Source organism: Lissotriton helveticus, chromosome 1_1 (assembly GCF_964261635.1).
Source record: "Lissotriton helveticus chromosome 1_1, aLisHel1.1, whole genome shotgun sequence".
In the NCBI taxonomy this organism is placed as follows: Eukaryota; Metazoa; Chordata; class Amphibia; order Caudata; family Salamandridae; genus Lissotriton; species Lissotriton helveticus.
This window is the reverse complement of record NC_136057.1, coordinates 1,542,350,963-1,542,495,141: the sequence shown is the minus strand read 5'-3', so window position 1 is coordinate 1,542,495,141 and position 144,179 is coordinate 1,542,350,963.

The window sequence follows — 144,179 nt, the reverse complement described above, 5'->3', positions numbered from 1 at the left end:
ACAATCCTCATAAAGTTCTGACTCGTGATAATGCCACATATGCCATACCCTCTTTAAACACAGAACTTCCAATGTTCACCAAAGCGCTATCTACACTTAAACCTTGAGACTTATGAATTGTCACCGCATATGCCAAACAAAAAGGAAACTGTTTTCGGCGAACATATGTCTTTCACGAGCAAAAATCTAGCTGAACAACGACAAATGTGTTCTATTTCATCAATGTCATCAAATTTAATTTTTAAAATTTCAATTCCATCTCTATTTTTGTAATTCACAAAACCAACAACATAACCCATTGCTCCATTTACCAGACCTCTTTCAACATTTAAATTCCTTCTTAAAATGACACGACAATTCAAACACACATTCAGAGTCTTTTCAAAACCAGCAGTTTTAGATATAGTCTTCTCTAATGAATCCAATTTTGATTTCAAATTTTCAGACAAAATAATTGTTGCTCCCATATGCTCTATTTTATCAATAGCTTCCAGTATCACTATCTCTTCATTTTCTAACTGTAACATTTTGTTGTTGAACATGGAACATTCTTTCAGAGTTGGCAACAAACATATGCCAGATTTCTTCCCGTTAATTTTCTTAAAAATGTTCTCTGGAAGAATGTTTTCATTTGGGTACAAATTTGAAATAAATCGTGCATGTAAAGCTTCTTTCCCTTGCTGACTTACTTTTCCGATCCTTACATCTTGTAGAATATTTTTATAATCTTCATCCTTTGCCTGCCGCATATTTTGAAGCAGTTCTGCATATTTAAAGTTTAACCATATATTAACGTTTCCAATGCTCCCTAAGCACTTCCTGGTATCTTCATGAGTGAGTATTTTGAACACAGGTTGTCCTTTCACTGGAGTCAACTGCAGAAGATCTCCAAAAACAATAATATGTTTTCCTCCAAATAAAACATCATAGTCTGTTCTAAGAATGTCTTGCATTCTCAAATGCACAAAAGCAAGCATTATATTTGACACCATGCTTACTTCATTAATGATAAGAAGTTTCATTTTCTTCAGGACTCTCGAAACTTCGGAACACGCATCTCCAGATAGCTTGTAATACTCCAATTTGTTATCATGCTCCACTGGCAGCATCAGTAAACGATGTAAAGTAATCCCTTTAATGTTATGTGCTGCCAGCCCAGTTGGCGATACAGAAAAGGGGGTGGTGATGAACAGAGTGTCTGAATTAAGCAGACCACTCTAACCCAGTCCAAAGATCAGGGCTTGATCCATCACCGTTATTTATCTCACTGCCCCATCCCAGCTCAGAACCTGGCTATATGCAAATTAGTCTGTCCCTGGCCCAGTGCATCATGGGAACAGGGCAGACCAAACTACCAAGCCAATTCTTCACCAGAAAGGAGACAAGCTACCGGGGACCGGTTTCTGGCATTTCAGCCTCTTCGGCCCGGCTTGCTTGAATCCTGATGGAGCAGTGAGAAAGGGACTCATGTCTGAGTATACCCTGCCACACCTATAGTGGCCAAAAACGATACAGAAAAGGGGGTGGTGATGAACAGAGTGTCTGAATTAAGCAGACCACTCTAACCCAGTCCAAAGATCAGGGCTTGATCCATCACCGTTATTTATCTCACTGCCCCATCCAGCTCAGAACCTGGCTATATGCAAATTAGTCTGTCCCTGGCCCAGTGCATCATGGGAACAGGGCAGACCAAACTACCAAGCCAATTCTTCACCAGAAAGGAGACAAGCTACCGGGGACCGGTTTCTGGCATTTCAGCCTCTTCGGCCCGGCTTGCTTGAATCCTGATGGAGCAGTGAGAAAGGGACTCATGTCTGAGTATACCCTGCCACACCTATAGTGGCCAAAAACGATACAGAAAAGGGGGTGGTGATGAACAGAGTGTCTGAATTAAGCAGACCACTCTAACCCAGTCCAAAGATCAGGGCTTGATCCATCACCGTTATTTATCTCACTGCCCCATCCCAGCTCAGAACCTGGCTATATGCAAATTAGTCTGTCCCTGGCCCAGTGCATCATGGGAACAGGGCAGACCAAACTACCAAGCCAATTCTTCACCAGAAAGGAGACAAGCTACCGGGGACCGGTTTCTGGCATTTCAGCCTCTTCGGCCCGGCTTGCTTGAATCCTGATGGAGCAGTGAGAAAGGGACTCATGTCTGAGTATACCCTGCCACACCTATAGTGGCCAAAAACGATACAGAAAAGGGGGTGGTGATGAACAGAGTGTCTGAATTAAGCAGACCACTCTAACCCAGTCCAAAGATCAGGGCTTGATCCATCACCGTTATTTATCTCACTGCCCCATCCCAGCTCAGAACCTGGCTATATGCAAATTAGTCTGTCCCTGGCCCAGTGCATCATGGGAACAGGGCAGACCAATCTACCAAGCCAATTCTTCACCAGAAAGGAGACAAGCTACCGGGGACCGGTTTCTGGCATTTCAGCCTCTTCGGCCCGGCTTGCTTGAATCCTGATGGAGCAGTGAGAAAGGGACTCATGTCTGAGTATACCCTGCCACACCTATAGTGGCCAAAAACGATACAGAAAAGGGGGTGGTGATGAACAGAGTGTCTGAATTAAGCAGACCACTCTAACCCAGTCCAAAGATCAGGGCTTGATCCATCACCGTTATTTATCTCACTGCCCCATCCCAGCTCAGAACCTGGCTATATGCAAATTAGTCTGTCCCTGGCCCAGTGCATCATGGGAACAGGGCAGACCAAACTACCAAGCCAATTCTTCACCAGAAAGGAGACAAGCTACCGGGGACCGGTTTCTGGCATTTCAGCCTCTTCGGCCCGGCTTGCTTGAATCCTGATGGAGCAGTGAGAAAGGGACTCATGTCTGAGTATACCCTGCCACACCTATAGTGGCCAAAAACGATACAGAAAAGGGGGTGGTGATGAACAGAGTGTCTGAATTAAGCAGACCACTCTAACCCAGTCCAAAGATCAGGGCTTGATCCATCACCGTTATTTATCTCACTGCCCCATCCCAGCTCAGAACCTGGCTATATGCAAATTAGTCTGTCCCTGGCCCAGTGCATCATGGGAACAGGGCAGACCAAACTACCAAGCCAATTCTTCACCAGAAAGGAGACAAGCTACCGGGGACCGGTTTCTGGCATTTCAGCCTCTTCGGCCCGGCTTGCTTGAATCCTGATGGAGCAGTAAGAAAGGGACTCATGTCTGAGTATACCCTGCCACACCTATAGTGGCCAAAAACGATACAGAAAAGGGGGTGGTGATGAACAGAGTGTCTGAATTAAGCAGACCACTCTAACCCAGTCCAAAGATCAGGGCTTGATCTATCACCGTTATTTATCTCACTGCCCCATCCCAGCTCAGAACCTGGCTATATGCAAATTAGTCTGTCCCTGGCCCAGTGCATCATGGGAACAGGGCAGACCAAACTACCAAGCCAATTCTTCACCAGAAAGGAGACAAGCTACCGGGGACCGGTTTCTGGCATTTCAGCCTCTTCGGCCCGGCTTGCTTGAATCCTGATGGAGCAGTGAGAAAGGGACTCATGTCTGAGTATACCCTGCCACACCTATAGTGGCCAAAAACGATACAGAAAAGGGGGTGGTGATGAACAGAGTGTCTGAATTAAGCAGACCACTCTAGCCCAGTCCAAAGATCAGGGCTTGATCCATCACCGTTATTTATCTCACTGCCCCATCCCAGCTCAGAACCTGGCTATATGCAAATTAGTCTGTCCCTGGCCCAGTGCATCATGGGAACAGGGCAGACCAAACTACCAAGCCAATTCTTCACCAGAAAGGAGACAAGCTACCGGGGACCGGTTTCTGGCATTTCAGCCTCTTCGGCCCGGCTTGCTTGAATCCTGATGGAGCAGTGAGAAAGGGACTCATGTCTGAGTATACCCTGCCACACCTATAGTGGCCAAAAACGATACAGAAAAGGGGGTGGTGATGAACAGAGTGTCTGAATTAAGCAGACCACTCTAACCCAGTCCAAAGATCAGGGCTTGATCCATCACCGTTATTTATCTCACTGCCCCATCCCAGCTCAGAACCTGGCTATATGCAAATTAGTCTGTCCCTGGCCCAGTGCATCATGGGAACAGGGCAGACCAAACTACCAAGCCAATTCTTCACCAGAAAGGAGACAAGCTACCGGGGACCGGTTTCTGGCATTTCAGCCTCTTCGGCCCGGCTTGCTTGAATCCTGATGGAGCAGTGAGAAAGGGACTCATGTCTGAGTATACCCTGCCACACCTATAGGGGCCAAAAACGATACAGAAAAGGGGGTGGTGATGAACAGAGTGTCTGAATTAAGCAGACCACTCTAACCCAGTCCAAAGATCAGGGCTTGATCCATCACCGTTATTTATCTCACTGCCCCATCCCAGCTCAGAACCTGGCTATATGCAAATTAGTCTGTCCCTGGCCCAGTGCATCATGGGAACAGGGCAGACCAAACTACCAAGCCAATTCTTCACCAGAAAGGAGACAAGCTACCGGGGACCAGCCCAGTTGGAGCGGTAACAACACAAGACAGCGGTGGTTCAGTCCTTTTCTGCAGATAAATTGCAATTGCTTTAATCAGAAAACTTTTTCCAGTTCCCGCTTCTCCACTCACGTACAGTTGGACAGGCTTAAATGATGTACATGAGCACTCTTTTTTCTCATGACTGAATCCATGTTCAATCTGTTCTGTGACTTCGTCATATATCTGTTTCTGCTCAAGGTTTAGTTGTTTCACCAAATCTTCTAAGTTTACTTCATCATCTTGAGCTTGTTCCATAGCTTTTTCCACCTCATCCATGGCAGTAGCAGCTTCATTTTGGATAATTGGTCCTCCTAGTGGATCCTGACTCAATGAAGCAGAACTCTGACTGCCTTGAGAACTGTCTCTCGCAATCTCTGCAGCAATTGTGGCTTCTTGCTCTATTTCTTCATTCAACATTTGCAGATAATTTGGAAAAACAGGACATTCTATGGTATCCTTCGATGCATTAAAGGAGTCTTCATAACAGAGAAAATCTCCAAGAAGTTCCTCTTCTTCACGCCATGGTTTAAACAGTTGCAAAAGAGCCAAATAATAAAATTCTCTTTTATCTGGATTATCACAACTCAATTTGCGATGATTAATCAAATGACCTTTTTTCTGTTTCACTAGACATCCTTCACATCCAATGACTCCATATATTCCATTATTGATATCTTCTCTGATGTTCCTCTTATAAATATATCTTTGCAGAACTTCATAGAGACAAGCGTTCTCAAGGTGATGACTTCTATTTGGATAGTATGTATCCAACATGTTTGTCTTCAAAATATCTGTACTTTCTGGTTCTTTCTCCGCCAAATACTCTATCTCTTGTACAGATTTCAAAACTCGATTTCGTGTTGCAGCAAGACCTAGACTCACCCAAATGATGGTTCTAGATTTGGATTAGAGACTTGCTGACGACAATTGATCAGAACATTCATACGCTCCAATTTCTCGATGCGACAACATCTTCAGACTGTAACTGTATAATTTCTTGCTTAGACTCTTTTCATGTGAAATGTCCTCCCACATTTCCTTCAGTTCTGTCTCTTCTTTTTTTGTGATGTAAGACGTCACATATCGAGCCACAGCAATAGAGTTGTCAGCAACAAATTGAATATCCATGTTAGCATCCCACATGGACAAAATCACTGGGTTGTAGTCGTTGATGTACTTGGACTCTTCGTCTCTTTTTAAATTGTATGTATTTTTTGGTGATTTCCTCGTCACAGTATGTCGCAGAGAAGACATCAAATTATTTACTCTTCCTTTAGAAATCACTGGTCGTGGAAAGCTGAAACGACATTTTGTGTAGAACTTGTCCTTGTTTCTGAATTTTCAACGACAGTACTTTCCACAGCGATGGGATTGAAAGCGTAAAACTTGTTGCCTTAAACTGTTTTCTTCAGTAGTTTCGGAACAGCACATGTTGAATACTCTTCAATGAAACTCATCACTGTCTCATCCGAATCTGTTCCAAATTTGGGTGCATCTTTAATCCATAACAACATATGTATGTGAGGAGCACCTCTCGCTTGATACTCCTTTCTCCAAAAGAAATCCAAAACCTCTCCAAGGGGAGGATTTTTTTTGTTGGTAATAAAAGACATCATAGCTTCAAATCTATGATTGAAATATCTGCATACATTCACTGGATCCAAAGAACACAGTTCTCCAGGTGTTTTGAATTCTATATTTTGTATATTTGCATTTGCCTCTCGTAGAAATTGAAGTAAGTCGTCCCATGCATACTCGGCACAACTAAGAGTGAGGAACCATGTAGGAGTTCCTAAGTTTCTTAGCATACATTTCAATTCCCCATGACGACGGTACCAATACTCGTTTGTACCACGCTGACATGCCATGAGATTGATTAGATGAGATTCCAAAATATTATCTTGCAGATTCACTTTCTCCATAAAGACCCTCGCCGAAACATTTTGTAGATGTGCTCCACTTTTCAGAATATGGTTTACTGCATAAGAAAGCCCAGACAAGTCACTTTCATACAGTAGATGAAACAAATAGGGAATGCATTGACGAAACCTTGCATCTTCAGCATATAATCTTACAGTTCGATATTCAGATGCATGAATTTGAAGTGGTCGATCGTCATATCGTCCACCTCGACCTGTTGGAAATAGCTGTGGAAAACAACGAGCTTCCAAACTTTCTGCCCACACACTAATGGGACTTCCTTTTGCTGTTTTCATTTGAAACAATTCAATTGCATTCCCCATTACTTCTTTGGAATGCAAAGGATGAACAGTATAATGTTCATATATTTCTTCACTTCTAGACACATCAACTTTTTCAATTTGGCCGCCTGAACAATCACTGTCTTCATCTGCAGCTGTTTCCTCTGCTGCAACACATACATCTTTGTAGTACTCATTGTTTTTGACTAAATACAACGTTGTCTTTTTGACTTTCCTAACATCCACTAAATCTTGCCAGATTTTTTTACTCTTTGTTGGAACCCCATTAACTAGAATAACTAAAGGTTCCTCTTCTACTTTTTCTATACCAATTGTATCATTATTTTTTTCAAATCTAGGGTTAAATAAACAACTCTTCCCTTTAATCCTCTCTGCAAATCTGTAGGAGGCAATTTCCCTATTTTAGGCTCCATGCGAACAATTGCCTGAAAAGGATGGACACATTGAGTCAAAATAGATTCATATGTATTTAAATCCATCAATTCACGAGGAATGTGTACCAACTCCAGATTATTATGAACAGCTCTAGCAGGCATTCTGTTTTGATTTAATTTATCATAACAATATTTACAAATACGCTGATCAGAACTCAAATCAAACGAATTCTCCACCCACAAATAAGTTGCTAAATCTTTCCACTCATAATTATCCATCTTTTCACTTTTTGCATATAAATCAACTACCCTAGTCTGAATCTTATAATGAGTCCGTCGACAACACCCACAAGTAAAATTCGGCCTTTCACTTGATTTCACTTTAAACCTGGTAATTTCCTTCTCAAACTTTTCTGTATTTAAAATCTGTACATTGTCTTCCACATTACCTTGAATTGCTGTCTCAATTTCTACACTGTCCTCTTTTTCACGAAAATAACAAATCTCAATTTCTTCACAAATCTTCTTCACATCTAATTCTATTCCATGCAAAAGAGAACTGTTTAATTGTTTAAGCTTAAGTGCTGGACTTTTTGCATAATACAACATTCTCACTAATTTCCTCATTTTGATATGATGCACTGCTAACATCCTAAAATGATGAAAAACACTCTGACAGACTTTTCTAGAAAGACAAGCCAGTGAATGGCCTTGCAAACCTGTGATTCCTCTCACTCTGCAAGGATCTAAGTCTTGCAACAACTTCACTTTCTGCTTTATACTTTTTTTACTATATGTACGTAAGAAATTACAAAACAAATCAATTGATTCCTGTCGCAAACTACAAATACTACTACATTTCCAAGTGTACACTGGACCCTTAGTACGTCTCCCTAAAACTCCATCAGATAACGCCTCTTCTGGTTCTCTAGGCACAAGTTTCTCTTTTTCAATCGGACAACCGTCTTTCACTTCATACGCTCGACCACTGGTGTCAACTGCATGCACTAAATCATTCTCCTGGAAGTAACTCTCCTCATTAAAAAATGGCTCACAACTTGAACTGTGCATCCATTCTCCAAAAAAAACTTTAAAAAAATTAGTCCGATTAATTACTCTTTTCCATCTACTGTTTGATTTGAAAACATCAATTGTCTTGTTAAGTGTCCTAATTCTATTGATTATTAAAATAAATAATTTTTTCTTAACTTCAAAAGCCTGATCAACAATCTTCTCTACACTTTTCTTTTTCTTATAAAAAAACAGCTCTCTGTTTACTTTTCCTAATGTTATTTAACAAATTTAAAACTACTCTATTGCGAAACATTCGTCTACGAATGTCTCTAAACTGATTCTGCCTTCTATTCCTATACATATTATTCTCTCCTGCTCCAGTTTTAGGATTCTTTGAAGTTCTCTCCTTCCTTTTCAATTTTACTCTCTCATTTTCTTTTTCTACATGGTGTCCATCATTTTTTTGGGATGTACATATGTTACGTAAAAAAGACTTAGTTGTCTTACCAGGAGCTTTGTTCCTGTTTTTTGAAGTATTTGTTGTGGAAGAATGCTGTAATTCCGTTGCTGTTTTTGATTTTTCCCGGTTACGTTGTTTCTTTGTCCTTTCCTTTGTGGGCATCTTTGCTTACTCTTCAAATAACGATTTAAATCTGTGTTAAAGAATAAAGTAGCACATTATAGACCACTATTACCAAACAACAAAGCAATGACAAAAAGCAAACGATCTATACAGGGTTACAGATCAGGTGAGGATTCTCCAGGGATGCACAAAAGGTGAGGCCTGTATTGAAGAGTATAGTGGAAGACAGCTCTGTCCACAAGTACAAAGAAGATCAGACCTATGTCTAAGTCCACTGCACTCTTATACACAGGCTTCACCACCTATGCTTCCCGAGAAAGTATTCAGTTATATAGTTATATAGAACTGTATTTCATAAAATTGTGAAGCTCCATGAGAAAGCGTTTGCCTCAGTCTTATTCCTGTTGTGAGGCAGGTGCAAGATTTTGCCTCAGTCTTATCCCTGCTGTGAGGCAGATGATTGTAAATAGGATCTGTGCTGTGTTTCCTAAATGTGATGTCAAAAACGATTTTGGAGAAAATGAATGGTTTTTACATTTTTGATTATAATGTGGCGCAGAGACTTAAAAAGTAATGCATCTACCTATATGCATCAATTTTTAAATATGGGGCAAAAAGGTACTTGTTTGGGTTTTCCTGGGGAGCGTAGGTGGTGAAGCTTGTGTCTAAGAGTGCAGTGGACTAGTCTCCCTGAAGCATATCCCTGTCTGCATTCTTAGAGACAGGTGTCAATTTGACTCTTTACAATGATGTTAGCTGTGTTTTAAATCAGTGTAGGAAGCATATTGAGTTTGTTTGCATAGAGGAATTGTATTTTGTAAAATTGTGACGCTCCATGAGATAGCGTTTGCCTCAGTCTTATTCCTGTTGTGAGGCAGGTGCAAGATTTTGCCTCAGTCTTATCCCTGCTGTGAGGCAGATGATTGTAAATACGATCTGTGCTGTGTTTCCTAAATGTGATATCAAAAACGATTTTGGGGAAAATAAATTGTTTTTACATTTTTGAGTATAATGTGGCGCAAAGGTTTGAAAAATGGCGCATACATGCGTCAATTTTTAAATATGGGGCAAAAAGGTACTTGTTTGGGCTTTCCTGGGGAGCGTAGGTGGTGAGGCTTGTGTCTAAGAGTGCAGTGGACTAGGCTTCATGAAGCCTATCTCTGCTGCATTCTTAGACACAGGTGTCAATTTGACTCTTTACAATGATGTTACCTGTGTTTTACCTCAGTGTAGGAAGCATATTGAGTTTGTTTGCATAGAGTAATTATATTTTGTAAAATTGTGAAGCTCCATGTGAAAGCGTTTGCCTCAGTCTTATTCCTGTTGTGAGACAGGTGCAATATTTTGCCTCAAAACACCTTTGTCTAAGAATGCAGCAGAGATAGGCTTCATGAAGCCTAGTCCATTGCACTCTTAGACACAAGCCTCACCACCTATGCTCCCCAGGAAAACCCAAACAAGTACCTTTTTGCCCCATATTTAAAAATTGACACATGTAGGTAGATGCGTCACTTTTTAAACCTCTGCGCCACATTATACTCAAAAATGTAAAAACAATTTATTTTCCCCAAAATCGTTTTTGACATCACATTTAGGAAACACAGCACAGATCCTATTTACAATCATCTGCCTCACAGCAGGGATAAGACTGAGGCAAAATCTTGCACCTGCCTCACAACAGGAATAAGACTGAGGCAAACGCTTTCACATGGAGCTTCACAATTTTACAAAATACAATTCCTCTATGCAAACAAACTCAATATGCTTCCTACATTGATTTAAAACACAGGTAACATCATTGTAAAGAGTCAAATTGACACCTGCGTCTAAGAATGCAGACAGGTATATGCTTCATGAAGCCTAGTCCACTGCACTCTTAGACACAAGCTTCACCACCTACGCTCCCCAGGAAAACCCAAACAAGTACCTTTTTGCCCCATATTTAAAAATTGATGCATATAGGTAGATGCGTCACTTTTTAAACCTCTGCGCCACATTATACTCAAAAATGTAAATACAATTTGTTTTCCCCAAAATCGTTTTTGACATCACATTTAGGAAACACAGCACAGATCCTATTTACAATCATCTGCCTCACAGCAGGGATAAGACTGAGGCAAAATCTTGCACCTGCCTCACAACAGGAATAAGACTGAGGCAAACGCTTTCACATGGAGCTTCACAATTTTACAAAACACAATTCCTCTATGCAAACAAACTCAATATGCTTCCTACATTGATTTAAAACACAGGTAACATCATTGTAAAGAGTCAAATTGACACCTGCGTCTAAGAATGCAGACAGGTATATGCTTCATGAAGCCTAGTCCACTGCACTCTTAGACACAAGCTTCACCACCTACGCTCCCCAGGAAAACCCAAACAAGTATCTTTTTGCCCCATATTTAAAAATTGATGCATATAGGTAGATGCGTCACTTTTTAAACCTCTGTGCCACATTATACTCAAAAATGTAAATACAATTTATTTTCCCCAAAATCGTTTTTGACATCACATTTAGGAAACACAGCACAGATCCTATTTACAATCATCTGCCTCACAGCAGGGATAAGACTGAGGCAAAATCTTGCACCTGCCTCACAACAGGAATAAGACTGAGGCAAATGCTTTCTCATGGAGATTCACAATTTTACAAAATACAATTCCTCTATGCAAACAAACTCAATATGCTTCCTACACTGTTTTAAAACACAGCTAACATCATTGCAAAGAGTCAAATTGACACCTGTGTCTAAGAATGCAGACAGGAATATGCTTCATAATGCCTAGTCCACTGCACTCTTAGATACAAGCCTCACCACCTAGGCTCCCCAGGAAAGTCCAAACATGTACCTTTTTTCCCCATATTTAAAAAGTGACGCATGTATGCGTCATTTTTTAAACCTTTGCGCCACATTATACTCAAAAATGTAAAATCCATTTATTTTCCCCAAAATCTTTTTTGACATCACATTTAGGAAACACAGCACAGATCATATTTACAACCATCTGCCTCACAGCAGGGATAAGACTGAGGCAAAATCTTGCACCTGCCTCACAACAGGGATAAGACTGAGGCAAACGCTTTCACATGAAGCTTCACAATTTTACAAAATACAATTCCTCTATGCAAACAAACTCAATATGCTTCCTGCACTGAGTTAACACAGGTTACATCATTGTAAAGAGTCAAATGTATTTCTATTAAACATGCACACATTCTTTATTCCTTTTAAATAATGTAAAAACTATTTATTTTCCCCAAAATCGTTTTTTACATCACATTTACAAAACACAGCACAGGTCCTATGTAGAAGCATTCCATGTCACGACTAAAACTTCACAATTTTACAAAATACAATTAACGCTTTCACACAAAGCTTCACAATTTTACAAAATACAATTCCTCTATGCAAACAAACTCAATATGCTTCCTACACTGAGTTAACACAGGTAACATCATTGTAAAGAGTCAAATGTATTTCTATTAAATATGCACACATTCTTTACTCCATTTAAAAAATGTAAAAACTATTTATTTTCCCCAAAATCGTTTTTTACATCACATTTACAAAACACAGCACAGGTCCTATGTAGAAGCATTCCATGTCACGACTAAAACTTCACAATTTTACAAAATACAATTAACGCTTTCACATGAAGCTTCACAATTTTACAAAATCCAATTCCTCTATGCAAACAAACTCAATATGCTTCCTACACTGAGTTAACACAGGTAACATCATTGTAAAGAGTCAAATGTATTTCTATTAAACATGCACACATTCTTTACTCCATTTAAAAAATGTAAAAACTATTTATTTTCCCCAAAATCGTTTTTTACATCACATTTACAAAACACAGCACAGGTCCTATGTAGAAGCATTCCATGTCACGACTAAAACTTCACAATTTTACAAAATACAATTACTCTATGCAGTAAAAACTTTTTACCTAGCATTATCAAAAAGCATGACACAAACCAACATTAAAAAACCACAATTTGCTTCCAAATCTTCTCCATAGAGTATACAAGTCTCTATGTATATTAAAAGAATCATAACTCACCTTTACAAATATTTTAGGAGATTCAGAACAGTGTCAGATACACACACCAATATTTCTTTAGCAGAGCAAAAGGTATGTTCTCCAGACACTGCAAACCATAAAGGCACAGAGCACCTCTAATTCTACACACATATTGCTCATGGTAACCAATCAAACCTCTTCCCTCTGTATTTTCAAACCAACACCCTTCCCCCCCTCAGCCCTTTCTACCTGTTACCATAGCAACTCCCTCCTCACTGAACTCTCAGGGTTAAAAGTTTATTCTTCAATGTTGCAAATCACCTCTGCAAGGATGTTTGACCTGCAAATACACCAGCTTATCTGGTTCAAGGTTTCTTTAAATGACTTTTTTTAACCATTCAAATTACTTCTTACACAGAACACAACCATGCACCCTAACTTTCAGTTTTTACCTATCTCATTCTAGCAATCATTGCTTGTGATTCAAGAGCACTGAAACTCCACAGGTTTTTTTTGCAAACTCCTATTGTTTCAACTGCCATTTATTTTCCACACTTCATCTAACTGCACCAGAATCTCCTCTGACCATGTATTCTGTCTGGATTATTGGACATAGCTATATCCACTGGGCTCAAAGGTATGCTAGTACCAGAAATTTACACAACCTTGATTTATCAAACGTGAACATAAAATGGATTGGCCACAGAGGATTAAAATGTCACCAATTGATTCCATTGATGAAAACATTTTTGCATTTGCCACACCCTGACCTGTTAATTGTGCACTGTGGAGGAAATGACTTGGGCACTTTGACTGGGGTAGGTCTGGAAATGCTTTTAAAGGACACCTTTGATCATTTGATGGCACTTTTTCCACAAACTGCCTTGGTATATTCCAATATATGCCAAATGCAGAAATGGAAGTGGTCCAATCAATTTTGTCCACAATTTGAGAAAGCACGGAAACATGTGAATAAATCTGTTTCTGCTTACATGAGAGACTATGGAATGGGTTCAATATACAATAATAACTTACGTTTCAACATGGAAGATATCTACAGGGGAGATGGTGTGCACTTTTCTGATGAGGGGAATAGAATATTCCTCCTGAATTTAAGGCTGTGCATTGGTACCTACCTGTAGGTACCTAAATCAGCCACAGAACCCAAAAGCCCTTTTCAGGGCTACCCTATCTCTGATTACTCCAAATGATTATCTTTTTTTAACTTTTTTCACTATTTTTCACCATAGTACGCTCCCCGGTACGCTCCCCGGTGCGCGTACCGGGCGCACCCCGCAAATTCTTTTTTTTTTCTTTTCGCCTATTTGGGCCTTCTAAGACCCCCTCACAAAACATAGAGGGTCAAGGAGTGCCTACGATGCCCCCTTATACCCATTTCCAACGTTGTTTGTCCTCCATTTTCTGTCTCAAATCTACCAAAACACAAAATGGAGGACTCCCGTAGCGCTTACCGGTACGCGTACCGGAGCGCATACCGGGCAGCGGTCCCCTAAAAAATTTCGAAAGTTAATTTACCTAAAAATCACTGGAGACACTTTCACCAAATATAGAATAGCTCATACTACATACCAGTCCCTACCATTTTCCCAAATAAAGTGGAATTCCATTGAGCCATTTGGCCTGTAGCCCTGTCTAAATATCCTGAGGTAAATTACATAACAAAAACACATCTGAAGTGTTAGAATTGACAACCAATTAAAATGTTACTTTCATTTTCTATTTTTTTTCCTGACATTTGATTGGTTCTGTACATGAATATAAATGAAAAATGAGAGGGAAACACGGTCATTTTGACTACAACTACCTGAGGTACATCTTGAAAGGATTTTCGCATTTTGTCTTCTTCACCTCTCTGTAAAGTAAGTTAATAATTTGTAAGGGGCACTTTAAGTTATTTTTTAAAACATTTTCTGATAGGTATTTACTGTCCCTCTGCTATAGTTATAGATAGAGATAGGCTCCTCTGTTATATTTATAGATTGACTTAGGCTTCTCTGCTATAATTATGAATTTACTTACGCTTCTTCACAGGCACTTTTTAATATTTCTACTTCCTGCCTGTTACCATACATTGCCCAAAGTTAACTTCAGTATTAAAAAATCAAAACTACCTGTCTGAACTTTAACTCAACAGTGCCATATTTCTACTGATTTTTTTTTAATGCAAATTTCAGCACAAGGAAGGAGAACAGAACATTTCCTTTGAAAGTGTCCTAGAGATGAACAATGAGGAAATCATTGAACCCATTGACTTGGAATTCATGGATGAATCACGGGACCATGAACTTCTACAATGTGTAGAATCTGTGGATTTTTTATTTCAATATGAGGACGTTTCTGACAGTCAAATGTTGGAAGTTATGTTCACTCAACAAGAGAACATTTCGGACAGTCAAATGTTAGACGTTCTATTACATTTTGAAAAAGAATCAGAAAAATAAATGTATATTTAATGATCAAAAATTGTTCGAGACATTATTCATTATTATATGTAATTCATAAACTAGTACCAAATTGATTATAATATAAAGTCAGACTTATAGTATACTGTGCAACGTATTTGTGTTACATAGAAATTTTGCTCATAGTTACTTCCTTTCTCCCACTATATTATCTCCAATGTGTATTTGACATCTCTTTTTCATCCCCTGCCTCCATGTTGTTTCTGCTTCCCTGACAGACTATGGTATAGATTCCATATACCACAATAACTTCTGTAACAACATGCAAATTATCTACAGAGGAGACGGTGAACATTGACTTTAAGACTCAGCATTGGTACCTACATGTTGGTACTTAAAACACCCAAACAACACAACAACTCTATTCAGAGATACCCTACCTCTAAGCACTTTAAATTATTATTTTAGTGTTTCACTGAGTTTTCCCCATGTGTAGGTGTGGGGGAGGTGTGTGTGGGGGATGTGCGGGGGGTGTCTGTGAGGTGTGTATGTGTGTGTGTGTGTGTGTGTCTGGGGGATGAGGTGTATAGGTGTGTGGGGTATGTGGATGTGGGTGGGGATATGGGTATGTAAGGTGTGTGTGTGGGTGTGAGTATGTGGGGTGTTTGGGTGTAGGTGGGAGTGTGGGTGTGTGAGGTGTGTGTGGGGTGTGTGTGGGTGTGGGAGGTATGTGTGTAGTATGTGTATGTATGTGTGGGATGTGTCTGTGAGTTGTCTCTGTGTGTGTGGGGGGGGAGATGTGTGTGTGGGATGTGTGGGGTGTGTCTGTGAGATATCTGTGTGTGTACCTGTGTGTGTGTGTGTGGTGGAAGGGGGGTGAGGTGTGTGTTTGATTGTGGGTGTGTGGGATGTGGGTGTGGGTGTGGATGTGTAAGGTGTCGATGTGGGGGTGTGGGGTGTTTGAGTGTGGGTGGAGGTGTGCATGTGTGAAGTGTGTGTGGGGAGTGTGTGGGTGTGTGGTTATGGGGTTGTGTGCATGTGGGTGTGTGTGGGACACACTTGTAGGTACCTAAAACAGCCACAGAACCCAAAAGCTCTTTTCAGAGCTACCCTACCTGTAATCACTCAAAATGTTTATTTTACACTATTATTTTCACTATTTTTCACCTAAGTACGCTCCCTGGTACGCTCCCCGGTGCGCGTACAGGGCGCTCCCCCCGCGAAAATCGCATTTTTTAAAAAAAAATGTTGTCCCACTGGACCCTTTTATGGCCCCCACATCAAACCTAGGGGGTCAGGCGGGGTGTACCCTGCCCCCTTTTGCTCATTTCCCCCTTTGATTTTTGCCACCTCTTGATTGTTTACAGACACCCGAGAACCAATCAGGTTGCCGTGCGCAAGTCGCGTGGCGCGCCTGGAGCGCTCCCCTGTACGCGCACCGGGGCGCGCTTACAGATATATAAAATTTTTTGTACCTAAATTACTCAAAATCCTCTGGACCACATATCTTGAGACATAGCAAAGGTACATCGGGCTACCAGTCCCTACAATTTTGCCAAGTTTGGTGAAAATCCATTCAGCCGTTCAAGCTAAAAGTGCGACAGACCGCCCTACGGAAATTAACATGGGGAAAACACGTTTTGGGACCCCCCTTTTATCTCGGCCCCCGCTTGACGGATCCCCCCCCAAACTTTCAGGGAATGAGCGGAGCGCCGCGAGGCAAAGTTGCTGAAAAATTCAGCCTGATTGCTCAACCGGCGCCAAAGTTATCCCAAATAGAATGTTGCGATTTCCCTATGGAAATCAATCCTAACTATATTATATACCTACTGGCGACCGCCAGTAGGTAATATATATATATATATACACGCCTGCTCAGCGCCAAGATGCTCCTTCCGGAGCGAAAGTTTGCGCTTAACAAATACCCACAAATAAAAAAAAAATAAAATAAAAAAATAAAATATATATATATATATATATATATATAACCTACTGGCGATAGTTAGGACCTAGCTACCATAGGAAATCCGCAACATTCTATTGAGAATAACTCCGGCGGCGGTTGAGGAATTGGCGTGTAATTTTCCAAAATTGTGTCCAGCTCTGCTCCGCTCCTTCCCTGAAAGTTTCGGGGGGATTCGTGAAGTGGGGGCTGAGAAAAAAAGGGGGGTCCCAAAACGTATTTTCCCCATGTTAATTTCCATAGGACGTTCTGACACGTCTACAGCCCGAACCGCTGAATGGAATTACGCGAAACTTTGCAAAATTGTAGGGACTGGTACGCAGATGTGCCTTTGCTATATTTGGTGAAAATTGCTCGAGTGTTTTTTTTTAAATTAACTTCAAAAACACATATATATCTATAGGTGCGCTACGAGCGCTCCCCGGTACGCGTACCGGGGAGCGCACCCGGCGCGCTACGGGAGTGCGCGAGCGGAAAGCTGATTGGCTCTCGGGTGTCTGTCAACATTCTAAACAGTACGGAGAGTCCGCCATCTTGTGTCTCGGTAGAATCGAGACACAAGAGGTGAAAATAAAAAGGGAGAAATTATTAAAAGGGGGCAGGGTAGACACCCCCTGATCCCCTAGGTTTTCTGAGGGGGGCCTAGAAGGACCCTGAAGGGCAAAAAAGCTATAATTTTTTTTTTTTTTTTGCGGGGTAAGCGATGGGTGCGTTCCCATGTGCGCTCACCGGTACGCGCACCCTGAGCGCACCACGGGGAAAAACAGTGTAAAAAAATATTGTAAAAAAATAATTTAGAGTGCTTAGAGGTAGGGTAGCTCTGAAAAGAGCTGTTGTGTTTTATGGGTGTTTGTTGCACCTACAAGTAGGTACCAATGCAGAGTCTCAAATTCAAGAGGAAGACTATTCCCCTCATCTGTAAAATGTACACCATCTCTACTATAGATGCTTTGCATATTGTAACGCAAGTTGTTGTGGTAAATGGAACCCATACCATAGTCTCTGAGGAAAGCAGAAACAGATTTATTTACATGTTTCCTTGCTTTCTCAATCTGTGGACAAAATTGGTTGGACCAGTTCCATTTTTGCCTTTGGCATATATTAGAAAATACCAAGGCAGTTTTTGGAAAAAGTGACATCAATTGCCCAAAGATGTCCTTTAAAAGCATTTCCAGACCTACCCCAGTCAAAGTGCCTAGGTCATTTCCACCACAGTGCACAATTATAAGGTCAGGGTGTGGAAGAAAGATAAAGGATTTTATCAATGGTATCAATTGGTGACTTCTTAATCCTCTCTGTCCAATCCACACAATGTCCACATTTGGCAAATCAAGGTTGTAAATACTTCTGTTGCTTGCAAATTTTTCACTCCAGAAGACATAGCTATGACCCACAAACCAGACTTTTGGCATCTTGAAGGTAGATGTGCTTGTATTCAGATGAGTTGTGGAAATGAAATGGCAGTTTAATTATGAAAAAAAGTGGTTTAGATTCAGTGCACTTGAAAAACCAGAAATGATTGGTGCTTTCTTAAAATTCACCACTGAACATTAGGGTGCATGCTTTTTTTTTTTTTAAAGAAGTCATTTCAATGGTTGAGAAAAAGTCATTTAAAGAAACATTGCACTTGATTAGCTAGTACATTGAGAGGTCAAACACCCTTGCTGGATTCTTTTGCAACATTCTATGATGAACTTCTGAACTGTGTGCTGGGTTAGGAGGGAGTTACCATAGTAACAGGGTGAATGAGCACTGGGGGGATGGGTGAATGTTATGTGAGTTTCAAAGTGTTCAAATGTACAACCAAATAAAATGTGCAGTTTGGTTTTGAATTTGTGTGGGAAGAATTTTGATTAGTTATGTACAAGAATATGGGTCTGAAATGAGAAAGAATCTGTGACATTATTCTGAGGCTCCAGTGAAAGAAGCATTATTCAGAGATTCTGCTTAAGAACATCTGTTGAGTGTGACTGACACTGTTCTACATCTTTCAAAGCATTTTTAAAGGTGAGTAATTATTCTTTTAATAAAGGTAGAGTGCTGTATGCACTATGGGGAAGATTAATAAGCATATTGTGCTTCTCTATTCTTTCATTTTGTGTCATTTTTTTGTAATGTTGTTTAAAATAGAATGGTGCATATTGGAAATGTATTTTGAAAATGAGTTAGGTTTCTGCTTTGTTCTGTAGTGGTCATTTAAATGAGCTGTGCTTTGTGTCAAAAACGATTTAGTATGCAAAATATTTTCTGGAAAAAAAGTCTGCTTTTTAAATTTTGGAGAAGCATTACACTGACTTTTTGTTTGAAATAGGAGAAACATTTTCACATTTTTCAATAATGTCACCTGTGCCTTGTAACAGTTTGCCTCAATTAGCTTAAAGAGTATTCTTTGCTTGTGTCTCACTTTACTCTGTGCCTGTGTGTAATCTGATATATGATTCATTTAATGAAGATACACTGCTGTATGCAGTATATGGAAGATTAAGAAGCATATTGATAATCTACCTAAGATGGAATGATTAAATTGGAATAATATGCTTAGTTGATGTCTTTAAAAATATGGAAGTATATGTTTTTTGAAGACATGGTAGATTACATGTAACATTCTGGTCATGTGCCTTAGATCACACTGATGGATGAATCAAGCTTCAGTCACAGTGTGATCGTAGGCACATGACCAGTATGTTACATGTAATGAGAAATTAATGTTATGTTTTGCTTATATGTAGGTGGCCTGTTTTTGGCCTGTAGAGACAGTGAAATATTATGAGCAGAGACACACATACTGCTTGTAGAGACAGACATGGTAAATTATATGTAACATGCTGGTCATGTGCCTAAGATCACACTGTGAGAAGTATTCTACATGTGCTGTTCCGAACAGTACATAAGAAAACAATTTAAGACATCAAGTTTTACGCTTTCAAACCCATTGTTGTGGGAAATACTGTCGTCGAAAATACAAATCCAAGGACAAGTTCTACACGAAATTTCGTTTTGCATTTCCACGTCCAGTAACATCGAAAGGAAGAGTCAACAATTGTATGTCTTCTCTGCGACATACTGTGACAAGAAAATCACCCAAAAATACATACAACCTAAGAAGAAATGAGGAGTCCAAATTCATAAATGACTACAACCCAGTCATTTTGTCCATGTGGAATGCTAACATGGATATTCAATATGTGGCTGACAACTCTATTGCTGTGGCTCAATATGTGGCGTCTTACATCACAAAATCAGAAAAGACGGAACTGAAGGAAATGTGGGAGGAAATTTGACACGAAAAGAGTCTAAGCAAGAAATTATACAGTAACAGTTTGAAGATGTTGTCGCATCGAGAAATTGGAGCATATGAATGTTCTGATCGGTTATAATCAGCAAGTCTATATGCCAAATCTAGAACCATCATTTGGGTGAGTCTAGGTCTTGCTGCAACACGAAACCGAGTTTTGAAATCTGTACAAGAAATAGAGTATTTGGCGGAGAAAGAACCAGACAGTACAGATATTTTGAAGACAAACATGTTGGATACATACTATCCAAATAGAAGTACTCATCTTGAGAACGTTTGTCTCTATGAAGTTCTGCAAACCTATACTTTTAAAAAGAACGTCACAGAAGACATCAATAAAGGTACATATGCTGTAATTGGTTGTATAGGCTGTTTAGTGAAACAAAAAAAAGGCCATTTCATTAATCATCGAAAATTGAGTTGTGAATCTCCAGACAAAAGGGAATTTTATTACTTAGCTCTTTTGCAACTCTTTAAGCCTTGGCATACAGAAGAGGAACTACTTGGAGAATTTCTTACTTATGAAGATTCGTTCAATGCAACCAAGGATACCATAGAATGTCCTGTTTTTTCAAATTATCTGCAAATGTTGAACGAGGAAATACAGCAAGAAGCTACAATTGCAGCAGAGATTGCTAGAGACAGTTCTCAAGACAGTCAGAGTTCTGCTTCATTGAGTCAGGATCCACTAGGAGGACCAATTATACAAAATGAAGCTGCCACTGCCATGGATGACATTGAAAGAGCCATGGAACAAGCTCAGGAGGATGGAGTTAACTTAGAAGATTTGGAAAAAGAACTAAACGTTGAACAGAGACAAATATATGACGAAGTCACAGTACACATTAAGCATGGTTTATCTCATGAGAAAAAAGAGTGCTCATGTACATCATTTATACCTGTCCGACTGTACGTGAGTGGAGAAGCAGGAACTGGAAAAAGTTTCCTGATTAAAGCGATTGCAACATATCTGCAGAAAACAACGGAGTCATCGCTCTCTTGTGTTGTTACTGCTCCAACTGGGTTGGCAGCACACAACAATAAAGGGATTACTTTACATCGCTTATTGATGCTGCCAGTAGAGCATGATAACAAATTACAATACCACCAGCTATCTGGAGAAGCTTGTTGTGAAGTTTCAAGAGTCCTAAAGAAAATGAAACTTCTTATCATTGATGAAGTAAGTATGGTATCAAATGTAAAGCTTGCTTTTGTGCATTTAAGAATGCAAGAAATTCTTAAAACAGACTATGATGTGTTATTTGGAGGCAAACACATCATTGTTTTTGGAGATCTATTGCAACTAACTCCAGTGAAAGGACAGCCAGTGTTTAAAATGCTTACGCATGAAGATACCAGGAAGTGCTTAGGAAGCATTGGAACACATTGTTAAATTTCAAATATGCAGAACTGCTTCAAAATATGCGACAGGCAAAGGATGAAGATTATAAAAATATTCTACAAGATGTAAGAATTGGAAAACTAACTGAGCATGGCAAAGAAGCTTTACATGGACGATTAATTTCAAATTTGTTTCCAAATGAAAATATTCTCCCAGAGAATATTTTTATGAAAATTCCTGAAAACAAATCTGTTATATGCTTGATGCCAACTCTGAAAGAATGTTCAATCTTCAACAACAAAATGTTAAAGTTTGAAAATCAAGAGATTCTGAAACTGGAAGCTATTGATAAAATAGAACATGAAGGAGCAACTATTATTTTGTCTGAAAAGTTGAAATCAAAATTAGATTCTTTAGAGAAGACAATATCTAAAACTGCTGGTTTTGAAAAGACTCTGTATGCATCTTTAAATTGCCGTATCATTTTACGACGTAATTTACATGTGGAAAGAGGTTTAGTAAATGGAGCAATGGGTCATGTTGTGGATTTTGTGAATTACTGAAATAGAGATGGAATTGAATTTATAAAAATTAAATTTGATGGTATTGAAGAAGTACAACAAATCAGCTGTTGTTCTGCACGATTTTTGCTTGTGAAAGATTTATATGTCCGCCGAAAACCGTTTCCTGTTTCTTTGGCATATGCAGTGACTATTCATAAATCTCAAGGTTTAAGTGTAGATAGTGCTTTGGTGAATATTGGAAGTTCTGTGTTCAAGGAGGGTATGGCATATGTTACTTTATCTCGAGTCAGAACTTTATCTGGATTGTACTTGATTGATTTTGGTGAGACAATGATTAATGCAGATCTAAATTGTGTAAAAGAATAAAATGGGTTAAGAAGAGAGTATGCTCCAAATTTACCTCAATATCCTCTATTTGAAAAGCGTGTGGGAGGCCGAAAAAGAAGAAATGAGAAAAATTGTAGTGAAGTTGTAGCAAAAAGAAAAAAGGTAGATGAACCAGTAATTGTAAGCAGAAACTAAATGGATTCAGTTAAAGATGTTGTTGGATTTCAGTTTGAAAATAGTTCTGGTGTCAACTGCTATGCTAATGTAGTGGTTAATGTTGTTTTTTTCTCAAAATGTACAAGAACAGATTGCTGAAAATCGTAATCAAACATCTTGATGTTTATTAAATTCTGTGTTAGAGAAATGTAGCAGTGATAGAACAAAAATACAATGCAAAAATACAAAGTGTTTCTGAAATTCGAAATGTTTTAGACATATGTTCTGGCCTAAATCAATTTTCACGGAATATTCAGCAAGATTGTCAGGAATTTCTAATGTATATGCTTGTTGTTTTGCAAGATGAAGGTGTAGATGTAGAAAATCTTGTTGGCCTTTCTTACAAATGGCAACATGACTGCGACAATTGCTCCTTTTCAAGTAGTACTACAATAGACACTTAAAGATTTATATATTTGACTTTACCAGACTGCAAATCAGTGTCATTTAATAATCTAGTTAGACAAGCAAATCAAAGCATGGTTTGTACTCAATGTAAATCAGCAATGCTATCAACATTATTTATACAAAGATACGGACAGTATGTAATTTTTATGTTCCAACGATGTAGACCTGATGGAACTAAATTGACAACATTAATTAAAAATGTTGTGGCTTCTCAATTATCAATTTCAGGAAGAACCTTTACAACTGCAGCAATTATTTACCATGATGGTCCTTCAACAACATCAGGACATTACACAGCTTATTTAAAATGTCATAAAGGATGGAAACACTGTAATGATACTCAATTGACTTTCAAACAACGTTTGCCTTCTGACTTACAAAATTCTTACCTAGTGTTCTTACAACCGAAATTTTAGGGAAGGTAATTGGCCTTTGAAGATTGCAGCGCTTAATATAGCTTAGTTTGCTGTTTAAAATTACTTTCCGAGTGAGAGTAATGAAGATAATTAAAAACATGTCGTTCTCATAGAGATAGTATATGTATATCACATAGTGTGTGCTGTGAGTATTATAGAAAATATTTATAAAAAGTAAACTAGAGGTGGAAATAAAACTATTGTTTCATAATGTAAAAGATGTTGGAGCTTTTCTTTCAGAAACTCGGGTAAATGGAAGATTAAGAAAACTATTGAGTAATTTCCAAAGAAAAGGACTTTCCATATACTATTTGGCCCCGTGGAAAAGTAGATGGATCAAAAGTGAGTTTAGATATGTTTTTTCTAAATTTTACATTATTTAATAAAACGTATGGGTTTTTTAAACACAATCATTTTGATTGGGGTTTTTTTGCCCGCTGTTGTATGATGAGTAGTATTGAAGTCACTGTTTTAAGGGAAATTCAATATATTCTGAGAACAGCAAAAATAAACCATATAACATGTTGTACAAATTAATTTGTATTTTCTATTCTTAAATATATATTATTCTTCCCTTCTCTTATGCTCACTCACCTATTTCCACCCTCTATCACTCCTCTTAACTCACCCTCACTGGCCTTTTTTCACTCTCCCTCACCTCCCTTCCTTTATTCCACTTTCCTCACTTATCCTAATTCTCCACTCCTTCACGGCCCTTTCCCTCTCTCCCATACACCACTTTCCAGTTGTCAGTCACTCTACTTCACTCCTCTTCCCCTTGTTTCCTTTCTTTGTTCCCTCAATAATTCCCCTTCTCTCACTCACCTTATTACACTTCACTCACTCCTTCTCTCACTTCCTCTGTCCTCTCACATTCTCACTCCCCTTCCCTCACTCCCTCTCTCTTACCCTCACTCTCTCAATCCTCTCACTCTCTCACTCCTCTTCCGTCACGCTTACTCCCTAAAACTCACCCACACTCCCTTACTTACCTTTCTTTGCTCTCTCACTCAGTCCCTTTCTGCCACTCTTTCCTTCACTACCTCTATGTTCTTACTGCTTCACTTCCCTTGTCTTAAGCTCACTTGCTTTTATCCTCTCTTTATTTTCCCTTTTTCATCAACCTCACTGCCCTTCACTCACCCTCCCTCACCCTTGTTCCCTTACTCCGGTTCCCTCAGTTATCCTCATTCATCATCTTTAACTACCCTTCCTCTTTCTCTCCTCACGCACTCACCTTTTCCCAGTCCCTTTGCTTCACTTCTCTTCCCTTTCTTCCCTTCATTTGCTCCCTCGGTCATTCTCCTTCCTTTACTCACCTTACTGCCCTTTACTCACTCTTTCTCTCACTCCCTCTGTTCTATCATATTCTCAGTTGTCTTCCTTCACTCCCTCTCTCTTACCTTCACTCCCATTGTCTCCTCACTGTCTTACAACCCTACATTCATCCTCACTCACCTTCCAGGCCTCATTGTCATTACTCCACCATTATTCACTCCTGCTTCTCTGTCACTCACTTCCCTTTCTTAACTTCCCTTTCTTCCTTTAGTTTTCCTAATGCACATTCCTAGGGTATCTTACTCACCTTCAGTTCATTTCTCTCTCCTGCTCTTGTTCACTGTCACTGAATGTATCCATGTCATTATCCTTTTAGTAATTTGCTCTCTCCCTATTTCTTTTTAACTCTCTCTGACCTTCACCATTCCTTTGTTTTTCTTTCTGAGTCCTTCACTTCTGCGTTATCTCTTACTAACCTTTTATGACTTTTAATCTCCTACTTTGTCTCTTGTATTGTAAAATATATATTATAAATATTCTAACTTATTTTTTTTCCGCTTTCACAGATATTAATTTTAATGAAAATATGTAATTAAGTTTACACTACTTATAAGGTAAGTTTGGTGTACAAAATTTACTTTCCCTATACTCTTTTCCTTAACCTCACTACTCTTCTCTGATGCTCCCACACCTCTGTTCCCAGTTCAGTTCAGTTCATGAAGCTTTATTCGGTCATTAAGAATAGTAACCATAAAAGCAGGACAACATGCAACAAGATAAAAATACAAGCAATAATTAAAAGATCATACTTTTCCTAAAAGTCATGGATTTACAAATAAAACTGGCACTATAAAAACATATGTCGGGGCGGTCCAAGTTGTACAACAAACACATTGCATCCTCCACATTAAAAACACCGTACTTGAGAAATATTGGTTTTAAAAAGGATATCCTAACGTTCTTGAACAGGGTGCAAATGAGCATAAAGTGCACTGTGCTTTGTTTCGAATGCCCATCGCAGGGGCAGGGGCCAACCGGATGCTTTTTTGGATGTGGGAAAGCCACCAGTACATGAGCAGTTCCAACTCTTATTCTAGTCAGAACAAATCTATGTGCAGGCCTAGTTACCATGCTCATGTAATTCTGGAATCTCTCAGTAACAATATATTTATTATAAGTATTAACAGTAACGAGAGAATTACTCACAGCTGAGCGTTTAAGGGTTCTGTAAGACTTAAAAGAGTTTTTCATGTCTTGTTTGGCAAGACCTCTAGGGGGACAGTGATCTAGCAACAAATTAATACCAAAGATGCTTTTGTAACAATCTATAACATATTTAAGCCATGGTATCTGCAAACAATTGTCTAGTCCAAGGCAGTCCCTAATTACAAGTTGATTGAACTCAGTCTCTTCCTTGAGCCAAATGGCTCGGTAAAGCAACAAAGGCCTAAGTCATTTTAGTTTGAACATTCGTTAGTTCTTGCCCCCAGCTGCCATCACTAGTGAAAGTTACCCCCAGGTAGCAGAAACTATTCACATGCTGAACTTTATCCCCATCTATAAAAAAGGAATGGCTTTTGCCCGCATTTGTTCCACAGGTCATTGTATGTTTTTTTTTCTTATTGATCAGCAGTCTCCTGCTCCCAATAAATTCGGTGAACTTGTCAATCAGACGCTGCAGACCAACAGGTGTCCGTGACAGGAGCACCGCGTCGTCTGCATACAGCAGAACTGGGACACTGTCCCCGGCAACCTGTGGAGCATCAGCCTTAACAGTCATCAGGGCGGCTTCAACCCCATTAACAAAAAGGGTGAACACCTCTGTTCCCTTATTGCGATTGCCTCACTTATTCTGAATCCCCACGTTTACTCTCCTTTTCCTCACTCCTCTCTCACACTCACCTTCTTTCAAACCTTCTCCTTTACTTCCCTTCCTGTCTCTTCCCTTCTTTCGCTCCTTCACACTTTTCCCTTCCCTTACTCTCCTTACTCCACTTCACTAACTCCTTCTCCTACTCCCTGTATCCTGTTAGTTCTACACTTTCCTTCCCTCATTCTCTCTCTGTTAGCCTCATTCTCTACGTACCTTTAGTCTCTCACTCCTCTTCTGTCACACTCACTCCCTATAACTCAGCCATACTCCCACACTCACCTTCTTTCAGACCTTCTCCTTTACTTTCCTACCTCTCTCTTCCCTTCTTTCGCTCCTTCACTCTTTTCCCTTCCCCTACTCTCCTTACTCCACTTCACTAACTCCTTCTCTTACTCCCTCTGTCCTCTTACTTCTACACTCCCCTCCCATCATTCTCTCTCTGTTAGCCTTATTCTCTCCGTCCCCTTAGTCTCTCACTCCTCTTTTGTCACGCTCACACTCTATAACTCAGCCATACTCCCACACTCACCTTCTTTCAGACTTTCTCCTTTACTTTCCTTCCAGTCTCTTCCCTTCTTTCGCTCCTTCACTCTTTTCCCTTCCCGTACTCTCCTTACTCCACTTCACTAACTCCTTCTCTTACTCCCTCTGTCCTCTTACTTCTACACTCCCCTTCCCTCATTCTCCCTCTGTTAGCCTCATTCTCTCCGTCTCCTTAGTCTCTCACTCCTCTTCTGTCATGCTCACTCCCTATAACTCAGCCATACTCCCACACTCACTTTCTTTTAAACCTTCTCCTTTACTTTTCTTCCTCTCTCTTCCCTTCTTTCGCTCCTTCACTCTTTTCCCTTCCCCTACTGTCCTTACTCCACTTCACTAACTCCTTCTCCCACTCCCTCTGTCCTCTTAGTTCTACACTCCCTTTCCCTCATTCTCTCTCTGTTAGCCTTATTCTCTCCGTCCCCTCAGTCTCTCACTCCTCTTCTGTCACACTCACTCCATATAACTCAGCCATACTCCCACACTCACCTTCTTTCAGACGTTCTCCTTTACTTTTCTTCCTCTCTATTCCCTTCTTTCACTCCTTCACTCTTTTCCCTTCCTTTACTTTCCTTACTCCACTTTACTAACTCCTTCTCTTACTCCCTCTGTTCTCTTAGTTCTACACTCCCATTCCCTCATTCTCTCTCTTTTAGCCTCATTCTCTCCGTCCCCTTAGTCTCTCACTCCTCTTCTGTCACACTCACTCTGTATAACTCAGCCATACTCCCACACTCACCTTCTTTCAGACCTTCTCCTTTACTTTCCTTCCTCTCTCTTCCCTTCTTTCGCTCCTTAACTCTTTTCCCTTCCTTTACTCTCCTTACTCCAGTTTACTAACTCCTTCTCTTACTCCCTGTGTCCTCTTAGTTCTACACTCCCCTTCCCTCATTCTCTCTCTATTAGCCTCATTCTCTCCGTTCCCTTAGTCTCTCACTCCTCTTCTGTCACACTCACTCCCTATAACTCAGCCATACTCCCACACTCACCTTCTTTCAGACTTTCTCCTTTACTTTTCTTCCTCTCTCTTCCCTTCTTTCACTCCTTCCCTCTTTTCCCTTCCCCTTACTCTCCTTACTCCACTTTACTAACTCCTTCTCTTACTCCCTCTGTCCTCTTAGTTCTACACTCCCTTTCCCTCATTCTCTCTCTGTTAGCCTTATTCTCTCTGTCCCCTTAGTCTATCACTCCTCTTCTGTCACATTCACTCCGTATAACTCAGCCATACTCCCACACTCACCTTCTTTCATACTTTCTCGTTTACTTTTCTTCCTCTCTCTTCCCTTCTTTCACTCCTTCACTCTTTTCCCTTCCCTTACTCTCCTTACTCCACTTTAGTAACTCCTTCTCTTACTCCCTCTGTCCTCTTAGTTCTACACTCCCCTTCCCTCATTCTCTCTCTATTAGCCTCATTCTCTCCGTCCCCTTAGTCTCTCACTCCTCTTCTGTCACGCTCATTCCCTATAACTCAGCCATACTCCACACTCACCTTCTTTCAGACCTTCTCCTTTACTTTCCTACCTCTCCCTTCCCATCCTTTGCTCCTTCACTCTTTTCCCTCACTTATCTTTCTTTTCTCTCTCATTCAGTCCTCTACTCTCACTTTTTCCTTCACTTTCTCTGTCTCATCACTCCCTTACACCCCTTATCTCACGCTCACTTGCCTTTATCCACTCTCTATCACCACTCTTTCCTCAACATCACTGCTCTTCTCTTACCCTTCCTCACCCCGTTCCCTTACTCCGTTTTCCTTACTTATCCTTATTCACCTTGTTCACTCCCCTTCTCCTCACTCACCTCCCACACTCACCTTCTTTCAGTCCCCCTAGTTCACTTCCCTTCCCCTCTCGTCCCTTTCTTTGCTCTCTCACTCATTTTCCTTTCCTCTCTCACTGCACTCCACTTCACTCACTCCTTTTGAATTTGTTAAGAATACAGCTCTTTTTGAAGACTTGGAGGTAGTTCTAAAAAGAACAGTTTTTTTTCTTCTGTTTTAGGTTTTTTTTCTGAACAAAAACAAAAACAGGGAATGCCAAACTGCTCAACAGGAGCAAATAAAAGGGGAAAAATTAGGGCTGAGGAGGGCAGCGGTGGTCTTCCCTTCTGCGTACAATGTTCATGATGCTCTGCTCTCCGTAGCAAAGCAGTTCATCACACTGCTTACATTTGATTGTGATGTCATTGAAAACAGGCTGAATGTTAGGGATCAGCTGCTCAGGTCTTCCTCTCACGGATGATGTTGTTGCTCCTCCAGTAGATGTTGAGGCGCCATCCCTTGGGGGATTACGTGCCAGGGCCCTGACACTCTCCCGGGCATAGTTCTGGGGTGCCTCCTCTGAACATGCCGAATCATCGTCGAGTTGCCAAAACTATACTTCCTTCTAGGGTCACCCCGTGAAAGCACAGTTTGGCAAATTTTACACTCCACCTTTGTAGCATTAACCTTTTTTCACCTGGTGGTATGGTAAAAAACTTCCATATAAAGTGCTCCTTTACCTTGGGCTGAGGAGCCTCTTCCTGGATGAACTCATCCGAGTCCTCACTGCTGCTGGGTGGTCTAGCAGCCATTCTTTTCACAAAAAGGAAGAACAGAAAAGAACAGGTCTTGCTGTCTCTAAAGTGAAAGAAGAAGTAAAGGAAATGGGTGGGGTTTTCATTATTTGTAAAAAAAAATGTTAACAACCAATGAAAAGAGTTATTTTAAGGTCACATGACTTGACGCGCTTACGCTGCGCGCACCGGAGCGCTTCCGGGGGCGCTTACGCAGCACGAACGTAGGCGCCTCCGGGGGCGCTTACGCGGCGCGCCTAAATGACGTTTTGCTAGCTTTTCGGAAATGCAAAATCATTTTAATCCGGAAAATGAAAAATACTACTTTTATAAGTATGGTACTGAATGTCTTGCATTATTATTTAGTTTAAATACATATTTTTTTTTACGCACGCGGAAATAACGCTCTTGCTGCGCTCTCGAGTGAGCTTACCGGTGTGCGCTCCCTGAGCCCTCCAAGACAAAATGATAAAAAAAACATGAAAAATACATTGAAAAAATATTTTTTGAAAAAAATAAAAATAATTAATAGTTATAAAAAACAGCTAATAAAAAACAAAAACACTTTAAAAATCGTAGGTTACAAACTCGATATACAAAGGAATTAGCTTTTAAAAAACCTTTGAAATTCACTGAAAAAACCATAGGTTTCACAATCGTCATAGTTAGAAATTAGCATTTAAAAAACCTTTGAAATTCACTGAAAAAACCAAAGGTTTCACATTTGTTATAGTTATTATTATTATTATTATTTTTATTGTGTCTTTTGTAAAGCGCGCAGATACCCCAACGGGGTGTCCCGGCGCTGAATGAATGATAACCGGCTCATAGGCTAGAAATTAATTGAGAAACAGAAAGGTTTTCAGAGATCTACGGAATTCTTGTTCTGAATTGCTCCTACGAAGATCCAGAGGCAATTTGTTCCATCTTAAAGCAGCACCGAGCTCAAAGGACTTTCCTCCCGCTCGGGCTTTTCTGTATCTTGGGGTGGCCAGTAAGAGTTTGGAATTGGAACGAAGGGTTCTCAGATTACTGTAGGGTCGCAAGGTAGATTGAAGGTGAGCCGAGCCAAGGCCCTTTGTGGATCGAAAGGCGAGTAACATCGCCTTAAACTCAATCCATTTACCCACAGGGAGCCAATGTAATTCCCTTAGGTATGGGGAGGTATGCTGTCTGCGAGACAGGCCACCAATTAAACGTGCAGCAGCATTCTGGACCCTTTGAAGTTTCTGACAAAGACCTTTATTTAAACCCAGATACAGACCATTGGCATAGTCGAGATGGGAAATGATAAGGGCATGAACAATGGTCTTTCTGTTAGCAGAGGGTAGATAGTTAATTAGTTTTTTTTAAATCCTTATCTTGGCGAAACATGCCGCAGAGACAATTTGAACCTGACTGTCAAAAGATAGTTTGTAATCCCAATGGACTCCTAGGTTTCTCACAGAGTCTTTTGGGGTCGGAGCGGGGCTCAGATCTTCCGGCCACCACAGGTTCGGGCCAAGAGGGGATGGCTGATTGAAAAAGAGCACCTCTGTTTTCCCAGCATTAAGTCTCAGGGAGTTGCGGTCCATCCAGCTGGCGATATCTCTCAGACAAGTTTTGAGAAGATCAAAAGAACTGGGAGAGGGATCCTTAAACGTAAACAGCAGCTGGATGTCGTCCACGTAGGACGTTGTTTTTATGCCTGAACGTGAGATCAGCTCAGCCAATGGTGAAAAATACACATTAAATAAGAGTGGGCTAAGAGAAGAGCCCTGGGGGACACCCCATTTTAATGGTCTAGGTGTTGAAGTGAAAGGGGGGGTGTAAACCTGTTGTGTGGGGTTGGACAAAAACAAGCTGATCCAAGCGAGGACCTTGCCCTGAATACCAATCTCCTGCAATCTATTAAGCAGTAAAGGGTGATAGACGGTGTCGAATGCTGCTGATAAATCCAGCAGCACCAACACCGCCCTCGATCCCTGGTCTAGGGTCCAACGCACAGAGTCGGCCATCTCAATGAGATCCGATTCCGTGCTACAGCCCCTGCGAAAACCATGTTGGGAATCATGGAAGAGGCCATTCCTCTCAATATAGCAAGCCAGTTGCTGATAAGCAAGCCGTTCTAAAATCGTGGCTGGGGCCGGGAGAAGGGAAATCGGTCTGTAATTAGCCGTATCCTCGGGATTCGCAGTGGCCTTTTTCAGGATAGAGATCAGGAACGCGTGTTTCCATGCCTCTGGATAGATCCCTGAACTAAAGGAGGAGTTCCATATGGAATTGAGGAAGGGATTTCAAAAAGAGGCTCACACTTTATAGTATTTGGCAGACCAAGGATCCCCAGGGGAGCCTGATCTGCACCTAAGTAGCTCTTGAAGGGAAAGCTCAGTCGAAATTTCAACAAATTCAGTAAGAGCGGGGCCAGCAGAATGTGGCAGTGTCCGAACCACGAGTTAGGAATTAGCATTTCAAAAACCTTTGAAATTCACTGAAAAAAACATAGGTTTCACATTTGTTATAGTTAGGAATTAGCATTTAAAAATCCTTTGAAATTCACAGAAAAAACCATAGGTTTCACACCAGTTATAGTTAGCTAAACATTTTACTCATACATAACCATTGAAATTCCCACGTTATAGTTAGTTGGACTCACTATAACTCGCGCGCCCGCAATCCACTGCTGATGATTTCACATATTACATCATTCATGACATGGTCAGTGACATCACTGATGACATCACTAATGACATCTCAAATGACATCACTGATGACATCACTGATGACATCTCAAATAATATCACTTATGACATCATCCATGTGATAATACAATACACCTCCTCACACTCTAATCTTTCCTTTGATACACGCAGTGTTAAATACAAACTACCATTCCTGAAACCATTGACACAGCAATACCAGTTACCACATACGCACTCACTGATTTCTAGGTCTACACACACATCCACTCATTCACCCATGCAATCACTCATACATACAGTCACTCATCAATACAACACTATTATATGCACTCATACACCTATACAGAGACTCACACACTGCCACTTATCCATGTAGTTACTCACACACCTAGTCAGTCATGTAAAGAATCAATCACACTCCCATTTCCTCATCTATACAGTTATACAAACAAAACCTTACTTATTTAAACATAGACTAACACATACTTACTCTCTTTTACAATCACTGATACAAGTACACATTGATAGATACATTCACTTATGCAGTCACAAGCTGTCATATATAGTCATTTATATATGCCAACTCTCACATGCACTGTGTTTTACAGATGTACTTACTTGGACATGTAGCACTGAGATATCCATTCACTCACCAACACACCCATGCACACAGTAAACCGCCTATACAGCTGTTTCCACATACACTCTTGAACCCATACACCAAGTGAATCAACTGCTCACACATCTATGCACAGAGTCACACACCTCCCAGCCACCTCCACACACACTCACCCTCACATACAAATACTTAGGTTACCAATTAATAACCCATATACCCAGTCATATAGCTACTGATCAATACATCCAGCAGCTTACACAATAACAGACATAATGATGCACACATTCTAACAGTTTAGTCACTAACCCATGCATTCAGTAAGACACATTTAATCTCCCACTCATACAGTCAGTCACGCACCTATTAAATCCATTATCCAGACACTCATACATACACTCATTCTTCAATATGTTAAACACATTTTAACTTTACAGGAACACATTCACGTGGATGGTGTTATTAGTGATGTCATCAGTGATGTCATCAGTGATGTCATCAGTGATGTCACTGACCATGTCATGAATGACGTAATATGTGACATCATCAGCAGTGGATTGCGGGCGCGCGAGTTATAGTGAGTCCAACTAACTATAACGTGGGAATTTCAATGGTTTTGTATGAGTAAAATGTTTAGCTAACTATAACTGGTGTGAAACCTATGGTTTTTTCTGTGAATTTCAAAGGTTTTTTTAAATGCTAATTCCTAACTATAACAAATGTGAAACCTATGTTTTTTTCAGTGAATATATATATATATACAAACAAATTAACACACAACAAATTTATAGTAATAAATATAAGGCATAAATATTTTACTATTTCTGTGATTCAACTTTAAACCTTGTTAATTATAACAAACTTTTAAGTGTCAAACAAATTTTCTTAAAACATTATATTAATAGAGATTAAATATGTGTTATGCAATACAGCGTACATTTGAGTGTTAAGTTAAATAATTAGGTGTTAATAAATACTAGTAACATTTTAAAAGTGTCCAATCAAGTACACTTTTTTGCTCTATCAATGAGAAGTTCTACTATTATTTATGTCTTTAGCTCCTTATGTCCTTTGTTTTAGGAAACGTACCTGATACATGAGCAATTGTTTCACATACATCTTTGAAATATCTGCATTTAGTAAATGTTTGATCTCTTCCTCTGGACATGATTTCTCTGGTGTACAAGACATTTGCTGTTAGCATCTCACAGCTATGTATTGATTTTCCTTTCATACACTTACTAATCAAGAACATTGAAGTTGGATTCTATTCTAAATATTTCATACCATAACCTTGTACAGTGAGATTTTTAATTTTTTTGAATTGGTGTTTTCTCCAGTTGTAGCTGCTAACAATTGCACATCATAGCTTAGAAATCTACTTTCCAAAATGTTTAGTTTGTGGGTGTTGATGATATTACCAATTTTGTTGTTTAATATTTCCCCCACACACATGTAAGAGTGAGTGTAGGAAACTGGCTCTATATATACCAAAATGAGGTATAGTGTGTACAGAGTCCATGTGACCCCAGAGGTAGGCAGAGGTAAAAGTTAGATAGAACCTTACTCTCTATTTGTAGTAGAGTGGTCAAGCAGTAAGGCAGTATTAAAGGACAGTGTTTAGCATTTGATGTACACACTCAGTCAGCAAATGAATTCACACACTCAAGGACTAAACTCTAGACCAATTGGATTTGTATAAAAAATATAGTCGTTTTATTTTTAATACCAAGCAAGCCTGGCACAGGTAAGCATTGAATACTTTACAGTAATAAGTTGCTGATTGTAGAACAGTTTGAAAATGCAATAGAACTTGTACTTTGTTTGATTTACAGGGGAAGCAGTAGGTTGCAATATTTAGCTAATACAGTGCATTGAAATGAATGGGCGTTTTCAGTAAATGACAGGTAAGTTACTGTTTACGTTACTTTTGTAACTCAGTGCAGGGTACCTAGATTCAGCATTGGGACATTTCCTGCAAACAGGTAAGTAAATACGTTTTGTTTATTCGTTTGATTTTTAAAGAATATTTTTATCTTTCAAAACTCCACACTTAAAATCTTTTTGGAAGACAATTGCCAATGTTATCCTATGGAAGAAAAACAGGTTATCTGTTCACTGGTAAATTATAGACTGTGGGAGTTAAGGTTCTGGGGTTAGACTCAGGAGTCCCCAGAGTCAGTGGTGCACTCTTGTTACACCCTCAGCGGCACTAGGGCCGCCCAGTGCAGAGTGTTGAGACCCAATGTTATCCAATAGGTCCGCCCGGTGCAGAGTGTTGAGACCCAATGTTATCCAACAGGGGGATAGTGGGCCTCCGGTTGGTGGCTGCTGGCAAGCAGGCCACTGGGTTGTGGGAGCAAAGCTCCTAGGGTTTAGGTCAGGGCAAAAGGGGAAATAAAGTAGCACAAAAGGTGCACACTCAGCGGCACTGAGGCGGCCAAGTACAGAGTGCTGTTTCAATGTTGGGCGCCCTGTTGTTTTCTATGGAGAACCTATGGTTTGCAAACGCGCTGCAGGAAGGGAGGTGATGGACGTCTGGGTGCGACCACCACTACAAGAGGTAAGTTGGGAAGTTAAGGGTTGGTTAGGCACCATTGGTTTGGGCGCACAAGGCCATGAGGCGTCGAGTGCAGGGATAACTTTTGGGGTCGGATCTTCTTACCAGCTCCTGGTCGTGGTTAGGGGGGCCTTCTGGATTTAGACTGCAAGCATCAGCTGGAGGCATGAGGCTGGTCAGGGGTTACCAGATCTTGGGTCAAGATCAACGGAGTGACCTCGTGGTGTTTTCCACTCGAGCTCGGGCTGGGTTTGGAAGTTGCAGAGTGGGCTGGATTTGCGGTTGCTGGCTGCTGCCTGAGGTTGCTGTTTGAACAAATCCTGTTTTACTGGGAGAAGCAGTCGTTGGAAGTGAAGGCAGGCAGGTCCTCCCGGGTTTTCGAGGTTGCTGGCTGCAGGACACACCAGGATTTCGCAGGAGCAGGTTCGAGGGGAGACAGGCCTGTAGGGCTGGGGCCAAGTCAGTTGGTGTCTTCCTCTTGTTAGCTGGCTGCACGGCTGTTCGGTCCTTCTTCTTTTCGTCTTTGAATCTGAGGAAGCAAGTTTCAAGGTGCCCCCTAAATACTAGATTTAGGGGTGTTACTGGAAGGTAAAGGGCAAGGACCAATTGATCCTTTCCCTGGGGTGGGTACACCCCCTATCATGCCACCCTCCTGCCGGTTCTCCCGTCCAAAGTGGGCAGCAGAAACAGTGGGGACCAGTTGCTGAAAGGTGCCAGTGGTCTGGAGAAGCTCACAAAGGTAGCATGCCTTTGAAGCTTCCTCTTTGCGGACCCTGCCCATCCTGGGGGAGGAGACTTGGCACTTTGTCCCAGGATGTGCATTGTTTCAGGCCCCTGATAACAGCAGGTTCTTGACCCAGGGGTCCAGAAACATGTCTATTGATGACAGCCTAAGCAGCCACTCAGTGGGGACAGTAGAGGTGGGTTAGTTGTCAGGGGACATCTCTAAGATGCCGTCTGTGTGCATTGCTCATTAAACCCACACTGGCATCAGTGTGGGTTTAATGTGCTGAGATGTTTGATGCCAAACTTCTCAGTTTTTAGTGTAGTCATTATGGTGCTGTGGAGGTCATAATGACAAGCTCCCAGCACCATATACTCTTAATGGCAGCACTGCACTTACAATGTCTAAGAATGGACTAAGACACTGTAGGAGTACCGGGCTCATGCCCTCACCACTGGTATAGGGCACCCAGCTAGAGGGGTGACTGGTCTATGCCAGGGGAGTGGGTTGTAGGCATGGCACACAGGGATGTGTGCCATGTCAACTCTTTATTGTGTTCTGCTCCAAAGGCAGTGTGTATGTGTGTGTGTATGTTTGTTTGAAAAGGTACAGGGCCTTTTAGGGTGGCACAATAAGTGCTGCAGCCCTTAGACGTCTTCCCTGGTCACAGTGCCCTGGGTACTTGTGGTACCATTTACCAGGGGTTGACCTGTGGCCAGAGATGCCAATTGGGTTAGTTTTGGGGAAAGAACACAGGCCCTAGAAGCCTGATAGGCAGGGACCCAGGGCACACTAAGAAAAAGTGCACCAGTAGTCTGGCAAAAAAAGGGGGGGTTACTGCAATAGAAATCCACTTTACTACAGTGAGTAATATACAATTCTGGAGTTTCTCTGAGATATAATAGATTGTTGATTTTGTTGAGTCCTATTGTTACACACAGCTTTGGCAGCTTTGCGCCCCCATTTGAACTATTGGAGTAGAGGAGACCATCGTAGATGTATGCAGTTAGGCGGTTTCAAGTGCTTGATTTATTTCTTTATTTTCTGGTATAGCTTGATTAGAGTCTTTACTTCTGTGTCTACCATTTGCAGGTTAAATGAAAGCTTAGGAACAAGGTTTTGGCATGAGAATTGTACCTTTTGTGTGGGCTTGTGTGGTAAATTGTCACTTTTTGAGCCCATCGTATTAGAACCTCATTTGATTTGCTGTTTCGTCTATGACCTGTGTAAGGATCAAAGTTCAATCCGAGGTACCTCTCACTATCATCTGGATGTATGTTCTCAAGGTTTTGTTTTTCAAATTGCAATGGTTTGTAATTATTTACCAATAGGTTTCAATATGTAAAAACAGGGTGCGTTTTTCACATTCAACGTTAAGCCTGTTGTTTTGCTGAATTTTCCAATGATCTTCAAATTAGTTCTAATTCCTTCTGGGGCGTGGCTTTGATGCCCAAACAAGATTGCGCCTTCCACCTGATCTCATTTTGTAGCCTCTCCTATGCCGTATTCCTAAATACGAGTGTGGAATACCTCGGGGGATTAGTAGTGGTAAGCATTTCTGCTGTTTCAGCAACTTGAAGATGCTTTCCAAGACCCATATGCCGTGGCTGTGATTTCTCTTCACAAACGCAAGCTCGCTTTATTGCTTCACCTCAGATTAATTTTTTCTTCTTTTTCAATTTTCTCTTCTCTGGGGCATTAGTAGGTGCTTTTTATGATCTAATGTCACCAACTTCATATGAAAACTTCTCCATACCTGCCATTTTTATGACTGGTCTGCTGCAATTGGTGAATCTGATTTCTAATGATCCACCATTAGTCAAATGTTTCTGAGGTTATCTTACTCCTTTTGGCATGCCATTTCAATTACTTTTTGTGCCTTTTAACACGGATTTGCCTTTTTGTTATCAATATTGAAGAGTGATATAACTGCATCTATGCAGCTCTGTGAAAACAGGTTTTTGCAACCTCTCATTCACCTCATTGGGCCAGTTTTCTCCCATTCATATTGGTACCAAAAAACCTGTCTCACTGTAAAGATGACCAGTGAATTGCATACATCGACCAAGCGGTCTTCTTTAGGCACTAAACCAAAAAGAGCAAATATTTTATCATCGCAAAATCCTGTGCTGGACTCTATCCTGGATGATGTATGTGGTTTACAACCTTTCATGGTTACCATCAATGAATAATTGCAACAAATCGAGGACCGCTGGATTGTTATGGAAGGGAAGATGTTGGAGTTGGAAAAACTTGTGGGAGACCTTCAAGACTTATCTATCAAAATCCCTATGCTGGAACAAGAAGTTGAGAAGCTTAGAGCTACACACCGAAGAACCTGAAAATCGTAATAGACAGAATAATCTATGTCTTTATGGTCTTCCAGAGATTATTGAAGGTCCTGATCTCTTGGTGTTCCTAAAGAATTTCCTCTCAGATCTTTTGGATCTTCCCACTACACCACCACTGAACATCCAGTGCGCACATCATTTAGGGTGCCTTCAACCTCATTCTTCCAAACCACGTGGTATTATAATGCTGTTTCTGAAATGTACTTACTTGATTTGTGCCCTAAAGGCGGCTAAGCAAAAATGTCATCTTAATTGGTCTGGCCATGATTTGTTTAGATCACAAGATGTTTCTAATACAACCAATGTCCGTCGTAAGGAATCCTTAGCTCTATGTTCTCAGATGAGACACTTGAACATCTAATATGGCATTCTTCATCCTTGTCATTGCAAGATCACCTATGAAGGCACCTCCCAGTCTTTTGACGATCCGCTGAAGCTGAAAGCATTCTTGCAAAGCATAACAAATCATAACATGGAGATCACGCCTAATATTTGTTTAATTGTCCGCTTATCTCTTCACTAATTTCTTTAGCCTCTCCTTTGATCTATTCTCTTATATCCTACTATAGTAATATTAATATTCCTAATTCATAACATGGTCATCATTTACTCTATAGCGCCAAGACGCCTATGGGCAATCGCGCGCTCTACAAATTGACAAATCAAAATCAAATCATATCTTTCTTTTCTTTGTATCTCAGTTTTAACCCTATGGCTACTTTCTTTATCACTTTTATAGTTCTTACTTTTTTCTGTCTCCGTTCTTATTTTTGGTGTAAGCATGTTCCCAACTTACTTCCTAACCTCTGTATTTCAGATCTGGATCTTAATCCTTGATCTGTCTCTCCTGTCTTCATTTCCGATTTATTTTTCCTCTTCCTTCCTCCTCTTCTATTTGATATTTATCTTCATGGTTTTCCCTTATTGCTATTTTTGCATATGTATGAGTGTTCTTTTTAACCTTTATTCTCTTCCCACGACAACTACTTCTGTCTTCCATTATTTGACAGTCGATAAATGTTGATAAATTGTGTCTTTTTTATTGGTCCTGCATCTTGTTTTTCCTGTTCTCATATGTCTCCCCTAACCCTACAACATGTTTAATGTTGTCTTGTGGAATGTGCGTGGTCTAGGTTATCCCATCAAGCATCAAAAGGTACTTTCTCATTTATCCAATCTCAATGCACATGTTTCTTTTTTACAGGAAACTCATTGTAATGACGTGGAATCACTTAAACTTAAACATCAACGGATACGTCAGGTTATTTTTTCTCCTGCTGTTAACTGTCATGGTGGTGTTGCCATCCTATTTCAAAAGTCATTAAATGTGCACATTTTATCAACTGAAAGTGAATCAAAAGGGTGATGGGTTTTGGTTAATGCCATTATATGTAAAAAGCAAGTTACTCTCTTCAATTTATGGCCCTGTTAAATCTGAACCTGAATTTTTGCATTGCATTAAACTGAAATTATCCTCCATTCATTATCCTAATATAATTGTTGGTGGTGATTTTAATGGATGGTTAGATCCTTTCTCGGATAGAAAATCCAAGTGTAAATTTAAACCTGATAAAGCTCATAAAGCATTTCAATCTGCCATTGCCTCTCGCCCATTCTACGACGTATGGAAAACATGTAATCCTGACACATGTGAATTTACTTTTTTTTCTAATGTTCATTATGCTATGTCTCGTACTGATTACATTTTGGTTTCCAAAACATTGCTTTCCTCCATCCAATCCTTTGAAACTGGTTCTATTTTAATTTCTGACCATGCTCCTGTGTTTTCTTCCTTTGATATGTCTCTCAATACTTGCAAACAAGGCCGTTGGCGTTTTAATAATTCCCTCCTCTCAGACCAAACCTTTATTTTAGAAGCAACCTCCTTTATTAATGTTTTTTTTCAATGTAATCAATTCATGGATACTTCTGTTCATATTTTTATAAACAAGAAGAATCCATAAAATTATGGGATGGCAGTGTCCCTACTGTGGTTGGGAGCACGTCTGATGTTTTTGGGTACCCCTCACACACCAACAGGCCCCTTGGTGTCATGCTTCATCATCGGGGTCATCGTATCCCTCTACGGGATACGGCGTGCTGCGACCTGCGTTTGCGCGGGAGCACTCTTTGACTATGTGTGGTGTATTGTGAGGGGTGTTTTTTATATAATATTGTGAGTGAGTGTAGTGGTGGGGTTAGGGGTAGTGAGTGGAGATTAAAAAGGACCTGACTCGTGGGTAAACACAAAAAAACTTTAATTGTTCCCCGAGTTGGTACTGTTAAAAAGGATACAAGAGGAAGTGTGGCGTAGTATTATGTGCGCCGCCTCTTTGTGTGTGTCAACATGTTTCGATGTAAGAACATCTTCTTCAGGACTGGGGTACACAAAATCCCCACCTTACTCACGTTTTTCTAATCTCTTTCTGTGTATATACAAGAAAAGTGATATTTACAAGTGAAGGTCTATCAATGTACCTACACTTTAGCCGCTATTTTGCTGACCTGTAGAGAGAAAGGACAACATTTTTTTTTCAGGTGATCCTTTCCTTCAAAAAGACCATGGGTTTAATGCATCCGTGGTGCTGGTCATGCAGAAAAAGTGCGGTGTAAAAACATTTTTTGTTGAAAATTATTATTCAGGGCACGAAGGTGTCAGTCTACAGATAATTAACGTGCCTATTGTGAAAATAATTCTGAAAAATTCGAAAAATGTTCGAAAAAAGGGACACATACAAGACAGACAAACGTACAACATAAAGCACACGCTCTAGATTCAGGCCATGTTAAGTGCCCTGTAACATTATCAATGTTTTGTTATTGGTGGTGAGGCCTCTGTGATGTTAACAGTGATAAAAGAAACATACTGTAAAATAAGGAGTTCATTGCTCCATGAGACCGTGTCTAACGTAGGGGTTACCCGGGCTTCCTTGCTGCCTGTAAAAAGAAGGGTGGACAAAATATACACCTTCTGCTGTTTCTGTTTCTTAGTACTTACATATTGTTCGCCAGACTCATCCGTTTTAGGTATTACTCACGGGTCTATGAGGAGAATCCCTCTTCGGTGCCCCTTACGCCGGCTCTGCTGTATCTAGGAGTGTGTTTTCAAATGGCCTTTTATGTGCTTGTTAACACGCCCTTATCCTTGTTAATTGGCGGCCGGGGAGGCCCATATTTGGTCCGCCGGTAATTATCTGTTAATTTGTTAAGGACCGCGCCGTCTTTTTTAGCGCACGCGCGTTGGAATTGCTTTTCTCGCACAGCGCATGTATTGCGATCGTGCGTCTTTAGCTGGCGCATGCGCGCTGTGCTGGGGGAAACAGTCTCTTCTCCGCACATGCTCGTTCCAAAAAGCTCACACGCTTCAGTCTTTCCTGTGTCTTGTATATGTACAAAGGTTGTGGCCCCATAGTCTGTATGTGTGGGGCAAGGGGGAATGACTTATTGCAGCAACGGCCCAAGGGGATTTTTATACGAGATGTTATCTATTCATTTTTTCAGAATAGGAGGTTTATGATGAATGATACTGTTAGTGCCTGGTTTGGTGTCAGTGATGTTTCAGTTCAGGACCATATTCACATCCTCAATTGCCCCCATGGAATGTCATCATTCAGGCCTGATATATGGGTCCCCAAACGGAAAACCCAACGCTGTTCCTTCTCAAAAAGACCATGTTCTGTGGGCAATTGTTCAATTACGGTCCAGTGGATGTCATTGACACAGTGTCCCATTTCTAAAAAATGAGTCGCCATTTTTGTGGTGCTTTTCTTGCACCGTATATTGCTCTTGTGTTCGTTGAGTCTTGTTTTGACCGCTCTGGTTGTCATGCCAATGTATTCCAAATGGCAGGGGCACGTAATCATGTAGACAACGTTTTTGCTGTTACAGTTCGTCATCTTTCTCTGGTCCCATTTCGTACCATTGGTGAAGGTCAGTTGTATACTTCTCTTCGTTAGATGGCAGCTGGCACAGTTGCCACATGGGAAATGTCCCTGTGTCCCATGTACAGAGGGTTGTCGTTGGGGAGATGTTCTGGGGCGTGTATGTACAAGAATGTCCTTGAGGTTCCTCCCGCGTCTGTGGGAAAACATTGGTTTTTCAATCACCAAGTCACCTCAATTTAGGATACGCCAATGTTTGTTCACTATTTTTGAGACCTCATTTGAATGGGTGTTATATGTAGTGATACATATTGGTCTGGTTTGTTTGGCACTGGTTCCCATCTTGTTTTCCAGGAGAGCCTCTCTGTTGTTGTTCTTGGCTCTCTTCATCGCTGTGTTGATTACTCTGTCCGGGTACTTCCTGGCTTGCAGTTTACTTTTCAGATCTCGAGCTTGAGATTTGTAGTTGTACATTTGTGTGCAGTTCCTCCTTAGCCTCAGGAATTGGCCATATGGGAGGTTCATCCTAAGGTGTCGTGGATGAAAACTGTCATATCTGAGTAGACAGTTCCTGGCCGTCGGTTTAAAATGTGTCGTAGTTTACAGGACTCCATTCCGATGGTAGATATTAAGGTCTAGAAAAACTAGTTCCTCATTAGAAACTGAGTGAGTGAATTTTAAGAAACGGTCTTGGGTGTTGAGCCATTCCATGAACTTGATCACCGTCTCTTGGTCGCCCTGCCAGATAATGAAGATGTCGTCGATGTATCGTTTCCAGGTGAGTATATTGTCTCTGTAGGGGTTCCGAGGAGTTAGGATTTTGTTTGTTTCCATGTGATGTACATACAGTCCTGCCAGGCTCGGCGCAAATGTGCTTCCCATGCTCGTGCCGTGGCTTTGAAGGTAGATTGTTCCATTAAATTCGAAAAAGTTTTTTGTCAGAGCTAGTGCGATACACTCCATTACTACTCCTCTTGGAGTTTGGTACCGCCAGCTCGCGCTGTACAAAACTTCCTCAATTATGGCCAGGGTCTCGTCATGGGGGAGGCTAGTGTACAAGCTCTCCACATCCAGGCTAAGTAGTAGTTGATGACTTGGGTCAAATGGTAGGTCTTGGAGCAATTGTAAGACAGCTTTTGTATCTTTCAGATAGGTGTCAGATAGGTGTCTGTGGCCTGGATTAGAGGTCATAAGAAAGCGTCTGAAAATTTTGAGAGCGGTTCAAGAATCGAACCGATGCCGGAGACAATGGGTCTACCCGGTGGGTCATTTATGTTTTTGTGGATTTTGGGAATGCAGTAAAATTGGGGTATTCGCGGATGATTCTGTATTAGGAATTCTGATTCCTTCTTGGACAGCCAGTCATGTGTCACAGCCTCCTCAACCATGCCGCCTATAGTTCTCCGCAGAGATTCGGTCGGGTCATGCGCAAGTACTGTGTAATTGCGTCTGTCTGATAGAAGTCTCAGGCATTCCTGGTTGTATGCTGTTGTTGTTTGTATGACCGTCGCTCCGCCATTATCGGCGGGTTTTATGGTTATGGCCTGGTTGCCAGTCAATTCTCGTATCGCCAATTGTTCCTCCTTGCTGGTATTATGGAAAACTGGTTGTTCCATGGAATTCAATTTCTTGAGGTCGTTCATTATTGCCTTCTCGAAAGTCAAAACTTCAATGGGTAGTAGGGCATCAGGTGGTGTGAAAGTAGATATGGGTCTCAAACCTGTGTCTGTCTCTGGGATACTTTCTTTATCCCTAAAGATAATCTCCACTCACTACCCCTAACCCCACCACTACACTCACTCACAATATTATATAAAAAACACCCCTCACAATACACCACACATAGTCAAAGAGTGCTCCCGCGCAAACGCAGGTCGCAGCACGCCGTATCCCGTAGAGGGATACGATGACCCCGATGATGAAGCATGACACCAAGGGGCCTGTTGGTGTGTGAGGGGTACCCAAAAACATCAGACGTGCTCCCAACCACAGTAGGGACACTGTCATCCCATAATTTTATGGATTCTTCTTGTTTATAAACGTAACCTAGGGAGAACGAATCCATATTCTCTCTCTCTCCTTCCTTTGTTTAATATTACTTCTGTTCATAACAATTGGGATGCTTTTAAGGCCTCTTTTAGAGCCTTTTACTATTGCTTACTCTAAAAGAAAAAAGATACTAAATAAAGAATATAACACAGCCCTTCAAAAGATAAATATTTTAAACATCATTATTTCTCCACAAAATCCTCCTCAAGTTTGTAAGAACTGATTAAATACCAGACTTGCCTGAATAAGATTGCTACAGTCGATGCTTGCAATATACCTCTTAAAATTAAATCTAAATTTCATGGAGGCCAAAATAAGGCGGAGAAAATGTTAGCCAACTATTTAAAACTCAAATCAGAGGGTAAAACTAATGGCCCTATTCGCTCTGAACAGAATAACAAAACTTTCTCCTCTGATTCTGACATTGAAAATACCTTTCAGTCTTATTATGAACTGTTATGTACAGAAGATACAACTCCTTCTGAAATTGATTTTGAGACCTTTTTCCAGGGAATACCTAGGCATCCATCCATACCTGACACTCGCCTACCCCTTGAGAGGGATATTTCTCTCCAAGAGATTACTGATGCGCTTAAATCTTTAAAATATGAAAAAGCCCCTGGACCAGATGGTTTCTCCGTTGAACTCCTCTCATCCTTTTCCTCTATTTTTGCCCCTAAACTACTAGAGCTTTTTAATTCATTGCTACCTAACTATAAAGCAAGTAGTTCCTTTTTGGAAACCCTCATTGTTGTTATTCCCATGCCAGACAAAGACTCTACCCTATATAAATATTTTCGACCCATCTCACTAATTAACTAAGATTGCAAAGTCTTTGCAAAAATCTTAGCTACTTATTTGGAGAATGTCATTCCACTCCTTATTAACTCTGATCAGGCTGGTTCTATCAAGGGTAGACTTGCATCCGATAACACCAGAATGTTCTGTAATATCCTCGCTCTTGGGAAAAAGTACTCATCTCCTCTAGCTGCCTTTTCCCCCATATGTGAAAAAAGCTTTTGATCTTATAAATTGGCAATATATGTGTTATACTCTCCAGTGGTTTGGCTTTGGTCATAAGTCTATTTCTTATATCAAATTGTTGTATATTAATCCATGTGCTTGTGTATTAGTCAATGGCCATTTCTCTCCCATTTTTAAAATACAAAGGGGCACTAGACAGGGTTGTCCTCTTTCCCCATTACTTTTTCTCCTATGTTTAGAACTCTTTCTTGAACGTATCAGACAATATCCTAATATAACTGGTTTCAAAGTCAATTCTCATCAAATTAAGCTTTCAGCTTATGCAGGCGATATCTTAATTTATATGTCCAAACCCCGCAATTCCCTAGACCCTTTTATACAGGAGATTGCTTTATATTCTGATGTTTCTGGGTACAAACTAAATTTCTCTAAAACTGATATTTTACCACTAAATTCAACTAGTTATGGTTACATGTTTGATAAAACTAACTTTACCTGGTGTTACCAAAAGATTAAATACTTAGGAATATGGTTTTCCTTCAACATACCTGATACATAAGCTCATAATTTCATTGCCTTAAAACTTAAGCTTCAAAAATTGATGTCTTAAAATAATGATTGTCCCTCATTTTCTTTTTACGATTTCAATGTTACCCTTTAAAATCCCTAACTATCACTTTTCCCAGATTATTTCTATTTGTACTAAATTCCTTGGAACAACAAACGTGTTCATATTGCTTTATCTAAATTAATCCCACCAAAATCAGAAGGTGGTGTATGTTTTCCTGAGTTTAAGTTATATGATACAGCCTTTTTAATCCGTCAATTCTATGCTATTTCTAAGGAATATCATGACTCTCCTATGCCAACATGGGTTGCTTTTCAACATTCACTGTTGCATGACTTTTCCTTTCAGGATGTTGTTTTTATGACTAATTGCACTTTCATTTCCAAATACCCTATTTTAACCCCTTGGCTGCGGCGGCTATTCCGCCGCAGCACTAAGGGGGAGGCGGGGCCGCGCGGCGGTTCTGTGCTCGTGACGGAACCGCTCCGTCACGGCCCACGGGTGAGCTGTGCTTGTGACAGAACGGTTCCGTCACGGACCCGCCCGCCCATTAGAGCGTCAGCGCAGGCGCAGAATTCGCGCCGCACAGGCGCGGAATTCGCGCCGCGCAGGTGCGGCGAGCGGGCCTTGACGGAACCGGTCCGTCACCAGCACAGCCCACCCAAGGCTCGTGACGGAACCGTTCCGTCACGAGCATGGGAGGGGTTAAAGTATTCCCATCATTTACTAACTACTCTTTTTACCCCGGGACTTGACTTTTATCAATCTTTTTGGCCTCCTCTATATGGTTTAACAAATTTATTAAATTTCGCCATAAGTCTTTTTATCTCAAGCACTGGAAAGAATAGGGTAATTTTATGTGCACCATTTGATAGCTAATAATTCCATTATATCATTCCGTCAACTACAAGAAAAATTTGGCCTCCCTGACTCCTATATTTAACAATATAACACACTATTCTGTGTACTTCAAACCTTTCTGCTGAACAACAATTCTAATTCCGATATCACTTTAGTTACCCCTGTGACACCCTTATTCAATATCTCTATTGATCACATTCCAACGGCTTCCTTCATATAGAAAACTACGTCCTTCCCCAATAATATAAGGAATAAATCCTCTACTGAATTGTTATGGGAAAAGGATTTATCTCAATCGCTTTCTGTTCATCAATGGGATCGTATGTGGCAAAAGATTTTTAAGACCTCTAAAGCTGCCAAAATCACACCATCCTTAGTTTTTTTCATATATAATCGAGTGGTTGTTACGCCGCAATTCTTGCACAAAATCAACCAATCTATTTCCCCCTTGTGTGGGAAACATCCTTTACAACGCAACTTTTACCACGCAGTGCCTTTACGACGCAACTTTTACAATGCAAACCATTACAACGCATTGCGCTGGGGGGCGCTCTAGGATAGGGAATATGTTTAATTTACTATCCAACACCTTCCCTACTATCCACGGGGACTGGAGTTGGAACAGTAAATTAAACTATTCACTATCCAGCGCCCCAAAGCACTATGCGTTGTAAAGTCATGCGTTATAAAAACAGCATTGTAAAGGCATGCGATGTAAAAGCATGCGTTGTAATGTCATATATCCCATTGTGTTGGTCATGTCTATCCTCTGAGGGTACTTTGACGCATTTACTTTATTATTGCCCTAAAGTACATGAATTTTGGAAATCTATATGGTCTAAATGTTTATTGATTTTGTAATATTCTATTTTTTATTCACAATATTTTTGAAGGGAACGGCATCTACTGATTTTGAACATCTCCCTTCAAAAACAATTTTATTTGACCTTTTTATTGCTCTTGCTTTTAAAGTATGTTAAGCTGCTGGAAGGATAATTCTAAATTATCCTTGTTGATTTGGTGGAACTTAATAGTGATGAACATAGAATAGCTTCTGTTTCTTATTCCTCAATATTTCAAAAGATTAAATCGGATGTATTATGGTTACCTTTCACCACTGTTCTATCCTCACACTCATCCTTTTCCTAATACCTATATTATATCTATCTGTTTACCCCCTCTTTCTTTCTTTCTTTTTTCTTCTCTTTTCCTTTCCCCCTTTCTCCTCTTTCGCCCTCTTTTTTTAAATAAAACAAAAACAAGCAAAATAGAAACAACACTTATGCAGTATATACATTTACTAGGTTGCTGTATTTTATTTTTTACTATTTCTCTCCTCTCAATAGTTTTTCAATGATATAGTATTTTTAGATGATATTAAGTACTTTCTTGTTCTAAATGACTTTTTTATCTTTATATCATTGTTATTTTGTTACATCTCTTTTAATAAATGTGTGTTTCATTTCTATGTCTATATTCTAAATAAAAACTATTAAACAGAAAAAAAGTACAATTTCCTTCCATTGTGCTATTGTTTACTGCTTTGTTGTCAGCAAAGGCTAGAGTGGTGATCTGCTCAATAAGCCCATGTGATGCAAATGTAAATGCCTTGCTGTTTTTCTAAAGATCACATATTAAGAGCTCTGGGGCAATATTAAACAAAGGTGGGGATAATGAGACACCTTATTTTACTCCAGATGTCATTGTTATTTCTGTTGCGAATTCATTATTTTTACCTCCGAACGACATTGATGAATCAGTAGAGAAGTCTTTTATTAGCTCTCAGACGTATGACGGAACTCTTTGGGGGATATTTACAAACATCTTTTGCCACTGGAACATCACTTTTTGTTTGAAACTATAGTGGCGTACCACCATTTCATATACTTACAAGGTGGCGCTAAGCCATTTAATGTGGCTTAATGCCACCATGTAAATATGCCCCTTTCTGCCGCAGTCCTCTGCGGCAAAGTGGCGTGCAATCGGTGTTGCAATGGGCGCCCCACAGCAACACCCATTTCTTTTTTACACTGCCCCAGTTCTACAAGGTTGAGGCAGCACCAAAACGCAAGGCCAGGGACCACCTGGTCTTAGAATGGTGATGCGAGGAGAAATTATTAAATTCTTTTTGTTTTTTTGCAGCACACATAGAAAGAGCAAATTGCCATGATTGATTATGTGCATGGAGGTATCCCTTCCTGCACATAAACAATCATCCCTGCAGCGCAGGCACTCCTGCAACATGGCAGCAGGGTGACTGCACTGGCACTAGACAGTTTTTTCAGAGCCAGCACTAGGGAAAATGCAGGGGTGCGCCATATTCTTGTGAATACAGTGCATCTCTGCGTTTTAAAAATGTCAGAGCATGGCTTTGCCAAATTTGGGGTAACAACACGCTCCAACATTTTATAGTAAATATGCCCCTTTGTCTCTCTAGACTCAGTATAATGTGACCGTGGTTGACAGAGTAAAATGAATTTGAAATGTCTATGAACACCACTGCAAGTGAGTGTTTATTGTTTTGTGGCCCTTTTATAATGGTCTGTGGCAGTGTCAGGTTTTCGAGACACTTCCATGAAGCCTTTTTGTCTTGTATTCAAATTAATTAACAAAGTTATTCATTTGGTCAGGATTTATGGAAATAACGTCATGAATGTTGTCACAATGGTAATCAGTCTCCAATTGCTTATTCTTTTTAGTTAATTAATTGGTAAATTCTTTGGAATTAGAATTTAACGGTTCTTTTTTTATACATTCTGAGACATCCTGAGCCCGGGAGTCTGATCAGAGATTATTATCCCATGCAAGATGGGGAGGCTTCCCCAGGCCTGCGGTACCATGTCCTGGGCAGTTTGTGACAAAGTGGACATGAGAAGGGAGCCCAGAGCCTGAGCTTCCACCACAGGACCTGCCAGATCTCTGACCTGGGGCCACGTCAGAACTTCGTACCCCAGCGGGATGGAAATGTTAGTCCAGGGCCTGTGGCTTCCACCCCATGACCCACAGAGGCCCTGACTCAGACCACAGTCAGAGTTGCTGAACCCAGAGAAGCAGAGGAGGCCACCTGTGGCCTGCAAGATCACGTCCCAGGAACTTTGGGACACAGCATGCCTAAGAAGGGAGCCCAGGTCCTGTGCCTTTTACATCAGGGCCCACCAGGTATCTTACCCGGGCCCGGTCAGAGCTTCCTAACCGAGACAAAGCATTGAAGGCCTTTCCAGGCCTGCAGGACCATGTCCTGGGCACTTTGCTACATAATGGGCTGGAAAAGAGAGCCCAGAGATGGGGACTTCCAACTCAGAGCCTGCAGGAGATCTGATCCAAGGCCCAGTCAATGTTTCATATCCCAAAAGAGCGGGGAGGCCTCCACAGGCCTGTTGAGATTCATACCGGGCACTTTGTGACATAGCGAGTTCGAGAATGGAGCCCAGTCTAGGGGGCTTCCAACTCAGAGCCTGTCAGAGCTCTGACCCGGGGCCTGGTCAGTGCTTCTTATGTCAGGCAAGCTAGGGAGGCCTGACGGGCTTGTGAGACCCCGTCCTGGGCAATTTGTGACACTGTGGGCAGGAGAATGGATCCCAGGGTCCGGGGCTTTCACCCCAGGGCCTGCCGGAGCTCTGAACCGGGGCCCTGTCAGTGCTTTTTATTCTGAGCAAAGAGGGGAAGCCTCCTCTGGTCTGCGGGTCCCAGTCGATGGCACTTTGACACATGGTGGGCAGGAGAAGAGAGCATAGGGCTGGGTCTTCTAATCCCAGTGCGGACCTGGGACTGGGGCCTGCAGGACACTGTTCCAGGCACTTTGCGACACAGCAGTCCAGAGAAGGGAGCCCAGGGCCTGTGGCTTTCACCCCAGGGTCCTCTGGGACTCTGACCCATGGCCTGGCCAAAGCTTCTGAGCTCAAACAAGCAGGAAAGACCTCTCTAGGCTTGTGGGACCCCGCCACTCACACTTTGAGACATAGCAGGCTGGAAAATGGAGCCAAGGACCAGATGTTTCCAAGCCAGGGCATGCCAGAGCTTTGGCCTGCGGCCCTGTCAGAGCTCCTGAACACAGACAAGCATGGAAGGGGCCTCACCAGGCCTGCAAATCCTCATCAGTGGGACTCTGAAATAGGGCAAGAAAGGAAACGGAGCCCATGGGCAGAGTCTTCCAACGGTCAGAATGTTTCGCAGCTGGAAATGCAGAGGTGTCCAAGGCATTTTGTGACATGTGGGCCAAAGAAAGGAGTTCAGTCCTGGAGGCTTCTAACCGGGCCAGCAGGGGCTCTGACCTGGGGCTCTATCAGAGCATCTTTCCCCAGGCAAGCAGGGAATGCCTCTCTGGGGATGTTCCAAGTGACACGGTGAACCATGGAACAGAGCCCAGGGCTTTTTCCCTCCCAGGCCTGCTGGGGCTCAGAGCTTCCTATCTCAGGCAAGCCGGGGAGGCCTACCCAGACCTGCAGGTCCCCATTCCTGGCACTGTGCGACACAGCATATGAAACCAGATCCCTGGGGTCCTCACCCTGTGCTTACCTGAGTACTACCCATTCTTGTAATCCATACACATAGCGTGAAAGAGGGGGACATTTGGGAGACTATGTTTGTCCTCCCTGAGTTTTGACTGATTTAACCTTCAAATGAGCCCTCATGCAGACTTCCAGGGCAGCTTGGGAATCTGAACACTGTGTCACATTAAGGGAATGACGTGCTTTGTTTCTTTATTTTAAGAACAAAACCACCAGTGACATTGGCATGGCAAATGTTACACCACCCACGTAGGTGGGGTAAAGGACCCCTAATTTAAGTTCTTCCCAGGCCTAGTACCTTTCCTGCTGGTGCGCAGGAAACGTTTTGAGATTGATGTATATATTTTTACCTTTTTTGTTCCCATGCACTAGAAAATGTATTTTCCATTTGAACACATGTCTGCTGCAACATGCAGTGTGAGGTCATCCTGGGGCCTTCTGTTTTTCAACACTGCTTGAAGATGTTATTACAAGGATTCTCATTGTTTACGTATTACTTTATGTTTTGCCAGTAAGCTATGATTTATATCTGGCTGAGCATCTATGAGAACAAGTGGTGTGGACTGAAAGGTTTGTTTCGGCTCAGGTGTGGAGACTGATGTTGAAGATATTAATGTGGGAGGAACATAAAACATTGAGGATTTGCAGTTGCATATGTGAAATGAAATGTTGATTCCATGAGTGGGAGGGGTGGAGAATCATTATAATCTTATCCTTATTTGATAAATTCTCTATATCTACAAAAATGTATCCGTGTACTAATAATGTGCTTCCTATCTATGAATGCTCTTTTTAAATGTATAAAAGAATGTTGTTTTTGGATTTTGGAAGTTTTTCTGAATGTACCATTTCTGAATGTATTTTGAATATGTGTACAATAACATTTTTGTATTATTCTGTTTGTTGTTAGACCTCATTATAGTAGAGCAAGAGGTTTGGGGAGTAATAATAGTGGGTTCTGCTGAAACCTATGTCGACGTCTTTTAAATTGCCTACAGCTGCTTGACACACTAGCGGGAAAAAATTCAATCTGCCTCCATGACGTTTGAACTCTGTGTCTTGAGCTGAGGCCTTGTTTTCAATGAGGGAGAAACAACATTTGGGGTGGATTTCCATCTGTGGGATTGGGGGCGAAACTATGCTTGTTATATAATGCATTGTATGTTTGCTGTGGTCTTTTGAAGACTGATTTATCTATGAAAGATTTTGTAACAACTTAATTGTTAAATTGATAAAGTAATGAATTTGATGATTAATTGATCGGTTGGGCTGGGAAGAGTGCTTTTTTTGGGGTCTAGTATAAATCCGTACAGAGTACCCATCATGCCATCATGATTAAATATACATAACTGTATCCATCTATCTATCTATCTATCTATCTATCTATCTATCTATCTATCTATCTATCTATCTATCTATCTATCTAGGGGCATATTTTCAAGCCTGCTGATGTGTAACTTATTTGACGCACTGGTGGTGCAATGGGCTTGCCCATATTTACAAGGCCTGCGTGACTTTTCATGGCCTTGTAATTATGGACTCCTTTAACGCATTACTCTGTGTGAAAGGGGCAGTCCATGGGTAATGCTGTGGGTGTTCCGACGCAATATCCATGGAGCTTGATGCATATGTACAACATTTTGTAAAACTTAGAATGCATCAGAATCCTATGCCTCCCCAGGGGCATAGGAATGATACAACGAGGAGAAATTATTTTATTTCTCCTTGTGTTTTTTACTTTTCTATTTGTGCTGCATTCTGCACCATGAAAAGAATATGAAATGCATTTAATTATTATTTCTGTGCTGGAAGTTGTCTCTTCCTGCACAAAAATAATCATCCCCGCAGCACAGGCATCCTTGAAAAATGACACAAAGGTGTCTGCGCTGGCGCATGGCAGCCAATTGTGCACTAGCGCAGGAGAAAGCAAAGGGCTGCAATGTATTGTTAATAGGAGGCATCTCTGTGCTTTGAAAATGGCACAGCACAGCGTAGCTCAATGGCTTGCAGCGCCAGACTGTGTCATTTTCTTGTAAATGAGGCCGATAATCTGGATGTGCCCGCAAACTGTCACAGGGAGAAAAGTTGAATATAAAGGAACTTAATAAAGCACATAGAACCGTCCAGTCTAGGGGGGTGCGGACCGCACCGGGTGACACCATGACATGGGGTGACACCGTGGTCTGTGTCGACAATAATCTTGGCCGGCGGCCGGGTAAGGTTCGACAGACAGTAATATTATATTGCATTTTGGTGTCACGGAGTCCATGACACCAAAATGCAAAATAATATTAGTCTCTCGAACCTTACCCGGCCGCCGGCCAAGATTATTGTCCAATTAGGCTAAGACGTAGGCGACGTTCGAAACGTCACTCACGTGATGTGGGGGCCCGCCGTTTTCATCACTGCTCATGGTGTTTTGCAGAGGAAGGCAAGCGTGCACCTGGCACTGCACAGCCTCCCCCTAGAGTGCCTTCATGAGAAAGCCTCCCCCTCGAGTGCCTGCACGAGACAGCCCCCCTTGCATGCCAGCACGAGACAGCCTCCCCCTTGCATGCCTGCACGAGACCGCTGGGGTGCTGGTGGTGTTTCAACCATGCGCCAAGGCCTGACCCTCCTGCTGTCTCTGCCCCGGCCCCCCTCCCTGGGGAAGGAGAGCGTGTTGTGATTGTGAAGGCACTATGGGGGTCCCACAAGAGTGTTGTCCTTGTATGAACATCACACTAAACGGCATCACTAATCCTGGGCTTTTTACCTACAAGTAATTCTCATGAGTGTGTTATTCGAACGAGCTAAATAGGAGCACAAAAAGACTCCAACTACCAGAATGCACTAGGAAGGCACATGAAAGACAATAACCATGATGCATGATGGCATTGAGTGTCGCACGCAGGGGCTCAAGTGACGTGCATTGTGTCACTAACCACGCAGGGATGCCATGCCCTTGAAACCCGAGCCCCTCCCACCCAGAATCACTATCTATGTGTACCGTGCAGACATCACCCCTCGCTTGTGCCAGAGATTCCTTTGTGGACTCATATCTGACACCCCCATGTTCTCTCTCAGTTGCACTGTTCACAGCACACCTCCCTTCCAACCTCCGGGCCCTCTCCACCCAGGCCTCTTCCCGCCCACTGGCCCTACACCCTGGAGTCCCCGTGGAAAGGGCTGAGCGGCTGGAAGCCCCATGCTGGAGGGGCGGCCCGACCGGACCGCTGCTCTCAAACACAAAGTGAAAGCGAGTGGCAGAGTGGAGGAAGAGGCGATGGGCTCCTGGGAATAATTCCTTCCAGAGCTGACTGCTGCTGCGCGACTTTCATCCAGCATTGTGTATAGAAATGTCAGTAAGTGGCCTCACGCTCCAAGTTTATAAACACAGAGCCTGCCTTGGGCATGTGTCTGTGTTTACTCTTTGTGGAGGGCATGGGGGAGGGGAAGGTGATTAAGGGGAAAAGGGAGGAGAGTGGGAAATGTGTTGAAACGAGGTGGTAAAGGAAGAGTAGAAGAGGATAGAAAAATGAGGGAAAGGGATATTGACGAGCGAGAAAGAAGATAAGCACAAGTAAAAAAGGCAAGGCAAGTGTAAAAGAAAGATGCCAGAAATAAGGATGTTAGAAGGGGACGAGATTAGTACCAAGGAGAGACAGAAGAGGGTACAGATTCAGAGAGGAGACAGTAGAAGGAAGGAAGGGAGCTGCGAAGGAAATACTGGTAGAATAAAGAACTTAGAGACCCATATGCAGGAACACTAGTGCAGAGAGTGCAGTGACAGCTGAGCCCATATTATATGGGGCCGATTGTACCCCAAATATGTCTGTATTTTTTGTGACCAACTCAGGGCAAGGGCCTATTTTCCTTTCTTGCGTTAGGGCCATTGATATCCAGGCTACACCACTGCAAAGCGATTATTTAAAAGGTGAACGATGGGCCAGAATATTTTGTGAGCGGGAAAGGCGTTGTCTGTTTCTCATGCGTAACCATTGTTGACATGCTTAAAAAGACTTTTAGCCTTAGTTGAACGTTGTTCGGGTGGAGCTTTCGTAGACTTTCTTGAGAATTGTTCGGCAATATATCTAGTAGGCCGAGTTTAGCACCTACTTTGCACATTATGCCTACCTCACTGCATGTGGAGTAGGTGAATGGAAGCAAGACTGAAACACAGGAGTTGGCAAAAGCTCGTTGTCACGTTAGGAGCAGGAATATAAACTAGGAACAAGCCCTCAGTTTTCTGGTATACATATCCCTTTATTAATGTAATAACTGCACTTTCACAATTGCTTTATTAACCTTCTTGCTTCGCACATTTGCTTGAAAATGCACCATTTACCCACCCTTTTTTCAAAATGTTCTCCCCTGAACTCCCCTTATGATGTACTGTCTTGCTCGCTCGACGCTGTGCACTCCAACAGCAAGTTTACGCCTCACCACTTTCAAATGTCACCAGCCACCACTGCTTTCCATTACATCTGGAGTCCAGGAGAGAATGCCCCAGCCTGTAAGTTACTTTTTCTTCCGTGTTTTCGCCTCATCTTTGCCTATCCTCCCCTTCTTGCTGGGTAGGAGTGGGTTAATGCTGGGCGTTTGTTATGCCCACATAGAGCCTGAGGCTTCCCTTGTTTTCTTTATTATGGAGGGTTGTCTCTCTCGCCTCTTGCTCCCACAGACAGGATCATTAACTGTACTGAAATTATCCACTATAGTTCCACTATTGCATACCCAATATCATTGTGTTCCATAAGCACCTCAGACCAAAGCTGCAACCCTCCTGGTGGTGCAGTGGGTTAATGCAATTGTGGCACCAATGTCCAGCGTGTTTAAGTGACATGTTTAAAATCCAGCGGGACTGACTAGGCGTTTCACCCTTGTGATGTTGAACCATGCACCCTGTTATTGACATTCAGAGTTTGAAACAAACGTTACGTGTACAAAAATGCGTGTGTGACTTGTATGGGTTGGACATCTGAGGCGCATGGCAGCGGTGCGAGAGTGTTGAAGGATAGAACGTGGGACGGGAGGGGGGCGAAGGGAACAACCAAGTGGGGAGGGAGAGAGACAGACTCACAGGGAGAGATGGCAAGACAAGAGACCTAGAAATATCAGCTCACAGGAGGAGACGGCGAAGAGTTAAATTGAATTATGCATTTGCAATGAGAAGTCACTTCTTGGCACAGAGCCTTCATCCGCGCGCACAGGCAAGGGGGGTGGGGGTCAAAAATGCATTGAAAAAGAGTTGATGCCAACAGTAGTCTAGAGAGCTAAGGGGAAAAGATTGATGAGGGAGAGAAGGAAGGGTAAGGGAAAGGAGAAAGGAAAAAGGAAAGAAAAGTTAAGTAAGACCCAGCGATGAGGAAGACCGGAAGAGAAGGGTTTGAAAGGAACTAAATTGAACATAGGAGAGGGTAGATGGCAAAGCAAGTAAAAGAGGCCTGGAGTGAAAAGGCAAAATAAATTAAATGGAAAAGTGCTGAGAGCAAAGGGAGAAAGATTTAGTGGAGTAGAAAGGAGAGTAGAGGGAAGCAATTGGTAATGAAAGTAGGAGACGGGAGAGGAAGGGAAGAGTGTTTGGTGCTAGAGCTTTGGCAAGATAGCCCCTGCGAGTGGGCGCTAGAGGGGCTCCCTGGACCAGTCGAAGGACCCTGGGGCGACCAGCGCCTCCTTCTAATGCACCCCCTCAGACGCAGGGAGATGCGCCAGCACCTTGGAAAGATGGAACCAGGGGCTGGCCTGGTGACCACAGGGGAACGGCGAGGCTTCCCAGCAGACGGGTTCCCCCGGCAGCCCGCCAGAGACGGGGCAGAAGAGGTCGCATGTCACGCCTGACATGGCTGGCATTGCCCCGGCTGCCTGTCGTGAAATCTCCTCTGTCCCCATAGGAACGACGACTGAATTATGCGGCAAGAAAAGGGACATTTGGCCTAATAGTGGCCTAGAGCGCCACACACTGTACGGCCACGTAGGCGTCCCACCTCAAAATTACCAGTTTAGCACATGAACAGAGCAATTTGCAACTAAAAGGAGACCAGTGCGCCTTTGTATGCAGCCCCCACTGTGTAGCAGCATGTGTGTTACTGTCCTGTAGTGAAGTTTGATCCATGTGAACTAAAAGCACATTTCTTGGTGAAATATGCATTTAATGCATCCGGCAGTGAATTATGTGGCAAGTGCCTTAAACCCACATTTACACAGAAATCAGATAATTCCAGTGGCCCTGCCATTAGTCTCTAACTGCAAGTTCACTTCTCCCCAGGTTACTTAGGTTGTGTACGATCTGATGCAAACCTGAGAATTCCCCAAAATCTGAGCTTTTGTTTTGCATTCTTGTTCTTGCAGTCTTCGTCATTCTGTTATAAACGTGTGATTAGAAGTACCAGAATGCACCTGGACTGAATGACCTTCACACATTGAACTGGTAAACTTGAGTGTTCGGCTCTGACGAGGGAGATGTGTAAGGGTATCTGGGGGGCATCATGGATTCATGGGGTAAGTCGTGAGGGGGTGACACCATGAGTAACCCGCACTGGGTGACACCAACCCTAGTGACACCACTGTTTAGCAGAAGGTAAAGAAGAACTGGGCATAGTTTATTTTTTAAGAATGCTGGTGCAAAAAATTTGACAAATGGCTATTTTCCACCTCCGTAAAAGTTTTGATTCATTGTGATCTCCTTGTCAACATGGTAGAGGTCTAGTGCCACAAGATTTAGCGAACACTGAATTTCTGTGATTTTTCACAAAACATACATCTGCCCAACAGAGCAAAATCTAGAAAACATGGCACATTTCTTCTGCGTGCTAAATTTGTACCTGTAAGCCCGTTTAGCATATTTTGCATTTTAATAAATTCTTCGCATACAGTTAGTCCGAGTATTCCCCCACAACAAAGAAACATGGAATGAAATATTTGGTAGGTTTTAAAGGGCTTCCAAAGAATAATGTTCCCTTGACATTGGCTTCTCCTGCCCTGATTCGTTAGGCCTGCGATGAGCAGCAGTAAAAAAGTGAAGACACATTGACGAATGAGACAATACTTTAACTGGATAAACTAGTTATTCTCATCATCCTGAACTGTGTCCCTCTAAGCACCAGCTCTGACCTTCATGATATATTAATCTCACCCTCCGTCACAGCATAACAGGCTATAATTCAGGTAGATGTATGTGTTCAACCCAAGCTGCCAGAACCATGACAAATAATAGACATTAATAGCTATCATTTTATTTTAATCTTCTAATATGTCATATGGTGGTGAAGTGCTTTAATGAATGGAGCTTCACGCCCCTCCGTGGCACATTTGGGTGCAGAGAGAATGAATCTATATTTGAAGCAGCAAAGTGGAAGCTGTAAATAAATGCATTTCAGAAAGAAACGTGGTATGCCAACCTTCATAAAGCAAGAACTTGTATCTTATATCGCTCTTTTCAAATTCTTAATGTTAAACATTTGAGTGGAAATTGGAGGAAAAAGCGTAGGGCCGAATTTACAATGATTTGGAGTAGGCCAGCGCCGCAAAATATTATTTATTTTGCAGCGCTGCCCTATGCCAAATCGAAAGGGCAGGAATACACAGCATTTATGAGATACGTTGTATTCCTGTCCATTCAGCCGGCACACAATATGGTGCTTAGCGCAAATTCAGACGCACCGGGCACCATTATGCAAGGGTGTCTGCATTTTTGGCAGGGTTGTTTTCCGATGGAGGCGTTTTCCTATTTCTACGTGTGCTACAGAATGCAGTACACAAGGAAAGAGGAAAATAGGAGGAGAAATGAATATATATCTCCTTTTTATGCCTGTCCTGGGTAGGCATACAGTTTTGATGCATTCCCAGGTTTACTGATCTTTGTTAATCTGGAAATGCATCAAAACCCTTGGGTGTTGCTTGAGAACACCCACCGCCATGCCCATTGAACGCCTCCCTGACGCCGTGTAAGACAACGCAGCAACTTGTTCTGCGTTTCCATACACCACATCTACGAGGCCATGAAAAGCCACACAAAGAAGTTACAAAACGCCTTATAAACAATCTTTCCCTGCATCACAGACACCCTTGCACTATGGCGCTAGGCAGCTAAATTTAGCGGCTGCACAGGAGGAAATGCAGGGCTGCACCATATTCTTGTAATCATGGACAGCCCTGCATTTCTAAGAGGACTGACGTGTCGTTAGCCTTCTTGGCTTAACTTTCTTCTTGTGTGGAGGCGCAGACTCTTTTGGCAGATCTAGCCACTCTAGGTCTACTCCAAGCTAATCAGGGACCCACGCACCTAGCTGGTCACACCCTGGACCTTGTGCTATATAACTCCGCCTCTATAAAGTGTTTACCTCCCTGCCAAGTGGATTGGACGGATCACTCTATTATTGAGTTTTACACTCGATCCACTTATGTATCTAAGGGAGCACATAAAATATTGGCAGATGTTAGGAGACCCTGGAATAAACTGAAGGCTGAGAGCTTTAGGGACAATTTTATTGAACCCAACTGGCCTGAATATGGGAACAATGTTAATGCGGCACTAACAGCTCTCAATGAAGCAGTAGCTATTTCCATTAATCTTGTTGTTCCTTTTAAAACATACAAGCCCCGTCCTGCCCCAAGACAAGAAATCTGGTATACAGATGATCTAAGGCAACTAAAAATTGCGGCACGGAAATCGGAAAAGTTATGGAGATCTACTCATAAGGCTGAGGATAAGGTCTTTTATAGGACCGCACAGAAAAATTACCATAAAGCAATTCGCTCTGCTCGCAAACATCACATAGCAGACCAAATAACAGCTGCAGGTAATAACGTGAAAGTCCTTTATCAGATCTTACAGACCTTTGTTAAACCTGCAGCTTGTGAAACTGAGGATATTGAGTCCCAGGTACTTTGCAACAATATCTCGCAGTTTTTTGTAAGGAAGATTGAGGGTATTTATGCAAAGATTCTGGCCTCAAACTCTTCTCCTAATATCTCTAGTACTGTGGATAGTGCGGTTCCACCGTATCCCTGCACAACAGGAGTTAGTGTTAATAAACTGGTTGAATTCCCCTCTATTTCTATCGAGGAAATTTATACTCTAATCAACCAGACTAAGAGCGGTTGCCCGTCAGATATTGTTCCAGCCCGGATCATGTCACTCCTAAGAGAAGATCTAGGAGTAGGAATTCAACAGGTGCTTAATTTATCTCTAGCTTCAGGTGATGTTCCCCTTAACTGGAAGCGTGCCTTGGTGAGGCCACTACGTAAGAACAGCTCCATTCCATGGACTGACCTCACGAACCTGAGACCCATCTCTCTTCTCCCTTTCCTAGGGAAGCTGGCCGAGAAGTATGTTAATCGGCACTTATCCAACTTTATTGAGAGTGTAGGGGGACTAGATCCCTCTCAATCGGGTTTCAGGCCTAGGCACAGCACCGAGACCGCCTTGCTGTCCGTCACTGACAATCTTCGTATGCTTCAGGATAAAGGGTATTCCGTTATCCTGGTGCTATTAGATTTGTCAGCGGCGTTTGACACGGTGTCACACGAGATCATGACCACCAGACTAGTTAACATCGGTCTGGGTGGCAAGGCTCTGGCTTGGCTGAGGAGTTTTTTCAGCAAGCGCACTCAGAGAGTTATACTGGGTTCCTACCAGTCAGAGGAGGTGGAGATCTCAAAGGGGGTGCCACAGGGCTCCTGCTTGAGCCCTACATTATTTAATATCTACGTGGCACCCCTAGCTAACATCGTGAGATCCCACGGGTTTATCCCTGTATCGTATGCAGACGATACACAACTCCTCTTTCCCTTTAAAATCTTGACTCCCGAAGTGCGCCACTCCTTTGCTCAAGGGATGAAAGAAGTGGCACGCTGGATGGCAGTAAATCTCCTTCAGTGCAACGTCTCCAAGACGGAGGTGATGCTTTTTGGGGAAGCAAAAAGACTATGGACTCCGGACTGGTGGCCTTGTGATCTTGGCCCAGTCCCAGAGCCAAAAATGGTAGTGAAAGATCTGGGAGTCAAACTGGATCAGGAGCTTACTTTAAAACATCACGCTACTTCTGTAGTAGGCTCCTGTTTTCACGTTATTGGTCTTCTCCGTAGGGTGTTTCCCATGCTACCTGATTCCACCAGAAGAACTCTGGTTCAGTCACTCGTGTTGAGTAGACTGGACTATTGCAATGGTCTGCTGCTAGCTGCCAATGAAGGGGTCATCGCTAGACTTCAAGTCGTGCAGAACACGGCTGCCCGCCTTGTTCTAAACGTCCCGGCCAGAACCCCCTCAAAACCCCTTCTAAAAAAACTCCACTGGCTTACTATAAAACAGAGAGTGCTGTTTAAAACCTGTTGCACTATCCATAAGTGCCTGTCTGGTAATGGCCCGGAGATCTTAACAGGGAAATTTTCCCCATATACTCCCGTAAGAACTCTGAGATCTGGAGACCATGAACTACTATGTGTCCCCAGATTCTGGAAATCACGACAAGGTGGTAGAGCCCTGTCAGTGGCCGGCCCAAAACTCTGGAACGAACTCCCACTGGAAATCAGAGCTTGCAGGGATCATCTTCCTTTCAGGAAAAAACTAAAAACTTTTTTATTCAACTATTAATACTTGTAGTACTATAGTTACACATGACAGGGCTATTTGCTTTCTGACGTTGCCAATGGCGCGGAGATACTCCCTAGGGAGTCGATTCCCAGCGCGGTATAAGCTTGCAAATAAATAAATAAATAAATAAAATAAATAAATGACATGCTTCACCACTTTACTAGAAGAGTATGCAGTGTTGCTTTCCGAGTTGATGGAAACCATTAATGAGTTAAGCCCTCTAAAGGACATTATTGTCATCCAGGTTTGATCCAATAGACATTCTTTTTTCGGCTTTCAAAATTGTGGCAGAGAAGTAAAGGTTACAGGATTTTACTGTGAAAGAAGCCTGATTATATCATATATTAGTCAGGGCTGGCAGGATGACATTTCACTCCCATGTTTTTTATGAACTCTGAGACACTGGACCTGAACTCATCTCAGCCAGGCAACAAACATTAGATCATGAGGTTGCTCCAGTCGCACAATACTAAATAATAAAAAGGACATGGGAAATGATGAACCTCGCTAAAGGCATCGCATGTACATTAAATGGATATGATAAACTATGAATGTAACAGCTTAGTGTTTGAAGCAAATAGAGGGAGATAAGCCATTTGAGAACCCACAGGATAGAAATAACCACAGCCGTCTGAGAGCCTTCTCATCCAATCCAACTTCTTATAGGCTGTCCCAATGTATGGTATTGACAAAGTGTCAAACACTACAGAAATTCCAATAAACATCAGGATCTGATACTGCTGACACGTGCCATGGGTCACAAATCATCCAGAACAGCCACTAATAAATCCTCAGTTGACTCCTTGAGACAAAAGCCTATCTGGGTCTCTTTAACGATATTGTTTTCCTCCCAAAATCCTACCTTTTGTGGTACAAGTTGTTTGAGGATCTAACATTAGACAGCAACGCTGGATGCAATCCAGATAGCAGCCCCTTGCACAGTGCTCGGTTAACAATGAAGCAAAGAGGTTGAAGAGGGATAGTTGCCAGCTCTTCTGCCAATGGAGCTGTGCAGTGGACTGAGGGGAACCCTCAATAAATCAATCAATCAGGGATTTGTAAAGCGCGCTACTCACCCGTGAGGGTCTCAAGGCGCTGAGGGAGGGGGAAGGGGGGTCAGCAGATCCGTTCAGCTGAAGAGCCAGGTCTTGAGAGCTTTCCTGAAGGTGTTCAGGGAGGGGGCATGCCTGATGTCTGCCAGGAGTTCGTTCTATGTTATCGCTGCCATGTAACCCTCAGTAAATGATCATCAAACTAGTCTACTTGATTAATACAGAGGCACACATTCCCTCACACTAGTGTTAGAGTTAAAAGGAACTTTCATCCTATTGTAAGCTTTTTGCTGAATGGATAGCCAAACATTTGAAAAACTGACAAAGAGTTACATAACACGAGAGGCAAGAGTAGTAGTAAAGCTTGCTACAGGGATAGTGAACTCTTGCACAGTGATGAAGGCGTCTTTTCTGAGGGTTGAATGCTTTATATTTTCTGCAAGAAAAATGCTCCCTGCAAGTTTTATGGGGTTCTATTCTACAAATATTCAGCAGTGCGTCATATGCTAAGGAGTATTCTTTTGAATTTTTATATTACTATCCTACTTTATCCTTTGACTGTCTCTTCTTACCTTTAGTTAGGATTCCTCCTGATCCTCTCTTACTCTCTCTCTTGATCACTTTGTTTTGGCACAATTGACACGTGTTTATTATGTCCATTTGGTTCTGTCCTGGTTCAATACAGTGACTCTTCTTTTAAAGACAAAATATTTTATCTGGTCCCTCTTACTGCTCAAGGAAAAGTGCTCAGTATAGAACCATACAGAGAATCTCTTAATTAAGTCTGTGAGTTGTGCAATAGTGTAAATAGACTATATTAGTAATTCTGCAAATGGTGGTGTGTTACTACACATACAAAGTTCGACTTAGCTATTGGCATGGCTTGTATTGTAATGCAGTGCTAGCCATACCAAAGTCTTAATGGATGCCAGCCATGTCGGCTTCCCCCAAATCTAGGAATGAGTTTCTCATCACCAGAAATAGAGTCAGAGAAATGTTAGGTGCACAGACGAGGCAGTTGGTTAAGGGGGTAGTAGGTTGGGGGCGCTTGGGTAAGTACAACATTACGGGCTAAAATATTGTATTTTAACTCCAGTCAACAAATATGGGACAAGGCTGGTCACACTTGAACAAGTATGCACACACATGTGCCGGCTGCACATATGAGACTACAGTCATGAGCAGCCCAGTAGTTGCACACAGGTAGTCTGGCACAGACGAGACTCTGCAGGGATAGGAGCTGACCCTAGGTATGCCTTATAATATTAGTCACGGTAATATTAGTCAGAGATAGGGTTGGGAGTAACATTCCTAATTTGCCATAGCGCAATTAGGCAAAATATGCAAGAATTACATAAGGAGCACAACCCGGGCATTTAGACTATTTTCCTAATGAATAATGCACCCGTGTCCATAATGTATGTGATCATGTATTTTGCACCCAGAAAATAGCACTAATGCAACAAAACATAAACAGCAGAAGCCAGCAGTCGCTAATTCTCACACAGGCCCATATGTATCAAAGGGTTTTACCCATTCTGTGTTTATGGGAAAATGTGTTCATACATATGGCCCTAAGTTCATTGTTTCTGCAGTAGGAGATTTGTGCCAAATTACTAATAGTTAGGCAAATGGACATAATTGAGTATTATACACACAGGTAAAATCAGCCTTAAGGTTTGGCTTAGGCCCACACAGTCCAGCAAGGTGTCTACCTGAGGGAAAATGTGCACGCCAAGTTTGAATATACATTTTCCTCTACACTACATATTCATCGTTTGGGATGTCAAGAATTGTCATATTTCCGTGGCTCAGCTTATAATTAGATTCCAAGGCTTTGTCCCACCTGCTGGGTCGAAGTAATTACTCTACTCCCCAGCAGAGGGAACAAGGTCTCCCGAACACAAAAGGAGCAATTATAAATGATTGAACCTGTTCCGTGGAGAGGAAAGGGCGGTGGGAGAAATCTGGATCTGATAATTAGCTGTCACACTGCACCAGGTCTGAACGAAGTGACAGCAGAAGAATCATCAGCTAGAAATAGGAGTCACCTGATGCCATGCAATATGAACTAAGGACTTTGTCATCAGCTGACCCCTTTGACTAGGCCTGATTTCGCCAGGGACAATGAATGACTCTGGTACCCCTATGCTCCCTTGATGACCAGTTGGGGGTATATCTAGTCTGTAGTGCACCACTAGATGCCTTTCCAGACAGCCCGGAGGCTATGTGGCCGTAGGAGTAGGTTTTGGAGGATGCTCTGCTGGCTAGTTGTGAAGCAGTTGTGCAAGATGCCCAGACCAGCATTAAAGAAGCAGCAGGAGCCAGGAGGGGAGAAGACTGATGCAGTGAGCCAGTAGATACGGATGTATGACATTACAACGCATGCTTTTACATCGCATGCCTTTACAACGCGGTTTTTACAACGCATGCCTTTACAACGCATAGTGCTTTGGGGCGCTAGATAGTGAATTGTTTAATTTACTATTCCAACTCCAGTCCCCGTGGATAGTAGGGAAGGTGTTGGATAGTACATTAAACCTATTCCCTATCCTACAGCGCCCCCCAGCGCAATGCGTTGTAATGGTTTGCGTTGTAAAAGTTGCGTCGTGAAGGCACTGCATGGTAAAAGTTGCGTTGTAAAGGGTGTTTACCAGTAGATACAGCTAACCACAAAGTGTGCTCCTTTGAGTCCAGAAAACATGTTTAAAATGCTCCTGGTGGCTAGAGCTTGCCGCCAGGAGCCTTTTGGAAAATGCTCTTAGTGGCTTGAGTTTCCCACGCGGAGCAAAAAACTATTTAATAAGTACAACAGGGCCAGAATTATGCCATTTCTAACATATTTAGCAATTTTAACATGGTAAATCAAAGAAAGAAGTGAATAGCGCTTGACTGTATTTATAGACAGTATCCCCTGGATGAACCAAGTCCTAGGAGCTGGTGCAGCATTGGTTAGAGCCTGGGACCAGGAGGTCAGGAGGGGTCTGGTGCAGAAACATTAGGGGCCCGGGATTCCCCTCCCCTTGAACCCTGATGGAGTGAATCCATGGACCCCCTCTGCCCCATGCCCGTGTCTGGGGATGTAGAAGGCCATGAGCCTGCAGTGCACTGCTTGTGTTCCACATGAGCAGGGTGGTTAGAACTGTGTTCTACCAGCCGCGAATGCAGAAGTACAGGCGAAGATAGACCACAGCACTGCTCTGCAGTGTGGGAGTGTGATCCTTGCATTGCCCCTATAAAAATATTGAACAGAGGCTGTGAATGCTCTGGGTAGAACCAGGGAACTCCATAAATAAAGGAAAAGGAAAAAGAAAATACATGGTCATGCTGTAAAATGTAATCGAATCAATACACTAATTTTTTATTTTTTGTCCTCATTCGCCCTCTCCTCGCCCCGAGTTTCACGATCCCGCCCTAGGGCATCTCATCTCATATGTTGGCTTTTTAGCTCTTAGGAGGAAGTATACCACCTTAACCGGTCTTCCTCGAAACTTATACCAGCTGAGATTTGGAGAAAGCTTAATCATAGGACTTCACAAACCTTTGCCTTAACAACCCAATCCTTCACCCAAATTATAACAAAAAGGGAGTCCAGAATCTATATCTTTTCTTTTTCCGATCCACAATATCCAACTTAGCAATAGCTCTCCTCGCTCTTATCCATTTTTTTCTGTAGGAGGATCTGCAGACACCCACATTCTACATATCTCTCTCCGGGCCAGCAGTATGGCATAAAACACAAGTTTTGCTTTATCATCCAAGCCCTTACCTTGTAGATCCAATCTTCCAGTCATAACAAGTTCAGGGCTTACCTTGATCTGCTGGCCCAGTACTGATGACAGGCAGGTACTTACAGCATCCCAAAATTCCTTTATCGCCAGACAGGTAACAAACATATGTAGATCGTCTTCATTAGGGTTATTGCATTTAAGACACACCACCATTCCGCCAGCCTTATACTTCAAACGTTTTCTGGGAGACCAGTATGCCCTGTGGAGGGTGAACAAGTGATTTCTCCTTAAATTTGCAGGTTTAACCACTTTGTACAGAATCAACATTGTTACTTCCCATTGATCTTCGGAAGCAATCTCCGGCAAGCTCTCTCCCCACAGGGTCTACGGCAGTGTAAACGGTCCATCCTCCAACTCCACTATTGGCCAGTACCACAGCGCAACATCTTTCTTAATCTGCGTCTCCGACCCCAACTTCTTTTCGAAAACATTATGCTGACCAATTAAATTTTCCTTGCCGGCCACCCAACTTTGGATCTGTAGATATTTAAACCTTGAAAATTTGTGTCCCCACTCATGTTCGCAATAACCCCATGGAACTAGGGCACCCTCCGTAAACAACTCCCCCCACCTTTAAGGACCATCGACTTTCAGTGCCGTCGCCAACGCGTCCTTAGACCAAAGAGGAGCTCCTGGCGTGTCCCAAATCGGTGCCATAATACTGTAATATGGTATTTTTGTTACCCTCCTAGTTTTAAACCAGACCGTCGCTAGATCTTTCAACACTTTTAAACTAATTTTTTTTAAGTACTTTGGATCGGCAAATTTGAACATGAATCCATGTTGCTTCACATTCTCCATCTTAAGCAATGCAGCCAACATTTTCCCTATATCTGAACTCCCCGGGGTAGCCAGCAGCATTCTACAATTCTTCAGCAGGAAGGCCCATGAATAGATCTGAGAATCCGGGGCCGCCAGCCCTCCTTTCAAAAGCTTTCTCCTAATATTTTTCCATGATAAGCGGGACCCTTTTGACGCCCAAATAAATGAGCCTATCTCGCTCTGCAGCCTCCCAAGCCAATCCTTCTTAAATAAAAGCGGGAGTGAGTCAAACAAAAAAGTTATCTTGGGTAAACCATCATTTTCACCAGGTTGACACGACCATACAGTGTCAACGGGAGGTGCGCCCACCCTCGCAGAGCAGAAGAAATCTCTTTCCTCACTTTAACAAAATTGACTTTGGTGAGCTCCCTTATGTCTTGTGTTATTCTCACCCCTAAATAACGTATCTCTGATTTGCAAACTATGCCCTTTGCCGTTGAATTCCAGGACATAACCTCTGTCTTGTCAGCATTTATGAGGTATCCGGAGATTGCCCCAAATTCTTTAGTTAATTCATCTAAACATCACATCGACTGCTGCAAGTTGGAGGTTAAAATAACTATATCATCGGCATATAGCCCAATCTTCCTTGCCCATCCCTGAAATTCAAAAGGGGGGAATCCTCTCGGCCTCCCTAATCCTGCAAGCTAAGGGTTCAATGTAAAGATCAAATAAAAGGGGAGAAAGGGGACACCCTTGTCTCGTGCCTCTCATTACTTTTATTGGCTGGGTTAATGTCCCGTTCACTAATACCCTAGATGTGGGAGATTGATATATTAATCTCAAGACCGAACTAAAGCTTACCCCCAACTTAAGATGATTTATCAGGGCCTTTAGGTATACCTAGTTCACCCGATCAAACGCCTTGGCGGCATCCAGCGCGATTACCGCCAAGGGAAGGTTATGTGTAGAAGCCACGTCTATACTCCCTATTAGAGAAAAGGTCAGCTCCTTCAAGTACCTGCCCTTAATGATGCCTTTCTGGTCTTCATGTATTATCTGAGGGACAAGCCTATCCGCCATGATCTTTGCGAAACACTTATAATCGCAATTTAAAAGCGAAATCGGCCTGTACGAATCCATGTACTTTGGCGATTTCCCAGGTTTAGGCAGTACTATAATATTCGCCTCATTCCATGAAGACGGGAGCGAAGCTCTTCCCGAAAATACATCATTAAACAATTGCGTTAATATAGGCGCTAAAATCCCTGACAACACCTTATAAACCTCAGCAGGAAGCCCATCCGGACCTGGTGCCTTCCCTTTCTTCACCTGCTTAATTACAGCTTCCACTTCTCCCTGCAAAATCTCCTGATTCAGAATTTCCTGAAGCTCTTCAGACAGTGGTTTCAAGGCCTTCACCCACTGGTCTACTACTTGTGCATCCGGTTCAAGTTCTTCCCTATAAACTTCCTCAAAGTATCTATAGAAAGCCTCCACGATATCTTTAGTGTCAGTGACTAGTCGCCCTGACTCCCCCTCTTTCACTTCCTTGATCAAATTCCGAACCCGATCTTTCCTCACCTTCCAAGCTAGTAGTTTGCTTGTCCCCTCTCCATGCTCGAAATGCGCCAGTTGACTGGCATCCCATTTCTCCTTAACCCTATTACTTAGGACCAACCCCAGCTCTGCTTTTAACTCAGCCAACTATTGAGCAATCCTTTCCTCTGCCTCGAGGCCCCCGCGCTCACTATCTCTGCCTCGTGCTGGCGGATTTTCTTTTCCAATACATCTACTCTATTAAAGTAGGATCTCCTTTTACTTGCTCCCAGAGCCCCTAGCCTTCACCGAAGAAAAGCCTTGCATGTCTCCCAGACGATATCAATTTTTGCTGACCCCACATCCTTCTCCAAAAAGACTTCAATCTCCTGGCTTAAACTCTCCAAAGCTTCGTGGTGATACAAAACTGTGCGATCCAACCTCCAAACTGAACCCAGATTGCCGCTTTCCATCTTTAAAGCCAGAGTGACTGCTGAATGGTCCGAAAGATGAACACATACATGAGCTACCTGTGTCACACTGTCCATCAATCTAAGATCTGTCAAAATATAGTCTATCCGTGATCTGTGACTATACTTTTTATTATAATAAGTATAACCTAATAACTGGCCGGACCTCTGTCTCCATACATCACACAGCCCTAACTGGGCCATCAAACCCTTGACTCTATTCGACATTTTCGTGTTTACTAACGCCCTGCTGTTAGATGATCGATCTAGCTTATAATCCAACACTGTATTAAAATCACCTGCAAAAATAATTTTACCTGAAAAACCTATTATCTCCCTAGCCAATTCATCTAAGGGCCCCACGTCATCTTGATTTGGACCATAGTATCCTATAATGTTGTACGATTGACCTCTTATCTTAAGGCTCACAATCAACCATCTACCCTTAACATCCGCAACCTCACCCTCGACTAAACAGTCTACCCCTTGTCTAACCAAAACTGCAATACCTTTCGTGACTGCCAGTTGAGGAGTGTAAAAAGCATGCATCAGCCAACGCTGTGAAGCAAAGAATTGCTTACTCTCTTCCCCAGTTAAATGCGTCTCTTGCAAAATCATAATATGAACTGAGAGGTCCCTCAAATACTTTAAAATTAGGTCCCTCCTTGACTTAACTCGTAAACCGTTCACATTCCATGACAGAAAATTTAACTCTGACACACTACCCCCTTTCATAGCAAACCCAGTAAATAATCTCAATCCATCTCGCAAGAAGATAGCTTATAAGGACTTTTTCACGTTTCTTTCCAGCAAAAACAACCCCCTCCCCCCCACCTCCCCCGCCCCCTATCCTCCTACCCCCTGCCACCTACTCCCCTCCCTGGAAAACCCAACCAACTCTCCTATGGCCCTTCCTGGACCCTTCGGGTGCCTACTACAGACGGTGGTTGCTTCTTGCAATCTGTATTCACTACTTTACATGGCTCCAGGAAACCATCCACATCTTCAACAAACCGAAACGTATGCATTTTATTCTTCCACATAACTTTTAAAAAAGCCGGAAATTTCAATTGCACCGTGGCTCCCAGACTCCTTAGGGGTTCGATCCTTTTGCCTAACTCCCACTGCCTGCTCGCGGGTACAGTTGACAGGTCTGACCTGACCTCCACTCTACCTCCATCTACCATGACAGCACCTTTTTTCAGGGCCACTCCCAAAATGTTTTCCTTTAAACTATATGTCAGGAAATTTATCAAGATTCTCCTGGGCTTAGAGCGGTTTGGGTTCAGTCTAAAGGGATCACGATGTATCCTTTGAATATCTATAGCAATCTGCTCCTCAGTTTCTTCTAACTGTAATTCTGTCTTTAACAGCCGAGCCACATACCCTTTTATACCGGATCCTTCTTTCCCCATTGGAAGTTTCAAAAATTTTAAATTGTTTCCGCGTTGCATATTTTCTGATCTTTCTAACCGTTCCTCGTGGGCCCTTTCCCTGAACCTAACATCTTCCAGCTCTTTACTATTCTCCTCCATTTTACCTCTAATCTCTTTGACCTCCAGCTCCCGTGCCGCCGTACGCAAGTTCAACTCATCAAATTTAGCTTCCAGGAGACTACACACCTCTCTAATCCTTTACTGATTTGCCTTTGATTCTTCAAAGCCCTTATGCACATCCATATCCAACTTCTTTAAGAGAGCAATAACTGAAACATCCAAATCTTCAAACACTGGAGGGCTCATGTGTGGTACCTCATCACTTCCTGTTGCCCCCCTGCTTCTCGATATTCCAGGAGAAGGGGAAGGGAAATTTTCATCACCCAAAATCACATGCTCACTAATACCCTCCACACCATCCCCCAAATCCACTTTTTTTACTGTATCTTGCTTCTCCTCCTCCATGTCTGTATCCAACACTTGATATCTATTTGGGCTCAAATGGTCTGACCAGTCTATCAAACTAGTTTCTGACCAGGCACCCTGCCGTCCCCCCAACACCCCCTACTTCTATCTCTCCCTTAGGTAGTTCTAAAATTGCTGGAACGGCAGGGTGAGGATCTTTCTGCAGTATCAAAGTTTTTGGCAAGGTTTTAAAAAAGGAATTCAGAGAAGGGGTAATTTTTATTTTTTTATCTAGTATACCTGCCTTGCCCTTACTACCTTGCCTGATATACTTTTTTATAGTATTTTTTGGTTTAATTCCTGTGTTTCCTCTATTGTCTTCACTCTGCACCCTGGTGTACCAGTCCCCAACTTCTTTCTTTTGTGGGTTTGCTGCCTTCACCTCTCCTACTCCCCTCCCTGCGCTCCTCAAAATATACCTGGCAGCCTCTTGTTTAACTTCTTTTACTGCAGTTTTGCTGATTTTCTTCTCTTCCCCTGTACTCAGGCAGACCACCCCTCCCGTTCCTCCCTCCTTACTTCCCCTGCTAGTGTCCGAAGAACAGGCTCCTGCAGGGTGTTGAAAACAAACTCTCCCTGCTTCTTCTTTCTTAGTGCTGCCTCCACCCCTGCCAGAGGCCCCCACAGCACGAAACTGGATCCTCACTGCCGCTCTCCTACCTCTCCCTACCTCGGCTGCAGCTCTGCTCCACGGCTCTCTCTCCATAGGAAACTCCACCTCCACCTCCACTTGACCGGGTGAGCTCACTGCATCCCGAGCCGCCATACACTGCCCAAAAACGCCGCAGCTACACGCGGTGTAAATCTCCGTGAACATCTCCCGATGCCGCTTCAAAATCAGGTTTGGACTTAACCACAGTGCTTTCGCCTCTTTTTTTCGCCTCCCTTTGCTTCGCATAGAGGCTTACATTGACCTAACGCGCCACCTCTGCCTCCGACACCCGTGACCGGCTGTCTAGCTGGCCGCCATGTTTCCTCTATTCTCCGAATCAATACAGTAATGTAATATTCTATTTCCCTGACCCAGGAACACCCCATAATGCCCTGCTTGGGCCAATTAACATATCTTTCTTTCTTGTGGCAGTCCCAACTAGGGGCTGGAGTACCACTAAGATGTTGATAAAGTTATGTTTGGGGCTGCAAGGAGAGCAGCAGCCCCCTATGCTTATTTTAAAAATTTGCCTTTAGGCTCAGAGCACATTTAAACAATGATCCTAGGAAAGGTTTTGCTTTAGATTTAAAACACTTTCTGGGCTATGTTTTTTCTTTTGTGCTCTCAGGTGCATGAACCTCTAGTGGTTGGTCCAACGGCTACATGTTGTGGACTGATGAGGTGACAGATTCTTGACAAATGTTTATCATTGAAACAAAACCCTTTATTTAAAATGCTTTATTGGTAGAATCATTGATGAACACTGCATGTACACAGTGAATGTATTTGAATATGATATTAATTGTATGGGTTTTAGTGATGAATCATGGCATGTGGCTACTGTTCTATTAAGGTGGTGATCCCTTGACAAAGCCAATAGGCTAGCATTATACATTGATGTGGTGACCCCATGGCAAGGACAACAGGTCTGCCTAATATATAATGACATCCCTTATATTGTGAAGTTACATCTGGTATTGATGGGGCCCATTGTTATTATGGGGTTCTTGATCCACTAGTGGTAAAATGTAATATAAGGGTGTCACCAACGTTATTTTTATGTATCTGATATATAATTTAATGCAGGCCACCCCACCTTCCCTGAGCAGGACTTGGACTGCTCTGCTTCACTACCCTGACAGAGTGAAGTGCAACAATGGTAAATAAACAATTGTGGATCTGGTACTTGTGCATGACTTACAACCTGCACAACAAATAACCCAATTTCTTAATAATAACATTTACAACAAAAGCCTGACATAACATATGAAAATACCTCATCATAGCAGTATTGCATCTGGCATTCTAAATAATTGCCAATAAATGTTAAGTGTGACACAATTTATGAAATACATATCGAGTCTCTTTGCAAGTAAAAGCTGCGATAGTAGGTTGTTATTATAATAGGCTTATTATAAAGTGCTAATGCAAGTTTCTGTGCCTAAACAAGTCCCATTGGGACATAAAGCACTAATCCAATTGTATGTGTTTAAGTGGGTTTGATTGCAGCTTAGCATCAATATAAATAACTATCATACTGGAATGGTCTAGTCTATTAGAATGGTGGAGCATTGTAACAAATATAGATTTCTTGTAGACAGTGTAATGTTGGGGGCCCTGGGCCCTCATGCTGGAAATGACTGACGCAGACACAGTCAGCTACTGGGTACAACTAGGCCCCTTTTATTAAAGCTGTGTCACCAGACCAGTGACATCAGTGGTAGGTGGGTGTTTAGTGTAGGGCATACGGAAAACGTTGTTTAAAACGCGGTGTTTACACCGCACGACCTTTACCACGCTGCCATTACAATGCAAGTCGTTACTACAACTTGCGCTAGATGGCGCTGTTGGTTAAGGAGTATTGTAATTTTATATTCCAACACCTTCCCTACTGTTACGTGAACTGGTGTTGGAATATAAAATTATAATAATCCTCAATCCGCGCTCTCCAATGCAAGTCGTTGTAACGACTTGCGTTGTAATAACTGCATTGTTAAGTACCGCGATCTAGAAGATCGCGTTGTACTGACATACATCCGGGCATACAGAAACACTAGACTGCTGACTGTGACTCTGGGTCACTACATCCAGGAAGATAGAAAGCAAACAGGGTAACCAGTAAGGGCCATATGGATCATTATTGGAAATTGAGATTACCTAATTGCGATTCCCTGGGAATGGAAGTTAGGTAATCGTTATTCCTAATGTATGAAACAGCAATTCCTAGTGGGTCGTACATCGACTTACCTCTTGAATATTAATGAAGTAGGTCACAAATATGCGACCCATTAGGAATTGCTAAAAGTGCAGGCGGGTTGTCGCCTCCATTGTGAAAACAGCTGCTCTGTTTTTTCACCAAATACGCTACCCTGGTGGCAACCCGAGTTTGCGGCTGCCCATGGGGCAGCACATTGATCAAAATAGGGTGCATTTTCTTTGTTTGCACCGGGCACAGTTTTTAAACAGTGCGCCCGGTGCAAACAATGAAAATGCTCCTTGTCTGTAATGTGGCCCTTGGAGTGTGTTGCGACAATTGGGTGCAAAAACGGCCATATACAAATGACATTTGCATGAATGCCATCCAATATGCAGTATTTCACAAACGAAAAATGTAGAATATTGCCCATTTTACACCTGCTTATTCCTAATTTTCCAATTTGTGCTTGCTGTTACCACTAGCTACGAGCAGTTGGTAATCACAAGTGCAGAAAAATGAATGAGCACACTTTGAGGTCCACTCAACAATGTGGCTTAGTGCTAAAGCATATTCAAACGAATATTTACAACTTAATTGAAGACCAAGAATCAGCACTGTAATTTAATACAGCATAACTGCAGTCCAATCAGAATAAATGAATTGATGTTTTATGTTTCAATAAAAAGGGTATATCTTCAAAAGAGGAAATAGTGTGTGTCACTCCAAATCTGCAGCTTTCCTGCAGGTTGTTCCTTCATGACTGCTCAAGAGTGCAGCCTCGCATGTAGGACACAATGCTTTCATTTAGAACTAGTCATTTGTCCTTCAAATTGTACAAACAGAACAGCTGCATTGACCATCTTCTGACTGAGAAACAGATACTGAACTTGGATCAAGCAGAAAAAAGAACCTAAGTGAAAAATCTTATCTCTAGATGCAGTGAAGCATTAAAATGTAATTTGCACTGTGATGAACGTTTCTTTTTCAGTGGAAAGGCTTATCTAAACTCTAACCTCACCGTTTGATTGGAATCTGGTATGTTATTGCATTGTCTGCTGTTGACGTCCTTGTGCTGAAAGGAGAGAAACTATTTGAGGCATCAAACCTGACATTAACTGTGTCTGGTGAGGGCGGGCTTTAACTGACATCTCTTGTTCCGTTGCAAGCATTTTACACTAATTTCACAGTGAAGTAGTCCTGTTTGATGTAATCGTTCAGAATACTGGTTTGGGTGGTGGCATTCTTAGAATAAGAGATTAATAGTTTAATCAAAGAAATTCATGCTTCGGTGTTTTCTAGCTGTTTCGAGAACAGTTGCACTGGCTAAGCGCACACCTGAGTCTTTTTTTCTGGGTCTGATTCACAAAGGTAAACTTACACTTCTGTATAAGTTTACGTTTATTTTGGATTTCACAAACTTTGATTTCATAGTAAGTTTACAGCTGCAGAGACTCCGCAGTGGGGTCGGAGAATTCTGCACAAAAAAAAGCTATGACACGCCTATCTTTGTATGTTCAGAGTTCTAAGCCACAACTGCGGAGTCTCCGCAGTCATAAACGCTCTATTAAATTGGACTTTGTGAATTCCAAAACAAACGTAAACTTACAAAAAAGTGTTATTTAACTTTGTTTATCATGCCCTATCGATTTGCAAAGTCTACAGTGTATAAAATTACCAGTGACGGATCCTCCGCTAAGACGGAGGAGCGTCGCCCTACTGCTTTCAGCAGTGAAAATAAAGGAAAAATAAAATGATAATAACTGGTTGTTATTATCATTTTATTTGTTCCTGTTGCGGCTTGGTGGGCAGGATGGGTCTGCTCTGCTCTTGCAGCAGAGGAGAAGTAGTGGCATCCTCCTAAGTGCGCAATTACTGTTTGGACTGCCCTCTCAGGCCAGCCAAACAGTCATGCACGCTTTGCATGTTTTCCATGCAGGCTGCATTCCAGCCTGCGTAGAGAACATGCCCAGGCCCCCATTCCCTGGCTGAGCGCTGAACCTCGGTGCCCAGGCCAATCACATCGCTGCATTGCAGCGTTGTGATTGGCCAGGGGAGCCTGGGTGCTTACCAATTACAACTCTGCATTGCAGAGTTGTGATTGGTCAGGGGAGCCTGGATGTGCTTCCTTGCTCCTGCGGAGCAGAGGGACAACAACGAGGGACGGCGAGCAGCGGCGAGGCAGTAAGGTAAGTTGTATTTATTTTTCTTTACTTTACCCCCTTCCCCCTCCTGCGCCCCCCTCCGCTTTGCCACCCCGATCTGTGTCAGCTGCCACTCAATATTACTCAGTATTTACCAGAGTTAATGCATGAACTGCAGAAAGCACAGTTTAGGAACAAAGAGAGGCAATCATTGCTCACTTTTTTCGACATGTGCTGTTTGCAATGCATGCATTCATTCTGAGAGATTTCGAGTTATATGTATTTACTTTGCCCACCTTGAAAACAAATAAAATCAAATGAATTCAGTTGCTCAGTTCTATGATGAGGCCATCTACATGCTCACAATATGGCTCTAGGTTTTTTACTTTACCTTTTGCCTATCTTCATCAGCTATAGAATCATACACGAGTTAACTGCACCCAGACAACAACTGAAACAGATGCACACACTGATGCATAAACACTGTGGGTCTGGTCAAAAAGGTAATCTTGCACTTTTGCGTAGGTTTACAATTGTTTGCTATTCACAGTGGTATTTTACGAGTAGTATCTTTAGGACTGAAGAGTCTCTGCACATGAAAGGATAGGACAGTCCTATCTTTTTATTTTATGTGGGTATACTCAACAGTCGTAAATATACAACTTGTAAAATACCTTTGTGAATAGCAAACAATTGTAAACCTATACAAAAGTTTAAGTTTACCTCGTTGTTAGGCCCATACACACACACACAGATTCTCAAAGCCATTTGTGCCAATGACTTACACTTACGCACATGGCTTAATTTAGTACAACACATGTTTGTTTATGCACAAAACCTGTATGGGCACTCGTTAAGTAATTAATGCATGTACAATATTAGCACACAATGGTGTTACAATCTAGTCTAGATATTTTTTGTCTTTTTTGCTTCTGAACCAGTTCTAACAAAGCATTAGCTCCCTGCACTTCATTATTTGGTCCCTTTCTGGTCCTGATTTGCCCTGTTTCTTCAGTTTTTCAGCACTCTGGTTACATCAGTAACACTCCGAGAACAGACTCTGGGCAACTTAACAACTCCTTTCTCACATCTCCTTACCTGGTTCTTGTACCTTCATCAACTATCCCTTTGAAGGTGTCTAGCTTTGATTACTCCTTCACAGATCTGCTCTCCTTCTCTTGGCATCCTTTCTGATCTAGGTCTGTACCCTGGTAGAATTGGGACTCTTTATGGGGTTCCTGAACCACGTGTGCGATTACAGAGTGGTGGTTCTATGATGAATCAAGGCTGCAGTTGGTGCCGAACCAAACCAGTGTCTCCTGTGGTTTCTTCCATTTCTCCCCTGGTTCCTATTTGATGTATTAATATTCAGTATCTTTATTAGAATAGGTAAAATAGGTAGACAAATAAGATTACTGCCTATATACCTTAAGGTCCTAATATTAAAAGCACATCCAGAGGGGAGTGGTGTGGCTCACTGGTTAGAGGCGGCAGACCCTGAAGCAGGAGTCGGCCTGGGACCAGGGTTCTATTCCCGACGTGGCAGGGTCGTGGACCAGGGTCAGCGGACTTGATAATTCTCGCCTCGGTGCCTACTCTAACCAGGGGTCCCACTCGGCAACCCTGGGCATTAGCTTGCCTAATCTCCACAACAGCCCCATCAACGCCGGGGATGCCTGGCTTCACCTTGGGGACTCCCAGTAGGGACCACCCCACAGGGAAAGCCAGGACGGGTTCCCCAGCGGTATACCGCGCCAGGAGTCTCCGGTAGTAATTGAGCGCGTTACAAAACAGCTTATAACATAACATAACATCCTGTCAGGAAACCCATTGGCATGAATGTAAGGGACCTGACTAAAATGTGCCAGGACTGCAAATGAAGCCCAGTCATTGTTGCTAGTTTCCAGGAGTGCTATTGAAAATCTTTGTGAATTACTACAGAGGAGATAGGTGCACATCAAGGTGTAGCAAACCAGCAAGTGCAGGTGTCTGATTTTCTTTTAGAATCAGACCCATACCCATATGCACATAAAAACACATACATGAACATTGACACTATTACCTACATCCCTACCTCACACATCCCGTACTCAGATAGACACCATAGCATTAATATAAATGCACACACATAGCACTATTAGCAATACAAAATATATTGAAGAAAACTAAACTGAACAATGGTGCTGTCATTTCCCTTTTTTTCTAATCACCTGATGAAAGTTCTACTGGTGTCATTGAAGGCAATGCTGCAAATAATGTCTGTGTGCTCAAGAAGCAAATGCTCCAAAGATTTTATTTTGCACAGATTTCATCTATCATTATTATTTGTTTTCTACCTCTGCAAGGAATACCTTTTTTATATTGTTGCAAATACAATATAAGACAAAATCATATTTTGACATATATATATATATTAAGAGCATAGATTTGTTGTTGTCTGATAAATGTGTTTGTGTTTTCTCATGTTGATAATTGTTGTAAGTGAAATATAATGGTTTAAATGCTTACACGTATATAAACTTATCAACACATGAGAAGAACTTTTGAAATTATTTAGGCTCCTGTTATGGTTCAAATGTATTTTTATTGTTTTACTGCAAAACACACGACAGGAATGTTCATACATACAAAGACAAGTCTCAAGAGAGAAATATTAGAAAGAGGAACGCACAAAACAGGGTACCACCCTATCCACCCCTCCATTGGACTCGCTTAAGAATCTGTGGCAACTGGGTGTACAATGTTGTCAGCGGCCTGAGGGAGCCCTAGCAAGGCTGGGTTGTGTAGTGAAATATCTTGTGCACAAGGGTCTCTCGCAAAGTGTCCCACTGTCACTGCAGGATTAACTGGAGGACCCTCAAGTATTTGTGACAGGTCAGCTCATTGAATTCCTGAAAGACAACGGAAATTAATGAAGACCCTAGTTCCTGAAAGGTATCAGAGCAGTGCTCTATCACCAGGGTCAGTTTTTCCATGCCAAGAATCAGCCAGAGTCTGTGCAGCCGAGAAGTGTGTGTAGGAACTTTTTCTGAGCCCCAGTGAGAAATAATGGCCTGAAGGGCCGATTCGATGGGCAGGCCTCCCTGCTGCCAGTTTGGATTTTAATGGGTATATTAAGGCATTGGTAAGGCCCAGTACGATGTATGTAGGAAGATATAGCAGTGCTATGTGTGTTCATGTGTATAGCGAACCAATTTGGGTCAGGACCACAGGAGGTTTAATAGGTTGCTCGTGGCTCCACATCTTCACTAACAAGTTGCGCTGCATGCTGGGTTGCTTTGAAGCATTGTGAGATATCAGTATGTAGCTTTTTTTATGGCAGTTACTTTGCTAGTTGCTTTATGCACACTGTGGAGTGCACAGTAATACATTTCCTCCCATTACTTATGCGTCAGGGGGAACCCCAGTTCCCTTTCCCAGCACAGTTGCGCTGCTGATTTCTTGCCTGCAGTGGCCCGAGGGACGAAGGGCTAAATTTCTGCAATGAGAAGCTTGTTGCAGTCCTTTGTAAGCAGCCATTTCTCGAAGGGTGTCAAACATCTCTCCACACCAGGTCTCACTGTGGATTGCAAGACACTGTGACGAATCTGAAGATAGTGGGATTCCTTCTCTGGTAGGCCATGGTCCACTTTCAGTTGTTAAAAAGCGATGAACCCCTTGGAGGTAAAGAATTGCCCTATTTACTTACAGCCCACCTTCTGCCAGGTGGTAAAAGCCATGGGATGTAGACCTGGGAAGAAGTCCGTGTTGTCACAAACACAGTATTATTGGAGAAGGGTATGTGGTCAAGCCTCTGCGTGTCACTATGGATTCCCAGGTTGTGAGGGTAACGCTAATGACACGTGGTGAGTAAAGACCCTGTTGTGTAGTTCCTATTTCCCTTATAGGCTCTGCGCATTGTAATAATATACACTATAGTTTTGGCATAGGATTGAGGTCAGTATGCCTCTATCGAGTACATTAAACTTAATTACTTTCTGTGGCAGCTAACTCAGAGGTCACTAGAAACTTCTCGAATAAACAAGAAGGGAGTAGTTTCTGACAACTGCATAAACATGACAACTTTGTTCCCCTTAGAATGGGAACAGTTCTCAGAATCGTGGAAACAATAGATAACAGTTTCACCTAGTCAATTGTGCATGCTTAGTTTCTTCAGAGTTACACAGAAATAGAGAGACAGGCATTTCAATAAAAGGATTTATTGAATAGTCTTATTTCTTGTGCAAGAGATATGAGCTGTTACAATCGCAAGACAGTATGAGAAATATCATACGTACAGTGAAAGCAGTAAAAAGAAATAATACTGCAATATCATGGTCTTTTAGCTATGACATATTTTCATATGGACATACATAAATAACACAGGCTAAAATGTGAATTCTCGTCTGTTGCTTCTAAATAGTTCTACCCCAGTGTACCTAACCTAAGTGTAGTATTAGGTAAGAAGTAGGCGCTGTTTTCCATAATATGGTACGCTATAGTTGGTATTGCGTTTGTATGCCAAGAGTCCCTCTAGGTTCTAGTCTGCTCCATACCTTAGAATGAGTGAGGTGGGAATCTCTTTCTGGATCTCAATCCCTAACACACCGCGAAGAGAGTCAGGACACTGGAAGCTGGATTCTCTGCGAGCAGAATGACAGCGTCTGGTTAGTGCATCAGGCTGGGACTCGAATTCCTCCCGAACTTGCCGTGGCGAGAAGTATCAAGCTGTGTAGCCGTGCCGTGGTTTGCCATTGTAAGTGAAGGTATATTTATACCTGGAAGGTATCTAGGAATGCTAGCATTGGGTAAAGTCGGGCAGAGGAAGACGTTTTGAATGAACCGCTAAGGAATAGTTGTTCATGCATAATAAATGAGTTCTTGGAGCAATTGATAATCCAAGCAGGGAAAGACCCAATGGCTTAACGGTCTGGTTTCTATGAACTCGTTGTGAAGTGGGATGGACGGATGTAGGTGGCCATGCCTGTATTTGGATAGCATGGCTAATGCCTAAATAAGGACTGGGATACTATGCCTAAATAAGGGCAATGTGAGTTGTGCCTATATAAGGGCATGATTTGCGAAACCTATGTTCTGGTATCTACATCGAAACACAACACCCTAGGCCCTATGTTTATGTAGGATTCAGGGTAGCTTCCATACATGTGTTCCATCCATAAAGCACCAGTCCTTCTTCTAATTATTCTAGTGACATTCCACCATAAATCGAAGCTGCACTGCTAGATAGTATAGTAGTGCTGCTGCAACAAATGATGGATGGACCGGTCCCAGGATGCTTGTTTCCGGCCCAGGAAGGACCTGCGTTGGCAGTTAGGGCTGGACTCTTCTTATGAGGAACAGGGTCAAGACTGATTTGCAAATGGCTGGGTCCAAACTGGGGTGGCGTAGTGAGAAAAGAATGATGTATTTAACCCAGATCACTTGACTGGGGGTGAATGTTTAATTCATTCAGCATTCCCGTCATCATTTGTTGCCACAACACTTTACGTCCTAAGTGGGATGGGTATGACCAGTCGTGGGTCCCTTGCCTCCTGTGCCATTGGATTCTAGCTAGCCTGACTGATGAGGGGTGTTAGCCCGAAACTGGTCCTAGGATGCTTGTTTTTGGTCCAGGCAGGACCAGGCTTGGCCGTTCTGTCCCAATGAGGAATAGGGACAAGTCTGATTTGCTTATTGCCAGGTCCAAACTGGGGTGGTTTTGTGGACAAAATAACAATGAATTTTAACCAGATTGCTTACCTGGAGGTGAATGTTTGATTCATTCAGCATTCCATCCACCATTTGTTGCCCTAGCACTTTACACTCTAAGCTGGATGGGCGTGCCCAGATGTGGGTCCCTTGCTCTCTGTGCCACTGGATTCAAGCTAGCCTGGCTGTTGAGGGGTGTTCATAACCGATCCCCGGATGCTTATTTCCGGACCAGGGGGAACCGACGTGGCAGTTCGGGCTGAACTGTTCCCATGAGGAACAGGGTTAAGACTGATTTGCAGATGGCTGGGTCCATACTGAGGTGGCATAGTCAGCAAAATAATAATGAATTTAACCCAGATTTCTTGACCGGGGTGAATGATTGATTCATTCAGCATTCCATCCATCATTTGTTGTCACAGCACTGATAGACTTCAAGACCTCCCTCAGCCTCTATCACTACCTGCTGAGTGCAACAAAGATTACAGCCATTGCTGCATGCATGGAAACCAGTGCAAACAACACCAAGGAACTTTTCAACATCATTAAGGAATTCTCCAACCCGGATGCCAGCAAAAACATCACCACACCCTCACAGGAGCTGTGTGACAAACTCACCGACTTCTTTCATGACAAGATTGCAACCATATACAGAAACTTCGAGCCCCAATCCACACCACAGACTTCCTCCATGGATATGCCACCAACGTAACCAACATTAACCACACACTGACCACCTGAAACGTCCTTTCCTCCCAGGACACCACCTCTACCATGAAATGTATCGACTCGGGAGCTCCCAAAGACCCAAGCCCGCAACACCTTCAACCTTAGAAACCAAAGGATCGGCCAGGAACTCACCACGCTAATCAATACCTCTATCACACTTCAACATTTCACGACACCTGCAAACATGCCAAAATCAGACCACTACTCAAAAAACCACCTGCCGAACTCAGTTAACTCAAAAACATCTGGCAAATCTCCCTACTCCCATTCCCAATGAAGGTACTGGAAAAGATAATCAACAATCAACTCATGACACACCTGGAGCAGAATCAGCTACTCTACCCCTCACAATCTGGATTCTGCAGCAATCACAGCACTGAAACTGCCCTGAATGCAGCCACCAACGACATCCAAACCATCCACGACTGAGGAAGAATAGCAGCGTTGATCCTCCTTGACCTCTCAGCAGCTTTTAACACCGTATCCCACCACAGATTCATCAAAAGACTCCACAAGATCGCCGTCCAAGGAGATGTGCTCAGATCGATCACCTCCTTCCTCACTGGAAGAAACCAGAGGATCCACATCTCACCTTTGGTTTCCCCAAGGACTTAACCCTCACCCCCATGCTCTTCAAAGCATATATGATCCTACTGGCCAACATTGCTAGATCCCACAGTCTCAACATAATTTCCTACGCAGACGACACCCAACTCCATCTCTTACTCACCGACGACCCTACCACCACCAGAACCAACTTCCACAGATGCATGACAAACTTCGCCAACTGGATGAAGAACAACTGCCAACAGCTAAACCCAGACAAGACTGAAGTACTGTTCTTTGGCAACAGCAGTAACACATGGAATGACTCCTGGTGGTGCATTTCCAGCAGATCCGTGTGTGCAATAGCAATGCTGGCTCCTGCAGGGGCCTAGAGGCTCCTGCACACTGGGTTCTCTGGGCGAGCTCCAGGAACACAGGAGACATGGCTGGGCCCCATGGCAAGGGGTCCCCAGGTCTGAAATCAGCCCTGGGAGGTGTGCCACGCAGCCCCCATCCCCTTGTGATTATAAATATATTAAGGCCGGTCCCTGGGGGTTGACTGGGTCTCTAAAAATGCTACTATATATGATGTGCTTCGGTTACAAATGACTGACACTCTATTCCTTAAACTGTCCATACTTATAAATAGGATGTATTTATTCAACATGTATGGCTGCTTTTTAGTCGCCTACTGCACATCGATAATATCATCAGTACAAAATAATGTTTTTCACAATTGCACAAGAAGCATGTGAGCTGGAATACGCACATGTATGTTTCTATAATGCTGTTTATTTATTTATTTATTTATTTATTTATTAAATTTATATTGCGCTCAGCTACCCATAATGGGTTTCCCGGCGCCAGGGACAGACTAGAGAGGAAAACAAGCAATTGCTGAAAGAGGAGAAGAAACAAGAACAGTGACCAGCCTAGAACAGAAAAGTTTTCAGTTTTTTGCGAAAAGCAAAAAGGTTGGTCTCTGTTTTTAGCGCCAACGGAAGAGCGTTCCACATCTTCGGCCCCAAATGTGTGAATGAGCGGCCTCCCATTTTTGCCAATCGAATTCTTGGAACTACAAAATTGGCTTTATTTGATGACCTGAGAGAACGACTGGGCTGATATGGCTGAACGAGATTGTGCAGGTAAGTAGGGGCAGAACCCTGACGAATCTTAAACAAGAGACACAAGGTTTTGAAAGCCACACGATCAGGAATTTTTAACCAGTGAAGGTCACACAGGGCTTGCGTTGCAGACATTCTCCGTGGAACATTGCACAAAAGGCGGGCAGCTGAGTTCTGTACAACCTGGAGTGTATTCATTGTAGCTTTATCGGCTCCTAGATAAAGCACGTTGCCATAGTCGATGCGGGACATCACAAGGGCCTGAACGACAGTTCTTCGAGTAGAGTCAGGCAACATCCATAGGATCTTCTGCAACCAGCGTAAGGTATTAAAGCAGATTGCAGCAACCTTAGTTGCCTGTTGTCGCATCGAGAGTTTCTCATCGATTAGGAAACCGAGGTTACGGACAACTGGCACGGGGGTAGGCAATGGACCCATATCACTGGGCCAGTGTCTAGAGCCGCACAGATCTTTATGTTTGCCTAGTATGATAACCTCAGTCTTACCTCCGTTGAGCTTTAGCAGATTGACTTGCATCCAAGCAGCAACACGAGAAAGGCCAATTTTTAGGGCAGAAGTGTCCTGAACCCTGCTGCCTGACAAAGAAAACACAATCTGCGTGTCGTCTGCATATGAGTATATGGACAGACCGGCGTCCTCTACGATAGAAGCAAGAGGTCTGATGTAAATATTGAACAACAAAGGGCTCAATATGGACCCCTGAGGGACGCCGTAAGCAGATGAACGAATCGCCGATTCAGCTTTGTTTGAAAATACCTGAAATGTGCGCTCATTAAGAAATGAGGCCACCCAGGCAAGCGCTGGTACAGCAACACCAAGGGAGTGAAGGGACTCCAATAGAATGGAATGCGACACGGTATCGAAGGCCGCGCTTAAATCCAGAAGGATAAGCGCAAAGGTCTCAGCGCTATCAATACCGTGTCGGAGTCGCTCAGTCACCCCAAGGAGTGCGGATTCGGTGGAATAATTAGCGCGAAAGCCTGATTGGGATGGATGAAGGTATCCCGTATTTTCAACAAACTCATTAAGCTGGATGTTAACATGGCGTTCCAGTATTTTAGAGCAAGCTGGCAGCAGGGATATAGGCCTAAAGTTGGCAAGGTTAGTGATGTCCGCACCAGATTTTTTTAGCAAGGGAACGACCATGGCATGTTTCCAGTCCTGTTCAACCCGAGATTCACTAAGGGAGATGTTAAGTAACCTCATTAGGAATCTCCGTGGTTCAAGGTCAAGTTGTTTCAGTATCTTCATGGGGACAGGGTCCCGAGGAGAGCCTGACCTAATGCTTTTTAAGCACGACAGGAAGGACACATCATCAAATAGTTTCCAGTTGTACAGAAACTCAGTAGGAGGGGCAGAAACATTGCAACAAAAACCAGGTGAAGAAGGATCAGTAGGTGGTAAGAGGGAGGCTAAGGATTGATGGATGCCCTGAACCTTAGATATAAAAAAATCCGCAATAGCATTGCAATGTATACCATCTAAAGCCGGCAACGCGGGAACGGTGTCGGCACCTGTAAGTTTCTTAACAGTAGCAAAAAGAGTCCGAGGACAGTTCTGCACTGAAGTGATTGTAGAGGTAATGTAAAGAGCTTTGGCACGTTTACAATTAGCGTGATAAGCTTTTAGCTCATCTCTGTAAATCACTTTAGAAGAAACGGAATAGGACCTTCTCCACTTCCTCTCCAGGGCTTTACATTTAGCACGTTGGATTTTTAACTCATCCAAGTACCAAGGTGCTGGGGGACGCAAGGATCTAAATTTACTGCCAGAACGAGGGACATGAACAGACACTGCGTCTGTTAGCCACCTAGAGATGGGAGCATTCAAGTTTTGCTCAGTGTTAGTGAGAGATGGAATTGTCTCAGTCAGACGCAGATTGAAAGCAGCTATATTAATCCTGTCCCAGCGATAGGATGGTTTAGTTTCCTCTACATAATCACTGGCTATGTAAAGACCAGGTGGTAGCACAAAATGTATAGCGTAATGATCGGACCAAACAAGCGGGCGCGCCAAATGAGTAAAGTCAAATGAAATAGTGGAAATAACTGGGTCTAAGAGGTGACCGGCAAGATGAGTAGCTCCAGTATTGCAAAGTTTGAGGTTGAAAACCTCAAGATCAAAAAGAAAAGATTTAGTGAGGGGATTGTTGACATCATCTAGATGGATATTTAAATCACCGAGAATGGTGAAATTCTTTGATTTCAAAAGTATTGCTGATAGGCAATCAACAAGTAAGGGGATCCAAGAAGCAGCATTCCCCGGTGGCCGATAAATTAACAGGCCAGAAAGTGTCAATCGAGGATTGATCATAAGTTTGAACAATGCAGCTTCACTACCTGGAAGATGTGATGCTTCCAGTTTGCATTGGTAGGTGGATTTAAAAATAATTGCAATTCCACCCCCTTTACCTGAGGGTCTATCCTGATGTAGCACAACATAGTTGGGAGGGATAGCTGCAGCAATGTCCGGACCCGAACTGGCATGTATCCAGGTCTCGGTCAGGAACAAGGCATCAGGGGATTCCTCGGTTATGAAGTCATAAATGTCTAATTTATTCTTGGGGAGCGATCTACAATTTAAGCTCCAAAAATGGAGCGAGGAGTGAGGAGAAATACCACCCTTAGTAGGCTTCCTTTTCCCCCTATAGTGCTTAACATACTGTTGGGTTTTAGAGAGCTGCATTTTGCCAGTAGAAAAACCACAGCCGGAACAGAAAAAATAATGACACGGCAGAATACAAGAGGCACAAGGAGTGGGGGCAGAGGGTCGCAGTGAATGAAGTATCGCGGATGAATAACATACGCGACCGTCCCGAGTCAACATACCTGAAGTCACGTTAACAGAGGACAGCCCGTCCTGCAGCCCGTCCTCAGCACGGACGGGCGCAGACGGGCTGAACTCAGGCGTAACTCCGGCGGGAATTCGGCGATCCCGCTGCGCGATGATGCTGCGCGTCAGCATGGCTCGCTTAAATGTGCGTCCAGCCTGAAAGACTAGACTGCGCAGAACGCCTGGCGTCGTCAGCCCCACCAAAGATGGCCGCTAGTCCGAGACGTGGGCAGGGACCCGCTAAATGCGGTGTTGTAATCAATTATATGCGGTGAGCGGGAATGAGTGCGGTAGGCTGTAGGCCACTTTACAATTATGTGAATTTTAAAAGCAGGGTTTAAAGTGCAACCAAAATGAAATAATAAGGAAAAAACGGGTAATTTTAAAAACTGCAGAAAGCAGCGTTAGCCAGCAGAGGTCTTCTCCGTGTAGCGCAAGCTTGAAAAGCGCTCACCTGAAGGTTTGCCTCGCTTAAATGCGCGTCCAGCCTGAAAGACTAGACTGCGCAGAACGCCTGGCGTCGTCAGCCCCACCAAAGATGGCCGCTAGTCCGAGACGTGGGCAGGGACCCGCTAAATGCGGTGTTGTAATCAATTATATGCGGTGAGCGGGAATGAGTGCAGTAGGCTGTAGGCCACTTTACAATTATGTGAATTTTAAAAGCAGGGTTTAAAGTGCAACCAAAATGAAATAATAAGGAAAAAACGGGTAATTTTAAAAACTGCAGAAAGCAGCGTTAGCCAGCAGAGGTCTTCTCCGTGTAGCGCAAGCTTGAAAAGTGCTCACCTGAAGGTTTGCCTCGCTTAAATGCGCGTCCAGCCTGAAAGACTAGACTGCGCAGAACGCCTGGCGTCGTCAGCCCCACCAAAGATGGCCGCTAGTCCGAGACGTGGGCAGGGACCCGCTAAATGCGGTGTTGTAATCAATTATATGCGGTGAGCGGGAATGAGTGCGGTAGGCTGAAGGCCACTTTACAATTATGTGAATTTTAAAAGCAGGGTTTAAAGTGCAACCAAAATGAAATAATAATAAGGAAACCCAAGTCGAATTCACTGACACTGTCACCAGTTCACAATGCTTCTACAGAGTGGTGTGTGTGGATCATTGTAAAATAACTGGGTAACATTTTTTGCGTGAGTGGAACTCATTATAAGAATACTTTGAAGTAAAATGTATCAGTTTTCAGCACCTCTCATAGTCTCTCACTCCCTCTCACACACCTACTCAGAGACTCACGTACTGACTCGCACACCTATTCAGAGACTCAAACACCCACTCACAGACCCACTCAGAGAATCACACACCCTCTCTGATAGAACCACTCAGACACTCATGCACTCACTCACAGACTGACTCATACCTTCATTGAGGTACCCACTGAGACACTCTCACACCTACTCACAGACCAAGTGAGACACTCCAGCTTCCATTGAGACAATCATTTACCCACTCACAGACCCACTCAGTCACTCGCACCCGCTCACAGACCCACTCAGATACTCACAAATCCAGCAACAGACCCACAAAGGAACTTATACACCCACTCACAGACCCACTCAGATACTCACAGACCCACTCATAGACCAACTAATTCTCTCCCACACCTACTCACAGACCTACCCAGAGACTCACGCACCAACTGGGATACCCAGTCAGAGACTCACTCACCCGCTCAGACCCACTCAGACACCCATGCACTCACTCACAGACTGATTCACACCTTTATGGAAGCATGTGCAAACCCATTCATAAACTCTCACACCTGCTCACAGACCCACTAAAATACTCACATACCCAGTGACAGCCCAACACAAGAACTTACACATCCATTCACAGACCCACTGTGACACACACATAACCACTCACAGACTCAATCATACTCTCACACCCACTCACAGACCTACACAGAGATGCATGCACTGACTCACACCCACTCAAAGACACACACGCCCACTCATAGACCCACTCAGAGACTCATGTACCCACTCAGACACTCATACACTCAATCACAGACTGGCTTACTCCTTCATGGAGGCACTTGCAAACCCATTCATACACTCTCACACCCATGCACAGACCCACTCAGATGCTCATGCACCTACTCACACACCCAGTGAGACACTTACGCAGCCACTCCCAGACCCATACAGACACTCACACATGCACTCATACACTCATTGAGACAATCACACCCTACTCACACACCCACTCAGAGACTCAAAGACCCACTCAGCGACTCACAGACCCACTCACAGAACCATTCAGACACACATGTACTCACTCACAGGCCCACTCAGATACTCACAAACCTATTGACAGACCCACACAGGAACCCACACACCCACTCACAGACCCACCCAGACACTCGCACACCCAGTCACAGACCCACTCATACTCTCTCACACCCACTCACAGAACTACCCAGAGACTCACACACCAACTGGCACACCCACTCAGTTTCAAGCTCTTTAATTCTGTCAGAGACAGAATTAAAGCATCATATCAAGTTACAGTCACAAAAGAAAACCTATTACAACACATCTGATAACCAAAATTAAAAACCACCAAGTTTTTTAAAACAATTATAAAAACTCACAGTTATATAAAAAGAAAATGCTGGAATGGTTAAATTTATGCATGAATAATGAGAGCTTAAAAAGACAAATACAAATTGTAAGCAAGGTCTAAAGTGCCTCTATTTGGAAAGTTACGATCATCAGAGATTAAATAAATTAAAAACACTAAAATGTTTTCCTTTTATAAAAATAAGGGAAGTTCTTATACTTCTAGACCCAAGTTTTTAAATGCAATATCATAACTGTTGATTGATAAAGTGCATTTATGAGATATTTATACATAAAACTACTAGTAGAGAGAGCCCTAGTAGTAAAACACTTGATTATCAGACAAGCATGAAGTGTAACATCTTGAACTGAATAGGCTAGATACATTTGAGATATTTAGCAATAGAAAACACAATGTAGGGTATATTATCTGAACTGCAAATTCTCAATGCAACCCAGGATTGGTGAAATCCGAGGAAACAATAGAAATTAACAATCCAGCATTTACGTTGCCTAGTTTACTTTGGGCACACGAACAATAGCCAAGGTTTTTTCCTGGTTTCAAGATTAGAATAACTGTGGCTTTCCCACATGATTTAGTAGCTATGCCCCATTCTCTAGAATTTCTCCAAGCGGGCTAACCATGAGAGGTATTATTGAGCCTCCCAGCAATCTAAAAAATGTGCTGAGAAGACCACCCAGGCCTGATGCTTCTCTCTCTTGCTAGAGTTTATTGATTGCCAGACTTTGTTTCACCTGATATCATTGATCTACATGTTCCTTCTGATTCTCTGAGAGTTTTTGAGTAGATCACCATCTAACCATTCACTACCCTTTTCCTCCACAGTTGTCCATTTCTCTGTATATAGCTCCACAAAAATGTTTAAAAAAAGCCTTTTCGAAATCTAGGCTTTTTGTTAAATCTGATCCTGCCCCTTCGCCATGTATCCCCTTCACCTCATTCCTGGCTTGGTCTTTTATAGTTGTCTGTGCCAACAGCTTCCCTGCACATTCCCCATTTTCAAAATGTGCCATCTTACTTGCCTCCCATTTTGCCCTTATTCTAACCTCCAATAATATTGTGAGCCGTGCCTCCCATCTTGTCCTTACTCTAGTCTCCAAAAATAGAGTAAACCAATCCTTCCTTTCTTGCAGCTCTCTCCCCAATGATACTTTATTATCAGCTGACTGCTGATGATTCAGTATTTGACTCTTCAGGAGGGTCATTTCTACCTCTAATACCGCATTCTCTCTTCAATATATCTTGCTCTTCTGAGCTGCTTTACTGATTAGCTTCCCCCTCCTAAACGCTTTAAGCATCCCAGACTGCAATCAAAAGGAACTGAGTATACCTTTAAATGCATAAACTCCTCCGTTTCTGCTCTCAAATTGTCAATACTCCCAGATATACCAGAAGTGTAGAATCATGGGTCCACCTTTTTAGCTTTTGTGTATTACTAGGTTTAATTTCTAGGATAACTGCCACATGATCAGAGAGGTAATCTATTGCATGCTTTCATCTCCTTGATGTCCTCACTTCTAACATTCTGATGCTAGACAAAGGTGCAGGACCTGGGGAGTCAGCTCCAGAGGATCAGGAGTAACTCCAGAAGATCCCACAGCAGGGCCCAGACAGGTCCAGCTGGTGCTGGGCAGTTGCAAAGATGTCTCTAGAAGCTTCTTGAAGCACTGTAGCTCAAGCAGGAGGTGAGGCATCTGACTCTGGGGTTGCTTCAGGGGATCCTGGCATTAAGGCAAGCAAGTTTAGTCTTCCTTCTTCAGACAGTAGGACAGTCATTCTTTTGAATCTTACATAGGTCTAGAAGTGTTCTGATGAGAGGTTCTGAAAATACCACGTTTATCCCCAGTACCAGCTTATGGGTAGAGGATTCTTCCTTTGTCTAATCCTCCCTCTTTCCTGAGTTCAGCTCCAAACTGTCAAGGATAACAAAGGGCAGGCAGGCATAAGTTTGAGCTGCATTTATCAGTGGCAGGGCAGGTAGCCCTTAGACCTCAGGGGGGGATGGGCAAAGCCCTGAGGCTAACCTGTGAAGCTCAGGAAGCCTGATGCCAACCCCCCCAGGACATCCAGTTCAAGAGGTAAACACCATGCCCCACATCCAAGCCCCTTTTGTCCCTATGTCCGAAAGGAATACACAACAAACTACAGGCAGCCAGTCAAGTCAAGTCAATAGTAAAGGCAATATACTTTATTCGGTTTCTAGAGTTAAAACCATAAAAGTCAAAGAATCAAAACAAACCAATAAAAATCCAACAAAATACAAGGAGCACTACAGTACGATCATTATAGGCCCATAATTACAAAGTTAAAATGGTAGGCTCCACCATCAAGGTTAATCACAGCTGGTCGTGAGCCTAATAGCTGCCTGTTAGAAATGGGATTTCTGGTTGGCTGAGGCTTGCGCCAAAGCCAGGCAGAAACCACCACTCTAGTCAAGGTAAGGGGAAACACACACTGTTGATAACCCCTGCTCACAGCCTTGGTAGCTTGGCATGAGCAGGCAGGCTTATCCCCAAGGCAATGTGTAAAGTGTTTGCACTAACACGCACAGTAACACAGTGAAATAATAATAATATTAATACAGCTATTTATAAAGCGCAAAACATGCTACCGCCCGAAGGAGGTGTCCCGGCGGTAAAACAACACCACAGATGTACACCACACAGGTTGTTTATACAAAAAGATATCAATATCTTTCTATATATATAGTTTAGATCAGATCAAAAACGCCCAAAAATGCACATACATATAGTACTCCTTCTTTTGAATATCTCTTGAAAAATGTTCATTTTGGTTACCTTAGTAAAACAAACTGGTAGGTTACTGTTGTCAAAAACTAAATCACGTAAAGTAGCAACAGCGCTAGTCTCTTTAGCCCCTACACAGTTCTGTTATCATCTGCACAGTTCTGTCAGCAGAAACCCACCTTGTGTGCCCAACGTTCACCTTAGTTTGGCTCCCTTCTGCTTACCCGGCTCCCCTCAGTGATAATAAGGGTTGGGCTTCTGCTGTAGCGGGACGGTGCACATCGGTACTGCTGTCCTTTAAAAATGCCCTTGTTGCCCTTTAAATACCGAAGTCCAACGTTCTCCTCACTGCCCCCGATGCACCTAACTCACATGGGCACTGTTCTGTCAAATGCCCCCACAGCGGTGATTCTCCCTCATTGTGGCTCCCTCTCCCCGCGGCGGCCTCAGTTCACAACTGAGGGCAGGTTACCTGGTACACGCGGGGTCAGGAAGCTGTGTCTTCTGAGCAGCTCCGGGGATCGTTGGCTGCGGTGTCCTCCTCGAGTGCTGGGCCAATCGTAGCGCGGCGCCACAGTCGAGCCCCCGACCACGTGGTGATTCTCTCCTTGGTCAGGCCCAATTGCAGCGCGGCTCCTCAGTCGTGCTTCCAGCGAGGGCCAATCGCAGCGTGCTTTGGCGGTGACCTCAGCGGGCCCAAGGCCGATTGACGGTGTTTCTCTCAGGCTGTTCCTTGTCCCGGGCAGCGGCGGTGATAGCAATTGGTGATGATTTGGGGGCGAAGCAGTCCCCACACAGGTTTACACGGTGTAGGCAGGCTCGCCTACGGGATACAGGCACACTCCAGTGAGGTGGGGCTCGAGGCCATGCCAAACTTCACGGCAGGAGTCAGCTGTGTGCCGATGAGCACACCGAGTCCACCACACGGTCAGGTAGTTCAGTGAAGCACAAGGTGAGCGCAGCGACTGGCACGCCGCGCTGTAGCAGATGGTCATCTTTGGCACTGTTATAACCCTGTGTCCCAGAAACAGGAGGCAAGCTTTTCTCAGGCCCTTGGAGACTCTTGTAAGACACAGCACACAGCAAAGTATTTTCCTCAAGCAGGTGGGGGGGAGCACAGCACACACACAGCAGAGTCCCCTTTTCTCTCCTTCCTTGAATCCAGCAAACTACAGGTCGCCTGTACACACAGCAAGGGCAGTCTTCCTCAGTCTCTTCAGCTGGTCTTCTTGGGCAGAGATTCCTCTTGATTGCAGAAGTAGTCTAAATTACAGGGGTTTCGGGTCTTACTCTTATACCCCAAAAGTATTTGTTCTTCATGTGTGAGGGGGTCCAGGATTCAGTCCCAACCAGTTCTGGGTGCCCTCTGCCAGGGCAGGTCTTCTTCCTTTGTGAGTGTGGGCCAGGGCTATTAGACCCACCGCAGGAGGTAGAGTCAGCATTGTGGAAGGCAGGCACAGTCCTATTCAGGCCCAGCTGCAACTCCTCCCACCACTATAAGTGTAGATAGGTCTATTCAGCCTCCTGCAGCCACCCTAGACCCTGTCACTCACAAACCAGACAGTCAATACACAAAAAGGCAGAGGCACACAGAAAGATTGAACAGAAAAATAGCCACTTTCTAAAAGTGCTATTTTCAAACACAGAATTTTAAAACTGTGTTTCTTAAAAGATGTGTTATTAAATCTGAATTCAGGGATACCTGACTTCAGCTTCCCATCTTGCTCCTATGGGGAGATATACAGGTACACATGGGACACAGCATTCCCCAGTCTATCCTATGGGCAAGATGGCTGTTCAATAGTGAAAAACGACATTGGCAGTATTTCACTATCAGGACATGTCACCCACACTAGTACATGTCCTACCTTTCACATACACTGCACCCTGCCCAGGGGGTACCTTGGGCCTACCATAGGGGTGTCCAATGTGCAATAAAAGGGAAGGGTCCGGCCTGGTCAGTGGGTACACTGGCCAGGTCAACATGGCAGTTCACAGACTGTGCATAGGCACTGCAGTGGCAGGCCTGAGACACCATGTTAGGGCTACTCATGTGGGTGGCACAATCAGTGCTGCAGGACCTCTAGTAGTACTTGAATTACCAGTCCTGGCACACTCAGTGCCCTTTACTAGGGACTTTACAGGTAAAACAAATAGGCCAATCTTGGATAACCAATCACAGTAATAATTTACAGGGAGAGCATATGCACTTTAACACTGATCAGCAATGGTAAAGTGCATAGAGTCCTAAGCAGGTCCACAGGTCAGGAAATGCACGGGAGGAAGAAGCAAAACGTTTGGGGATAACCCCGCAAAAAGGGCAATTTCTAACACAACCCCCTTCCACCCTAAAGCCAGGGTAGACCAAACGATACCTCAATGGGCTTCCCTGCTTGGGGCGATAGAACAGGAAACTGGCCCAAACAGCAGGGGTCTATTCCTGTTCTATGCCTTCCTGAACCTAGTTGGATCCCTCTAGCTATACTCCCAGGGCCCACTAGGCTAAACCATGGGGGACCCTTCTCCTCACCTGGGGACCCTATCTGTGCAGCGCCTAACTTTACTTTGCTCACAGATGTGTCCTCACTGGTAGATAGTACCCACCTGACCAGCAGAACGGTGTGGCCCAGCCTACCCATAGGTTGTGACGCTTGCCCCCCCACCCAGGGGCAACTCTGTCCACCAAGACAACCAGCCACAGTGGCCACTGACAGATGTCAGTGATGAGAGCCACGATACAGAAAAGGGGGTGGTGGTGATGAACAGAGTGTCTGAATTAAGCAGACCACTCTTACCCAGTCCAAAGATCAGGGCTTGATCCATCACCGTTCTTTATCTCACTGCCCCATCCCAGCTCAGAACCTGGCTATATGCAAATTAGTCTGTCCCTGGCCCAGTGCATCATGGGAACAGGGCAGACCAAACTACCAAGCCAATTCTTCACCAGAAAGGAGACAAGCTACCGGGGACCGGTTTCTGGCATTTCAGCCTCTTCGGCCCGGCTTGCTTGAATCCTGATGGAGCAGTGAGAAAGGGACTCATGTCTGAGTATACCCTGCCACACCTATAGTGGCCAAAAACGATACAGAAAAGGGGGTGGTGATGAGAGCCAGGCCTCGTGCCTGTCAGGCCTCTCTAACCTCTGTGGCGTCAGAAAATGAGGGGCAGTAGCCCCAGGTGCCTGGCACCTTTTCTCTACTCTCCCTCCTGCCAAGTCAGGTATGGCATCCTGACACTGGCCTGCCAGCCAAGAGTCTGTACCCTCAGGCTGACCAGAGGTCACGGACGAGGCTCTCCTCTCCCTACCTCTCCTTCCAGGGTCCCGCACTCTCCTCCCAGGAGAGGCACCCTCAGAACACAACTCTCTCACCAGTTTAGGATCTCTGTCTTTCAACTGGTCTCCTAAGCTAGGGTCTAAACCCTCAGGTTGAGCCTGTGTCAGAGGCGAGGACTCCCTCCCTCTGCACCCCCTTCCAGAGGACTGCACCCTCCCAACTGGGGTGATGCCCTGAAAGTCAAACCGGTCAGGAGACTGGTTACAGACGTCCTTCTCTCCAGGTCAGGCACATCTTGAACCTGGCCTCCCAACCCAGGGACTAAACCCTGTGGTTGAACACTTGCCTGGCACACCAGGACGTCTGGGGACTCACACAGTATCCCCCTGAGGGTAACACATGTTTCATGTGTTGTGTGACAGTCTGCCTGGTGCAGATCTCCTGACCCCTGTCCATCTGACAGTGCGCAGAGATCCCCCAGGCCAGAAGTGGTGTCACCATGGTCACTCCTGTGTGGCTCAGCCCTTCTGGCTGGCCTCTGACCCACTGGTTCTCCCACCGGGGCATACATCCCCTCTCTCCCCTCACTCTGGACTTCTGCACCCTCCCAAGTGGAGTGGCACCGCCAGAAACCAGAACCACTGGAGTTTCATTTACAGATGCTCCAGGTTCTCCTGACACTAGGAGATCCCCCTCAAATGGTCTACTGGTACTGCCTAGACCCCCAACCTGGTGTTTCCTTAAGGAACCCTCCAGGCCCTGAGACTGGGTTTCGGGTACCTTGGGACACACAGTCCCACACTCACTCCTTCTCCACTGAGACAGGACCTGAGCCCCTACACCCCTTCCACTGCACTGGGACCTAGCTGGGCTACACTGAACCTCTTCCACCACACAGGACTGGAAGATACCCAGGCCACTACTTTTAGAATCTCTCCCCAATGGCTCTTTAGACCCTCTGTAATCCACCAAGAGGTCTGCCTCCAAAGCAAGTTCCCTGGAATCAGAGATCTCACCCTCCACCGGGTGTTGGCATAGCTCTGGAAAACAGGGACTTAAAATATGCTCCCCAACAAATGAATCACATAGCCCCCCACAATCGTTAACCACGCTACCCTCTGCCTCACCCTCCAATGCCGCACACAAGCAACCCACACCACTCACCTGAGATTGGCGAGACAGTGTCTGACTGTCTCTGTCACTCAACCCACACTCTTCTGGGCGGTCTCCACACTCACACACCAGTTTTTCTACTTTGGGGGAACTCCTTTCCCAGCACCTCTCATCTAGAGTCAGTAGAGCATCCCTCCCACTACTAGGAATATGATCCCCTGTGTCAGTTCCCCAATCTACTTCAGGGACACTGCACACCACTGGAGCTACCACATAAACCTGCACCCCCTGGTGTATGTTAACCCCCTCCCTCAAGTCAGGTGCCACATCTTTGGGTGTGCGTTTTCCCCCAGCACTAGATACCATAATCTTGCTACCACCATCTGAGCTGGACTCCACCTCCAACTCAGCAAAACTCACTTCCTGGACTGAGAAGCTCACAGCCTCAAGCCTCTCGAGTTCCTGATCAAGCTCCCTCATTCTCAATTTATGAGCTAAAAGCATTTGCTTCTCCTCCTTCTGGACCTCGAGCCTCAGGACTTCCAGTTATTGATCTCTGATCCTCTGGTTCTCCGGTAACTCCTCTGGGGAGAGTCCCCTTATGGAATGGCTACTGCCAGCCCTTGAGGCTGGTCTGCCCACTGGCAGATCCTGTAACCTAAATCCCTCCCTCCTAAGGTTCTCCCCTCCATTCTCAGCATCTGCCTCTTCCGCCTCTTTGGCCTTCCACCAGGCCTTCAAGGCTTCCTGCAGCTCCTCCTTCCTGGAGCTGCTTCTCATGGCACAACCAAAATCCTTGCAAAATTGTCTGAGCTCATTCTTTTTGTAAGAATATAGCTCCTCAACACGAAATTCCAATTCTGCCTTCTCATTTGCTGCACTCCTCTTCTGAGACACGACGCTTCCTGGGCGTTGCACAAAAATAGAACAAAAAAACCAAAAAGTTCAGTATGTGGCTGCATAGTGATCTGCGCTAAACTAGTGATGTTCACCAATCACTGTGGGTCAAGTGCAAACACAAGTTCAAATCCTCACCGCTGACCACCAATGTTAGAAATGGGATTTCTGGTTGGCTGAGGCTTGCGCCAAAGCCGGGCAGAAACCACCACTCTAGTCAGGGTAAGGGGGAAACACAAACTGTTGATAACCCCTGCTCACCCCCCTTGGTAGCTTGGCACGAGCAGACAGGCTTATCCCCAAGGCAATGTGTAAAGTATTTGCACTAGCACGCACAGTAGCACAGTGAAATATCACAGATGTACACCACACAGGTTGTTTATAAAAAAGAAAATATCAATATCTTTATATATATAGTTTAGATCAGATAAAAAACGCCCAAAAATGCACATACATAAAGTACTCTTTCTTTTGAATGTCTCTTGAAAAATGTTCATTTTGGTTTCCTTAGTAAAACAAACTGGCAGGTTACTGTTGTCAAAAGCTAAATCACGTAAAGTAGCAACAGCGCTGGTCTCTTTTGCCCCTACGCAGTTCTGTTATCATCTGCACAGTTCTGTCAGCAGAAACCCACATTGTGTGCCCAACATTCACCTCAGTATGGCTCCCTCTTGCTTACCCGGCTCCCCTCAGTGATAACAAGGGTTGCGCTGCTGCTGTAGTGGGACCGTGCACATTGGTACTGCTGTCATTTACAAATGCCCTTGTTGCCCTTTAAATACCGAAGTCCAACGTTCTCCTCACTGCCCCCGATGCACCTAACTCACATGGGCACTGTTCTGTCAAATGCCCCCACAGCGGTGAGTCTCCCTCATTGCGGCTCCCTCTCCCAGCGGCGGCCTCAGTTCACAACGGAGGTCAGGTTACCTGGTACACGCGGGGTCAGAAAGCCGTGTCTTCTGAGCAGCTCCGGGGATCGTTGGCTGTGGTGTCCACCTCGAGCGCTGGGCCAATCGTAGCGCGGCGCCACAGTCGAGCCCCCGACCAAGTGGTGATTCTCTCCTCGGTCAGGCCCAATTGCAGCGAGGCTCCTCAGTCGAGCCTCCTGCGAGACCAATCACAGTACTGCCTCTTCTCGCATTGAGCCCCAACCTCAGAGGGCCCTGGGCTGATGGCGGTGATTCTCTCCGGCTGTTCCTTGTCCCGGGCAGCGGCGGTGATTGCGATTGGTGATGATTTTGGGGCGAAGCAGTCCCCACACAGGTTTACACGGTGTAGGCAGGCTCGCCTACGGGAGACAGGCACACTCCAGTGAGGTGGGGCACGAGGCCACGCCAAATCTCACGGCAGGAGTCAGCTGTGTGCCGATGAGCACACCGAGTCCACCACACAGTCAGGTAGTTCAGTGAAGCACAAGGTGAGTGTGGCGACTGGCATGCAGCGCTGTAGCAAATGGTTTTCTTGGGGTCTGCTATAACCCTGTGTCCCAGGAACAGGAGGTCAGCTCTTCTCAGGCCCTTGTAGACTCTTGTAAGACACAGCACACAGCAAAGTATTTTCCTCAAGCAGGTGGGGGGGAGCACAGCACACAGCAGAGTCCCCTTTTCTCTTCTTACTTGGATCCAGCAAAATACCAGTCAGCCCCAGAACACACAGCAAGGGCAGTCTTCCTCAGTCTCTTCAGCTGGTCTTCTTGGGCACAGATTCCTCTTGATTGCAGAAATAGTCTGAATTACAGGGGTTTCAGGTATTACTCTTATACCCCAAAAGTCTTTGTTCTTCATGTGTGAGGGGGGCAGGATCCAGTTCCAACCAGTTCTAGGTGCCCTCTGTCTGGGCAGTTCTTCTTCCTTTGTGAGTGTGGGCCAGGGCCATGAGACGCACCGCAGGAGGTGGAGCCAGCATTGTGGAATCCAGGCACAGTTCCATTCTGGCCCAGGTGCAACTCCTCCCACCACTCTAAGTGTAGATAGGTCTATTCAGCCTCGGGCTGACCCCCCAGCCTCCTGCAGCCACCGCAGCCCCTGTCACTCACAAACCAAACAGTCAATACACAAACAGGCAGAGGCACACAGAAAGGTTGAACAGAAAAATAGCCACTTTCTAAAAGTGCTATTTTCAAACACAGAATTTAAAAACCATCTTTCTTAAAAGATGCGTTATCAAATTCTGAGTTCAGGGATACCAGACTTCAGCTTCCCATCTTGCTCCTATGGGGAGATATGCGGGTACACATGGGACACAGCATTCCCCATTCTATCCTATGGGCAAGAAAACAAAATTGGCAGTATTTCACTATCAGGACATGTCACCAACACTAGTACATGTCCTACCTTTCACATACACTGCACCCTGCCCAGGGGGGTACCTTGGGCCTACCATAGAGGTGTCCAATGTGTTATAAAAGGGAAGGGTCAGGCCTGGTCAGTGGGTACATCGGCCAGGAAAACAATGCAGTTCACAGACTGCGCACAGGCACTGCGGTGGCAGACCTGAGACGCCATTTTAGGGCTACTCATGTGGGTGGCACAATCAGTGCTGCAGGCCCAATAGTAGTACCTGAATTACCAGCCCTGGCCCACTCAGTGCCCTTTACTAGGGACTTTACAGGTAAAACAAATAGGTCAATCATGGATAACCAATCACAGTAATAATTTACAGGGAGAGCATATGCACTTTAGCACTGATCAGCAGTGGTAAAGTGCTCAGAGTCCTATCGCCAACAACCACAGGTCAGGAAAAGCAAGGGAGGAAGAAGCAAAAAGTTTGGGGATAACCCTGCAAAAGGGCCATTTCCAACACTGCTCTTAAAAAGCTAAGTGTGTACAAAACGGAATCACTTAAAAGGAGTTGTAAAAAGACAAAAGCAGGTCTAACCCTCTTCAAACATGTTTTTTTAAGGATAGGAAAAATAAAAGATTTTCTAGGAACCTCATAAAAATGACAAAAACAATAAAAAATTGCATCATATCCTGTGGGACTGCCCATTACAGCCACATGGTATGAGACACTGGCCTCTGTGGGCGCTGTGTGGTTGGGCCAAAGATACTGAAAAAAATCGAGCCAATATCTAGCCAGTAAAAAAGATCATGATTGCTTTTAACTCATAAAAGATATGGGTCGGTAGTTGGCACGGTTTTCAATACAATGTACTCACGCAACTTAACTTTCACAACTCTGCTTCCACTCTATCCCAGCTGTACCTTTTATGAAAGCACTCCTTCAGCTGAGTTAAATCCCTCCTACAGATCATTTGGAGATTATTAAGTAGGTCTACCCTTCCTAGAATGCTAAGACATACTCTTATGTACTTTATACAACCAACACGGTTAAAGTGATCTAGGGAAAGACAATCACTTAGAATGTCCCTGCTAAGGGAGTTTTTTTTCTTGATCCATGTCTTCATCCACAAAGCTAGGGGGCGGAAAGCCAACTAATCTGGGGCCATTCCCAATTCTTCGTGCACTACGTACGACAAGATGCACTGCGGTACAGATAGTAAAATTCTCAAAAACGTGTTTTGAGCAATTTGCAGTGCATCCTGCCCAATATAACCCCATATCTCGCTCCCATAATTAGCCTTCGAAGGACATCTGGCTTTATAGATCTGCGGAAGAGCCCAATCTCGAAAGCAAAGTTAAAAACAGCGGTTGCCACTCTGCCCAGGTCCCCATTCTTACGACTGTTCAAGGGGCCCCAACTCAGAGCATCATCAAACACGACTCCTATTTATTTATTTTTAGGATTTATTAAGCGCGAACAATTGCCCGCAGGCGTCTCGGCGCTGTATTGTATTACTCTCCTGTATGATGTTGGGAATATTTTCAGAGGTTAAATAGCCAGGTTTTCAATTTCTTCCTGAAGGACATTAAATTTGGACTTGATCTTATGGTTTGTGGAAGAGTATTCCACAATCTTGGGGCGGCAACCAGGAAACGTCTGTCTCCCCAGTTGACCAGCCTGGTCCGTGGCACTACCAGGTCATTCTGTCCTGCTGATCGTAGCATTCGTGTGGGAGTGTATGGGACAAGATGGTCGCGTAGGAATTGAGGTGCTTGATGGTGTAGTGCCTTGTAGACGATACATAACGTCTTAAATTTAATTCGGTTCCTAACAGGAAGCCAGTGGAGACTCCTCAGAGATTCTTGTATTGGCTTAAATTTCGGAATGTTAAGGAGAAGTCTGGCTGCCGCATTCTGGATTGTTTGCATTTTCTTAATTATCCTGACTTGTGCATTTGCAAACAAGCCATTGCAATAGTCCAATGCTGATAGAACCAAAGCGCTAACCAGTGTCTTACCCACATTGGTAGGGAGGAAAGGAAGGATCTTCCTGACCAGACGTAACTTATAGAATGCCGTGGAAGCCGTCTGATTGGCGTGAGCCATGAAATTAAGCTTGTCATCGAAGATGACCCCCAGATTTCTCACTTTCGTGACTGGTTTGGGTACGGTTCCAAAAGATGATGGCCACCAAGATGGGGACCAGCTAGGGCTGAGCTGGCTAAATGTGACCACCTCGGTTTTGTCAGAATTTAATTTCAGACAGTTTGCCGACATCCATTTTCCAATGGCCAGCATACCTGTCTTGAAATTTTCCGCCACTGTTTCCCCATCGTTTCTGACAGCCAGTATCAGCTGTGTATCATCCGCATATGAGGTAAGGTTCATCCCGTGCGCTTTGATGGTGTTAGCGAGGTCTGACACATATATATTAAATAGTGTCGGACTAAGGGATGAACCTTGAGGTACCCCACATGGCAGTGATAACTCAGCGGATTCAAACTGTCCCAGTATAACTGCCTGGGTTCTCTCTGCTAAAAAAGACGCTAGCAGATCTTTTGCTAGGCCTTGCACACCCATCTTTTCGACACGGTTGACTAGGATCTTATGGTCAACCGTGTCGAAAGCAGCCGATAAATCTAAGAGCACCAACAGTGCTGTGCCACCTTGGTCTCTGATTAGTCGAATGTCATCTGCTGCTTTGATGAGTGCTGTTTCCGTTCCATGATATTTGCGGAATCCAAATTGTGTTTCGTCGAGCAGATGGTGTTGCTCGATGAATTCCGCAAGTTGAGTATTCATGACTTTTTCAACTATCTTAGCAAGGAAAGGTAAGTTCGCTATAGGCCTATAGTTTTTGAGTTCTGCTTTGTCCAAGCCGGGTTTTTTCAGGAGGGGTTTGAGTAGAGTTTTTTTTAGCTTGTTTGGAAAAGTGCCTGTGCGGAACATGAGATTGCTTATTTGGGTAATAACTGGAATGACCGTATCCATTATTGAACGAAGAGTATTTAAAGGACAGGGATCCAGGGCTGATCCAGATTTAATAGTTTTAATAATGTCCTGAATATGAGCTTCTGTGACCTCAGAAAAACAAGAAAAACTATTACTTGGAGATGGAGTAATTATTTTCTCAAGGCATTGGTTATCACCTAGGTTGAAGGCTGAAAATATGTTGTTCACTTTGCTAAAAAAGAATGACGCCAGTGAATCACAGAAATCTTGTGAACAAGGGGGGTTAAGGTCTGGGGCGCATCCCGCAAGATGTTTAGTTATTTCAAAGAGCTTTTTATTCGAGTTTTTTGCGCTCTCAATTTGCTCAGTGTAAAACTTCTTTTTTGTCTCTATAATCAGAAGTTTATATTGGGTTAACAATTCCTTGTACACTACCTTATCCTCATTATCATACTGTTTCCTCCAAATTCTCTCTTTGTTTCTGCATTGTTGTTTTAGTTTTTTAAGCTCCTCAGTGTACCATGGTGCTGAGGGGGATCTTCTATTCCTGGACATTCTTTTTTCGGGTACCAGTTTATTGGCCGCCTGACCCACTTATATGTGATATTGTTCAGTAGCGGTTTCTGGATCAATAGCCCATGTGGGTGTAGAGTTCTGTAACGCCTCCTTAAAACTGGGAATATTGACGTCTTTCCAGACCTTGAACAATTCTCGTTTGGGAGGGGGTAAGGTGGCCGTTGATGTTTTATTAATTAATATTGTGGCCAATACCAGGTGATGATCAGACCAAGTCATTGGTAGGACATCAGTCACTAGTATATTCTCCAGGTTGGTAAAAATACCATCTAAGGTGTGGCCTGCATTATGAGTGGGTCCTTTCACCAACTGAGCTAGACCAAAAATCTCCATTTCAGATAGCAATGAGGTAGTATCCTTATCTTCGCTACATTCCAAATGGAAGTTAAAATCACCTAACAGAGTCACAGATTTATCAATGGCTGTAGTTTCTAGGAAAGTGAGTATCTCCGTGAGGAATTCCGACCGCGATTCTGGTCTTCTGTATAGCAATACACCTTTAAAATTGTGTGAGGGGGACAGATAGATGTCGAATTGAAGCGCCTCGCAAGCCGTTGAAGGAATGGCAGTGGTACGAATTTTAAAAGAGTCACGGGCGATTATAGCAACCCCACCGCCTCTTTTACCAATTCTATCTAGCCTGTAGGACTTGAAACCTTGTGGAACAGCTATTACAAGGTCCGGGTCAGAGGCTTTATCTAGCCAGGTCTCCGTCAGGAACATTATATCTATGTTCCTGTCGATGAGTACATCGGCTACCTCTTGCCTATGTTTGGCTAGTGAGCGCACGTTAATGAGGGCTATCGTGAACCCTTGGTTTATCTGGATCGAGTTTTCACTACCTGCTTTTTTGTTTAATAGGGGAATGGACATTTGACAGTGATTACAGTCCAGTACAATTTTAGATGATATGGAATCAAGGCTATACCTTATGAATTTTTCCATAGCTTGTGGGCGGAGATCAATCAGCGCAGAGCGTGGGTAAGTTGTGGTGCTTACACGAGCAATCTGGCCAGGGGGGGTGGCCCTAGGCCCGTGTCCGGCGCGGACGGGCGCAGACGGGCTTGCCTTTGGCATATGAGAAGACATCTGTCTTAGAAATGAATGGAGTTCCTACCTCAAAAGTATAGTGCTTAGCTGTACGAGGTCCCACCTGCATTACATACGATTTACTATGATTAACCAATAAATCCAAGTCCTCCATAAAATGTACAACAGAATACAACAAAAGTTGTAGGCCCCTCGCTGTCCTCGTCATGAGGACAACATCATCTGCAGACAGGAGAACTGGCAAGCTACACTTACCCACCTGGGGCAATCAGCTTTTAGGTTCAAGAGGACCTTCTCCAGAGAATTAACGTACAAATTAAAAAGGAATCATGTCAAGATGCAACCCTGATGTACCCCTCTCCTGCTGGAGAACCTGAGGGTCACATTAAGATCTTTCGAGTAACAGACAACTGCGTTTGAATCTCTTTGAAAGGTCCCTTAAAAACAAAACGATGTCCCTGTCTATGCCCATGGAAAGCATCATCTGCCATAGCTTAAATCTATTTACGCGATCAAATGCCGAGGACAGGTCCATAAATGCTAAGTGGATAAAACCAGTGCGAGCCACAGAGTACTTGTTCAGGAACATATATAGGTTTAAACATTGGTCAATTGTTGAACGACCCGGGCAGAAACCATATTGTACGTCAGCTAGGGTGTTATTTTCATCCGCCCAAGTTACGAGCCGATTTAAAAACCATACGACCCACCACCTTTACCACAGAATCCAAAAAGGATATAGGTCTGTAGCAGTGAGTGCTATCTCAGTCCCCCTTTTTTAAAACAGGGACAATAGTCAATAAAGCCCATGAATCCGAGCCGCCAACCTTGACCTCCGCATTTACAATTACCATGAGTACAGGCACCCAAGTATCCACCTTCACAATATAGAGGTCTGGCAGAATCCCATCAGTACCTGGGGCCTTATTTATAGACAGTCCCAAGATACCTCTCTTATCTTTTGTGCTGTAATATAACATTGGATTTACTATCCACACCTTCCTGTCCTTCCTTGGCAGTTGGTTTAGACTGGACCATGCCTCAAAGTGGCTAACCCAATTATCCTCTGAGATATGGGCTTCCATTAGATTGCCAGTATCACCTGCTAAAAATGGGCAGGTAATGATGCTCCAAAACTTGGAACTATTGCCCAAGCTGCTGGCCTCTACATATTCTGACCAGGCCTCCTCTTTCAGGGCAGACTTGCGCTTGGGCAGGGTGGCCTTATAGGCTATTCGATGGCTCTTGACAGCCAAGGGTCTCTTGGTGTCACTCTTAAGACCTCTTCCAAACTCCGAGAGGCATGCTAGCACTCGGAATCAAACCATCTTGGTCCTGAGTGCATTAAACACCTTCCCAGTGCCCTCAATAGCATTGCTATCGCACCAGACATACAGCCAAAAACCTTCATAATATCCACTGGATTGGCTTCACTGTCTAAACAAATAGCACACTCCCTATTGCACTATGTTAAAAGGGTCTCAGGAAGCTGAACCAGAACAATTTGACCACCTTTCAGTCTCCCCCCCTTCCACAGCTTTCAGGGGAACCCCCAAGCCCACCCTGACATGCTTCTCTATCCACATCCATCCTGTAGAAACACAAACAGGATTCTGATCACTGTGTGCGCTCGCCTTGATGGAAAAATCCACAATATAGGAATAGAACTGTGTAGAGACGAAGATTACATTAATAAAAGTCTCACAACCTTTCCCAGTAAAGATAGGGGTAATATCACTTTTCTCCGGGAGCAACTTGTTCGTGGCAGATGTTACGTTAAATTCCTGCAGAATGACATTTAGTAGGGAGCCATGAAGGGTGTGTTCCATGTGCAAACTGGTGTGATGTGCACACCCTCTGTTATTCACCATTCCGCGCCTTATGTCCCCACATATATGAACATTAAAGTCCCAAGCTGTAAATACATTGGAGTAATTCTGCCCACTCAAGGGGATGTCCCTCAAACGGGAACCCATCCATGTAATTTTACATACTTCCATGGGGGGAAACTCCCACGTTGTAAAAATGTAAAAGCAGGAGCTTATTTGTCCTACTGGATAATAACATCACCTGTAGAGTGGATGAAGTGTGGGACAATATGGCAGAGCTGGCGCAAGCTGCTAATGAGACAAAGGTTATTAAGCCACCCTTGGCTCTTTCTACCATAGAAAGGGTAGCTGGCACAAAGAGAGTTTTGTAACCTTTCAAATAAAATCTGTTCTCAACATCCCATGTCCCCTGGAGGCAAATCACATTGTGGCCTTTAACAAAAAGCACCGAATCCAGATTATCAAACTTACTTTCAAGTCCTACAATGTTCCAGGAAATGCACTTGCTCCCCTTACGAAACTGAGAGTCCGAGCCCATTGGTGCACCCAAACCCTGGAGTGGGGGACATCTGAATCCTGGGAGCCAGCATCCAGTCAATTACAGCTTTCTAATGAACGCAAGGGGGTAAACTTGTTTGATGTGCTTACACCCATCATTGCTTCCTGCTGATTCATGTAATTCGCATCTTGGGAATGCCCCCGGATGTTTCCGAATAGTTTTGACTTCTATAGTTAAACTGTACAACCTAACAAAGAATACTATTTGCTATAATATGACTGTTAAAATTAAAGATGACACAATCCCCAGCCCACACTTTCTTAGCAATGCCCACCCAAGGTATCCTTTGCAGCATGATAATATGATTTTCCAACCTGGGGCAGTGTTCAGATTTAGCCAGTGCAAAACCTTTATTCTTCAATTGGTCAAAGACTTTCTTAGCGCCCGGATCAAGTCAGGGGACATTAGCTAAAACCACTACAAGTGGGGTCAACTCGGGTGGCAGGTGGACAGTACACAAACTCTGGGCGAGGTTACTAGGTTCCCCATGGCTCATCCCTCCCCGCCTTTCATCAGAAGACTTTTTGACCTGCCTATTTCAAAACCTTGATTCTGCTGGTGCTCCAAGTTTGAATAACCCCCGGCATACAGTTGACTGTCCGTACTGATACCGCTGGTACTATGCTGTTCATCACTGGAGGTACTGTTATAGGGCGGGCTGTAAATACTGAATGACTTGACCGCAGCATTACTGCCTCTGGCGCAGACCTGAGGGAACACCTGAGGCCAGACTCCACCTCGCTACCACAGGAACTGTTAGTAATAACCTTTAGAGTTGTGGAACATGTGGACGGTGGTATGTTGTCCCTTTGAAAATAACCTGACTAAATTGTGCGCCTCATTACAATCACAGATAGACGGTGTACAATTAGGTCCAGTTTGGAGTCCAGCACTAATAGCAAAGGTGCCTTAAGTGTATCAAATAAAGAAGTCATGTCCAGTCTGGGCTCTGCAAGGGACACTGAAGAAATTGGCTGTGATCAAATGCTCTTCCGGGGTTTCGCATGACTCCCCATTGAGGGGCCCTTCTTCTTTGCTGCCCTCCTCCCTTCCCCATGCCAGGGCCCACTCCATGTGCTAAGCATACTATCCAAGGCACAGATGACTGCGCGATAACCTGTGGGGCAGGGAGTAGCGTAGATAGGCAAACACTCTCCATTGGATCTTGTACAGTGTCTGTCAAACCTACATGAGGGATTTGTGCCGGTGACCCTAAATGTAAGGGGACAAAAGGAACTCAGGGTGAAATGAGGAATAGGAGATCAAGATAAACGTTGAGGGGCAACTTGATCTTTTTGTTCAAAACCCCAATGGCTCACTGCAGAAAAGCATCCATAGTGGTAACCATGTTCACAGGGTCCTTCAGGGTGGGCCCCATAGGCCTACATTTCCCCATTGTGACAACAACAAACAAACAATCCAACAACCCCACAGGGATAAACCAAATAGGTCTGTGAAGTTGTCAGGCACTCCAGATGAAAAAAATGGAGAGTCACAAAGGAATGGGGCTTTCCACTGCAGTAACAATTCAGCAGGAAGGTAGTATAACCAACAGGTCAATCGCCGGTCCACAGCAGAGCCCGCACACATGTATGATGGAAAATAAGGGCTCTTACCTGAGCAGACCTTCCAATCCTTCAGGTGTTGATCCCTGCAGACTTTTTAAGAGTTTCAGCTCTGAGCCCAGGTGCCAAGTTTTCATGCCAGTTATCGGAAAAACTGAAAAAAACAAGGGGGGGGGGGCAGCCCAGCCTCCTCCGGGCTCTGACGGGAACAGACGGGCCAGCCCTTGGCCCGTGCACGTCCCATGCCACGGGAGATGACCAGCACCTTTACAATGCACTGAGCGTGGTGTGGGTCAGCTGACAGCTGCTCCTTCTCCCTCCGCTGGAGTGTTGAGTATTGGGACAACGAGTCCTTAGAGTCCTTACAACAACAGGCAGCAGGCAGGTAAGAGAATGCAAATGCATCCATTCACATATCCCTTGACATTTTCAGAAAGGCAAATTTGAGAATAGTATCTTAAACTCCAACTATACCTTTAAATATGATTTTCAATTAGAATTCAAATGAGTGCATGAAGAATTTCTCAAATAGAGGTTTTTACTTATTAAGTGTAATAAGGTTACTTAGGGCCCAATTACGATGTGGTTTGGAAATCTTCCTGATCGAATGAGTTTGGGAATGGTTTCTGACCGACTCGGATCCGGAGAGTCGGACTGACCAAGTACGATGCATTTGGATTTTTCCAGACACGAGTCAGTCAGACTCCGATTAACTTCAATGAGAGCCTATGTTCCAACCGAATGCATGAGCTCCCATTGAAGAAAGAGGTGGGTGGGCACCCCCTTGGACCTGCCACACTGTGCATGGCTGGTAAGGGGGGACCTATGGGTACCCCCATGGGCCTGATTGGGAAGGCTCCAGGTGCATGGGGGCCCGCTATGGACCCCCAAAGTCTGATTCAGACTGCCAATTCAGAGTCGGATGGCATGATTCGGAAAGGCTGTCCGAATCCAGCATCGTACTTGGTCGTTGGGAAACGCGGCCCGTAGGGACAAACAATTCTGCATTGTACGGATCAGTCATTCCTAATGCTGTCGAGTTCGGATTGGGATATTCCTAGCGCCTAACTTGCATTGCACTCGGTTGGTCAAAAACCATTTCAATTCGGTCGGGAAGACCTATGACCGATCTGGATGGAGCAAATGCCGCTAGGAAGCCTTCCCAACCGCATCCTAATTGGCCCCCAAGAATAAGTCAATTGGAGAGATAGCCTTACAACAGTGAAAAACTACTTTAGGAGATTTTCTCTGACAGGACATGTGAAACGTAAAGACACATCCTGCTTTTCAAATACCATACATCCTGCCCTACAATATTTTAGAGCCTACCATAGTGGTCACCTCTAAATATTAAAATGAAAGGTTGAGGCTTGTCAATAGATTTGTTTTGCTAGGTCAAAATGACACTACAGGCTGTTGTGGCAGCCCTGAGAGAGGTTTGCAGTACTACTTTAGTGGGTGGCACAATGAGTGCTGCTGCCTACTAGTAGCATTTAATTTATATGCCCTAGGTAAATGTAGTACCGATTAATGGGGACTTATAAGTAAATAATGTACCAATCAGATGAAGTAAAGAAGAATTATGACCCTTTGAAAGGAGAAAGAACTTCAATTCACACAAACAAAATTCACTCAAGCTCATAAATCCCTCAAGCGAGGAATGCACATACACTAGCATCATTCACTAAAATACCACCAAACCGAAGAATGTATCGTCAGAGGCTTTATTCGTTTAAAAATAGGCGCATATTGTAAACATTACACTTCATGTTTAAAAACATTGGTTACCTTACAATTCATGGAAATCGCAGTATATCCAATGTACATTCAGATCAACAAATCCATAGAAAACGCAAAACATCCAATGTACATTAAATCCAACCAATGATACTAATCGTGACAATCACATGAACAATAAAAACAGTATATACATTTTTAATAAAAAGACATTGTACATAAAAATCTGTGATAAAAAAACATAAACATCTAACCGGAAGACCCTACTGTACAGTCTAGGAATACTGTTACAGAACCTGATCCCACTATTCACGTAGTATTTATATCCTCATTACTGTGCCTCATGATTTGTTACTAGTAATAGTTCTCGTGGTACGATTCAGTAAACTTTTATCACAGATTGAATAAATCTTCCCCTGCACATAGACACACTTCTAAGAGTAAATGTATTATTGTTTCATGAATAGGGCTGTTTGTCTTTGCAGTCTATGGGCCTCATTTTGAGTTTGGTGGACAGGGCACTTCGCCATAATCATGGTGGAGAACCGCATATGCCAAATAGATGGTAAACCTAACCAACTATGTTTAGAGCTGGGTAGACACATATGTTTCTGACGGTGATGCCCCGCGGCCTTCACCTGTGGAAACCCCACACCAATGGCTAGCCAGAAATTGGGCCGTATTTTGAGCAGAAGGTCTGATGTAGTTTTTCCAGTCGGAAACAAAGCCTGATGGTTCAGAGCTGGAAAAAAATAAACAAAGTGACGCTCACAATCTGGGTGAAAACTCTCATGGTGTCAAGGGCATTATTATCTTGTTTTTCAAAAAGTACCTCCTCCTCTGGGAGTTAGTTTAAAATAAGAAAAAAAACTCTCAGTGCAAGTAGTGGAGCTGCTGAGGTAGTGCCTCCCTCCTTTAGGGCCCATAGATCTCCACAGATATAGTGGAGACCTTTAAATATTGTGGTTGGAAGTTCTGCTGGGGTGATGAAGGTAATCACCTTCACTACCCTGGCTGCCTGCCAAACACAAAATCAGGTATGCTACAAGCAAGCACCACATTAATGGTAATGAAGAAGCCCAAGAATGTGAAAGGTACACAACAGAGTTGTAAACCATATTGATATAGGTTAAAGTGGTCCAAAAAACAGAGCTCAACTAAGTGATGTGACTCGAGTGTGCATGGCTTACGTCCATTGTGTTCAACAGCACTACCTTATTTAATGATACTTCACTTCCACTCCTTACTGAGGCCTTTCTATTGAAATATTTTGAACACAAGAGACAAAATACTTTCAATCTTTAAAAAAAATCTGCAGTGACGAGAACGGACAAATAGTTGTTAGTTCGTTTCTAAGGCACCTCAGCTCTTTCCATTAAAGAAAAAATACCATCAACAGTTTGGAGGTACGGCAACCTTAGTGACAAGCTTAAAAAGAGCTACTGAATTTTCAATAATCCCCAAAATAAGCAATGGAATTAATATAATTTCATAAGCAAGAACTGCAAAATGCGAAAAACTGGTAATAACAAAATAAAATTAAATGAAAATGAAATGTGTGCACATACATGATGATGACTAAGTATAGGAGTAATGTAGCCACTTTGAGAGGCTAACAGTACATATGGGACTGCCCAATATATTTTATTCTTTAAAATTAACTGAGGGCCTTCTTTAATGTTTGACGGATGTGTTGCTCTGTCACAAACGTGGCACTTGTCCTATCCCCTGTAAAGTGCATTATTGCCTATGGTACTTCTAATGCCACAGACAGGATATCCATCTAATTTTGAGGAGTTTACTTTCCACCAAACTCTAAATAAGGGCATGACTGTTTGAATGGTAATGTTAACAAAATATGTGTTTTGTTGCCATGTTTTCAATTTAGGAACCCCATGTTTTCTGACTCTGTTCAAACTAACAGGATAGAAAATGAAAACTTCCCATCATATTGGCCCATGTGTTGTCTTCAAAGAAAGAAAGAAAAAGCATTATTATCTTCCATAGCTTGTGCAAAGAGGCATTCTCTGCACGTTTATGTAAGGAAGCAGGAGCTAAGCACAATTGCCCCCCTCATCACTCCAAAAACACTATTAGCAATTAAAATATATCATGTAATAGGGCAGTGACAAATACAAGGACTTGTAGCTGAGAGGGGATGCTGAGCATCTGAATTCTAAATACTGAACTGATGACAGCATAGGGTATGCATCGAAACCACACATAGCTCGGCACACTAAAAATAAACCAATTCAGCCATATAAGTTGCGTTGCTAAAATCATTATAGATACTTTGATATGGGAATAGTAAAAAAATTAGGAAGGTTAATGAAAGGAAATCGAGGCCTTTTTAGTCTTGTTAAAGTTGTTTTATATAAACCACAATCCTCCTGACACTCCTTATGCAGACAAGCATGGCATAATACATCATGTAACAGTAAAATACCAAGAGAACAGATTCTATAGCAGGATTGCCTGACCCCCAGCATGCCCTGTATAAGAGCGCATAACTCACTGGCCCAGGAGTGAGAGACGCCTGACAGTTTTTATTTCCTCTGAAAAGGGTACATTTGGGCCGAGGCGAACCGCCGGATGAGGCTTCAAACTTACTGGGGTGAACACGATGTATTAGAGGAGCAGACAGTATCTCAGTTTAGGCGATTCTTCTGAATGGTCAGCTCCTGCGACAAAAGTTCATTAGTAGTACCCTGGCCAGCATTAATCATTGTGAACAGAGGAAGGTAGCGCCATGCAGCAGAGTTGCCATACCGCACTGGCTTCGATTTTGTCAGTAGCCTTCCCTCCTCTGTGTAGTAAGTTGACTTCAACTAAGATCTCTCTAATGTAGAGGTCTTCTGTGCGAAATATCATACAAGAGAGCTCAAATTGCAGTGATTATCTGAGAAATTTGAACAAATTCGGCTCGAAAGAGCACATTGCGCCAAACTACAATGCTAAGCCAGGGAACGTATCAATAGCATATCCTTCTAGACTAATAAAATGTGGTCCTAGAGAACACTGAGGGCATTTCAACAAATGGACATTTCTTGACAATTTAGTTCACGAATCATTGCCAGAGCTAAACATCTGGGTATTTGTCATGAAATTCAGAAGAAATATTGCTGATCATATGTGGCAGCCATAGCATACTTTTGAGCTTCCAGCATCTGCATTCAATTAAGTTGTTTATTGATGTAGCAGTGCTGGTTCAAGGTGTTTTAATTAAGTTGTTATGGTTCAAATGACTTCTAAAAGTTGAGTCTTTAAATTTGAATTTTGAATATTTATGATATAAAATCCACAATTTACAATATGTGGTACCTTGATTGAAATTACATTGTTTTAAACTATTGGTTCAACATGAATTCATCTTTAGAAAACCGATATTTGAGGCAGGTGCTTATCACAGGTCCCAGGGACTGTAATCTTCACCACATTGATAATATCTTTAGTTGTGTTAACATTATTGGGTTGGTAGTAATACAGTTTCACTAAAATTCGTATTTTTTCTCAACAGGTTTTAACTACCTTGTGTGATGCTTTTTCTATATTTGCTCTGTCTCTGTTGAGTTACAAGGGCTAGGACAGGGACCCAAAAGAGGTGCCATAGACGGCATCAAATATTAAAGAGTTCCCTGAAGTAGAGGTGTTTCAAGGGAGGAGATAAGAAAAATCAAAATAACAAATACATCCCTTCTGTGCAGTTAGCATGGTCATGAAATAAAATTGCAAAACAAATGGCCATAGTTTGAAATTGGACAACCTCCCCCTCCTGCCCCCCCCCCCCCAGCACTGGGATTGTTGACACGCTTCTCTGGGTGACTTTAGGCAGTGATATGGAAAAGGGGAAAGCTCCTAGTTCCAAGGCGACTACAGAAATACATGAATCCACTTTTGACACCTCCTTGGCACGTGCAAATGGAGTGGTTAGTAAAGAAATTGACCTGGGAGAATGGCGCCTTTCCTTGGACATTGGTGATTTGACTGTTCCCCCTGTTTCTGTGGCTTCCCACCTTATTGACCAACCAAGAGTGGTGAATAGTATGGCTGATTCTAACTCTGTGAGGGGCTGCCTTCAAATCGGGTACCTTCAGGGCATAAATTGGTGCACGTTAGAAGCCCAGCCACTAAGTGAAAAAGGAAAATAATATGTGCGCCCTCTCACTCGTTCAACAAGGTTTGCACATCTAACACAACGCCATCAATGTCACTTGACCTGGGTAACCCAAAAATCATCTATGGGATTCTTTACTCAATAAACGTAATGTTATATTTAAAGAGTTCAATACTCCTCTAATAGAGACAATGGTGACCTTGGAAATAGAAATCCGCAAGCTCTCCAAGTCAAATTTAAACTCTGATGTCCCTAACTTAACTGAGCACTTACCTACAGTCACAACGATCCCAGTAGATAGGCTGTACATGAAGTTCAACAATGCTTATAATCTTTTTTCCTTACCATCCAAAGAAGCCCGGACAGTCTCAGTTATATTTATTTTTATTTATTTATTTGAAGGTTTAATATAGCGCAAACAAGACTCAGCCAGATATCAGAATGCCTTACACATATTGACATACAGGGAACATCAAATCAATTTTTAAATAGTTGGGAAATAGTACAAGATATGCTAGATCCCATCTGAGGACGGGGCCTTCACAATAATACATATAGATCAAGAACAGGATTATAATAGACGATCGAGCAGTGATGGGTTTTGGTATCTAAGGCATACATTTGTTCATGAGTAGTCGTTTAATTTCTTTATTGGAGGGTGCAGTTGAAGGATTCAATCTGTTTTCAGGGGAAAGGAGTTCCAGATTCTCGGGGAGATGCAAGAGAAGGTCCTATTGTAGGTTTTCTTTTTAGCAAATCTCTGTGGTTTTAGCAGTAAGGTCCTGACACTTCTAGAAGATCCACAGCAACCCAAGAGCTCTAGCTTCTGAGCAAGGTAGCTTTTGATATTAACGTGTAGGTCTTTGTGGGTCATGCATGCAATTTTCAGTTGAATTCTTGCTTTGTAGGGAAGCCAGTTGAGGGCTTTTAAATCAGAGGTGATGTGGTTGTTTCTTTTTGATCCACTCATGATCCTTGCAGCAGAGTTGATGGAGGGCCTTAATGGGGCCGTTGTGGATTTGGACAAGCTGTAGCACTTTCATAGTCCAATCTGGCAATCACTAGAGCTTAGAAAGCAGCGTTAAAGTTCTTGGGGTAGGAGGGGTTTTAATTTCCTTAAGATGGTAATTTGTAAGTTTGCTCCTTTGGTGGTGGCGCTAATGTGCTTCTGCATGTTAACGTTCTTGTCAAGAGTTAAACCCAGTGATCTCGCTGAGTCAATGACCCGAGGTAGGCATTTGAAGGCTGTTAGTTGCTTCATTCATTCGTTAATGACAGTTGACGGTTTGGGTGGGGCGATTAGGAGAAATTCAGTTTTGAGAGTGTTTAGGTTGAGGTGGTTGCTTGTCAGCCAATTCTCGTTTTTTTTTGTAGTAGGGTTAAGTGGAGGGCTTTGGTGTCTTCAGGGGAGGAGACTTTCAAGTATCATCTCAAACTTACCCATTGCTTTGCGTGTCTGGTTCGACTTTACATACACCTTACCATTAAAATCAGGTACCTTTGGGGACTGCTGCTGAACAACCGTGTGTCTCCCTTATGCAGTTACCCCCAGATACCTGTCCGTTCATTGTGGTGTTGACTAATGTTACCAAGCATGCTGAGTCTAGGGTGGATACTACTCTGCACCTCAAAAACACGGTCTGTCATTGTCAACTCAGGGAACTGTTGACATGTACCCCGCTGCATTTTGAACTTGAGGTCCTCCTGCTTCACCTACAGGCTGTGGAATATCCCTTTAACGCTCCACAAGCTGTCCGAGAGGAGGAGTTCTGGCTACTGACGTCATCTGCTGCTGTCCTATCAGAGGAGCGTGGCACAGAGAAAGAGGAAGAGGACGTCCCATTGGGAGAGAAGGCGATCAGGAGGACAGGAAAAACCAGAGCTTTGGAGAAGGGGCCAGCAGCGTTCGAAAGACATCAGCTGATCCCTCAAAATACAGCTGATCCTGACCATCAGGAAAAGAAGTCAATGCCATGAGGCCAAAGAGAACACGCGCCACCCCGCCACTCTTCTGAAGGAGTGTGGCTGGACAAGGTACAGCACAGTTTGCAGGGGTTCTAGGGGCACTGGGTGGGGAAGGGAGGTACTTACAGAGAGGACACTGTTAAAATAGGGTTACACCAGGTGGTGGTACGTGGTGATCCCTCACAGACCCCTCCCGAGTCAAGAAGTCTAAAACCGGACAAACCACTGATTGGTGGCATTTTTGTTTTGTTTTCCTTATGTTTTCCCTGCTCAACAAGGAGAATAACGAGTCCCGTCTTCCGGCCGGAACCTCCACTGCTGGTTACTGAAGCGTTGTAGGAAGGTGGATACCTCACTATGGTTACCCCAGATTTTTTGCCTTGTGTTTAGCTGGTTTTCAACTTAGTTGGCCTGGGATCCTGCTAATCAGGGCCCCAAGCTATCTGCTCTCTCTTTAAATGGACTCCATGTACTGTAGGTACATCACCAATTTGGTACTGGACACCGTATCAGCTGCTGTACAGTGCACTATAGGTGCCCAGGGCATAGGTGCATCCAAGGCCTACCAGGGGCTGCAGCATATCTTTTGCCACCCCTGGCTGGTACTTAAATCGACACAACTGGCTGTTCACACAGCTGGGGCATGGTGGTGTACTCACCCCTTGCTTAGATATAGTATACCTATGTCTAAACCTATATCTGGACACATCTACACCTATAAGTCACTGCTATGGCAGGCCTTTACAATCCTGGAGATGGTGCTCTAGCATGAGCTGAGCCTGTCTGCAGTGGTCGGAGCCATTTCCTTACTGCTGTTCCAGTGATACTGCCATACCATATACTCTTAAGTGCATTATAATCCTCGCGGTTATTGTAACTTTGGTTTGGCTTTATCAAAACATGTCGTGTTTGGTGTCATACACTTTGGAATGCTACCCCCTCGCCAGTCCTGGTGATGGGAATAGCATCCCCCCCTTCTAAAGGGAGAAGACATGTTACTTTACTGAAAACGCGGTTAATCCTAACCAGAGCCCCAGCATCACAAAATGGATGCTGCTGCCACAGACACATGTCTGGCCTCCTGCTGCTGACCGAAACTTGGCAGAGGACGCCTGGACAAAAGGTTTCCTGTCACAGGGAGGTGTCACACCATCCCAGACAGGAGATAGTGGATTGTAGCAGGGAGGGTTGAAAGAAACTAGACACTGCCTGGGGCGCACAAGGTGTCCCTGGGCAGATTCCAGTCAAACCGGTTCTGGGGCCATCCAGCCCCAGTCCTGGTGCGAAACTGGACAAAGGGAAAGGGGTGTAACCACCCCCTTCTCAGGTCCCACCCATAGGAGGGACCTAGCAGGTAATCCAGCCCCTTGATTTGACTTAAAAGTAGGAGCTGTGCAGAGGCACATCAGATTATCCTGACTGAAACTTATGAAACGAAACTCTGGACCCTTCAACATCCCACTCGATGTGGAAGACTGAAGAATCTCCCTTGTGGTCAAGGAGTGACCACCCTGTGCAAACAGGCACCATCCAGCACCTCGATGTTTGTTTGTTGCAGTTCCCGCCGGAACTCGAGCAACAGAGATCGACAAGACCCAGCGTGCCTGCCTTCTAACAGCCTGATCCACAGTCCCTGCAGAGCTGAGACCCGTGGAGGCAACCTGAAGCGTGGGGCCGGCCATCTTGTAAAAACTACGAAGCGCTGATCGTGCAGCATCCGAGGTTTCCTCGAAGCTGTGCATTGGAGTATGAGAAGCTCCAGCCCCGAGCAGCTTGTGCACCGAAGCTCACCCCTTCACACTCGACTTTTGCATTTTCCTGCTTGGCGCGTTGGTCCGGTCGCTTGCCTGTTGGCTAGTGGCCCCAGTACAGACGAACCTTTGAATTTGCTCTGCTAGTCTGGTTGCTCCAGACTGGCCCTCGCTCCCCTGAAAAGGAGCACCCGCTCAGACCTTGCTGGTCCGAGTAAGAAGCGATCTTCGAATCCTGCGTGGGTTGCATTTCCAAGGCCTGTTGACTCTGATCTTGAAGCCGACACCGCCGACAGCGAGAACCTTTGTGGAACAGCTCGTGATTCACTCCAGGACATCCTCGGTGCCCCAGAGACCACGTGGCAGCGGAGACAAGCTTCACGACATCGACCTCATTGCGCCCGACATTGCCTGGTTCCTTCCTGGTTCCTTCCTGGTCACTGGCTGGTGACCCAGACTCTGTCCCCTCTGCTTTCAGGTACTCAACATCTTCGATCCACCCTTGGATCGCACCAGACACTTCTCTTCTGGACGCCTGCAGCATCTTCATCTACAGGCACCCTAGATCTTCGTGACTAAACCCGACACATCTTTGCACCTGTGCACCCGCTTCCTGTGGGTGAGGTAACTCTTGAACGCCGGTGCTCCTGTAGTGGTTTACACCTCTAGTGTCTAAGTCTAAAGTTTTGTCCTTCTAACCCAGTCGGAAGACTCTTAAAACTGTAACTCGATAAACTTTTACGCACCATTGACTTTGCATTGGTGCATGCTTGTGCTTTAGGCACTGCACCCGAATCCCGCGGGCTACTCCCGTCCTAACTGCTGTTAGTCCAGTGTAGTCCAAGCGATTCCCAAGGCCCTAGGCCTTACCCCCTGATCGATTAGTGATTGTTATACCACTTTTTTGATATATGGTTTGAGTGGCCACCGGCCTCATCCATAATTGTGCAACTTGTGTATGTTATACTGTGCTTTTATTTAAACGCTTGTGCTTCATTGCTCATAAAGAGTAGTGGGGATTATTCTAAGAATAAATACATATATTTTGATAGTATATAACTTGTGTGGTGTCCTTTCATTTGGTATTACAGGATTGCATATGGTAAAACAGCTGGCTTCACTCGCCCTCTGAAGTTAAGCCTTTAAGGCTGCTTAGTCCATGATACCCCTAGGATAGCTTGTCTATAAGGTTGACTTACAACCACCACCATAAGGGATTGTTTGGACTGATACAAGGTGCCCACAGAACTGTGGACATCATACATCAGGCCAACTTCTCACAAGCGTCTTGTGGCAAACGGACTGTGTCTGACTCCTCTTGAAAACCTTTTACATAGGAATAAAGAAGATGAGCTTCAATGAGACAGTTGTTGTGTACTGGTCATTTTAATTTTTGGTTGTAAGGTCCCTACCCTGGTGGTCCCCCTGACAAATTTTGGTGGAGAATGTGGGCACATCCATCTGAAACAAGAAGGATAACCTCGAGTATCAGTTGAAGGAATGACACTCTAAACTGTAATCGGCACTTGAAAAGAACGCAACCAAGTGGAGCTAGATCGCTCTGTGTTTTCCTCCGCTATACAGACTCAGGCCGAGAACATGACCAGGTTAGCGGAAGAACAAACACAGTTGCTGCTGGCGCTTGGTCAGGGAAGGGGACCGTCAACCCCTAGAATGATGATACCACTTCAGAAGTATGTCCCGGGGGATGATCCCGTTTCCTTTTTTTCTCAATTTCAAGAGGGCTGCCATGGCCAGCACCTGCCCCACAGAACGATGGCCCTTTTACATCGCCCTTTTGCTCACGTGTGAGGCCCAGGCCGCCTACTAGCTCGCCAATAGGGACGATACTGCAGCCTATGGTCACGTCAAACAGTTTTTCATGGATCGGTTGGGCGTGGAAGACGAGTCATATAGACTCAAGTTCCGACAGGAAAGGGGGGCGCCCCGGGGGATACACCTAAAACCCTGTTCTATAAGCAAAAGGATGGATCCGATTGCTGGCTCATACCACTAGAGTCCACACGCAAACAGATCACGGACAAAATATATCTGGAGCAGTATCTGAAGGCACTGCCTTATGGAACCCAGTGGTGACTTCGACAACTAGCTGGTCTGACCCTGGAGCATGCTGTGGAGATGGCCACATCATATGCTCGAGCCCAGAGCCGGAACCTGAGCAAAGAGACAGAACAAATACAAAAAGCCCCCCCACAATCGAGTTGAGTGGAGGCTTAGCAAACCTCCCTTTGAAACCAATAGAGCCCAACCAGGAAGATCTGAATCGGTTACCCCCTCATGGCCTCAATGTTTTGAATGTGGGGAGTGGAGCCATTTTGTGAGGTTTTGTAGGAAAAAGGACAAACCTGAAGAAGAACCAATGGACATTAGTTACTTGCCAGGGTCCATCCTATATGCTCAGGAAACAGGACCTGCATATTATGTAAGTGTGCGAGTGAACAATATGGTAGTAACAGCCCTTCTGGACTCATGGTATATGCACTCAGTGGCCAGAGGTGAGCTAATTCCCAATACACAGCATATTCCAGGGAGGACTGTTAGTATCGTTTGTGTACATAGAGATACGAAGGAATATCCAGTGGGCAGGATAACCCTTCAGATTAAACCAGGTACAGAAACCATAGCCAACATAGGGGTACTTCCCTCCCTTCCAGACCAATTAATAGTTGGCATAGATAAACCCTGTTTCTCTGGTCTCCTAGCGGGTAAACTGAAGCCCCCTTCCCAAATGAAAGACCCACTTCACACTCTAATCACCTCTGAGCCCTGGGCTATGGACCAGCACTTTAGAACCGCACAGGAGAACGACAACTCCCTTAGCAACGCGTGGCAAAGTGCTAGGGAAAACCAACACAATGCACAGAAAACCTTTCCCTGTTTCATTGAACAGAACGGGCTCTTATCTTGTGTTGCTAAGGAAGGAGAGGAACCCCAGCTCTTGGTTCCTGTGGGCTTTAGGGACCAGATCCTATTTTTTGCACATTCTCACCTACTGGCAGGACACTCCAGGGCAGAGAAGACCAGTCAATCTATTCTTTGCAGTTTATTTTGGCCAGGGGTATACACCCATACCAAGAGGTATTATCAAGAGTGTGACGTGGGTCAAAAGAAAAACTCATACATCCCACTGAGGGTACCACTGCGACTCCTTCACATTATTGGTAAGCCATTTGATAGGGTAGGGATGGACCTCATAGGACCCCTTCTCAAATCCTCCAGAGGATAACAGTATGTCCTCGTCCTGTTTGAGTATCCAACCAGATACCCTGAGGCTCTGCCCCTTCGGGCAGCAACGACCACCACCATTGCCCAAAGGCTGATTGAGGTGTATTCACGGATGGTTTTTCCTCGCGAGTTCCTCACGGAGCAGGGGACTCCATTCGTTTCTAGGCTACTGAAGGAAATCTGAAAACAACTAAACATAAAGCACATAAAGACCTCAGTATATCACCCACAAACAGACAGCCTCTTTGAGAGGTATAACTGAAACATAAAGCTCACCCTAAAAAAGTTACTAACTGGGGATGGGAGAGTATGCTCAGATGTGAGTCCCTTGCTCACTTTGCCGCTGGATTCAAGCAAGCCTGGCTGTAGACGGCTGAAAATGCCAGAAACCAGTCCTAGGAAGCTTGTTTCCGATCCAGGGTAGGCATGGCTTGGCAGTTCGAATGTGGACTGCACTGTTCCAATGAGGCACAGGGTCAGACTGATTTGCATATGGCCACTGGGGTGGCAGAGTGGGCTAAAGAACGGTAATGGATTAAACCCAGATCTGTTGACTGGGTGTGAGTGTTTGATTGGTTCAGATGCTCCGTCCATCACCACCCCCTTTTGTACAGCTTTGTTCGCCATAAGTTGGCAGGGTATGCTCAGAAGTGAGTCCCTTGCTCACTTTGCCACCGGATTCAAGCAAGACTAGCTGAAGACGGCTGAAATGCCAGAAACCGGTCCTAGAAAGCTTGTTTCCGGTCCAGGGAAGGCATGGCTTGGCAGTTCGGGCTGGACTGTTCCCATGAGGCACAGGGTCAGACTGATTTGCATATGGCCATGTCTGAACTGGGGTGGCAGAGTGGGCTAAAGAACGGTGATGGATTAAACCCAGATCTGTTGACTGGGTGTGAGTGTTTGATTAGTTCAGATGCTCCGTCCATCACCACCCCCTTTTGTACCCCTCTGAACCTGAGTCCTAAGCCTTCCAGAAACTGAAGGATGCCCTGACCCCTTCCCCCGTATGACTTACCCCTAACTTCCAGGAGCCCGTTATTCTCCAGACTGACGCTTCAGGGGTGGGCATAGGTGCTGTGCTTTACCAGTTAGATGCAGATGGTCTTGAGAAACCAGTTCTCTCTATCAGCAGGAAACCATTCCCTCGATAAAAAGTGTTTCCCACTATTGAGAAAGAGTGCTTAGCAGTAAAGTGGGGTATTGAGAAGTTGAAGTACTACCTGGAGGGGAGTTCTTTTGTGTTGTATACAGACCATGCCCCTCTTACCTGGCTCCAGAGAAACATGGGCTGCAACAACCGGGTCCTGAGGTGGTTCCTGGCTCTGTAGCCCTTTCAGTTCAAGGTCCGACATCGAAAGGGCAGTGAGCACGGTAACACAGACTACCTGTCCCGTTTTCCTCTTTCCCCCAAGCGGGTCAATCCTAGGGGAGGGTTGTGTCAAGGGCCCAAGGACGGACTCGGGGAACGGTTGCTGTGTACCCCACTGCATTTTGAACCTGAAGTCCTGCTGTTTCACCTACAGGCTGCGGATTATCACTTTAACGCTCCGCAAGCAGTCCCGGAGGAGGAGTTCCGGCTACTTACATCATTGAGAAAGCGAAAGAGGACGTCCCATTGGGAGAGAAGGTGAGCGAGAAGACAGAAGAAACTGGAGAATCGAAGAAGGGGCTAGCAGCGTTCGAGAGGCATCAGCGGTTCCCTGAAAAGACAGCTCAAGCCGACCGTCAGGAAAATAAGCAGACGCCAGGAGGCCAACGAGAACTAGCGCCGCCCCGCCACTCCCTTGGAGGAATGTGGCTGGACAAGGTACGGCACAGTTTACAGGGGTTCTCAGGTCACTTGGTGGGGAAGGGAGGTACTTAGAGGGAGGACACCGTTAAAATAGGTTTACACCAGGTGGTGGTACATGGTGATCCCTCACAGACCCCTGCTGTGTCAAAAAGTCTAAAATGGGACAAAGCAATTATTTGTGGTATATTTGTTTTGTTTTCCTTATGTTTTCTCTGCTCAACGAGGATGATAATGAGTCCCGTCTTCCGGCGGGAACCCCCACTGCTGGTTACTGAAACGTGCTGTGGCAAACGGACTGTTTCTGACTCCTTTTGAAAACCTTTCACATAGGACTAAAGAAGATAACCTTCAGTGAGACAGTTGTTGTGCACTGGTCCTTTTAATTTTTGTTTCTATGGTCCCGACCCTGGTGGTCCCCCTGACAGTCATTGGCTTATGATTTACATTCATTTTTACCATTTAACATCCAAGATTATGATAACATTCTTTTTGTGTGCAGAGTTGACTAGTTGGCCGCCACTCCGCTGCAATTGTGTCATCATTAATTTCAACCTCGGAGCATATAAATGATTATGCCTCACACGAAACTTCTCAGTGTGCAACTGATAACTGCCCAGTCTACATCATGAATTCTATCAACCACACTCAAGCACTTACGTCACTGATCTAAGGAGCCCGTCAGAAACCAAAAGCATCCTGTCATCTCTTACTCATAACACACCACACCGGCTTTCCCAGAACAACACTGTGTTCACATCTGCCTAGGGCTTTTGAGGTGGAGAATATTTCTTTTATGCCCTTTGGTTCGCAGACTTTCGGTGCTTGCGTTCGCAATTAGGCTCAATGGTATGCATATAAGAAAAACTGCCTCGCAAAATAAGGAATTGCAAAATTTGCGATTCTTTATTTTGCGAATGCATTTAAGGAATCGCAAATTGCGATTCCTGAAATGGAATGTATGAGGCACCCAGGTTGTGTGAATATGGCATAAGGAATCGCAAATTACCACCAACTACAGGTTGGTGTTAATTTGCGATTTCTTTCAAAAATGCACATTTATGCATTTTTCAAAGTGGCATGTGGCGCACACACATGCCTTTAGGGCATGTGTGTGCACCACGTGTGCACTCATGCTCATTTCAGGGGTGCAACAGGGTGTCCTTTTGACACTCTGGCACACTTGAAATTGCATTCTCAATTTGCAATTCTCTGTGGGAGAGGTGTGGCGCCGCGGCCAGGGCGACTGACGCTGGAATCTGGGGATCAGGGTTCGATCCCCGGCTCCGGCGGCAGGCTGGCCCAGCACCATGTGACTCTGGGCAATAGCTTGCTTAATCTTCCCGACGGCCCCCAGCGCCTAGAGACCCTTACGGGTGATTGTGCGCTTTACAAATGTGGATTATTATTATTATTATATTATTATTATAATTGAGAATCGCAAACTGAGAATGTCTTCACATTCTTTCCTATGGGACTAGAGGCCCATAGGAATGAATGAGGAGGTATTCCTTAATTGCGAATTGCAATTTGCGATTCACAATTAAGGAATATGTAGGATTCCCAAAATGTATTGCAAATCTTACTTATATAGCGTTTTGCGATTCTCAAATAGCGATTCCCAAAAATTCGCTATTTGAGAATCGCAAATCCTAACATTGATACATATGGCCCTTGATTCCCAAGCAGAATAACTTCAATAGTACCTCATCACATATTCGTACTGCTTATGGAGGAGCTAACTTTCCCTGCCATAATCACTTCATTTTGTAAACAGATCTCAATGAATTGGCCCTGGCACAAAAAACACTGGTAGCATCAGAAGAAGCTTCCTACCTAAATGAACAATCTATTATTTAAGTCGATATCCTGCCTCCAACAAGTCCCACCATTGACACTTATGACTCTGTGGTTTCTCCTTACTGTTCATCACATTCTGCTGCTGATGCACCTATATTCTCTGTCACAAACAGTTTGCCTGCAGACAGTAATGGATTTCCACTGAAGTTGATTAGCTGGGATATGGCAGGAATTAAGGCCAAAAGAGGTTACCAGAGATGGTTCACATCTATGCATAAGTTTGATATCATTATTTTACAAGCAACCTGGTCATCAGAGTCTATTGTCTGGGATGGTCTTCAACCTTTTTTGGCCCCTGCAAAAATAGATGAATGTGGGCAGGGCTAGAGGGGGCTAACTAACTTTTGTCTGTAACTCTGATGATTATATGATTATTCTTGTGTCTCTTGTCTTGTTCTTACTGACATCCAGATTCTTTGGTTCTTGCACTTGGATAGTTTTTTTTTGTTTTTGCTGTAAACCTTTATAATGCTGTCTTCTTCATTGATAAGGGCCTCAATATAGATACCCTCTTTACTGTAATGCTGTGTTTACAAGATCGGTCTTCCTTGCTACATGGTGGTCTAAATGTCATTGCGAAAGTAGGCAATAACACAACATTACCTTCTTTTTTTTATGTATCACATGGGGGACTGTTGGTCACTAGTGCTGATCGCAGGGGCGTACGGATTTTTCCTTTTGGCTACATTTGGCCTAATCAATGCAACTGATCTCATGGGTGATGTTTGTAACCAATGACCCTCGCACCACCTCAACATTTGTGACTTGAGTTAGCACAGGTTCCGTTTCTTCAGGTTTAGTCTATATTTTATCAAGGGTTTATACTCGTACAAAAAGAAGAATGAAACGCAAACCTTAAATTTTGGGAATAGTGTAGGGCATTTCAAGATCGTCATCGTCAAATCCTCCCTCGATCTATCATTGTTAGCCTGTAACATGGTTATTTAGACTTTGCTGCTTGTGCAAAATCGAACACATACTATGTGTGCACCTGTTTTTACACTGGGCCCTGTTTACAGCTGAGTGCAATTTGTACACATAAGCAGAGGGCACTTGCTGTTGTGATCGCACTAGCACTTAGATAATCTGCATGACCATGTCGTGACCAAGATTTGTGGGGTTGACGAACGGTGCGGGTTGGTGTTAACCTCAAAGTCTATGAGGTAACATGGTCTAGACACAAGATTCAAAACTGCCTTTCAAAAGGCAGTCGATAAGAAGTGACTGACTCAAAATTACTACACATCATACTATTTTTATTACAATTTTAAAGTACAATATAGAAAATAGGAAATTGCAAATGCAGCTAGTCTCTTTCAATCAGTCAGAATACATAGAAATCAATTTCCGAGAAAGCTCTATTACAAGAATGATCCAATAATAAGCAAACTCTCCACTGTGTCAGAAAGTGTCTAGCTTACCCCCACATTCGATGGGTTTACCTGTCCATTTTTAGCATAGGAAATGAAAGAAACTGCAAAGTGTGAGATTTCTTACAACAAATCGTATTTTATATTTTAAAAATATCACATAACTGCCCACTAAATGCTAACCCACTAGATGCATTTCATTCACCCCCTTCTGACCTAATTTCATCCGGAGGTGTCAGAGTAAACTAGTTACATAAGAAAGCAATACAGCGTGCTAACAGAAGGAGACTTGAAAGTAAAAGAAAAAGCCTCCATCCAGGAAGTTCTTCGAGAACAATATGTCATATAGGGTCAAGGGAGAAAATTGAGACAGAATGAACATCATGATGTGGCAGCCTTCTTAAAAATGATGGAGAGGACAAGTAATTAAGGCCTAGTTATCCTTAACTATATAAACACACTAAAACACATCACAATGATTTTGTTCCAAGTGTACTATCTTTATAGTAAAGCATGTGTGTGAATTCAATATGTAGAATGAAAAATTTGAAAGCACAAATGCAGTTTACTGTGGAAAACATCCAAACTGTGCCACCCTCCTTGGCCTTTTGGTTGCTGATATTCATTTCTCACAGATAGTTCAATTTTTACACTCTTGATATGGGCACGCGCAAACTGACAACAGGGACGGACCGTGCTATTGCCAATTCTCAAGCGGGCTCCTCTTTGCACTCCTTCCTGGTTTATGCAGTTATCATTGTGGGCATGGAGATCGTGCTGGCAGAGAGGCATCTGTCTTTAGACATGGTAGAAAGTTCTAGTTTTCTTACATCTAGAATGGCTGCACCTCAACTTGGTTCACCTGTGGCTGTCCCAGCCAATTGCTCTCCTACAACTCATTCCGAGGCCTTTGTTGGATGTTGGATAAGGAGCCAGCTGTGGACATCCCTGATTTTTCTTTGTACTGCTAGTGGCTGTGAACCCTGTGCCAGGAAGAAAAGGAAAACCAAATCAGGACCTGTCCTTGCCAATACCAAGATACAGGGGCCACCCGCCCGCCCTACCACCAGAGCAAGGACCAGCACACAGTGCACGGAAACCACATGGCCTCAGCCCATCACAGGTGGACTTGGTATCCAATCGTTACCCGGATGTGGGTGAAGGGGGGGCATACTTTTTCTTGGGAAGCTTCATTGGCTCAAGTTAAATCCTTAGTAATTCTGCAATTGCTCCTCTCATAGACAGGATCAGATCCCTGGAAGGGGTCATCTTGGAGTTGTTTAAATTGAACTGGCTATCCAATTTGCCTCCACGTTCTGTTGAAGCTCCCCTAATCTCTGGTCCTTTCACTGACCCCTGCACCACAATCCTAATAGCATTGCTGTACTGAGAACCACACCCTTAATGGCACACACCTTACCAATTGCCTATTTGCTAACTCCAGGTCCAGGGGACAAGTCCATGATGTCAGCAAGCCGTAATAACATTGGTTCTCGTCTTTTAGGCCACTTGGGGCTATTATTCTACCCAGACCCCTACCGAACCCCAACCTACACAAGTGCAACCGGTCCTCAATTTTCCACTTGAATGTTGCCCCTAAGGGGCTGTCTTGATCGGTTTCTCTTGGAGGACAGAAGGCTGGAGAGCCACCCCACCTGTGGATGCCCTGGGAACCAGGTTACCTACTCCAGGGATGCGAGATGTTTAGAGGTGAAGAGATGGCAGAACCCTCTGTAGACAACAATGGAAGACTTGGAAGAAAGTGGCTCTGGAGAAGAAGGTGAAGACGTCTGGTGGAAACCAAGGGTGGATTCTGGATGTGAAGAATCTGCAAGCAGATGGGACAGAGTCTATGCCACTCAGTAAGGACCAGGAGGCAAGAAGAGCAATGCCCACTGATGTTAAAGCGTTCAAAAGAGTCAATGGTGAAAATGTCCCTTCACCTGTGAGGACTAGGTGATGCTGAGGAAGGCCAGGAGCTGGGCACAAGCTGTTGGATGTCAGTGACTAGGTCATCAGTGTCCGGGAGGAGCACCAACATGCCTTGGTATCCGAAACTGGAGTGGAGCACGTTGGGACCAGCAAGGTCCAGGGAACACCCCAACTGCAGGAGAGTCAGGGGATGCCCCAAGAAAGCAGGGGAGCCAACTGAAGCAGTAGAAGACCCTCAAGAGGACCCTCAGGCCGAAGCCACAGGAGTCGCAATAGGACCTCAAGCAGCTCATCAAGTGCGAAGTCCCACAGTGCAAAGGATGTGGTGAGAAGACTGATCTTGGAGACAAGAGATGCTGTGGGCTGGAGATTCTTGTAGTCTGAAGATCTGTGGAGTGCAGTGCAACAAGCCTTGTCAACGGCAAGTCGACTGGGTGCACAGGCGTTTGGTCCCAGTGATTACAACAAGGTATACTGGTGTCAAAATTGCAGAGAGGACAGGTCAGGCCTCAAAGGAGTTGCAGAAGCACCACCTGTGTTGCTGAGCCTAGGGATGCCTGTAGGACAACAGGAGCAGTAGACCAGCCAGCTTCATTACAGGTCCTGCAGATGCAGACGTGTGACTCCTTCACTCCAAGGGAGATTACTTTGGGTGTCCTTGATGCCCACAGGTCTATTGAAGAACCTGGAAGAAGCACAGACACAGACAGTGAAGATGTCTTGCAGAAAAGTCAGACCAGGAGCAGCAGGAGTCGTCCTTGATGCAGTCTCGGTTCCATGCAAAGTCCAGTGATGTCCAAGTGTCCAGATGGTCGAAGAGTGACGTGGTTCTGTCTTGAGTCTTATCCCACAACAAATCTGAGTACCCTCCCACAAAGAAGCCCTTAAGCACCCAAATGGAAGGGTTGGAACAACTCAAGAGTCCCTCCCGGAGGAGGGGCTGGACAGAGGGAGGGATACTCCCATGTTCTTTGTCCAGTTTCACGCCAGAGCAGGAGCCAAGGGCTCCCTAAACTGGCTCAAACTAGGTTATGCAAGGAGGGCACCAATTGTGCCCTTCAAAGCAGTCTGGTGGTGCTGGTAAGCGCCCACACACCAGCCCAGTACACTAAGTCCTCTTTGGCAGGTGGTCGCTCCTCCCTGTGACAGGAAATCTATTGTTCTACCTTTCCCGGTAGGAGGGCAGAATTGTATCTGTGGTTTGCAGCAGCATTAGTTTGCTGTCTGACCCTGAAAGGCTGTTACCAGGAGGATGTGGGTACCCAAGGGAGTCCCCCAGTACATGGGATCATACTTCCAGCATTGGAATCAGTGTTGGGGTATTATTCCACCATATTTGATACCAAACATGACCAGGTTTGGTGCAGCCACTACATAGTCAAACATCTCGTAATGACTGATGTTCACTATATGTATTAAAATGACTGACTCCACTTAAAAAGCCTGGAGAATCGACTCCAGGGTTTGCAGTGTTGTCCTGTTGATGCAGGTCCACCCTCACACTTATAACCAAGCCCCCTGCCCTCAGGACTGAAGAGTCTGCCATAGGGTGGCCTATAGTTTTTAAGTGCTGTGGCCTCCAATATAAGTAAACATATCTGGCGTGAGAGGTGCAACCACCAACTCACACAGGCTGCAATGGAAGGCCAGTAGTCACAGTTTAACTGGACTCCCATGGGTGGCATGATACAAGCTGCAGCCCATGGGTGGCCACTGGTGTACCTCTACCCAGGGTACCTTAGTACCACATACTATAGACTTACAAGGACGCACCAGTAGCCAATTGTGGATGTATAGAAGTACTTACTGTTAAAACTGGTGGTCTCTAGTTGGCAGAGGTAGGTACCACTGTCCAAATAGGGACCCTTGCTTCTAGTCAGGGTAAGAAGGATGCACTCTTTAGATAACCCCTGCTCACCCCCTTGGTAGCTTGGCACGAGCAGTCAGGCTTATCAAAGGCAATGTGCTAAGTATTTGGAACAACACTCACAATAACACATTGAAAACACCACAAACTGACTCCACTACTGTTTAGAGAATAAAGGTATTTAATTTAAAGTACACAAGACCAAAAATCCAACATACACAGTTAAAGAATATGGTTTCAAAAGAGTTCGTAAGGTTGCGTTAAAATAATCCACAGTTGTGTCACGTTTTAGCCAACAGTACCTTTAGATGCGACAAAAGTTCCAAGTGAAAGCTGTAGCGTGGAAAAGCAAGCGATGTGTCTCTCCTGAGACCCTGGGGAGGTGATGCGACAACCCCGCTGGGCGCAGCCGGCGTGTTGCGGTGACTCTGGTCTGTATGGGAAGGGATGCGATACCTTGCATGGATTCCGGTGCACAGGTTTCGGTGGAAGTGACTCGCAAAAGGTACGATGCGACGGTCTTCTCCTCTCACGGCCCCTCGATGCAATGGCTCTGCGATGACTCTCACAGTGACAGGATGTGGTCCGCAAGCAAGTGGTGCGACAATCTCACCCAGTGACGACAGGCTCTGCGACGATACTCACAGCAATGGTAATCTTCCCGCACCGGACTGGTGCGTTCCGCAAGCGAAGGATGCAACGACTCTGGCAGCGGCAACAGGCGCTGCTACGATCTCGGCCTTCGTAGCGGCAGGAATTTCCTCGCACTGACGGGGATGCGCTCCACAAGCGAGCAGTGTGTTAAAACTTGCAGAAAGTCTTTAAAATAGTGGTTTCCAGCTTCCCAACACAGGTACAACTTCCAGAGGCACCGCAACTGGCCCAAGCACTCTAGGAAGGACAGAACTCTCTTCAGCAGAGTTCAGGGAAGCTGGGGGTGAAGTCCTTTTGTTCCTGGGACTTCTTAACAGGGAGCCAGCTCTTCTTCAGGCCCTTGGAGATTCCTTCAAGCAAGGGGACACAGCACAAATCAAAGTCCTTCCCCTCTCCATGGCAGCAAAGCAACTGCAGGTCAGTCCAGCAAAGCAACAGCGGGATAGTCTTCCTTCTTCAGTCTTCCAACTTTCTCCTTGGCAGAGGTTCCTTCTTTATTCCAGGATGATCTAATTTTCTGTAGTCTGGGGTCCTGTACTTATACCCAAAAAAATTCTTTGTTCCCTTTGTGCAGGAGGACTCTGAGCCCGTTCTGAACCAGTTCTGAAGCACTCTGTTTACATGACTCCTTCTTTCCTTTCACAGTGCAGAGCAAAAACATCAGACGCCCCACAGGAGGTGGGGCCAGCATTGTGGAGGGAAAGCACAGCCCTGGAGCACTTTGTTGACATGATTCCTTCTCTCCTTTCACAGTGCAGGGCAGAGACATCAGACGCACCACAGGGGGTGGAGCCAGCACTCTGGGGGGCAGGCACAGTCCTATTCAGGTCCCAGGTGCAACTCCTCCCTCCCATCTAGATGCAGATCTCTCTATTCACCACTGTGCAGACTCATTCTGTCTCCTGGAATCCCCCAGCCCTGTCACTCACAAACCATACAGTCAATTCACAAACAGCCAAAGGCACACAGAAAGGTCAGACAAGAAAGCAGCCACTTTATAAAAGTGCCACTTTCAAACACAGGATTTAAAAACCACCTATCCCAAAAGATGTGCTATTAAATTCTGAGTTCAGGGATACCAGACGTTTATGTCCTATCTTGCTCCTATGGGAAGATATGCAGGTAACCACTGTACACAGCATTCCACATCATAGCCTATGGGCAAGATAGCATTACAATAGTGAAAAACGAAAATGGCTGTAATTCACTACCAGCGCATGCCACCCGCACTAGTACATTCTCTACCTTTCACATACACTGCACCCTGCCCAAGGGGGTACCTTGGGCCTTCCATAGGGGTGACCAAAGTGCACAGAAAGGGAAGGGTTGGGCCTTGTCAGTGGGGACACTGACCCGGTGGACATGGCAGTTCACAGACTGCACACAGGCATTGCGGTGGCAGGCCTGAGACACCATTTTAGAGCTACTCATGTGGGTGGCACAATCAGTGCTGCAGGCCCGCTAGTAGCATTTGTATCACCAGCCCTGGCACACTCAGTGCACTTTACTGGGGGCTTCTTGGTGATACAAATATGTCAATCATGGCGCACCAATTACAATCACAATTTACACAGAGAGCATATGCACTTTAGCACTGGTCAGCAGTGGTAAAGTGCCCAGAGTCCTATTGCCAACAACCACAGGTCAGGAAAAACAAGGGAGAAAGAAGCAAAACGTTTGGGGATAACCCTGCAAAAGGGCCATTTCCAACACTTACCATGGTACATTTATGGAGAAAGCACAGTGACTGGGTTCCTGATTAGCAGGATCCCAGTCCGAGTAGGTAAAAAAAAATACTGACACCAAGCAAAAAAATGGGGGTAACCATAAAAGCAGATCCTACTTTCCTACATGCCCCTTTCATCCAATAGGCAGGAATTGCATGGAAGCTAAAAAAGAAAGTTTGTCACTGGCTCTCAGAGAACACTGTATTTGCCACCTCTGAGTATGGCAATATACTGCTGGTAAGGAGGATTGAATGGAAAGGCCCCTAACCCAAATCTATTGAGGGGTATTGCATGGTTATGAACTGCAGACATCAGGACATGGTGCTTCACCTATTTAAATCTGGGTGGTGACACGTTCCTGTTGAAGCTTCTACAACTATTGTTTCCTTGGATTATTTTTATAGTCCCAAACAATCTAGCCCACCTGGCGAGCCTAGAAGGTGGGGCCCTCCTCCGTTGGCCAGAAACACCAGGTGTTCCAACAATATCAACCAACAACAGATAACAGCCCCTATCTGATCTGGAAGCCAATGATTGACTTGTTCACCCTTTGCGCTTGTTGTGCGGCCCTGGTCCATCAAAGGTCCCGCGAACTGGAGCTACTCCCAAATCCATTTACTCACCACAGCAACAGACTATTATCAATCTACCTCTGATGTTCTTACCCCTTCCCCTGACCCTACTTTGTACTCCCCTTCAACTAACCACTCCCAATTACCTGCCATTGTGGCCTCCAGCATGCCCAATAGTGCTACCCTTTGCCCAAGATTAATCCATCCACCAAACTTGTCTCCTGTAACGTTGCTGGCTTAAAGGACAGGATAGCCTGCCTTCATTGGTGTAACTTTGTGGACAGCTTTGAAATATGCATGTTCCAGGAGACCTTGGCCGTTAGCCCCTTGTTTTGATCTGTGTTTGCTTGTTATGATTGTCCTGCCCTTTTTCCGGAAAAGATCGACGCCTGGGGTGGCTTTCTGTATTGCTGAAAACCATGTTGTTATGTTCAAATAAGGTCATTACCATAGGCACTCACGACGCTACGTGTGTAATCCGGAAATTCCCTGATGGGGTTTTGTTATGCTCGATTAATATCTATTGTAGGTACAAAGTATGAAATCCCAGAATAGCTGTGATCAACACAATTAATGCTCTTCTCCGATCCCTTCTGGTCAATGCAATTAGGATTGTGGCGGGGAATCTAAATTGTAACTTTGAACCTCTGGGTATTTTTAGTGCCACACTGGGGGGAGGAGGATAAAGTGTGGACTGTACCTGGGCTGTCCCTCAAACCTGTTGAAAAATGGTATGCTCCAGCCCTACCATCAAATGCCTTTACTCTTAACAACAGCTTGAGAGCTTGCAATGGGAGAACCCCGCCTGACAGGGAAGTGAAGGAAACTCTTCTTTGACCAGGTGGCTCTAGCCGCATTGAATACATACTGCTGGACATAAGGCTGTGGCCACATGGTGTTGATAAGGATGTAATTTCCCACTAGGACAGTGACCACAACACCCTAGATCTTTCCTTGAGCTTATTGGGCTACATCATTTCTCCTCATGAGCTTGAACCTTTTGACAGGATGTTATTACCCACTAACAACCGTAATAGACTATTGCTTCACCTTCTTTGCAGCTCCAGCTCCATGGGAGGGAGCACCCTTCCTGCATCCGCATGGTAGGATTACTTCGCCATCCATAAGTTCCTATTTCACTCCTCTAGGGAGTGGTTTTTGGGGGTGTGTAGGTCTCTTCTGAAGGCAAGTTGAAGTTGCCCAGTGGTATATCAAGGCTTGTAGGTCAGAAAGACACGCCTTGAAGGCTGCTATAAAAGGTGGGACTAGGGCCCTAATTCAGGAAGCCATGGCGTTGCAAAAGGCTACCTTGGCCAAGGCCATGAAAGATCATGAGTCTGTCAAATGGTATTTTCTATTGTTAGCAGTTAAATGGAATGATCTCTGCAAATGACAAATGGTGGCCAATAGGGGTCCAGTCCTTTCTGCCCAAGTGTCTAGCAACATAACGGCCACGGCGACCCTTTTTTCAGGCCTCTATAAGCACGACCAGGGGAGACCGTGACAGAAAACTTGTTAGTATCTGGGTCTCCAGTCTGTTTTGCTAGAGGGGCACTCTGTGCAGTACTTCTGCCAAGTGGGACAGATGGCATAGCTGGTTCTGTTGATTGGGCAGTGCAAAGGCTCACTATGAGCCCCACCCTTGGATCAATGTTGTTTGGTCTGGTCGACAGTACTTTCTCCCTGATCACCATGAGTGAAGGGGCCCTCGTTATCATAGAATTACCCCTGGGAAAGCCCCAGGGCTGGACAAGGTTCCGGGTGCCCTGTCTAAAGCTGAGAAGGAGAACTGGAACCCCCAGTTTTTCACTGTACTTTCACAGCAGCTTCAATTGCCTACTCACTCCACAGACATGGTCAGGGGCTGAGATCATCCCAATCTTCAAAAGGGCTCAAGATATTTCCCATCTAATTATAGGCCGATCAGCCTTATTGATAGCTCCCAGAAGTTCTTCAACAGAATTCAGCTGAGCAGACTACAAGACTGTATGGAGGGCTTCGTGGTGCTGAAGCCCCTGCAAGCTGGGTTTAGAGCTGTGACCAGCACATTTGAAAAAGTACTCCAATTGCAGCTATTACATTCGAAATACTTCACTTTTGGTGGGGATTGTCTGTACACCATTTTTGTTGACCTCCTATTGGTGTTTGTTCTTGTGTGAAGGGAAGTACTGTGGAAAGTATTGACTAATCTGGGGGTCCCGAAATATCTAGTTGACATGTTCAGCAGGCTTCATCTAAATAATTAATCTCAAGTCAGATGTGGTCTTCATGGGGAGCTCACAGATTCCAACCCTGTATCTAGGGGTGTTAGGCAGGGGTGCGTCTTAGCACTGACCCTGTTCTTGTTATTTATAAATGACCTGGTGATGAACTTAGAGCAATGTATTCATGATGCCCCATCCCTGGCCAAGAGGAAGGTCCCTGCACTGCTTTTTACGGACGACACATGGCTGGGTTTGATGTCCCCTATGGGCATCCAAATCTTGTTGGACCAGTTTGCTGTCTTCTGCACGCAGCGAGGGTTGAAGATCAATCTTTGTAAAATGAAGTACATGGTCCTGAATCCCTGCCATTTGACTCAACCATCCCCAGTCCTCAACATTGTTCCGCTGGTGAGGGCTCGAACGTTCGATTATCTAGGGTTCACCCTTAATGAACACTTTGGGTGGTCCCCCCAGAACCACAAGTGCAAACGTAGGGTGGATCACTATTCGGGTGGCATCCTAAGGGCCCTCCAGGGCTCCAGCTTTTGCCCCATATCCTTTGCACTGCAAATATATAGCTTACAAGCACTGGGGGCGGTCTTTATTTGGAGGGGAATTCTGGGGGCATGACAACATTAGTGACCTGGAGCTGGTGGAGAATCGTTTTTTGTGAGTCCTCACAAATCTCCCTCCCAGCATGTCACTAGTCCCTCTCTGTTTACCCCTTGGTCTCAGATTACTCACATCCAGAGTTAAATTCAGACGCCTGCTGTACTGGAGGAGAATCTGGTCCTCTAAAGCATTGGTGCTTTATAGGACCCAAGGGCCGGTGGGATTCCCCGGTTAGGCTACATCAAACGCTGTCTAACAGAAATTGGGTGTGTGAACCTTTGGGAGCATCCTGAGTCTGCATGCATTGTCTCCAAGCTTGCACTTAAGGGAATGAACTGAAACGCTGTGGAAGAAGGCACTAGCAATACCCAGAGGTTCGAAGTTACAATTTAGATTATATGCCACAATCCTAAATGCATTGACCAGAAGAGATGGCAGAAGAGCAACAATTGGGGGGATGAGTACTTTGAATGTAGAATTTTTGGAACCTAAGGGTGCTTATTGCTTGAAAGCCTACATGGACCACATTGAGCCCCCGCTCACCAGGTCTCTATTTATTAAATTTTGAATCTGCTTCGCACCTTTACTGCGAAGTGCATCACCCCTTTCCTGAAATAGATATGGATTGCTCATTTTGCCCTGAGACCAGAAAATATATGGGCCATGCTAATTCTTCTGTCCACAATATTATGGTTACAGGAGATCATGAATCTTGCCTTTGTGCCGAAACCGGGGCATTAGAAGCTACAGAATTGCATCAAGGATACTCAAGTCCAATCCCTCCCAAATTGTTTTTTTTGTTGTCTCCCATGGTTTACTTTCAATGTGATGAAGTTTGACTGAAAAGTGCTGTCTTTGGTACTCCCATCCTAAGGGAATTATTTTTACCCTCAGTACGCCCCTCTAAATTTGCTTAGTATGCACCTTACCTTTTCTTAAATATGGACCAATCATTAGCATAACGAGAAATGTTTGACTGTTTTTAACTTTGTACAGCACATGTATGATTGTTTTATCCTTGCCTTTTTTGGCGTTCTTTCATTCCTTTTAGACCAACATCATTGTGTATTTCTGTTGTTTTATTATATACATGTACTGTATTACATGTGCTTTTTGATAATGGTCAAAATAAAGTTTTTGCTTGCTTGTTAGCACCAACCACTCCAAAGAATAAGTAAATAAATAAACAAATAAATACAGTAATATGAGGTTCAGATACTGCTTGGAGCCGGCATCCCCATTATGAGCCTCAACTCCTAGATGAGAGCGAGACGGTAGCACTGATCCCACTTGATCTCAGTGCTGCCTTCAATACTGTGTTCCATGATATGATAATTCTGAGGCTGGCACAACTGGGGCTCCAGAGAACGGCACTTGCTTGGCTTTCTTCTTCTTTTTTAAAGGGCCGACTTTTTCAGGTTTTTTTCGGCAGTGACTCTTCCAATTGTTATGAATTGACTTCCGGGGTCTTGCAGGGCTCAGTCTAACATTATGCTCCTATGCTGATGATTCTGAAATCATCTTTTTGCTATCATCTAATCAAGACCACAACTCTGTGTCACCGAATTCTTGTATGGTGCAAGTAGCATCTCGGATGAATAACAACTCTCTGAAATTGAATGGAGAAAAAATAGAGGTTTAGGTGCTTGATAAGAACCTGCCCCTTTAGGGACCTCAGTATTGGCCAGATGCTTTGGGCAATATTCCTGTCCCCGCTGCTAAAGTTAAGAATCTTGGCTTCTTGGTGGGCTGTAAGCTTTCCATGAAGGCTGAGGTGGCGTTGTTATCAGAGGCTTGGTTTGCTCACATGAAATGGCTTTAGAAAATCATCTGGATCTTTCCTATTTCTGCTCAAAGAACGGTCCTCCAGGCACTCATTCTGTACGGCCTGGATTATGGTAAAATTCTGTATTTGGAGTTTGATAAAGCCTCTTTAAGGCGCATGCAAGTGGTTCAGAATGCGGCCGCCAGACTGATTCACAGACTGCCAAAACTTGCCTTGGTCTCTCCTCTATGAGCTACACTGATTAAGAGTGGAGAAACAAATCCAGTTTAAGGCTTTTTGTTATGTCTTCAAAGTAAGGGCTGAGGTTGCTCCTCGCCATATCATCGGCTTGATAAAACAAGCATTATAAATGCAATACGTCTTGCCTTTCATTAAGTAAAAGCCATTTGCTTTGCTTTACAATACCATTAGCAAAGCAAATGCCTTTAACTTAATCAAAGACGAGACCTATTGCGTTTTCAATGCTTGTTTTGAAAGGAGCACCTCTTTCAATGCAAGGAGACAGGACACTCTCTCTCCTGCTTCTGTTCGAGGATGCCGAGCTCCAGATGGTTTGAAAGACAACTTCCAGCACCTTGAAGAAGTGGGTCACTCTCGCCACATTTGCACCCCCTTCCTTCCACCGGGCACCCCGTAGCCTCTTACCTTGGAGGTCTGCTTCAGGCCATAGGCAGCGTGGCAGTAGCCAGGTCTCCTCTGCTGGTCTGGTTGACAGTCAGCGGTGCGGGGGCACTGTACCCTGGGGGCTGCCCCCCAAATCCTCCTGGGGGCGCATGGGGGGCCGGAGATCCAATGCCACAGGCGATTCAAGCACAAGGAAGGAGCTGTTGGTGGTGACGAGCAGAGGAAAACAAAATCACCAGCAGCAACAAAACTAAGGAAAATGACCCAAAGACACAACCAGAACGAAAGTCAGCCGCAGGCAGTCAGGACAGATAATCCATGGAGGGCGGGGTTGCCAGGCAAAGGGGGCATCACCGGGGAGACCCCTCGGAGACCCACATCTTCATCATCCCAGCTCCTCAGGGAAGCTTTTTCATTTCCTTTTCCTCCGGATTGGTGCAAAATGTTTTAAAAGTCGCAGAAGGAGGGGCGAAAACAACACCAGTGTAAAATCAAAATTCAGAAACTGCAAACACTCCAAAGAGGAATGAAAACAATGGTTCGTGACCAAAATTTGACCAATATAAATTTACTTTGCAAAGCACATTGCGAATGAATTGATAAATAACATATACAGGATAATAACCAAGCGCCACACTGTATAATACAGTGTGGCGCTTGGTTTCTTGTGTGTGGTCTATCAAATTGATGCAGAAATAGGTAATCTGTACACAAATTATTATCCTGTATATGTTATTTATCAATTCATTCGCAATGTGCTTTGCAAAGTAAATTTATATTGGTCAAATTTTGGTCACGGACCATTGTTTTCATTCCAGTATTGTGCCCAGGTCCGTTTTGACTTTAGGGGCTACCCCATTATAAATAATGGACACTCCAAAGAGGGATCTGCTGCACTAAAAATATAAAAACCAAAGCACGGCCAGACATCGAAAATCAAGAGTGGAGAGAAAAAGGGCGACTCTGGGGTCTTGGAGCTCCGCTTCACAGGCAGTCCCACCAACATTTGGTGAGAAGCTGCCTCCAAGCAGATCTTGAAAAGAAGTCAGAGGGAGAGGGCCGACTGGGTGGGTAGGAGGTTTGGGATGGAAAAGGGTTCTCCCTCCCCCATGAGCTGTGGAAGAGGCAAATTACCCCACAAGCATTTCCTATAGCTGCTAAGCAACCGAAGGGAGAGGCGAGAACACCCAAGCAGCCCCAGCCCTCCCGCCCACCTGCATGGGCTCTGCTGCCTCTCTCTCCCTCTGTCCTCAGATCAATATGGATGGGGGACCCTGGGGCGACGGCAGGGGTGGCGGTAAACTGAGGGTTGGGTTGAGAGGCTGAAGTGTTGGTGCTCCTCTGGTGTGAGGCAATGCTGTATAGCACTATAGGAATTTAGCACTATAACATTTACGAATAATACACATTCATGTCTCTGGCATCCCTCCCACACAGCTGGCACCGCGCAACCCACACACATTGCATATTGGCGCTACACAGCACACCCGCACTCAGATCTGCGCAGAACTACACAGCCTGGTACCATCCCAGATGACACACCACGGAAAAGACTGCACAATCATCAGACTCACATGCACTACTCAATCACAATACACAATCACCAGACACGATTACCACACACACACATATATAATTAACTTGAACTATGCTTAAACTGGCATTACGCACATCATCACCAACACATACCACCAGGGATGCACAGACTTTTACAAACACACACGCCATGAGCCAAGCACCACATACAAGAGCACCACTACACATTGCCAGTACTAGATAAACTGTCACACGACCCACCCAATAGCATCCCACCTACATCACCACAAACCATGCCTACAAGACCACCCACATTACGAGCAGCACAAACACATGTGCACTAGCACGAAAAACACACCAGCAGCAATTTATTCACTCACCCATCACCACACCCAAGTACGCAAACGCACCCACTGGTTAACACACAAAGCGCAATACTAGCAGCAGAAGAGTACCATACCGTGGATGCAAACTCAACTACACGTGCATCTTACACATGCACAAACTAGTAATTGTTGCGCAGCACCTAAACAATTTAATAAAGATACGCTTGTGTGTGCGCAAGGAAGGAAGCCCGTCGGGCATTAAAATGAAAAACACCAGAAAAGAAAGCGCTGTGAACCTACTGTGTCACGCCGCCTGTAAGAGATCCAATCCCGCTAAGCTTGGCTAAAAAGAGACAGGGTTGCAACAAGGAGAGATTGACATGCCTTCGGTGCAATCATTGCACTGCCTTTGGCATAATTTGGGACGCCAAACGACGCGCACGAATGAAAGCTGAAGGCGGACATGGGACACGGCTTCGGGATCCGTATTGATTCCAAGAAGCCCTCTGCATGGCAGGGCAACGCATGCGCTGCTTTCGCCAGGCCAAGACCTAAACATATCAACTTACATATTTTTTGTGCTCTAGCAACCTATCTCTCTGCGCAGTTCCCAGGATGAAACGATTGAGGTTGCTCCTTTGTGTACCTCGGCCCAAAGCTATGGAAAACCTTAACGGAACATCAGAGATTCTGCCCTTCACTGACCATGTTTCGCAGCCAATGAAAGACGTGGCTGTTCTGAGCTAGCTGGGCTGGGATCACTCTTGCTGCTGCGCTATACAAGCATCTTAATCTAATCTAATTATAAATGGGACACTAAACATCATAAGGTGCTTTTATTGCCTGTGGTATCGATGGAGTGAAAATAATCAGAGCATGGCATATGAACACCAGTGACAGAGATGTCAGAGGAGCATCGGGTGCACTGCACCCAGTACCAGTACTCGTAGGTCGGGAGAAGTGTAAACACACGAAAAGCCCTTATTGGATTCTTGGTCTCCAGGGAAATCACAGTTGCGGTAACACACTGCTAATGTTTCCAAGCAAAAAATGCACATGAATAAACATTGCTTTAAAATGTGACAGCTTTTTGTGGACTGGGGAGATTTTCATCAACAGCCGCACGTGAACAGGACCGAAGACTGAAAATGTTCTTCTCCTGAGAGCAAAAATAATAAACTGCACATGTACACTGGGTGCTGGGAGGGGTGGGGGAGGGGGCATTTTCAAACCAGATCAGCCGAGGCAGTTTTTCTCTGAAATGGTTGCAAAATTTCTTCTCACAAAGTCAATGTTTCCACATATAAAATATAGAATTGGCTACTATATCTAAAAACATTTGAAATGCCGCAGTCTAATAAGACGTGTTTTCGCGCACCGGTTACATTACACAAGGTCATATTCATTTAGGGTTCAATTTACGAAGATTTTTGCAGCAGTACGTCTGACACGTGTACAGTATCATAAAGTAAGGATGCGCATTGTACATAAGTAAGGTTTGTGTGATTGCATGAATTGTACCTTCGTGGATTCCGCAGCACGCACAACTGCTGAGTTCTACCTAAGTGCAAAAGAGTGGAGGCACCCGTGGAGCAGTCTGGGTAGTGCCCGCAAACATGCAGCGGAAGTTAGGCTAACGCTCATAACGTGATGACTCAGGGATAGACACATGGGCTTGATTCAGCTCTTTGTGTGATCGGCACACAGGAATTCATATGCATTCTGAAATGCCAACTTCATGCATAAGTTTCAGGTGTACATACGTGAAAAGCAAATCAAGGCCCAAAATGATATGTGCATGGATGTACTTTGCAAATATCATAGTAGGAACGTGCACAATCCCTACCCTACCCTTTTTTCTTAACAATAGTCTGCTCTCCAGAACTGTAAGAGAGCAAATGAAAAGGGGGGGCTCTTGGCCCCCCCGCCCGCATGGCGGTGCGGTGACCGCTTCCCTCCATCAATGCCTCTCGGTGGTGGGGCGTGTCCTCTGGGGCGCGCCCTACCACCGATTGGCGGGCGCCCTCCCTGACCCGGATGGCATTAAGCGACATCCGGGTCAGGGGGGCGGGCTGCAGGAGGGGCTGGGATTTTTTGTTAAGGATAGTCTCTCACACCTGTTGACAATCATGTATCTAATGTCCTGCTGATTTTTGTATAAACTGATTATCGTACAATTAAAAAAAAATGTATTGTTTTATATCTTAATAAATACGTCCGGGGGGTCTTGCGACCCCCCGCCTTCCAAAGATAACCATGTTTCATGTCCCTGTGTCCGGGGGTTGGTGTGGTCATAGGGAGGGGGCGGCAGCCAATCACTGACCATGCAGGATAACCAAAGATGCAAAAGCACAAAGCACCGTCCCAAAGGCGACTATCAAAATCCTGTTTTTTCTGTGGTTTCCTAACTATTAGATTGCACGTTACCTCAAAATCCTCTCCCTAATATATTTTTACAATCCTACATTAAAATTTACCTTAAGTGAAATCTGTTGATTGGTTTTTCCCACTCTAATCTATTGGAAAACCCTTTCCTTACCCTCCATCCTCTGCAAGCTTTACTGTGTCTGAGTGAAGCTTATTATCTGGCATGCCTGCCTGCCTTACTCTTCTCTATGTTTCTCCAAACTCTTCTTTTGTGTGACCATTTCTTGCAGTCTAACAGTATGTAACCTCCACAATCTTATCTACTTACCACCAATTTCCACTTGCATGTACTCACACTAATGATTGCACCTTAGTCCTATTATTCAATAAACTACAAAGAAACTAGGAAAAATGCACTGGATCATTTTCTAAGGCCACAACACTAATCCAAATAACCAAAACTAACTAATAGTCATCAGATTAATCACTAACTCAGGGTTACTGAGTAGATTTCTACTTGCCACAGAGCACTTCAATGCCATGTCAGGAGTAATAAATGCTATATAAATGCAATGACAATATAAAGTTCGTGAAAGGTTCCATTTTATATTATCAACTCAGAGGTGCCAAACCCTTGGACAACATTTAAGGAATGAACAATCGCTGTTCACGGCATGTAGTTAGAGTAACCACTGGCATGGGTGCAAATTCATGACAGTAAGTGTAAAAATCCAGGACAAAGGGTCAAAATTCAGGACAGAAGGTACAGTTTACAGGCCCATCAGAGGAGGTCGCACAACATTGCATAAGTAAATAGACAATCAACACAAGCACAAGTCAAAATAAGTTTCTATTAGGGTGAGAGAACCTTGGATTGCATCTGTTGTGTGTCTGAGTGAAACTTAAATACCTGTGTTTCAATATTGTATGCACCTCGGTGGTAACATGCATCACAATGAAACCTTCACCCCCCTAGAGATTGTCCCCTGGTGAGGTGACTGGAGCCCATAAACAA